This window comes from Astatotilapia calliptera, chromosome 4 (assembly GCF_964374335.1).
Source record: "Astatotilapia calliptera chromosome 4, fAstCal68.1, whole genome shotgun sequence".
Lineage (NCBI taxonomy): Eukaryota > Metazoa > Chordata > Actinopteri > Cichliformes > Cichlidae > Astatotilapia > Astatotilapia calliptera.
The window spans coordinates 36,485,228-36,596,298 of NC_137425.1; the positions used below are offsets into that span (position 1 = coordinate 36,485,228).

The 111,071-nt window shown below is 44.7% G+C and overlaps 3 protein-coding genes across 4 annotated transcripts; 2 read left to right on the top strand and 1 right to left on the bottom strand.

The window, feature by feature from the left end:
* Positions 1-23,213: 23,213 nt before the first annotated feature.
* Positions 23,214-33,563, top strand: rogdi (rogdi atypical leucine zipper). 2 transcript variants are annotated; one of them, XM_026166256.2, is made up of 11 exons: positions 23,214-23,627; positions 26,466-26,537; positions 26,832-26,914; positions 27,083-27,140; positions 27,224-27,304; positions 28,754-28,849; positions 28,927-29,025; positions 29,835-29,948; positions 30,034-30,083; positions 30,443-30,569; positions 31,812-33,563. In XM_026166256.2, exons 1-11 carry the CDS (start codon positions 23,553-23,555, stop codon positions 31,851-31,853), a joined length of 897 nt encoding a protein of 298 aa, XP_026022041.1. In that variant the 5' UTR covers positions 23,214-23,552; the 3' UTR covers positions 31,854-33,563. The 2 variants fall into 2 exon arrangements, with proteins under 2 accessions (XP_026022041.1, XP_026022042.1); XM_026166257.2 differs by having other exon boundaries at positions 23,216-23,627; positions 27,086-27,140.
* Positions 33,564-40,509: 6,946 nt separating this feature from the next.
* cog1 (component of oligomeric golgi complex 1) lies at positions 40,510-58,799 on the top strand. Its single transcript, XM_026166205.2, has 15 exons — positions 40,510-40,898; positions 41,902-42,149; positions 42,255-42,436; positions 42,544-42,720; positions 43,031-43,187; positions 44,928-45,138; positions 45,268-45,625; positions 46,071-46,519; positions 46,864-47,010; positions 47,099-47,257; positions 49,730-49,854; positions 51,575-51,683; positions 54,836-54,945; positions 56,709-56,793; positions 57,771-58,799. The coding sequence occupies exons 1-15, from the start codon at positions 40,596-40,598 to the stop codon at positions 57,906-57,908; spliced, it is 2,958 nt and encodes a 985-aa protein (XP_026021990.2). The 5' UTR covers positions 40,510-40,595; the 3' UTR covers positions 57,909-58,799.
* A 3,089-nt stretch (positions 58,800-61,888) lies between these two features.
* On the bottom strand, positions 61,889-98,103 carry rgs9a (regulator of G protein signaling 9a). The gene is made up of 17 exons (XM_026166245.2): positions 97,878-98,103; positions 94,222-94,318; positions 86,707-86,757; positions 85,984-86,090; positions 81,151-81,202; positions 80,108-80,166; positions 79,517-79,593; positions 79,209-79,290; positions 79,034-79,096; positions 74,473-74,502; positions 74,278-74,339; positions 68,905-69,018; positions 67,300-67,415; positions 64,296-64,383; positions 63,643-63,781; positions 63,463-63,545; positions 61,889-62,560 (listed from the first exon to the last, which is right to left on the bottom strand). Exons 1-17 carry the CDS (start codon positions 97,944-97,946, stop codon positions 62,404-62,406), a joined length of 1,446 nt encoding a protein of 481 aa, XP_026022030.2. The 5' UTR covers positions 97,947-98,103; the 3' UTR covers positions 61,889-62,403.
* Between the last annotated feature and the right edge of the window lie 12,968 nt (positions 98,104-111,071).

Genomic DNA, 111,071 nt, shown 5'->3' on the forward strand with positions numbered 1-111,071 from the left:
GTGATCATTTGCTGCTTTTTTTTCCTTCTGGAAATGCTGAAATACTGATGCGCATCTAGACATTAGCATCTCTATGCCTGCTGAAACAAACCTTATTCAGGAATTTCATTTATTTAGTAGGTTTCGCTTTCCTGGTGTCCAACTTTCTACCACATCCTTAAAACTGGCTGCAGGAGAATGCACTCAGTAACATTAGTGGCACTGAATTATTGTTGCATGGCTCTTGTTTTCTCTCTAATTTACAGTTCTGACTTTGAGAGGAGGGGGTAAACCTCACTCTGGCTGACGGATCACAAACCATATATTAAAAAAAAAAACCAGAGACCACTAACAAAACCTCTTGTTTTGGGGTTTTCCTTATTTGGAATTCTCAGCCAGGAAAATCTGAGCATCAGCCTCTTCCATACCTGAAATTCTGTTGCATTTCTATGCATCCATTTACAGTAAAAGTATGTATTCATGTACAGTAAATGAAAACGTGTTGGAATATAACCCAGTTAGGATCGATGCCATTCTTTCCCACTTTGAAATAATTATTCTCAGTGGATTTAATTCAGTATTGTCCCTGCCAAGTCACACATGAAGAGTGGAACAAGATGATATGAATTCAGGCTGCTTTTGTCTCCTTTGTTTGTGAAGTAACCTAATTAAATTTGTACCAGTCACTTGTTCATGTCAGTTTAATCACCCACGTGGGTTTCAGCAAAGGTTTGTAATGTTTAGAACTTTGCACATTCTGAATATTCACATGTTAGCAGTTTCTTTCTTTGGTGTGATGCATGAATATCCATAGACTGCATATAAAACGGAGCCTTCTGTTCCTCGTTTCAGGTTTCAGTATTGGGGTAGATCACCAATCCATCACAGAGCTTACACACAGACAATCATTCACTCTCACATTTACAGCTATGGGCAATTTGGAATCGCTGGTTGCCCTAACCCCACTGCACGTCTTTGGACTGTGGGAGGAAGCCGGATTACCTGGAGAGAACATGCAAGCGCCACACAGAAAGGCCCAAGCAGGGTGAGGCAACAGTGCTAACCACTGCACCACCATGCTCACCATTCCAATGGACATAACTTCCAACTGTGAAAAGTAAAGCCAATGCTAACGTGCCCTAACACTGAGTTCTTTCTGCCAGCAGGAGGTGACTATTCTGGTGTCAAAGACGTGTGGTTGAGTAGAAATCCGTTTGTTCCCTTGATCTATAATAATAATAATAATGGATTGGATTTATATAGCGCTTTTCAAGGCACCCAAAGCGCTTTACAATGCCACTATTCATTCACTCTCACATTCACACACTGGTGGAGCAGCTACGGTTGTAGCCACAGCTGCCCTGGGGCAGACTGACAGAAGCGAGGCTGCCATATCGTGCCATCGGCCCCTCTGGCCAACACCAGTAGGCAAGTAAGGTAAAGTGTCTTGCCCAAGGACACAACGACCAGGACAGAGAGCCCAGGGATCGAACCGGCGACCTTCCGGTTACAGATACGCTTGTAACTGACCATATCCAGTTAAGTCATAATTCACATTTTGGGAATAAAATTAAATATTTCTGAAGGAAGGCAACAGTTGTTTATTTCAGTATATATTTTGGCCTTTTTTCATGTCGTCTGGCTTTGAGAAATGCACGTTTTCTACACGGGCAGTGGTGCAGCGATTAGCACTGTTGCCTCACAGCAAGCAGGTCCAGAGTTTTATTCCACCACCCAGCTGGGTCCTTTCTGTGTGGAGTTTGCATGTTCTCCTCGTGTTTGCGTGGGTTTCCTCGGTTCTCTGGCTTCCTCCCACAGTCCACAGAAATGCAGTTAGTGGAATTAGGTTAACTGGTCATTCTAAATTGCCCATAGGGGTAATTCTGAGTGTGAATGGTTGTTTGTCTCTATGTGTTAGCCCTGTGACAGACTGGCGACCTGTTGGGAAAGGCTCCAGCGACCCTGAAATGGTGTTTTCTACATACTGCGATGGGTGTGTCCCTCTTAAAATCTAAGCCTGTGCATGTCTGAATATATTGATGGCAGATTTGGAAAATCTTTACAGTAATTCTATAACTATTTCTCAGCATTGAGTGACTCCATACTGGTTTCCCTCTATTTGATCTAAAAAATCTGTATAATTAATAAAAGTAATATTTTTGAGGGATGTTTCGTGTTCAATTAATAAACAAAAATAGTTGCTACAAAAATGTTTGATACGAAATAAATAAGTTGAATGAACATTCTCCAAATGTGGTGATTCCATAGTTTTTGACTGGGTTGTAGAACTCAGTGTGATGTTACATCGCGTCCTATAGGTGGGGCCATGCTGTGGACGTTTGAGGCACCGAGTATGTTTGCTGAAGACTCTGTGAACGATCGTTCTAGCGCTTTTACGTTCCAGGGAGTTTTATGGTCACGATAGTTTTTAAATGCTTTAGCGATGCTGTAACTAACATATTAACATTAAATCTGTTCAATGTAAAATTCTGAATTATTTGTTGCAGTTTTATTAAGGTCGCAAGTGATAATGCTCTCATCGTCTTTCTCTGTCTCAGCTTCATCCACACTTTTTTAATCTACTAAAACACTTGGCTCAATTAGGAAGAGCAGGAGGGACATGGTGCTGCCTCACGCCCACTTCCCTCTCTCTCTCTATCGCTGTTACTCTCCAAGACTGTCCCCCCACCACCAACGAGAGGGAGAGGGAGAGAGACAGGCCAGAAGCAGAACAAGTATTTGCTGAGATCCACAGAATGTGGAGGGAAAAGACTGCAGACCATCAGATCATTAGTGCTCTCCCATTTTCTCTCTCTCTCTTTCTCTCACACCGAGTATTCTTTCCATTCCTCTCTCCACCTTTCCTTATCATCTCCACTGCCTGTCGGCCCTCCCTCCTCTCTCCCTCAGTGCAGAGCTAATGTGCTGCGTTGGCCTGTTGAGAACAGTCTGCAGCACTGTGCTTCATTCTCCACTAATACGTCATGGAAACACACGCGTCTACAGAGCTATGCCCTCAAAATATGAAATACAGTAAACCACCCAAATACACCAGACCTAAGGTTCAAGCTCTTATCACAATCTGACCACCTCTACACAGGATGTGTTAAGGTTTTAGTTCATGGACTGATATTTGATTGGTCGTGCAAACTAAACAAATGGGTTTCCTTTGCCTTACAGAAACCTGGGTACAGCAGGATGATTGTGTTCGTTTTAAACGTTCACCATCCCTGAGTCAGACTAACTGTCAGAATCCTCTAAGCACAGGCTGAGGAGGGGGTGAAGGAGCAATCTTCCGATCCAGCTTATTAATCAACCAAAGATCCAGACAGACTTTTAATTCATTTGAAAGCCTGATTCTTAGCCTTGTTCACCCCAGCTGGAAAACCAAAAAACAGTTTTATTTGTAGTTCTCTATCATTCACGTAGGCGTTACTCTGAGTTTCTGTCTAATTTCTTAGATTTTTTATCTGGTTTAGTGCTCAGCTCAGATTAAATAATTATTGTGGGTGATTTTAACATTCATGTAGATGCTAAAAATGCTGCAAGCATTCTGCAGCTGAACATTTAACGTCTCCTGTCTGATCATTTCCTGATAACATTTACTTTTACAATAATTGATTACACAGCGGTGAAGAGTAGACTTTATCAAAGTAGATGTCTTTCTGAAAGCGCTGTAACTAAGTTTAAGAATATAATCCACCCACTGTTATCATCTCCAATGCCCTGTACCAACACAGAGCAGAGCAGCTATCTGAACGCTACCCCAACAGAGGTCGATTATCTTGTTAATAATTTCACCTCCTCACTACGTACGACTCTGGATACTGTAGCTCCTGTGAAAACTAAGGTCTCTAATCAGAAGTACCTGACTCCGTGGTATAATTCTCAAACACGTAGCCTAAAGCAGATGACTCGTAATCTGGAGAGGAAATGGCGTGTCACAAATCTAGAGGATCATCATTTAGCCTGGAGAAATAGTTTGCTGCTTTATAAGAAAGCCCTCCGCAAAGCCAGAACATCTTACTATTCATCACTGATTGAAGAAAATAAGAACAACCCCAGGTTTCTCTTCAGCTCTGTAGCCAGGCTGACAAACAGTCAGAGCTCTGTTGAGCCAACCATCCCTTTAACGTTAACTAGTAATGACTTCATGAACTTCTTCACAAATAAAATTTTTATCATTAGAGAAAAAATTACCAATAATCATCCCACAGATGTAATATTATCTACAGCTACTCTTAGTACCATTGATGTTAAGTTAGACTCTTTTTCTCCAATTGATCTTTCTGAGTTAACTTCAATAATTACTTCCTCCAAACCATCAACGTGTCTTTTAGACCCCATTCCTACAAAACTGCTCAAAGAAGTCCTGCCATTAATTAATTCTTCGATCTTAAATATGATCAACCTATCTCTAATGATCGGCTATGTACCACAGGCCTTCAAGCTGGCTGTAGTTAAACCTTTACTCAAAAAGCATCTCTAGACCCAGCAGTCTTAGCTAATTATAGGCCAATCTCCAACCTTCCTTTATATCAAACATCCTTGAAAGAGTAGTTGTCAAACAGCTAACAGATCATCTGCAGAGGAATGGTTTATTTGAAGAGTTTCAGTCAGGTTTCAGAGCTCAGCACAGCACAGAAACAGCTTTAGTGAAGGTTACAAATGATCTTCTTATGGCCTCTGACAGTGGACTCATCTCTGTGCTTGTCCTGCTAGACCTCAGTGCAGCGTTCGATACTGTCGACCATAATATCCTATTAGAGCGATTAGAACATGCTGTAGGTATTACAGGTACTGCGCTGCAGTGGTTTGTATCATATCTATCTAATAGACTCCAGTTTGTGCATGTAAATGGAGAGTCCTCTTCACACACTGAGGTTAATTATGGAGTTCCACAGGGTTCAGTGCTAGGACCAATTCTGTTTACATTATACATGCTTCCCTTAGGCAGTATCATTAGAAGACATAGCATACATTTACACTGCTATGCAGATGACACCCAGCTCTATCTGTCCATGAAGCCAGATAACACACACCAATGAGTTAAACTGCAGGAATGTCTTAAAGACATAAAGACCTGGATTGTCATGATCCTGGGCCATGTTGGCCCTGTATTCTTAGTTTTCATGTATTTTTGTATTTTGTTCTTTATTTAGGCCATGGTTCCTGGGTTGCTCTGTTAAGTTGTTTCTTATTTGATTTCCTCTTGTGACTTTTACCCCCTGTGTGCCCCTCTGTATCTGTGAGCCCTCGTCTCCCCTCCTTGTGTTTTATTCCATGTTTCCCCAGCCCGCTATGCCTGTGCTCTCCTGTCTCTCTCTCTCCTCCTGTCTGCACCTCTGTGTACTTCCTGTTTTACTTTGACAGTCTCCCGTCAGTGTTGTGTTACTCCTGCCCTGTCGTTATGGTTATCTGTGTCAGCTGTGTTTCCCGTGTGCTCCCACTTCCCTCGTTAACCCTCTGTGTATTTATGTGCATGTCTCCCTCAGTTCGGTGTCGCGTTGTCAATGTCTCCTCCCCGAACTTGTGTGCTTTTCTGTGTTCCCTCGGTCCCCAGTTAGCATTCCCAGTTTAGTTCTGTTTCTGTGTGAAGCCTGCAATAAAGCAATGATTTTGAGTTCAGCTTTTTGTGTCCGTGAGTTTTGCATTTGGGTCCTCATCTGCCTCCACACAGCCAGTTCATGACATGGATGGCCACTAACTTTCTGCTTCTTAATTCAGATCAAACTGAGGTTATTGTACTCGGCCCTGAAAATCTTAGAAATATGGTATCTAAGCAGATTCTTACTCTGGATGGCATTACCTTGGCCTCCAGTAACACTGTTGGAGTCATTTTTTACCAGGACATGTCCTTCAACGCACATATTAAACAAATATGTAAGACTGCTTTCTTCCATTTGCGCAACATCTGAACCTGTGACTGAGGTTTACATTGGTGCCGAAACCCAGGCTCGCCATATCAGACTTGCAACACACACAGCCGCTCCAACTGCTCCCCCAAATGCTTGCAGAGATGGCAGAGAGCAAGCGCCAGCACAGATGGGGACCAGACAAGCATCTACCACCCCAAACTGAAGGGTTGATGGAGCAGCTCAATAAGACTTTAAACTCCATGATTCATAATTTTATTCACGGGGATAAATGCAATTGGGATCACTGGTTAGAACCTCTGTTGTTTGCAGTGCGGGAGGCACTCCGCACTTACAACAGTTTTCCCCCTTTCACTTGCTGTTCGGCAGGAAGTCGCGGGGTTGTTGGACCTGATTAAAGAACACTGAGAGGACCGTCCAGGCCCAGCTAAAAACAAGATTCGGTATGTCCTGGACCTGAGCCCAAAGCTGCACACAGATTGTCACAGGAAAATTAGCTCTAGGCCCGGGAACGTCAACAGTGCCTATACAACAGAGGGACTAGACTCGGGCAATTTTCACCAGGGGCCAAAGTGCCTGTATTACTCCCTTCTTCAAGCTCAAAGTCACTCGCCAAGTGGCATGAACACTTTGTGGTTCTTTCATGATGGATGGGAGTGACATGGCAGCCAGGATGTTGCAGTCTGCTGCCACACAGAATGGTTGGTGAACATGGTGGTCCTGGAGGGGTTTTGTTGATCCTGGCAGAGGATCAGCTGGCAGTGGGGCCAGGAACTCCATGAGAACGCTTGCAACTGGCGGTGGGGAGCCAACCAGTCATGGCCCAGAGGAGGAGGCTCTGTGGCATGTCTCCATCCTGGTCAGTGGCGGAGGAGCAGGGCATATTGGCATTGATTTCATTTTCCACTGCGATCTCTCTGCAGGTCCCGGCGGCTACAGGTCCTGCATCCCACTCACCAGGAGCTGCATGAGTGTTGGGGCAGGAGTGCTGGAGGTGCAAGTGGCTAGGGCACCTTCGCCGAAAGCGGAACAGCTGTTGTGTGTGGTTGGCCCTATGATGCTCTCTCCTGTTCTTAGAGAGACATACAGCATATTGGTAAGGATCGAGGACCGAGATCGTAAACAAAGGCGAGGTAGGCGTGGAGGGCTACGGGCTAAGCTAAAGCAAACACCACACCAGCTGCCTTTACCCAGTATTTTCCTCACCAATGTCCGTTCTCTGGCAAACAAAATGGATGAGATACGGCTCTCCATCACTAACAACAGACGGATTATGGACTCAAATGTCATGTTTTTCACCGAAACATGGCTGAACAAAAGCTGTCCGGACAATGCTATCGAGTTAGCAGGACGCCACACACACCGAGCCGACAGGCTAGCAAATGACTCCGGCAAGACCAGAGGTGGAGGTTTGTGCATTTATATTAACAATGCTTGGTGCATGAACTCCACTACTACTGAGAGTCACTGCTCACCTAATGCGGAGTTTTCAATGGTCAAATGCAGACCTTATTATCTCCCCAGAGAATTCACTTCGATCATACTCACTGCCGTGTATATACCCCCCGACGCTAATGCTAGGTTGGCCATGAAAGAACTTTCTGCAGCCATTAACAAACACCAGAATAAACACCCCGAGGCTGCTTTTATTGTTGCTGGCGACTTCAACCACACCAACTTAAAGACAGTCCTCCCCAGATTCCACCAACATGTCTCCTGCCACACCAGAGGAGACAAGACTTTAGACCATGTGTATTCCAACCTGGCTGGAGCCTACAAAGCCACACCCCTCCCCCACATTGGACAATCGGACCATCTCTCCCTGTTCCTCACACCACGGTATTCACCACTCATCCAACATGTGAAACCTGCTGTGAGGACAATTAAAGTGTGGCCAGAGGGGACAGACGCAGTGCTCCAGGACAGATTTAAAAACACAGACTGGAATATGTTCACCCACACAGACCTGGACCAGTACGCCTCATCTGTACTGGATTACATCTCCGAAACCACAGACAGTGTCACCACCCAGAAACGGATCACCATGTACCCCAACCAGAAGCCTTGGATGAACCGGGATGTTCGTCTCCTCCTGAAGGCCCGCAACACCACCTTTAGGTCAGGAGATGCACACGCCTACAGTACAGCCAGGGCTAATCTAAAGAAGGGCATCAAAAAAGCCAAACACCATTACAAAAAGAAGGTAGAAGAACACTTCTCCAACTCCAACCCCCGACGCATGTGGCAAGGACTCCAGACCATCACAGACTACAGGACCACCAAACCCTCCCCCGCATCCTCTGATGTCTCCTTCCTCAACGAGCTCAACAACTTTTATGCTCGTTTTGAGCGAGGGAACCCCACAATCACAACCAAAGCAGACGTGACGCCAGACCACCAACCTCTGACTCTCTCCCCCACCGATGTAGGAGCGGTGCTGAGCAGGATCAATGTCCACAAGGCTGCAGGTCCCGATGGCATCCCCGGGTGTGTTCTCAGAGCGTGTTCTGGGGAGCTTGCAGGAGTGCTCAGAGACATATTCAATCTGTCCTTGGCCCACGCTGTGGTACCGGCCTGCTTCAACTCCACCTCCATCGTCCCGATACCCAAAAACTCCAACCCATCTTGCCTCAATGATTACCGCCCAGTAGCACTCACCCCCATCATCACTAAGTGCTTAGAGCAGCTGGTCCTAGCACACTTCAAATCCTGTCTCCCCCCCACCCTGGACCCCCACCAATTCGCATACCGCCAGAACAGGAGCACAGAGGATGCAGTCTCCATCGCACTGCACTCTGTCCTCTCACACCTGGACAACAACAACACCTACGCCAGAATGCTGTTTATAGACTTCAGTTCAGCGTTCAATACAATCCACCCCTCACAACTCATCAGGAAACTGACAGACCTGGGCATCAGTTCCCTCATCTGCAAATGGTTACTGGACTTCCTGACCAACCGGCCCCAACATGTCCGGCTGGATAACCACTGTTCATCTACAATCACGATGAACACCGGTGTACCACAAGGCTGTGTGATGAGCCCTTTCCTCTACTCCCTCTTCACCCACGACTGCAGACCTGCTGATGGTTCCAACACCATCATTAAGTTTGCAGATGACACCACGGTGATTGGCCTCATCAGTGACAACGATGAGGCCGCCTACAGGGAGGAGGTGGATCGTCTGGCTGAGTGGTGCGACACAAACAACCTGCTGCTTAACACCGAGAAGACCAAGGAGCTCATCGTGGACTACAGGAGGAATGCTGACCCACATCCACCCATCCACATTAAGGGGACGGCTGTGGAGCGTGTGAGCAGCTTCAAGTTCCTGGGAGTCCACATCTCCGAGGATCTCACCTGGACGACCAACTGCTCCAAGCTGGTCAAGAAGGCTCACCAGCGCCTCTTCTTCTTGAGGACTCTGAGGAAGAACCACCTGTCCTCAGACATCCTGGTGAACTTCTATCGCTGCACCATCGAGAGCATCCTGACCAACTGTATAACAGTCTGGTACGGGAACTGCTCTGCCTCGGACCGGAAGGCGTTGCAGAGGGTCGTGAAAACTGCCCAGCGCATCGCCGGAGCACCACTTCCTGCCATAAAAGACATCTACAGGAAGCGGTGTCTGAAAAGGGCTGGGAAAATCATCAAAGACCCCAGTCACCCATCACATGGACTCTTCACCCTCCTGCCCTCTGGGAGGCGCCACAGGAGCCTCCGGACTAAGACCACCAGGTACCGGAACAGCTTCTTCCCCACAGCTGTCAGACTCCTGAACTCTGCCTCCTGACATCTGACCCACGTTAAAACATGGACTGAACATACACACACCCACAATGGACAACTGTACCCTCAAACACAATAATAACATGGACTGAACCACCACTCACAACCACTAGCACTTTATATAGCCTCTGTAGAAACTATCTACACCCTCACTTATCTTAACTGCACTACTGTATAGCTCTGTGTAAATAATCATTCTGTACATACGATAATTTTTAACCCTACAACTGTTTACAACTTGCATAGTTCCCATTTCTGTATAGCTGTATATCCCAGATTCTGTAAAGTTATTTATTTCATATTCTGTATAGTTTTTCATATTTATATCCTGTTCATAGCCTGTACATAGCTTGTACTCACTACAGCCTGTACATACTTATAGTTATAGAATATTCACAACATACTTCATACCGTGTACATTATAACATACCATAATAGACCCATTTCTGTAATATACTCACATATCTATATTATTGCTAATATATATTGTAATATATCTATATCACTAAAGCACTTCTGGATGGATGCAAACTGCATTTCGTTGCCCTGTACCTGTGCATGTGCAATGACAATAAAGTCAAATTCTATTTTATTCTATTCTATTCTTCTGGATCTCTTAAGAGATTACTGGGAGAATCCCCAGCTAGGAGAGAACATAGTGGGAGAAGCTGGTGGAGATGGCAGCATTTGCACAGGACAACATAAGGTCAGCCCAAGAACATCAGACGATTTGGTATGACAAGAAGGCAGAGTCTTTAACCTGGGCCAAAAGACACTGTTATTTTATTCCACCAGTGATCATTTGACAGAAAAGATACAAGATTGTACGATGGGGATCTGTAGTTAGAGGATTACAGATCTTTATTTAAATGCTGTCGCCTAAGAGACAATATTAGATAAAAATGACAGAGATTATTTGATTTAGGAAAGTGTGGCTAAGTGCAATTATTGTGATATGGGTGCTGATTATAGCACAGCCTGGCTCATGAGCTACTTTTTCTTTAATATTACACATCTGTTACTTACCATTTAGTCCCAAAGAGTTTAAATTTAAATTTTAGTCCCAAAAGTTTGAAAAATAAGAGTAAAACATGACAGTTTTGCTTTTCACATTCTTCACAGTTGTGTGTGCAATTTGCCATTGCAAAGAACATGCTGCATTTTTTGGGCCATGTTGGCGCTCTCCATGGTCCTCACAGTACAGAATTCCAGCTTTCAGCACACCGGACAGTGACACTACTGCTAAGCTGTCTTGATGCATGCTCAATCATCCAGACAAGTCAATTCTGTTCATTTTATCCCACTGAAGACAATATGTCCAGATGAATAGAATCAACTTCTTGGAATTTCCTTACCTGGTGTTTAGGCAAGACATTTCAGCCCATTTTGGCTAGCATGAATAGGAGTAAACGGTGCGTAAGAAGGCTGACTACAACCACCTGAGATTCAGCCTCAGATGCAAACACAACAGGATTACTCCTACAAGTCTGCAAATAAGCTCTTCAGCTAAGGGCCTCCGAGCAACTAAAATGCCCCAGAAGGCACAGCACCAGCTGCTCAATGAGTGGGTGAGACAAACAAATTTTACCACCAATGTGCTAAAATCAAAATGGAAAAGGACCCAACACAGACTTATTATGGATTTAGTTGAGAATACTGAGAAGGCTCATCTAGCACAGCACGAAACGTCTAAGACCAGGCAACAAAGGAAGTTGGACCTACTTGTTGTGCATCAGAAACCACAGCAAAATACGGAGAGTGTCCTCAGTGGCCAGGAGAGAGAACGATGCCATATCGAGGATGTGAACAAGTGGGTGAAAAATCTGTCTGAAACTCACCCAAAAACATCCTTGCAAACAGATTGAACTTTGCTGTGATGCAGAGACAAATCCCGCTAGTGAAACTGAATACAGCCACAAGAAGAGCAATTCAAAACAACAACATTGCAAATGTAGATGCAGAGCAACGTCCCCCAGCAAAGTCCCCAGCATCCAACATCGGGAGGAGAGGAGGGCACTCGCATCACTTAGTAATGACAACATCCTTCCGGCAGACAAGAGCAGGTGCACAGTTATACTAAACCAGAAAGACTATCACAAGTATTTTTGTCACTACTCAGTGACAAAAATACTTGTGAGCCCCTGAAACGAGACCCAGGAAAGTGGTTACGGGAAGAGGGTGATAGACTGTCTGAAGCAGTTAGAACAAGACAAGGCTATTGACCCGGCCTCATACCACAGGCTTTACCCAGGGGAGTCTACACCAAGTCTGTATGGTTTACCATAGATACATAAACAGGGTGCACCTTTAAGACTGATTGTCTGTATGATCAACTCGTCACCTGTAACATCTCCAAGTTTCTGGCTTCGATCTTCAACCTGTTGGTAGGAGGTTCTGAACACCACATCCAGAACACCTTGGATTTTGGAGGGAGGCAGATGAAACCATGGTCTCGTACGATGTTACTTCTCTCTTCACTTGTGTTCCAGTCACTGAGGTAGTTCATAAGAGATGACAGGATGACCCCAACCTCAGCAACAGGACCACTCTCAGCATCGACTAACTGTGTTTGCTTTTGGAACTGTGTCTTCATTCCACCTATTTCACATACAAGGGTCAGTTCTACAGGCAGAACCATGGGTTCCCCAGTTTTAAAGTTGATGCATACCATAAATGAACGCATACAGATCAGTATTTAAAGTTTGATTCTCGTCATCCACTGGAGCACAAACTGGGTGTCATCAGGACGCTACAACACAGAGCGAACACCAGCCCCACTGACACAGCAGCCAGGGAGCAGAAGAACATCAAGAAGGCCCTGAGTAAATGTGGTTATCCCAGCTGGACTAAAGAAAGCTCCAGCCGATCCAGGAGAGAAGGACAACCGCTGCCCAAGAGAAAACCTGTGAAAATCAGAGCAGCTGAGACGCATTTTTTCTAAACACTGTGTCTCTGTGGCTTTTAAAATTAAAATTAAAATTGGTCCACCCCAAGGATCGGGTCCTCCGACACAGAGTAACATAGTGTACGCTGTTAAGTGCAGGAGGATTCAATTCAATATTATTCAATTCAATTTTATTTATACAGCGCCATATGACAACAACAGTCGACTCAAGGCGCTTTATATTGTAAGGTAGACCCTACAATAATACATACAGAGAAAAACAACAACAATCATATGACCCCCTATGAGCAGCACTTTGGCGACAGTGGGAAGGAAAAACTCCCTTTTAACAGGAAGAAACCTCCGGCAGAACCAGGCTCAGGGAGGGGCGGGGCCATCTGCTGTGATTGGTTGGGGTGAGAGAATGATTGCCATGAGTTATACATCGGGGAAACCAAACAACCTCTGGCTAAGTGGATAACACAGAAGAATTAATTCATCAGGCCCCTCACACCTACAGGCCAGGGAACGTTCTGGCTCCGTTCCTCTTCACAGTAACAGTAGCACTCAGTCTTTTCTGAAGACCAAAACATGGTAGACAGGTGGCACAGAGGAGAGATCAGGCGGATCAGGCAACGATCCCCCCACCCAGACACCCAAATCTTATAAAGTTTATTTTCTTCAATAAAAGTTTCCAAAACTTTGCACGTCACAGTTGCTGGTTGTTATACGACACCGTCAGCTGTCAGCGCAGTGCTAACCTGCGGGGGCTCTGGAGCCTATCCCAGCTGTCGTAGGACAGAAAAACTATTTTGAATTAATCTAATTATCACAAATGTTCCACATAAACACACAGCTGCTTCAGTGTTTACAAATGACAGTAAATGGTAAAATGTCTGTTTGGCAGCGTTTTTCTTATTGCTGGTGTTTCTTAAGTCACAGTGCATTTGGCCTCACAGGGCCATAGTGTTTTATCTGTTTTTGCTCTTAACTGGTTCTGTGAAGCACTTTGGCGTACCTCTGGTTTTTAAATGTGCTGTATAAATAAAATTGCATTTTATTGTATTGTCTGTATATGTTCTAAGTCGCCCAGAGTGACTGGACTTCTTTAAAATTAACTGAAGATGTTTCACCTCTCATCTAATACCAAAGGGTGGAGAGTCCCAGATTTGAAGCCCCAGTGTGTGTCCTCCCGTCGTTGACCCACTATTCATCATGTGCCTCGTTACATGAGCCAAAGTGGGAAAAAGGCGTGGTCATTGTCAGCAGAGGTTTTGGATGAAACCATTGTGACACCTTGGCTCACCCTATCATGTGACCTACTGAGATCACCTGATGCAAGATGCAAGTGGGGTATCGGGGGGGGGGGGGGGATCTCAAAACTGCATTATAGCTTGATAGTTGGTGTCATAAGCCACCCATCTGTTTAAAGATGGCCGTTCACCTTTTTCTCACTGCAGTAGTCACACCCTTTTTGCACGTGCTGAGTCAAATGTCAGTCATATATATTCCACGTCTGTTATATTCTTGTCGATATTCTTTACATTTATAATTGAGTGGTTTGTTTATATTAGTGCTATTCATTAACTTTGTAAACTCTGTAACATATTGTATTGTTTAAGTAGCCAGCTTAAGATGGCGCCAAGTATGGCAGCCTTGTCGCGACAGGCAACCGCTGGTTTTTGTGTTTATTTGACTTTTCCTTTATTTTTTCCCAAGTAGAGTGTGTTAGGATGCCTGGGTCGTTGGCCCAGAGTTTTGAGTTTATTATATTATTTATCATTTCTAGTCTTTGGTTTCTTTGTTAGAGTTCTGTCTTATGGTTTACGTCTCTGTTCCCTCTGCAGTGCCTGCCTGTGAGTCTGTCTTTAAGTTCAGTCTGTGTTATGTTTCCTGTTTTACTTTGGAGGTGCATGTCTGATGTTAATGTGTCTGGTTTTGCTTCCTTTGTCTCGTTAGGCCTGATTTGCCCCAGCTGTGTTTCCCTCCTGTTGCCCCTGATTGCTCCCTCTGTGTATTTAAGCCCTGTGTTTCAGTTTGTCGGTGTTGTGATCTACGCGTGTCTTGCTGTGTGTGCGCCGTCTGCCTAAGTTTACCTCGGAGTCTCAGTTTTGTTCCTTTTTGGAGTTCAGCGTTAAAGCTGTATTTAAGTTCACCTTTTGTCTCCGACTGTCTGCACTCTGGCTCAAACTGCTGCCGTCAGGGCAGCGCTGTGTGGAGGCACAGGTAGGACCCAAATGCAGACTCAAGATGGCCTGAAAGAGGCTGCTTTTATTGCTGTAGGAAACTCAAACACAACAGACAACAAAATAAACTGGAAACTAGGAGCAGGAAGTAGCAAGAAAAACAAGCAATGTGGGACAATGCACGATACACAGTCCTCTGTCGGGATGAGAAACAGGAGGGAAACACAGCTGGAACAGATCTGTGATAATGAGACTGGGAGGAAGCAAAAAATACACTGAACACAGGACAAGCGACTTTCAAAATAAAACAGGAAACAGATTTGTACACAATGAAAAGGCTGGTAATGGACAGATGCAAGGTTATTGATGGTTACACTCTCATGTGTGTATGATGTGATCAGTTTGTTTTATCAAGTTATCTACACAAGGCATTTTGTAGAGGGTAGCAGTTTGTCTTCAAATAACTGCTACCTGCACATTTTGTCTGTTTCTCAAAACAGAATTATGACTTTACTCTTGAAATTTCAACTCTAAGAAAAAGTGAATATTATATGTGGCCCTAATATGACTTTGTAATATAAATAATTTTAGAAAAAACACACAAAAGGACTATATACTAACTAGCTACAGATACAGTTATAGAACACCAGTAGCACTTTCCAAAAAGCTCGGTAATAAAGTGGTAATAGTCGTGTGATCATCTCTAAGTTATTAGCACTTAAGTACCTTTGGTAGTTTCTGTGTAACGAGCAGGAAACAGAGCTGCAACTGCAAACTAGGTTAGTCTAGTTGTCTTGAAATAAACTGACCATTATGTTAGGAGCTGGGATGTTGGGTGTTCTGTTCAGGTGGGCGTGGCCGTGATCCTCAGAGTTCCCCCAACACACCTGCGGTGTATCAGACGCCATCAGCCCGGCTACTTAAGGAGCGGCGTGGCAGATTTCTGCTGTCAGATTATTGATTTAAACTCAAGTAGTAATGAGTCGGGCGTCTTTCGTGTACGACTACGATAATCGAAGTTCGCTTTGCACAGAAAAGGAAAAACTAATTAATGATTATATCTTTTTCTGACAAAGTTGTATTTTTACTCAGTTGTATAAAGCATTTGTATTCTATTTTATCCTATTGTATATTTTATTCTATTTCTTCTACTGTATATAGTATTTTATTTTATTCTATTCTGTACAGTTGTGTACAGTATTTATTCTTATTGTATTCTAATTTTTGCCTCATAACTTTTGCACTGTCCACTTCCTGCTGTGACAAAACAAATTTCCCACGTGTGGGACTAATAAAGCTTATCTTATCTTTGTACACAAATTATAATGGTGCATTTTTTAATAGGACAGCTTTGTTGCTCAATGAACTGCCAATCACATGCTTGCTTTAACATGGTTTTTATTTATTTTTTTCAAAACTTTAAATCATTCAGTATGCAAGTGTTCAGCTCGGTGCTACTTGCTGCAGGAGAGGCTGGATCTTTGGATGGTTAGGGGTCAATCATTAAGGCGGAGCAGGGTGGTGGTGTTGTGCCCCCACCAACCCTGAACTGGACAAGCGAGAGAACATGGGTGGCATCTTATTTTTATGTACTGGACTTTGGAAACATGTGTTCCACTTTCTTTGCTACCTGAAATATTTTTATCATATTATGTATCCAGATATAACTTATGCTGCTATAGAGGGTCCTTGTCAGGGTTTCCTGTGTTTTGCATTTGGGAAAGCAATCCATCAAAGCACAAAGCTGAACTTGTGCTACACCCATAGCCAATGCACAAGAAGCCTCAGTGCCAGTCTCCTCATAGCGACAGCAGCTAAGCTACACACAGTTGGTGAACAGCTGTGCCTGTTAGCCAAAGAGTTCACAGGCATCACATGTGAGGAGAAGGCTGCCAAACAGCTTGGTGACGCTTACCAACGACACAGGTTGGTGATGAACAGGATCCATGACAGATGATAAAAGCGCACACTGAGACTACAGACGTTGCAGATATGGCCAATTTGCTTGTTTATATTGGATATGAACATCAAAGTGCAGCTCGAGAGGACTTTGTTCTGTAAGTCACTTCAGACAAGAACTACAGCTGAACACGTTTCCCAGCTCCTGAGTGCATCCGTTCAAGAGAATTGGCTGGATTGGAAAAGGTGCACTGGAGTCTACATGGATGGTGCTAAAGCCATGACAGGTCGCCACAGCGGAGTAAGCTGAATTTGGCGCCAGAAATGCAGTGGACTCACTGCAGTATCCATGGTGAGGCCCTCGCAGTGAAAAAGACACCTGGAGAACTTAAGGCTGTACTAGACTCAGCTGTGGAAACTGTCAGCTTCATAAAGAGCAGGCCGATGCACTGTTTCATGTGTTCTGATGGGCATGTCCAGCTTCTGCTCCATGCAGAAGAGGGAAGGCCTGTTCTAGGCTTTTTTGAATTGCACAGAGATGATCTTACAGCACACAAGCTTCCCTTATCAGATGTCTTTGAAGACACTGTGTGGCTCAGTCAGCTTACATACTGGTCGGACGTGTCTCTGGTTTAAACGAGCGGTCATAAGGGTGGTAAGATGAAGCTGGGGAGGAGCTCTAACCGTCCATGCTGCTCCCTGTGAAGGTGTGCTTGCCAAGACGGCCCTGTGGCCAAACACTCACCTGTTATCAGTAACTAAATGTGTGCACTTGTAACTGATTGGGTTAGAATTGACTGGCCTGGACAGGTAGGCCTCAAAGACTGGAGCAAAAACCTGTTTGAGTGATGTTATAAAAATATGCAGGTTTTTACATCTTACAAAAGGTTTAAACGTCCACAATTTAGACTTTTTAATTGCAGGACTGAAGTGATGTAGCAGGAGCAAAAGCCAAATCAAATTACTGTAATTATTAGGTTACTTTATCACTGCATGTTCCTCTTGTGTTGTCCTCTTACATTGACTCCATCACATAAGAACATTCAGTCACGAGTTTACTTTCCTCGATGCTTCGTTCACTTTATGCTGTTTAACAGGATTTATCATTAGACTCTTTGTGGTTCCACCATCATCTCTTTTTAATTCAAAGAAATACTTCATAACTCTGTTCATCACAATATAACTACATGTTAAAGTCAGATTGTCTGAGGTTAGTGCAGCCTCAGTGTCTCCTGCTCTTCCCACGCAGCAACACTGAGGCCTGTTACAATCATTTCATACGTTTTCTGATTTATGTTTGTTACATTTATTCTATTCAGCAGAATTAACTATTTGCAAAATCACATATATTCTGATTCTCAGTTATGAATTACAACATGCTTAATCCATTCATCCATTTGCTTTTTTTGCTTTTTCTTTTTCTTTTTTTTAGGGTCACAGGGGGGCGGAGCCTATCCCAGCTGTCTTAGCTGTCTCCGGAGTACCCGGAGGGAACCCACACAAACATGGGGAGAACATGCCAACTCCACACAAGGATGGTGGACTTGAACTCAGGACGTTCTAGCTGTGAGGCGACAGTGCTGACCGCTGTGCAGCAAAAATGCTACTGTTATTTCTCTTATTTAAATCATGCATAACAGGCCAGACATGCATTTCTTATGGATGTTAAGTACTTTTACCTTTCTCGGGTGTAATGAGAGCCAATCCCACCTCTTTCAACAGGCTGCCAATAGTTTGCCTTTTTCCCTTTTTTATTTATTTTACAGTGACTTTTACTAAAGGTATTGTTTGTTTCTGTGTTTTCTCTTTGTTTGCTCCTGGTCTGTGGTAGTGTTTGGATTTGTATGTGTATTTGCTGAAACTTATGACTGCACCACTGTACGTCTCGGCCAGCACACTCTTGAAAAAGAGATTAATCTCAAGAGTTTTTCCTTAATAAAGGTTAAATTTAGAGAAAACGTTATGACAGATTGAGCTGTTTCATCTTTAAACCACAAAGTATTTGATTATATGTCATTATAGCGCAGTATTATCAGTGTGTCAGTGTAGTTGGATAGAGCTTTTTTTTAAATAACAACAGAAATAGTAATCTTTATGATTATTTACAGTTACATATATAATTTGGCGTCTGTATGAAAATCAAACCCGTCTTGCTCAGCGCCTCTCAGGTGACTGAAATATTAACTTTAATATATTATGTTGTGTATTTTGACATTTTTCTTCATAGAGTTTGTGTCCAATAAGACAACTGTGTGCAAATATTTCTCATAAACTGCATCAAGCGCCTGTAGATTCTTACAGGGTATTTTTCTGGAGCACTCAGTGCTTTCTGAAACATGCCTAAAAGCTTTCTGCCTAACATCCACAGCAGAGCGTGGTGAACAGAGCATGAGCACATTTAAACACAGTCACTCAGTTAATTAGGTTAGCTCACTGAGTAGCACTGCTCACAGTATGGAAATTACAGAGGATGATATATGTGCACACTTACTCTACATGTACAGTATGCGTGTGGACAGGATCCTTGGATGAGGCATGCATGTGTGTATTACTGTTGTGAGGATGTGTAGATACATAAAACTGCCCCTCAGCAGCTGACAGTTGCTGGGAGTCCCTCCTCTACTGCTTTCCCCTGTAAACAGGCCTTTCATTCAATTACAACATGTCACCAGCAGATGGCGCTTTCTTCACAAAAATCTTCCTCGGTATTATCAGACGACTGCTGATTTAGCACTATAGGAGTGAAACAGAATTTACTTGAATGTCACATTATTTTGACAGCTTTTGTTCTTAAACCTCTGTTAAAACATAAAAACATAAAAAGATGAAGGTTTACAGTTTGATCATTTACACATTTTGTACCACAAACCACCAAAACTGTTTCCAGCAAACAGTTCTTCATTCATTTCAATCTAATGTAATAAACACATTGAATGTTACTTGTTCTTTGTGAATTATGAGCACATCCTTCATTTTTTCTGTTAGTTACAATATTTGTATGTATCTGTGGAACTTCTTTAACCTGTGCTATTGTGCAGAGGTTAAAGTTTGAAGCCAGGAATCTCCCAGCAGTGTGATCTGGACCAGCAGCTTTCCATGTGTTAACTCTGCAAGGAGTTTTCCTCACATCAGCGGAGGTCAGACACAGAACCCGGATGTGTGAGGGGGTTGGACTTCCTCATCACCACGTCATTCTGAGCTTCAAACCGTGCATAGAAGTTGTTCCGTGCGTCTGGTAGGGAGGCGTCACCGCGGCAGGCAGGTGTTGATGGCCTGGATGCCCTGCCACATGCACCACATGTCGCCGCTGCTCTGATGGCTCGAGACAGTTTGTATATAAACCAATGATGTTAGTCCCCCTCAGCACACACACACACACACCAGAAATTGGTTTGTTGCCTCAGGACAATAAAGTGTTTTAAGTGTAACAAAATGTCAGTAAATTTATGAGAAAACAATTAATTGGTTCAAAATTTTTATTTGAACAAACAAGCTGGTTTTCATATAAGTGTTTAGTAACAATGAAATAATAGACTGCTTTTTATAGCACTTCCTACATTCACACTCCAGTGAAGCAAACTGGGTTCAGGAATACTTTGGCACACAGACCACCAAACACTAACTTTCCCATCAGCAGATGATTTGTTTATGAATGACTTGGCTGTGGCTCAGGTCTGTGCCTGGGCTAATACACCTGTGTGACACCACGCATGACGCATACATCCGTATCTGCAGTTGTACAAGTTTCTGTGTGTCTGTGTCTGACGGCTCTGCGTGGAACGACATCCTGGCTCCTTACATCACAGTGTCCTCTAAAGACACACACAGACACACACGATCTCCTAACTGTTCTTTAGACATCATTCTGGGATCTTCTCTTACTCGCTGTCACTCTCATCCATTTGACATTCCTCACCAAGGGAGTGACCCGAACTATATCAAACTCTTTCCTCCCTTAAACTGTTCTTGTGCCCATTTTCTGTTTCCACATGAAGCCAACAGCATTCTTGCTTATGTATTCTTGTTGTCCAGGTGTGAGAGTACACAGTGAAGCGCTGTGGGTACAGCATCCTGTGGGTACAGCATCCTGTGGGTACAGCATCCTGTGGGTACAGTATCCTGTGGGTACAGCATCCTGTGGGTACAGCATCCTGTGGGTACAGCATCCTGTGGGTACAGCATCCTGTGGGTACAGCATTGGTGAGGATCCAGTGTGGGGGAAGCATGTCTTGAGGCTTCTCGGATGAGAGGTGAAACGTCTTCAAGCAACTTAAAGAAGCCCAGACGCTTTTCTTTCCAAGCTCCTTAGACTACGATGACCTGGAGGACTGAGAACCTTCACAGACATATTAGTTCACTAAGCCACTAAGTTAAGCTTAGCGAACAGAAAGTTCGGATTGGTCCCAGTAGAAACTAGAAACAACCACAGCCACAAACCACTTCAAAATTATTCTTCTGTAGGGGAAACCAATCTAAAGTCAGCTTGGCCATCGTAGCTGTGAGAGAAAGATGGCAGATATGTCTGAACATACATGTTTGAAAAAGGATAACTAAGGATAAAAATGTATGCATCAGTTGATCTGAATACCTTTTAGTTTTATATAGATGATCACTTCTATGGGCATTTTAACCCAGGAAGCACTCTCAGTCAGTCTTTCTTTCAGCTCTGAAATGTCAGTTACAAATGACAAACACATCTGTTTGAAAAACAAAAAAACACTAATCTTCCCCGATTAGTCCTGATGTCACCAGCCTGCTCACTGAGACAGGCTCCACACATGAGAAACTGCTTTACCTTTAAATCAAAGTATTATTATAATAATGTAAATGAGTAAAACTAATGTATAACCCGTCAGAAATGTATCCTGGTTTTCTACATTTAAACTAAACTCAGATATGAAAGATTTGAATACATGTGCAAGCTTCTGTTTCCACCACCAGTCACTGTGCTTGGAGTTCTGACTCCAGCTCTATACCTCCCCGATACAGAGCTCTGTATTTTTCTTCTTCCTGTTCTCCCAGAAACAAAACATGAAAGCCTCCCTTTAACTACACAGGAGAAAGAAAGCAGGGAGGAAGTAGGAAGAGGAATATGTAGAGAAGAGAGGATGGATGCTCCTGATTACCTCTCCATCTGTCCCACACTTTCCCTCTGTGCAGCACAGCGTCTGTATCTGAGCTTTTACTGCAGTGTGGGGAAGTCTGCCTGCAGGGGAGTAAAACATGGGAGCGTCCCTCCCCTCCACGTCTCCTTTAACACCTGTAAGTTGTCTCTGTGCCCCCACCAGTCTCCACTGTTAGAGGCTACAAACAGTGGTGAAACATCCAAAATGTTGTTTCCTTGCTGTTTCCAAAGTCGGTACATGGATATCTGTCATTTCTCCAGTTTACCAAAAGAATCCAGCTCTCAACCCCCCAGTCACAAGTTCACTGAACTCGAGAAGATGCACCTCTCGTTTGTACACGTGTAGACCGTTGTTATGGTGACACTTATACAGACGTTGAAATGCATTACAGTTGTAACGCACTCACTCTTTCTTTTGCCACGATGGTCTTTATGTCTCTGTGTGTGATTATGGATTAAACACACCTTGTATTTTAGAGGTGGTCCGTCTCCTGCTCCCAGCTCTCGCAGATGATTACCTCACCTGTGAATACCTGTGTGATCAGCTTCCTACTTAAGCTGGAGGACGGCACCTAATAAATACCTCATTGGGTGTTCAGCACATGCACAGTGGCAGTAATGTCTGTTCTGTGCAGGAAACTGGACCCTGTGAGTAAGACACAACGGCTCCACGTTAAGTGCCTGTCTGTTTACAGGTTTCTGTACATGAACCACAGAAGAAACACTGTAGACAAACAGCTTTGCAGTTTAACTAACATCTAACCTTAGTAGAGCTTGACTGTTAGAAAAGCACTTTCTGCTAAGCGATCGTCGTTCTCACTCGGATTCATTCGTCTTGAAAAGGTGTTTTATTTTTTTCCTGCTTTACCCGCCTTTGACTTCAACACTGTGAATGACCTTCACAAAGCCTGACTAACTATTGCTCACTTAAATGGCACAGTCTGGCATCTTTGGATCCTCTTGGAGCGATTCACGACTGTGTTTTCTATGGAAACGTGTTTATTAAATCCGCGGACATCCCGACCATCAGTCCGCCTGCTCTCTCTGAAAATAACCTTGAAACAAATGTGCCATCAAGATCACAGCGAGGTGTATGAATGTGAATGCGAGACGTGACGGAGGCAGGTGAGCCTCGCAGGTGATGCTAATCCTCCAAGAAGAGTGAATGCAAACGTCCCCTCGCTCTTACATAAAATCTCAGCGCACTCCACAGGACTTCACTGTGACCTCCTCCCGACTCAACTCTCAGGACGAGGAATGTCGCCGCATTGACGCTGCGTCACGTCCAGTTTGACCAACTGTCAGGCGTGGGTTGCGTAACGGCGTGGAAAACGCCAAGCGGAAGTTCTTAAGCCAGATATGGATTGGTGGGTGGCGCCACTACGCCAGAGCCGTTGGATGGGAGGGCTCCGCACTAAACACGTGACTAATTTGATGCTGCATTCAGGTGGTTGTCATAAAACAATACAAATGTAGCTTCATTCTCTCAAACTAAATGCAGCAGAGAAGAAGCATCGTCTGTGTGTAACGACAGCACACAGGTAGTATACAGACTCTATGGACTGCAGTAGTGAATATAACGTCTGACTCACATGATCACAGGCCGGATTATAAACTACTGCCGTGACGGAGCATCGTGCCGTGGTCGCTTTTGTTTGGTTTCTTATTTCAACTTATCGCCGTTTCTTTGGGTGCTCAACTTAACTTAACTTGTATCCGGCGTCAGTGAAGGCAACACAGCTTCCAAAGGCCACCGTGAGACGGCGTCACCCCGAGCGAGAGAGGCCGGTGTTTGTTTGTGGTGCCAGGACAAAATGCTGAATCCGCAGAGGTCTCTGTCGGAGCTCCCGAAGACGTCGACGGCCAGTCAGGTGGAGCGCGTTGTGCTGGTAAGCTGCTCAGCCGTCGCGTATATCGCACCATTGCACTAGCAAACAGCGCTGTGACTGAAAGGCTGCTGGTGCTTCGCACTGACTCGTCTGTTATTGCACAGAGCTGCCCACGGTAGCTGTTAGCCCCGCGCGCTGTCATGTTACTGTGACATTGTGGTTGACGGTCAGTGGGCCCATGGCAACGGCTCACTGACCGTCACCGTGAGAGCGACAGCTGAGCCCGAGCCTTCTGTTTGCTGCTGACTACCGAGGACAAACTGGACCTAAACGTTTTCCCTGCAGGGCGGGGGTCGTACTGTTAAACACGGCATCAACACGCGTGTAAATGTCACAGAGTGTATCTCTACGACAGCAGGAGGGAATGATCTAATATGGCTGTGAACAGATTCAGCCATGTACTGGTAAAACCGTCTGCTTGCCAGTAACAACCAATCACAAGTAAGCTCCCACTGTCACAGCTGGCTGACGGTCCACAGCTGGCTGACGGTCCACAGCTGGCTGACGGTCCACAGCTGGCTGACGGTCCACAGCTGGCTGACGGTCCACAGCTGGCCTGTCCTTCAGTAATGAGACGCGCACAGGAACAAAGTCTGAGCTGGACACACGGGGCAGTAACATCACAGCTAATAATGTCAACACTTTTGTGAAAGAACATTAGCAGTGTGGTTTTAATGCTTTCATACAAACCAGTAGGGTGTAAGGTCTACTGTAGCGAGCCTCTGCACTGAGCCCCACTGTGGACACGCGGCACATTACCACTGCTGCTTAGTTCCACGTCACAGCCTGTTGGAGTCATTAGTGTCCAGGATCAGACCGTTTTAAGTGGCTGAACCTGGACCATGAAACAGTGGTCTGTGTGGGGACGTTAAAGAAACAACGGCTCGTTGGCAGAACGGCTTGTCCCCTTGTAGACCGGTGCTCCCCCCAGTGGGCCACACCCCACAGTTTGTTCTAGGGTTCCCTGTGTTCATGTGGATGTTACACCGACATTAATGACTAGGGATGGGTATCGTTTAGGTTTTATCCGATACCGGTGCCAAATCGGTACTTTTGAAACGGTGCCGGTGCTTAAACGGTGCTCGAACCGGTGCTTAACGAATGAAGAACTCAAACTTTGTCCAAAAACCTCTCATGTTCAGCTGTTTTTTGTAAAAAGATAACAATGTTAGCCTTTTCTGCAGCTATGGGGCATATATGGCATCACTCTTGGCTGGAAGCTTAAACAATGGAAAAAACACAAACTTTGTCCAAAAACCTCTCATGTTCAGCTGTTTTTTGTAAAAAGATAACAATGTTAGCCTTTTCTGCAGCTATAGGGCATATATGGCATCACTCTTGGCTGGAAGCAGTGCTTAAACAATGGAAAAAAAACACAAACTTTGTCCAAAAACCTCTCATGTTTAGCTGTTTTCCACTTTTTCTTTGGTCATTTTAGCCTTTTTGGCCAGGGTGAAGGGAGCATCTGCCATCAAACAAGAAGACAGCTGCATGTAGCTATGATGATGTTTGCTAGTTCACCTTACATGCATTAATGTAATAACGTGGTTAGCCTACTCAACGTAAATTACACACGAACAACATTAAGCTACTCACGCAGAGAAGAACGGCTGCTGCTGCATCATCATCCTCATCATTTCTGCTACACTGGCAGGGTTAGGGGCCAGGACTCTCCTCTTCGGGTTTTTGGGGGATGTTGCTCCGGGTCCGATAACTGGCAACCCACCCAACGTGCACAGTGTGAGGTCTCGCAGCAAGCTATCAAATACGGCGCATTTCTGGGCTTTTAAAAAAACGCTATGCGTCGCCAGGTGTTTCATCGGATTCTTGGTGTTACCTCCTTTGACAGTATCACAGTATCAGCTTAAAGCACTTGTTGCTGCTGAGTTTGCATCTTTTGCTGTGAAGTACAGCCAGACTTTGACCGCTTCGCCTTGGACATTTTTAATCTGTAGCTCTGCTCTAAAAGAACGTACGTACCTGGACCCGCCTACTATCCTCGGAAACGTAAAATGATTGGCTAGAAGTGTATCACAGCTCAGGAAAAAAAAAGCACCGAAATAAAGCACCAAAATGTGCGCTGCTTTTCGGTCTGGTTACTACCGTTTATGTCAGAACACCGGTACCCATCCCTATTAATGACACTGCTAGCCAGTTAGCTTTTTTAAACGGGCGTAAATATTCCATTCAAACCCTTCAAGTGCTCAATTTCAGTCTCACATTAGTTGAATTATTTGAAAGAGGCGAGACTACAAAAGGTCAGATAACAGACCTGACCTGACGGCTGCCTGTGTTGCAGCAGAAATCTTCCATAGAGTCAATCAGTCTAATCAGATGAAGTCAAAATACACCTTTATGGGTATTGGACACAATGTTGCAGATTATTAGGTAATCATGTAAATTACTGACATATGAGTAATTTGAAGTCTCGTATAGTTATTGATATGTATTATTGATCAATAATGGGTGGTGGCTGTAGCTCAGGAGGTAGAGCAGGTCACCTACTGATCAGAAGGTTGGAGGTTCGATCCCAGGCTCCTCCACTCTGCATGCCAAATATCCTTGGGCAAGATACTAACCCCAATTTGCTCTCCGATGTATGAATGTGTGTGAGTGTAGTTAGAAAGCACTCAGTACAGAGGTAGTGCTTGTGAGAATGGGAGTGACTGGGTGAATGAGGCATGTTGTATAGAGCGCTTTGAGTACTCCGGGAGAGTAGAAACGTGCTGTATAAGAATCAGCCCATTTACCATCAATAATAGTAATTGTGTACGCGTGCAGGGCGAGCTGTTATCTTTGTCTCTCACTAACAGGAAACTGGTTCACTGTGTTTGGCAGGAGGAGGAGTTCAACTGGCTGCTTAAAGAAGAAGTGCACGCTGTCTTAAAGCAGCTCCAAGATGTTCTCAAGGTAAACGATGAGCTTTCATGTGTTAGAAATAGTTGCATAATTACGTGGCTGAAATGATACATGAGCTTTACCCATGGAGCTCTTTGCTGGTCACACTAAGTCTTTGCCAGGCTGACAGCATCTGGCAGGTCACTATGACAGAGCGCTGCTGTTTTAACTGAAAGGCTGGGCAAACACAAGTGTCCTCAGCACCATAAATACACAGTCCTCTAACAGGACTCCACAGCAGAGCAGGAAGAAGCTCTCAGGTCGTTTCAGCACATGAAGAAGTCTCTGCTGTGTTCTTGTCACCAGGAGGCATCCAGACGTTTCTCCATGCCGACACCAGGCTTTGAAAATCAGCTGAAGCAGGAGAACTTCATCCTTGGCAGCTCAACGTAAATGCAGCTCACACTGCCGTACTGTTACCGTGGTAATCATTTGTGACATCACGTTACATGTAGCGCTGTCGGCATTATACGTGATAGGGTCACCTTTCACATCCACTTCCTTCTGTATTTGTTGTCCTGTGATGATTCCAAAGGTAAAAATGTGACTTTTTCCAGCAGCATGGATCAGGTGAAGGGCGTGCTGACTCTGCAGGGGGAGGTGCTGACTCAGGCTGTGAGTGTATGACGTTCTCACCAAGGCTTTTAACGACACTGCTTTAGGCTGAGCATCTTTAATGTTTGACTCTGTCTCAACAGGATATCAACCTGAAGGTTGCAAAGAGCAGCCAAGTGTTGCACTTCCAGTTTAGAGAAGACAAACAGTGGAAACTGCAACAGGTATAGAAAACAGCGCTGCACTTAATACAACACGTAGCTGCTTCTCTGACTTTACAGCTACAGAAGTTTGAGGATGAAACCTTAGAAAACAACGAGAAAGAAGGCAGCTCCTCAGCTCCCCGGTATAACGCTCACCATGAAGCAGCTAACGTGCACGACGTGGTTCACACAGAGCAAAGCAGCAATCTCTTACTGTTTGTCAGAGTGCAGCCAGGCTGAGGCAGAGCGATGTTAGGTCAGATATTAACTACCAATGAAACCAGTCTCACGGCGTTAACGGTCACTGTAACGTTTGTGTGGGCCCTCTGCTAGCACGCATGTAGTGTGACATCACAGAAGTATTACCTGATGCATCCATGTAACTATAAGACTGTCAGCATGTGTCTGTTCAGAGTTTAATGACAAACGTGAGCAGGACTGTGGTCAGAGGGGCGGGGCCTCTGACCAGGGAGGCCTGACCACATCACAACCAGCGAGCTTCTAACATGACTTTGAATTGAATCAACACTTTGCATTAATTATACCAAACACAGTTTGACATTCAGAGCATTATGAAGATATCACTGAGCCCAAAGCAGCCGAGCTGTGGGCAGGTGTGGGCAGGTGTGGGTGGAGGCAGACGCCTCGGTCTACTTTGGAAACGTGACACTGGTCACATGTTGTTCTCATGTTAGGGACATGTTATGCCACGAGCTGAAAACAAAGCAGCAGATTCTTTCACATGTCTGATGTTTGGTAACATCCAGGAGGGGACAGTGGATCCAGTTCTCCTCTCTACATGTTGGTCCCACAGCCAAAGCACTACGTTTGTCTTAATGTCTGAGCTCTGCAGTGATGGAAAGACCCCAAGCAGCACATTGTTTGTAGTTAGGAATAATATCTTTGTCATTGTGAGGCCGTGTTTATTTATTGAAGTTCTCTGTACAGACTTTACCAGTTATTCAGGTCCTGCTTTCATTTGCATGATTATGTTGTCAAACAGAAGATTGCTCCTCTCTGTAGTAGCTCATGGAAAAACCAAGCTGTTAAACATGTTCACAGTTAAAGCTTTACTTAGTATCCGTATGAGTAGCTGCACCTGATGACTTACAGGCGACGGTCTGTAAGTCATCAGCTAGTCTATGGCGTTATTTATGTGCCACTATTCTGAGCGCACGTAAAAAAGGTTTGCAGGTGTAAGTGTTGCATTTTGAGGAGAAATTTATTTTGTTCACTCAAAATAAATTTCTCCTCAAAATGCAACACTTACACCTGCAAACCTTTTTTACGTGCGCTCAATTTTTTTTTACGTGCGCTCAGAATAGTGGCACAAAAATAACGGCATACTAGTCTAGCTTTTAAAAGTGAATGCAATGAAGCCGAGAGGTGATGCTGGACAGTTTTCTTCAGGAACTTGTGTTAACATATGACCCCCACCCTTCACTGGTCCTCGTTTCTGTGGCCCATCAGATCCAAGATGCCAGGAACCACGTGAACCAGGCTCTGCAGCTGCTGAGCAGCCGTGACGAGAGCTACCACTTCAAGTCTGGGGCTGAGGTCAACAAGGTGTGTCCCTGTTAGCACAGAGCTGCCACTCTGCTGATGCTGCTGATACTAACATCACGTTTGTGTTCATGCTGCAGCTCATGGATGGAGTGATGCTGCAGCTTACACGAGCTCGAAACCGCCTCACTACCCCGGCCTCCATGACGCTGCCTGAGCTGGCTGCCAGCGGTTTGATGGTAAACACGCTGCACTCAATGATCTTACTGAAGAATAACTGTGTAAAGATGCAGGTTTTAAAGAAAACATGACAGCAAGTTTAGTCAAATCAGGTTCCTCGTGAGAGCAGGGTTTCTCAGGAAGCTGTCCTCCTGTAGGTCAGTGCAGTGTAAACTGTTCCAGCCCTCTGACTCTGGGGAGAGGCTCCCGCTGACAGACGAGGGCGATCTATGGCATCAAAAGCAGTGCTGAAGTGGAACAGTCGCAGTGAGTCATAGTTAGGTCCTGTAAAAAGCCCAGTCTCAGTGCTGGGCTCTGAATCCACAACTGTTCTGTGAAACCAGCGCCCGCAGTCTGGGTTGGCGTTGACTAACCTCGGTCGACACTCACAGGATCCGAGATGAACTTCAGGTAACCTGTAGGAGCTATTTACACCTTTGCTGTCCACACTTTAGACCTGTGTAATGCAGGATATGTTATTAGAGCCACGTGGCAGTAGCCACATCAAATATTACTCGTTATATCGTTACCCAATGAACCTGCTCGGAGCCCATGCTGCTCTGATGTTAGAGGACAAAGGTTGGAGAAGCACTCATGGAGGTGGTGTGGGTGGAAATAAACTCCACCAGGGCAGAAATACACCAAAGCAATCTGCAGGTTGTTCCTGGCTCTGATGATGAATTTTAAAGCAGGACTTGATGAGCTCTGAGTGCTGGCTCAGTGAAGTCACTGCAGAGAAACCCAGCAGAGTAATACTGCTGAAGGTTAAACCTTCCTGTGATGTTTCAGCCTGACTGCCTCACACCGGCCTCTCTTGTTTGATCACCAGAAAATGTTCTCTCCTCCCATACCCGGGGATGTCATGGTCAACTTTTACATCAACTTAAGCAAACTGTGTCTGACTGTGTACCAGCTCCACGTGCTGCCTGCTAACACCACCAAGGTTAGACTCTGTGACACCGTGCACCCGTCTGTGGAGCCGCCCTCTGTCATGTGACCAGTGTTTGTGATCCTTCTCATATCTGCAGAATTTCAAGCCTGCTGGGAGCTCAGTGCTGCACAGCCCTGGAGCGATGTTGTAAGTCCTTCAGTCCTCTGATGAAGCTTGAACATGTTGTAGGAGGTGAAACGTTTACACAAAGAGCCATCAGTGTCATTGCAACTATTCCTGTACATGCTTATTATTAGAAAACCACATATTTCCATTACCAGATGATGCAGCCTTATTCTGTTGTGTAATATTACTGAAACCTGGCTCTGAGTAATATTTAAATATGACTGTGGCCAAATGGCCTCTTACTCAACAGCTGGGCTCCTGCCCCATGATGCTGGCTTGGATGGAAACTGATTTACTATCTAGTTACTGGTAACACACAGTAGTGCTAAAGTGTACATGGTGGACAGTATCTAAGCTCTCTTTACATTTTGCTAACACAGTGAGCTCAACAACAACCGGTTTGAGGTGAGCCATGTTCACAAAGTGGAGTGTGTGGTGCCTTGGCTGAGCGACACGCTGGTGTTCTTCACCATATCCCTGCAGCTCTGTCAGCAGCTGAAGGACAAGGTCAGTCCCTCAAACACTCGCACATTATTAATCATGACGTGAGAGACGTGGAGGAGATGGAGCATTCATTCTGGGAGCACGTGCTGTCTGTTCGGCAGTGTTGGGAAGGTTACTTTTAAAATGAACTGTTACTCGCCACACCAACACCAGCTAGATGTTAAAATCTTCATATAAATGAGTAACAGTAGGTGGACATTAGGTAAGGCTGCACTTTTTGCAGCGATCTCATATAGAAACTATCCCACGCGTATATAAAACAGGTCCGTGGCTCCGAACCGTAGTAAAGGGACCTCTGGCTGATACGTCGGGTTCGTGTCGGGCTCGTAGCTGGAAACTAGCTTTACTTTGTTGTGTGGGTCAAGTTTGCAGCGAGAGACAGAGAGAGGCGTTGAAAGGCTGCTGCAACAGAACTTATTGTTTCAGAGGAAAACAGGAACACAGCGTACAGTCGAGTCTTAACAGCTTACTTACAGCTGGGCTCGTCAGGCTCTCTGTTTGGCTGCAGTGGTTATTATTATATTTACATGCTTCCAGCTCCCGTTTCTGCTCGATGACAGCTCGTACTGTAACACCTGTACTGATTTTTCTGTGCCAGCATGACACCAATGTGACTAAAAATGTTCAAACATGTAAATGAAATATGAACATTTACTCTGAAAACTGAATTAAAAGCTAAAAGTGAAATAAAAACAGAAAATATGAACTTTTAGTAACACCACCATTCAGTGTAGCGAGGCTTAGCCTAACCCCTGATGCTGATGGTTCTGGAGCTTTCATGGGGGGCGGGGGGTCTTTTTGTCACGCTTAAGTGTTTCGGATCAAACATACAAAAAGTCAGTTATGATGAAGGGCACGAACACGTCTCCACACCGCTGTAACTAACCTGGGGTGAACCGAGACGTTAGCCAGGGTCACGTGACAGCTGTATGAGCAACGTTGGATAACAAAGACTTTGGGTTTGTTTCATTTACTTTAGAGAAGCAGCCTAAGTCTTTACTGTGGGAACAGATCGGGATCAAAGAGCTCTGGCTTAAATGATCACAGCACGGTTTGCCTAAACGTGTTTCTACAGTAGCGTGAAGTATTTGACCGTTTGGCAGTTTGTTTCATAAAGTGACCTTTCCTTTTGGTCTAGACAGTTCTTTGTTTTTCACCATTAAATCTGTTACAGTGAGCAGAAAGTGAAAGGAAGTGAAAACTGTTTCATCTTTGACTGAATCCCAGCTGCTTCCTTCCCTGCAGATCTCGGTTTTCTCCAGTTTCTGGAACTACAGACCTTTTTAATCCTGCAGCCCGTCATCCTCCAGGCTCCGCTCGGACTCGCACTTAGCACTCTGTTGTAAAGGAAGTGTTCATTATTTTAGCTATTTGAAATGCAGTGTGATGTCAGAGCGCTAAAGCTCCGCCCCCAGTGATGTTAGCCCAGATAGCAGACAGTCCCGTCAGTGCGTCTCAGTACTGCCGTGTGGATTCATGTCATTTGGTTCCCTTTAATAGAATTATTTATTACCCACACTCACATTCCTGATTGTGTTTGAGTTGTTTTGTAGAACACTAATTTTGTACTAAAAGTACGTTTCTTGTACTTGTTCTGTCCCAGCATGGTGATCGCTTTGAAAGCTTCCTCGTAGTAAAGTCCTGCCCTACTACTGTGGTACTGGTACTGTGGTACTGTAGTACTGGTACTGTAGTACTGTGGTACCGTAGTACTGTAGTACTGTAGTACTGGTACACAGGTGGACACCACAAGCCTGTGACTGTGTAAAATGCTCAAACAGTCTGCTGCCACTAACAGCATCATCTATTCACTCTGCTGCATAGCATTAACCTCACATGCAGCAGCAGTGCTGCGTGACAGTGCCTGTGCATTACTGTTATGATGCACATGGAAAAGGCAGTTTCAGTGGCTGCCAAGCGCATCATGTTGGAGTGGGAACAGGAGGAGGAATCTGTGATGAAGGTAACAGTTTTCTGTATTTTTGATGGGACCAAGAACGTAAACAAAGGAGGAAGGTCTTTGAAGAAGCTCCTGTTCCGTTTCTCCTGCCGTAGCACCTTTCTAATCTTCCCACAGGAAACAAACCTGCTCCACAGTACGTGGAGGACGGGGCTCTGCTGGAGGCTGTCATCACTGTACCAGGTCGTTTGGGGTGTAATGAGTGGCAGTTTGGACATAGATGTCAGCTGCTCAGCTCATTTTACCTGTCACTAGCTGATTGGCTGACCTGTGTATGTAGATACTGAGATGCTTCTTCACAGAGCTGAGCTCTAATTGATCCTGTTTCCAGTTTTATAAGGTGCACAATCAACAGAGGAAGTGTTGCTCTAGCTCAGCCTCTTCCTCCGAATTATTCCCTCATTCAGTATGTGGGTGTGTGGGACACAGTAAGAATCAAACGTTGTTGTAATGGGTAAAACATCTGTTAGGAGTGATATCACGAACATGCCACAGTCTCCCCCTGTGGTCTGCTTTACAGAGAACCACGCACGGCGTATATTTACACGTGTCATGGCTCCTCCAGTCTGCTTTGGTTCAGATTGTCGCGCAGTCCTGATGTGCTGTGTTTGTCTGCTTCTGCACACCGGCCTGAGCTCAGTACAGATGGCAGCACGTTTGTTTCAGAACAGCAGAAGCTGTAAGAAAACCCGACGAGCAGGATGAGCAGAAACACATTTGTGCAAACTGATGAACACAAACGTGGCTGGAGCAGGGCCCTTCATCCCTCGACCTCACATTCCCTCTTTGTTACTACATGGATTTATTTAAATAAGCTACCTGTGACATCATCTGTTGCTGTTTGTATTCGTCTCGTGTTGATTTTCTTTGAACCAAATACTATTGTAGACATGAACAAATGACTTCTTTCCACTAAGTATTAATGTATTTAAAGATGCCTGTCATGTAAAATGTGGAATGTGTGCAATTAAACTTTCGTCCTGATGAACTCTCTTTGGTGATCTTAAGATGCATGTAATAAAAAAGTCATCACTGAACTTCATTTGTATTATTGGAAATGCAGTGCCACGTTGTATTTGTCACATTTCAGGTTGTCAGATTTAATATTAGACAAAGATTCATGCAAAATTCATTTTTGTAATGATGTCATACATTAGGGGGGGAAAGAGATCCAAACCTACCCGACCCGGTTTGTTTGTTTGTGGTAACACCAGCTGCACCTGATTTGCAATCAGAATTCTGAAACATCCATCAGTTTGTTCCATGAAGCTCAAGTTCATGTACTTGGTTATACAGCAGCACAGTGAGATGAAACACCAGGACCTTTACTTCTGAAAGGCTCAAAACAGACAAAATGATATTGGAGTTGTTCAGTCAAAATCCAGTTGTGATGCCTTGTCATTGCCAAGAATAAATGCTGAGGGAAGCAACAATGGTTGCTGACTGAAGTAGTCGCACTCGAACGTCAAGGAAGGTGGAAGGAAAGCAGATTACGCAGACATGTCAGGTTTCCAGAGGTGAGCAATTTATTTACAGTGAGCTTAATTTAATGTGCAACATAACATGGCTCTGATGACACAGCTCACCTCTGCTGCATCTGGTAGAGACTGGCTTTAAATAGGGCCATCAATTTCCCTCCAATTGCCCAGCCAGTACCACTCACTCAACTGAGGGATCTAAAACTACACAGATGATCTAAAAACACAAAACCTCTACACACTTCTAACATGCACATTTACACGACTAAATGGCAGTGTTAACAAAAGGAAACACATTCAACAAATCCCTTTAAACTTTAACACGAACAAAAGGAAGCATCTCTGTGGACAAAGAAACCCCTCCACTTGGTTTGACCTGCTGATGTCATGTGTGACATCAGCAGGACTTTAAAATGAGGAAATGCCAGGTGGGCGTTTCCCCACACCTGACCCTCATGGAGACTGAAAAGACAAACAGAGTAAGTATGAACAAATGACTTAATCTGTAACATAATAAAGTATAAAGAAACATGTAACTGAGTATTTGTCTTAATTTGCAGAATGTTTGATTTGCCGGCAACAAAATGCTTCCACAAACAAACCCGGGACAGTGAGTGAAGCAAAGTTACTTGACAAACAGCAAATCATAGCAAATACATAGAAACAGAATAATGTGCAAAAAAAAAAAAAGGTAAACACATGTGGGACAAATGGAGAGCATTGCAACTGCTCCTCCACTTTGTCACACTGACCAGGAAAAAACAAAGCGAGCAACTTGTGTAAATCAAGGTAAAAAAAACGGTTTCCCCTCCTCGTCAACACTGACGAACCATCGAGGTCTGCAGAATGATCTGACCAATGGCTCAGACGGTTCAGAGTCTCTGAGGTCATAGTGCTGCCGGGACTGCCCTTGACCACCAGCACTGTCGGTGTCAGCGCTGGAACACGACCATGAGGAAGACCTTGATATAGTTTGGCGCACCATCTTTCTCACTAGAAGAAACAAGACTTGTCATCACTGCAGTCTCAATACTGAGAGATATTGAGATGAGCTACTGCAACCACTGGCACTCCCATATTTTCATATTCTGAGACCCATAGAGCAGGGTTTATCAGAGCTTACCTCCAAAATATGGGAATGGACTGTCTGCAGTCCTCACACTTGCTTCAGATGTTATCAGTCCATTCATTGGATATTATTGGTTGTAATCAGCCCCACAGATAGGAGCCAGGAGAGGCCCTCTACCCCTGCTAATCGCTCAGGTTTGTTATCCATTCACACAGAGGGCCACAAAGAAAAGGACGGGAACAGCCCAGAATCCATTTTCCTGACTTCATGCAAATAAGGCAGTGCTACCAGGTAAAAGGATTGAAATGGACAGCAGTGATTTTAATGAGTGAGTTAATGTGGTGTTGATATACCAGCTTTGACATGTATTTGTAGACGTTATGTTTTCCACTGTCTTTGTGATGCTAGCTTAAAGTTACTGTGAAAGGTTCATGTATACTGTGGTTGGTACGTCTTCGTCTTGGCTGTAGCGTTCTATTGTTTCTATTTCTGTTTTCTCTAACTGTTATTACTGTAATGAGGGTCTAACAAACAATTGATCTAATTGATCTCATTATCTAATTGATCTCATTACCCCCTGACATTTGACACAGCCCCCTGACGTTGGACACAGCCCCCTGACGTTGGACACAGCCCCCTGACGTTGGACACAGCCCCCACACCCCCCTGACGTTAGACACAGCCCCCTGACGTTGGACACAGCCCCCACAGCCCCCTGACGTTGGACACAGCCCCCTGACGTTGGACACAGCCCCCTGACTTTAGAAAAAGCCCCCTGACGTTGGACACAGCCCCCACAGCCCCCTGACGTTAGACACAGCCCCCTGACGTTGGACACAGCCCCCACAGCCCCCTGACATTAGACACAGCCCCCTGACGTTGGACACAGCCCCCTGACGTTGGACGCAGCCCCCACACCCCCCTGACGTTAGACACAGCCCCCTGACTTTAGAAAAAGCCCCCTGACGTTGGACGCAGCCCCCACACCCCCCTGACGTTAGACACAGCCCCCTGACGTTAGAAAAAGCCCCCTGACGTTGGACACAGCCCCCACAGCCCCCACAGCCCCCTGACATTAGACACAGCCCCCTGACGTTGGACACAGCCCCCTGACTTTAGAAAAAGCCCCCTGACGTTGGACACAGTCCCCTGACGTTGGACACATCCCCCACACCCCCCTGACGTTAGACACAGCCCCCTGACGTTGGACACAGCCCCCTGACTTTAGAAAAAGCCCCCTGACGTTGGACACAGTCCCCTGACGTTAGACACAGCCCCCTGACGTTGGACACATCCCCCACACCCCCCTGACGTTAGACACAGCCCCCTGACGTTGGACACAGCCCCCACAGCCCCCTGACATTAGACACAGCCCCCTGACGTTGGACACAGCCCCCTGACTTTAGAAAAAGCCCCCTGACGTTGGACACAGCCCCCTGACTTTAGAAAAAGCCCCCTGACGTTGGACACAGTCCCCTGACGTTAGACACAGCCCCCTGACGTTGGACACATCCCCCACACCCCCCTGACGTTAGACACAGCCCCCTGACGTTGGACGCAGCCTCCACACCCCCTTGACGTTAGACACAGCCCCCTGACTTTAGAAAAAGCCCCCTGACGTTGGACACAGCCCCCACAGCCCCCTGACGTTGGACACAGCCCCCTGACTTTAGAAAAAGCCCCCTGACGTTGGACACAGCCCCCTGACGTTGGACACAGCCCCCTGACGTTAAACACAGCCCCCACAGCCCCCTGACATTAGACACAGCCCCCTGACGTTGGACACAGCCCCCACAGCCCCCTGACATTAGACACAGCCCCCTGACGTTGGACACAGCCCCCTGACGTTGGACGCAGCCCCCACACCCCCCTGACGTTAGACACAGCCCCCTGACTTTAGAAAAAGCCCCCTGACGTTGGACACAGCCCCCTAACTTTGGACACAGCCCCCACACCCCCTGACGTTGGACACACCCCCCTGACGTTAGACACACACCCCTGACGTTAGACACAGCCCCCTGACATTGGACACAGCCCCCACACCTCCCTGACGTTAGACACACACCCCTGACGTTGGACACAGCCCCCACACCCCCCTGACGTTAGACACACCTCCCTGACGTTAGACACACCTCCCTGACGTTAGACACACCCCCCTGACGTTAGACACACCTCCCTGACGTTCGACACACCTCCCTGACGTTAGACACACCTCCCTGACGTTGGACACAGCCCCCACACCTCCCTGACGTTAGACACACCTCCCTGACGTTAGACACACCCCCCTGACGTTAGACACACACCCCTGACGTTCGACACACCTCCCTGACGTTAGACACACCTCCCTGACGTTGGACACAGCCCCCTGACTTTAGAAAAAGCCCCCTGACGTTGGACACAGCCCCCTGACGTTAGACACAGCCCCCTGACGTTGGACACAGCCCCCACAGCCCCCTGACATTAGACACAGCCCCCTGACGTTGGACACAGCCCCCTGACGTTGGACGCAGCCTCCACACCCCCTTGACGTTAGACACAGCCCCCTGACTTTAGAAAAAGCCCCCTGACGTTGGACACAGCCCCCTAACTTTGGACACAGCCCCCACAGCCCCCTGACGTTAGACACAGCCCCCTGACGTTGGACACAGCCCCCACACCCCCCTGACGTTGGACACAGCCCCCTGACGTTGGACACAGCCCCCACAGCCCCCTGACGTTGGACACAGCCCCCTGACTTTAGAAAAAGCCCCCTGACGTTGGACACAGCCCCCTGACGTTGGACACAGCCCCCTGACGTTAAACACAGCCCCCACAGCCCCCTGACATTAGACACAGCCCCCTGACGTTGGACACAGCCCCCACAGCCCCCTGACATTAGACACAGCCCCCTGACGTTGGACACAGCCCCCTGACGTTGGACGCAGCCCCCACACCCCCCTGACGTTAGACACAGCCCCCTGACTTTAAAAAAAGCCCCCTGACGTTGGACACAGCCCCCTAACTTTGGACACAGCCCCCACACCCCCTGACGTTGGACACACCCCCCTGACGTTAGACACACACCCCTGACGTTAGACACAGCCCCCTGACATTGGACACAGCCCCCACACCTCCCTGACGTTAGACACACACCCCTGACGTTGGACACAGCCCCCACACCCCCCTGACGTTAGACACACCTCCCTGACGTTAGACACACCTCCCTGACGTTAGACACACCCCCCTGACGTTAGACACACACCCCTGACGTTCGACACACCTCCCTGACGTTAGACACACCTCCCTGACGTTGGACACAGCCCCCACACCTCCCTGACGTTAGACACACCCCCCTGACGTTAGACACACACCCCTGACGTTCGACACACCTCCCTGACGTTAGACACACCTCCCTGACGTTGGACACAGCCCCCTGACTTTAGAAAAAGCCCCCTGACGTTGGACACAGCCCCCTGACGTTAGACACAGCCCCCTGACGTTGGACACAGCCCCCACAGCCCCCTGACATTAGACACAGCCCCCTGACGTTGGACACAGCCCCCTGACGTTGGACGCAGCCTCCACACCCCCTTGACGTTAGACACAGCCCCCTGACTTTAGAAAAAGCCCCCTGACGTTGGACACAGCCCCCTAACTTTGGACACAGCCCCCACAGCCCCCTGACGTTAGACACAGCCCCCTGACGTTGGACACAGCCCCCACACCCCCCTGACGTTGGACACAGCCCCCTGACGTTGGACACAGCCCCCTGACTTTAGAAAAAGCCCCCTGACGTTGGACACAGCCCCCTGACGTTGGACACAGCCCCCTGACGTTAGACACAGCCCCCACAGCCCCCTGACATTAGACACAGCCCCCTGACGTTGGACACAGCCCCCACAGCCCCCTGACATTAGACACAGCCCCCTGACGTTGGACACAGCCCCCTGACGTTAGACACAGCCCCCACAGCCCCCTGACATTAGACACAGCCCCCTGACTTTAGAAAAAGCCCCCTGACGTTGGACACAGCCCCCTAACTTTGGACACAGCCCCCTGACGTTAGACACACACCCCTGACGTTAGACACAGCCCCCTGACATTGGACACAGCCCCCTGACGTTAGACACACACCCCTGACGTTAGACACAGCCCCCTGACATTGGACACAGCCCCCACACCTCCCTGACGTTAGACATACCTCCCTGACGTTAGACACACACCCCTGACGTTAGACACAGCCCCCTGACGTTGGACACACCCCCCTGACGTTAGACACACACCCCTGACGTTAGACACAGCCCCCTGACATTGGACACAGCCCCCACACCTCCCTGACGTTAGACATACCTCCCTGACGTTAGACACACCTCCCTGACGTTAGACACACCCCTACATCCAAATAAATGCAGTAGGACAGTAGTTTATCACTGAAGTCAATCAAAAGCCAACAGATAGTTGGCCTGCTCGAGGAAACCTTACTTTCTGGGTTACGTTTCATGCTGGTACTGTGGAGATCTGACTGTGGACGTATTTCACATATGCAGCCCTTGGACAGTGTCCAGGTACGTTTAAAAAGAGAGTAACAGTGAGACGAAGCCAAAGAAAGTGAATATAACAACCCACAAATAGTGTTTAGGTCGTTATATCTTTACAGAACTATTTTTTACTGAAGAAGTACCAAAACCCTGCATACATTTATTCCACCGTCGCTGGAAATCTAGTCAGCATGTAGAGGAACCTGTTTGTTTTCTATCAGACTAAATGTGTCTCTGTGTTTATGATACACTGGACGCTTTCTTATGATAAATAATGGATTTCTGTGTCCAACTAAAGAGAGACCCTTCACTGATGACGATGACGTAAACAGACAGACGTTCACAGCGCTATATACTGCCCCCTCATGGTCATCTTACAAGCAGCGTACACTATGGTTTTATATCTTCACAAATATTTTATATTTTTTATTAAGATTTGTATGTTGTGTTGTTGTTTTTTGAAACTATGGACGTAACGTCTGTCAATAAAGATAGATAGATAGATAGATAGATAGATAGATAGATAGATAGATAGATAGATTGATTGATTGCTGACAGCAGCATCTTCAAACATCACCACACATCATACTGAAGTCATTCATGCAGTTTGTAGGAAACAGGCCGCTGTGTTCATTTCACAGGCGGAGGTCACGTGTTTACCTGTACATAGAGTCGCCATTGTTGTTGTTGTTGTTTATTTGTTTGCTGTTTCTACGACGGCGTGCGCACACTGCTGCACTCGGCCTGTCATGAGTGTGTTTTAAACGTCACACAGTGATATCTGATCATGTGTAAACGGCTGGTTAGTGTGTGTTAAACTCATAATGCGCACACACACATAAGATGAGCGAATTCGGGGATGTTTCGCTTGGTTCACGGGACAGCGACGCCCACGGAAATGACAGCAGCGTGACCAGTTCCGCTGCTGTCGCTTACGTGGAGACAGGAAGTGTCTTCCGTTGGTTTCCGGATCGGAGTCTCGGTTGATGTTGTTGTGTGTCTACCATGGCCCAGGACGCGCTTTCTCTCCGGGTGTCGGAGATCAGCGACCCGGCGCTTCTCTTTGAGTGCTATAACACTGAGGAGATCCGCGGAATCGAGCGCAAAGTCCGCGGGGAGATCGAGCAGAAGAGGGAGGAGCTGAGGCAGATGGTGGGCGAGCGGTACCGGGACCTGATCGACGCCGCCGACACGATCGGGGAGATGAAGCAGTGCTCGGAGAGCGTCGTGCAGTCCATCCAGGACATGCAGCAGTACTGCCACAGGCTGAAGCAGGGCAGAGCCAGCGTGGCCAGCTGCAGAGTGGAGGTGAGCCAAACGCCGTGTGTCGACGCATGCGCCTTAGTAGTACTTTACAACGTCATGAAGATCTACCGTAACCTCACCTACAAAGCGGCAGACTCGCAGCTGCTCAGGAAAGGTGAGGCTGCTGAACCACCTGAACACAGCTTCGTCACAGAGCAGTGTGTGGTTCATTCCAGCCTGTTCAACACCGCTGCTACATGCAGCACACAAGCACCATCAGGCAGAACAGAAGGATGCAGACACACAACAGTGCAGAAGTGACCTGGTGTGTGTGTGTGTGTGTGTGTCCAGTCACTGAGTGTTCAGGAGTGTGATGGCCTGGGGGAAGAAACTATTCTGTAGTCTGGCAGTGAGTGTGTGTCTGTGGGGTGTGTGGTCCTCCACGATGCTGGTGGCTTTGCAGTGTGATAAGTGTCTGTGATGGAGGGAAGAGCGGCTCCAGTGATCTTCCCAGCTGTTCTCACTGTACTGCGGTGCAGTTACCATACAGACAGTGAGGCAGCTGCTCAGGAGAAAAGGCTTCAGAGACTTCCAGCTGTTTATTGTCATTGTGCAGTTTCTGGACCACAAAGGTGCTGAAGTAAGAAGAAGAGAAACCAATATACAACGAAGGTGGAAAATAAATAAATAAATAGAATAAAATAAAAAGCAGTGTGTATGTATAGATATGTGAGTGGAACTATATACATGGTGTATGTGTAGGAAACACTGAAACAGACTGGGACCAGAATAAGTGCACAGAACATGGAGAGACTGAGATATTGCACACAGATGATCAGCAGCAGTGTCGGGGTGGATGTGTTGGGGAAGTCCTTACACACTCTTCTGGACTTCATCAGTCAAAGTTCAACACTTGGTTGAAATGACGTCTAAACTGCGTGTTTCCTTCTAAAGCTTCTCCTGAGTTAAGAGAACGAACGCTTTCACATGTGCACAAACTGCTTTTGCAGCAACTGTTTGAAGCTGATGACGTTGTGATGGAGACGCACTGTGTGTCCTGTTGCAGAGCCAGACACCGTGGCAGCTAAAGTTCTACACCATGGCCTCCCAGATCAAGCTGCTTTTGGAGATCCCGGAGCGGATTTGGAGTGCCATGGAGGCATCTCACTACCTCCGAGCCACGCAGCTCTACCTGATGTGCTGCCACCTGCACCATCTGCTGCAGCTGGAGGCCACTGCAGCAGGCCTCTACAGCTCCGTCCTTGTCCGATTTCCCATCCTAATCCGACAGGTTGCCACCACCGAACACTTCAGGTTTGTGTCACAATTCCTGCTTAACGGAAACTTGAAATCGAAACTCCGTGGCTTGAAACTAAAATAGTGCACTTGTAGTAGCTGAGAGTAAGCGTCTTCTTGCAGGGCAGCCATTCTGCTGGACAGCAGGGCTCTGCTGAGGGGCCGTGCAGTGTCGGACCAGGCCATCGCTGAAGCCTTGGTGTCCATCATGCTGCTTGAAGACAGCTCTCCTCGGCAGGCTCTGGCTGACTTCTTGTTGGCCCGGAAATCATCCATACATCAGCTGCTGAACCAACCGCAGCATGGTATGCTCTATAGTTTCCTTCTGTGGTAAAGCGTGACAAATGTTTGATTTGATAAAGAAAAAGCCTTCGAGGCTTCTGTTAGTCCATGAACCTGTGCTTTTCTGCAGGTGCAGGGATCAAGTCCCAGGTGTGCAGCCTCGTGGAGCTGCTGGTCACCACTCTGTTTCAGGCCTATGCCATCTTCTACCTCCCCCCAGAGGGCAGCCCCAGGCCAGGGGATGAAGCTTTGAGCTGTGGCATGCTCTTCTCTGTCCTGGACAACGTCACATCTACGAGTCCTGCAGGTAAACAGCTGAGACAGGACACGTCGGGGTCTTTGTGTTCAGGTTAATAAGAATAAGCTTTGCTTCAGAGCAAGAATTTGCTGGCTTTCATCTCCTGGGTGAGCATGGCCATGTCTCCCCGTGCCTCACAGGAGCAGCTGACTCTAAACTGTCTGTGGATGTGACGCAGATGCTGAATACAACACTGTATGACTGTATTGTGCGTGTAGTCTGAGCTGCTGTAAGTGTGCAGTAAGAGCACTGCTCTGAAACACTCAGTCTGAGAAACTAACAGCCCCCTTTTTCCAATGTTCCCCATCTGTGTCCTCAGCTAAGGACAGAAGGGTGTTGCAGGAAGATGTGAGTACAGGCAGCTGGTTAAAGTATCTGCCTGCGTCCATCTCAGAGTTTCAACCTGTCCTTCGCACCCTGGCTCAGCCAATCCAGAGGGAGCACCTGCAAGACACTCTTCAACAGTGGATCGATACGTAAGGCCACTGAATGTCTGCTGTTTCCTTTCTTTCAGTTTCAGTGTTGTTTGCATAGAAAAATGTGCTAATAGTAGCATTCCAGCTCTGCCTCTGTGCTGTCAGGAGTGACTTGTGATCACTTTGAGCTGATAGAAGGGAGCGATCACCCCGAGGCGGAGTCCAGCTCACAGAAGTGGCGGCGGGAGTCCTCGGGGTAGCATACGTGATCCAGCACAGCCTTGCAGACTTCCTTAAAGCTGCCTCCTCGAGCAGCAGAGGGAGCCGACGCGCTGCATTTTATCCTCGGCCACTTACACACCGCTGCAGTGGCCTTAAACATGTCCGGAGATGACTGTGGGTCCTCCACCTGGGGACCAGTGAGGGTGGAGCCATGAACACCGTCATGATCGTTGGCTCAAGGACAAAGTTTTAGGTTTAGACACGAGGAGCAGGAGGGTCAGTGTTTAACGTGGTTCATTACAGGATCATTATCTGCTGATCTTCATTTTAGTTTCAGTTTGTGAGACGACGAGTGGAAGACCAGATGAAGTTTACTGGTTTGGAGTCGTCGACGTGAAAACTGGATCTATCTGTGACCGTGTGATGACTGGCGTCCAGGCAGGTGGTGCTCAGCAGCCGTGTAGGAGAGAACTGCTGACTTACATTCGATCCACTGCAGATGTGTGCACCTCGACTGCTGTGGGACACAATGAAGACCAGTGTCTGTGGTCCAATCATGTCTCACACTGCAGGACAACAAACATGAAGCTCCGACCAGAGACGGAACAAACAACACAAAGATGAGGGAGCGTCTCATCCCACCACCTGTCACATGTGCTCACCACTCACACATCTATTTATTCACTACTCCTTATTGTTATCGTTATTATTCTCATGTCATGGTCCAGTGTAATTAAATTACTTTTCCACTGAAAAAGTAGAGTAACTGATTACTGTTCATTTTTAGGTATTTTAATTACAGTTACTTACAATGTGCTTGTGTTACATTGTAAAATAATTAAACTGGCTGAACATCGTCATTTAATTTCAATCATTTATCTTCTAAAGGTAGAAGTAAACTGCTCTGTAACATGGCTGAGGTGCAGCTGCGCGTCATTCCACACCAGTTTGCTGCACGGTCGTTTTCTACAGCGGAAGCTGTCGGCTGAAGCAGTGGCTGTTTCATGACGTGGACATGTTCCCGCCTCTTCACTTTTCTGAAACAAGCAGACAAGAACATTACAGTGATATGTAAAAACTATGGGCTGCTGTTAACAGCAGCAGTAACCTGCTGAAGCGCCTGACACAGAGCATAGACGAAGACTTCTGAGCGATCCTTCATCATCCATGGATAACACTGCTGAGCAGGACCTGGTTTTACTTCAGCAGCACCGACGGTGACTGCAGGCGACACTGGAAGAGATGCCGCTGCTGCAGAGTCTCCGTCTTTAAAATAATTTATTATTTAAAGAGTTTAATTTCTATTGTTTGCCACTCAAGGTTTTATTGGGATTTTAAGAAGTATTTAGTTAAATTACTTATTGAGTAATTAAGTTACTTTTCAGACACAGTAATTAGATAAGTATTTTAAATACACTGTTGGTTAAGTAATTGGTAATTAATTACTTAAAGTAACTTACCCACACTGGTTATTTCTGGCCTGTTTGCAAAGCTCACCTTGATGTTATCGAGTGCAGGGCGTGTGTTTCATGAAGGCTACATGATCATTTCCAGTCTCTCCAAATGTGTTGTTTCCAGCTGTAAGGAGGACATCTGCCATGGTGTTGGAAGCCTTTTGGTCTACGTCAAGAGCCTGAAGGGGCTGGCAGCCATCAGAGACGCTGTTTGGGACCTTCTGTCAGCAGACTCCATCAGTCAGCACTGGAGCACCGTCTGTCAGCGTCTGCTGGAGCACCCCCTCACCGTCTGGGAGGACATCTTGCAGCAGCTTTTCCTCCAGCGGCTGCAGGTTGCTGTTCTTCTATCTTTAGCTTTATAGGTTCATTTTCAGGGCCCACTTAGTCTGTATACTTGCTAATGACGGGGGATAAACATGCAGTTATTGTAACACTTTTATTGTTTCTTTCGACTCTTCAAGGTCATCACTAAAGAGGAAACTGAAGCCATCTCAGTGCTGTCTATCCAGCTCCTTACATCCGCCGTCAGGGATCTGCAGACCCAGAGCGTCCATTCGTCTTCAGGTGCCCACAGCAGCCATGGGGCCCAGTATGAGGTAGATGTCTCCTCCTTCTTGTGGTTGGAGTCTCCAGGGGACCTGCTGAACGACGCAGGCTGGTTCAGTGTGAGCCAGCGGGGCCAGCAGCAGCACAGGAGTGGCCTGGCCATGAAGACGCAGGCGCTCACACCTTGTGTTCAGAACTTCTGCTCTTCCATTGATGCAAAGCTGAAAGCCAGACTGGATGATCTCCAGCACTACCTCCCGTCCCAGGACGTGGGTAGGTCCACTGGGAGTGTTGTGGGGGTTTCCTTGTGTTTCAGCTGACAGATTGATGGTGTATTTATCCTGATTTAATGTGATATTGAGAAAGACCAGTGAAAAGCTCAGGCTTTTATCTTTGTTGAAGTTTTGGAACCAACTCTAGATTCTTTCATTTCTCGTGGAATAACAGGAAGTGACATCACCTGACCATGAAACTGGGTGATGTCAGCTATCCGATCCCTTTTGAATGTCTGAAACTGTACTTGGCAGGACTGATGGAGCACATCTGTCTGCACTTCAGTCACGTCTTTGATCTGATGCAGTGCTGAAAACTTCAGAAGCGTTTGGAGCTAAATCTGAGGGTTTCATACTCTTTGGATTGTATAAACATACGAATGGCAACTATTGGACCACTGAAATATTGAAAGTACTGACAGTTGTTAATGTGTCGTGCTTTGCAGGCTCTGACTCTACTTTGGCCACTGTCCCTTCCTCTGCTGATCAGCCATCGTCATCCTCATTTAACCGCTTCATCGACTCCGCAGCAGTGGAGGCGGCGCTGCGTGACGGCTGTTTGGCCTGTGTTCACCACATTCTGTCCTTCATCCGATCACAGCTGGCTGTGGCCTCGCCAGACGCCAGGCCCACCTGCCTCAGTTCAGTTCTATTCATGGCCAGGCTGAGCCAGTCTATGGGCAAACTGTGCCCCAACCTGAAGCATTGCATCCTGGGAAAGCAGTGTGGTTTTGACAGCACAGCCAAAGGGACCCCCAGGCAAGGCAAGAAGCTGGGCAAAGCCACGGCCGCTGCAGAGGTCAGGCCTTCCCAGGACAAGTGGGAGGAGCTGAAGGAGGAGCTTCTTGGCTGCAGTATGGAGGCCTACCGCATCTGGAGCGCCGCTCTTTCTAAAGTCAGACACAGTCACAAGTGTACATGTAAACTTGACATGTGGTTAGTGTCGGTTTATGGGGAGGTTTGTAGAAATCTGATAGAGCAGTAGAATCACATCACGTCACATAGCGTCCAGCTGTGGTTAAACTGGTTTATAAAGGTTGAGTGAAAGTGTATTATCTGACTGAACTGTTGAGCAGACGGGTGGAGGGACACTGACTAAACCAGTGATCATGCTGCTGTTGGCTGTGAAACCTGTCTGTTTGCTAATGTTTTAGTTTCAACAGACGTATGTGGGAGGGTCAAAGGTCTACAGCTATGACTCTGGTGTTGTCTGAAGACCTGCTCGGCTCTGTGTTGCAGGGGCTGTTGGAGAAGTTTGGCATGGTGCTTCATGCTGAGTCTGCAGGCACCATCTTAGCTACAGCAACTAACTGGGAGGATCTGGAAATCCAGGAGGAGGCCGAGTCTGGAAGCAGCGTTACATCCAAGATCCGTCTTCCAGTACAGGTCAGGAGGACATCTGATACAAACTGGAAGGACCCAGAATCCATCCTGAGGTCTGATGGCAACCTTTTGTTTCTGGTGTCTTCTGTAGCCAACGTGGTTTGTGCAGTCCCTGCTGTTCCAGCTGTGTGTGGAAATAAACAGGGTGGGAGGCCACGCCCTTCCTCGCTCCACCCTCCAGGAGTTTCTGCAGACCTGTTTGACTGAAGTCCTGCACCATTACCACAGCCTGACACAGACCAGCAGCACGGTAACTGGGACCTGTCTGGTAGATAGTTGGATTATTCCTCGACCTGATGATTTCCTGTGTTCTGAGAAAAGTCTGAGAATAATCTTCATGATGATCACAGACGAGCAGAGCGTCACGGCTCTGTAGGAGGAAAAGAAGGGAATCATGCTAGCAGGACCTGGTGTATGGCTACAGACAGCCAGAAATATTCAATGAGAGACTAATGAAGAGCTAAGTACACGCATACTTACGTAGAAGTACAGATACTAGTGTTCAGAAATACTCCAGTAAATACTGAAGCACTGATTCTACTTCTTTACTCGATTAAAGGTGAAAAGTACAGGTTGTGAAATGTGCTCACAGTAAGAAAGTAAAAGGTTTGTATTGTTGTACAAAGCTGACGGAGCTGTGCTGCATCAGTTCAGTAACAGTGTAAGAAAGTAGATTGGAAACAAGCTTTTAGTCAACAGTTAAATTGTAATAAATGTACTCAGCTTGGTTAGGTAGAGTCTGAGTGGGAAAGGACAAACGCTGAGAGGGTGACTTTCCCCCACATCGGTGGGATCAGCACATGAACCCTGAGATTCGCTGTAAGGACTCAGCGTGGGGAGAGCTCACACAGGTCTCTGCTGTGGGCTCTATTTTCTTAGTGTTCAGGCTGTGATCAGCTGATCTGAGGTTTACGGCTCTTTGTAGATTTACAGAAGCAGCTGTTTCATCAGCTGTACGGACGTGTGCTGCTCATGCTGCCTTTATACTGGCTGGTGTCAAGTTGGAGTGAATCCAGTGAGTGGATCTCAGCATCATGAGCTTAACTCTGACCGTGATCATCAGTCACACACTGTTCTTTACTTTAAATCATCACAGCAAACTAACCTGTTTATCCTGCTTTGAACTGCACCTTCCTTCATGCAGTACCACAGTCAGCCTACCTTACCATGGACATGAATGAACCTACTATCACGTGTACAGAATGATGTCTGATTAACAACGAGAGGAGTTTCATGGCTCTGCTCGTGGTCAGGGCGTCAGTGCAAACTACCATTATAATGTCTTTAATGTTGTTAATACAAAAAAGGAAGTAGGAAGTGTTACGACACAAAGAAACTAGTGCTGTCAGCGTCACCGGGTTAACGCGTCATAACTGGCAAATCCCTGTTAACGAGTTAACACAGATTAGTCCGGGTTACTTGGTGTCAACGCCACATTAACGCGTTAATGCGCTAAAAGAAACCTTATTTGAACCGAAGAGATCAGAGGTCCAATGTGATATTAGAATCACACCCTATAGGCCTGTTCACCACTCAGGCATAACTCATGACCACTGACAGGTGAAGTGAATGTCACTGACCATCTCTTCATCATGGCGTCTTTTACTGGGTGTGACATGTTAGGGAGCAAGTCGACGTTTGGGCCTCGAAGTTGGTGTTTTAGCAGGAAAATGGGCAGACATAGAGTCCAGGTAGTGATGCTAGATAACTGAGTCAGAGCATCCTGTGGGGGCTCCAGTCTGCAGTGGTCAGAACAATGGTGGACAGGCTAACTGGAGAGCGTGGTCTGATCAAATAGACAAGCTGTGTAGGTCACATTGGCAAAGGTGTAATGCTTGCTCTGATAGGAACTGTGTTTTTAATGGGGCTGCAGATCTGTCAGGGTGCCCATGCTGGACCACGGTGCAGTGGAGGAAGATCGCCTGGTCTGATCAGTCGTGTTCTCTCTTACATGACGTGGCTGCTCGGGTGTTTGCGTGGCAAGCTTGCAGATGCAGTATAATCCTTTAGGTCAGTGGTTCCCAAACTTCTTTTGCTTCTTTTGTTTTTACAGCAAAAATCTAGTCTTTGGCTTAGAATGAAGTTTGTTTGGAAACATATTCAGCGATGCTTCATCTCCTGCTTTGTGTTTGTGTGGGAGCCCGTGCTAGCAGTGTCCAAGCGTTGTTGTTGTTTTGTTTTTTTTCCCGTTTCATACCGCACCCCCCGCAATGGCTCTGCGCCCCCCTAGGGGGCGGGCCCCACACTTTGGGAAGGTCTGCTTTCGGTAATGTCCTGCTGGGTCCTGCATGTGGATGCGTGCCACCTACCAGTTGTTACAGACCATGTTTCATGGTGTATGCCATGATTGCTGTGGCCTCTTTCAGCAGGAACATGCAACATCAGACAGAGCAGGAATGGTTTGAGGAAAACAATATAGCTTTGAGGGGTTGACTGGACCTCCATATTCCTTAGATCTCAGTCCAGTCTATGTGAGAGAGAATCTCTTGGTTCCAAAGCACACCTTCAGGGCTCTACTGGAGCACAATGCAGCAACAAAAGGGAACTACACAATATTAGGCAGGTGGTCATAAGGTTATGACTGATTAGTGTATTTTGTCAATGCAACTGTCAAAACGATGGCAGTGAGAAACTGATCTGATGGCAAAGGAGCACAGAAACATAAGGGCGTGGTTAGCACTTTAAATGTATTTTCTATGGTTGTGCCTCCCTTCTCCTTCAGGATGCTGTATTCCCCATGACGCAGAACAGAGCCCTGCAGTTCCTGTTTGACCTCCGTTACCTGAGCGCTACTCTGGGGAGCAGACTGGAAGAACTGAAGAACTCCCGACCACAGCAAGACCCAAGGTATCAATTCACATCCAAAATATGTGTCATGGGCTGTTTGTGCACAGTCTGCAAACACCCGAGGAAGCTTGGAAACTGTAATCCTGTAATACTGTAGTGCAGCACGAGCCAGAGGTGTTCACGGGTTCATATGGTTGTGTCCAGAATCAGGGACTGAATCCTGCGACGTGAGTGGCTGTTCAATTGGTAGGTCTCGCCCAGGGGTGTCAAACTCAATCGCACAGGGGGCCAAAACTGAAGGCACACTTTAGGTCGCAGGCCAAACAAGATAAAGATTTATTGAACACTCAAACAATGTTTTTTAAACATAAATATGAATGAAAACAGACAGGAATATGATTCCAGATTAAATAAACTTAAAAAAAGAAACTTTAAATATTTTGCTCTTCATAAAAATATATCTTGTCAAAATGATGCAAGTTAGAAATATGAACATGCTGCCAAACCCCCAGAAAAAGTAAATGAAAGCAAACACAAGGTTGGAGCCGCATGTAGACGAGCTGGGCGCTGCTGCAGGAGTGGAGCTAATAAACTGTGCGGGCCATTCAGTGTCTTTCCCTGAGTGCATCATTACACTGCAGCTGCATCTGAATCTGCACAGGTGCAGCTCAGCAAAGTGCGCTGACTTGGTTCAACATTACTGCAACAGGGAAAGTGAGGCAGGCTGCACTGGTGCATTAGTGACAGCTTCACTTGAAACGCCTTCACCGCATCACACATGTCCATGAACTGACAGGTTTCCTTGCTGAGCTCAAAAACTCTGTTGAACTTTTATCCCAACTCAGCCAGCGGAGCTCTGCATGAAGGAATGTCAGCAAACTCTGAATCTATTTCCCACATAAAAGACTGAAACTGACGGTGATTTAAACTTTTAGCTCAGGTAAAATGTACGGTCTGTGTCACGGTGACCATTACATGCTCCATTTTTAGGACTTCACCACACAGCCTTTCCTGGTGTGTGATGCAGTGATGTGCTGTTAACTCACCGGTACATTTCTCCTGCATCTTTACTCGCATCCTGCTGACTAGTCCACTTTTTTTGGACACAACCCCCTGACTTTGGACACAGCCCCCTAACTTTGGACACAGCCCCCTGACGTTAGACACACCCCCCTGACGTTGGACACACCCCCCTGACGTTAGACACCCCCCCCTGACGTTGGACACAGCCCCCTGACTTTAGACACAGCCCCCTGACGTTGGACACCCCCCCCTGACGTTAGACACCCCCCCCGACGTTAGACACACCTCCCTGACGTTAGACACACACCCCTGACGTTAGACACACCTCCCTGACGTTAGACACAGCCCCCTGACGTTGGACACAGCCCCCACACCCCCCTGACGTTGGACACAGCCCCCTGACTTTAGACACAGCCCCCTGACGTTGGACACAGCCCCTGACGTTAGACACCCCCCCCTGACGTTAGACACACACCCCTGACGTTGGACACAGCCCCCTGACTTTAGACACAGCCCCCTGACGTTGGACACAGCCCCCTGACGTTAGACACAGCCCCCTGACGTTGGACACGCCCCCTGACGTTAGACACACACCCCTGACGTTGGACACAGCCCCCTGACGTTGGACACAGCCCCCTGACTTTGGACACACATCCCTGACTGCCTTCGGTGGTCAGTAAGATTAGAAGGAGTCCATTTGCATTTATCGACAGTGGAGTGTTAAATAACTGCTAACGTTGTGCTGTATGTCTTACAGATTCCATGAAACCTGTGATTGGCTGGAGAGCTTCATTGACCCCTTTGACCTGGACGTGTTTACACCTCACCTGAACGCCAGCCTCAACCGACTGTCTCAAAGGACCTTGGTACTTCCAGCTATGCTTAAATGAGTCAAAGATAAACAATGCTATTTTTGTAACAGGCAGTTCATTTGGACAACACATTTATATCAGACACATACATTAAGAGACACACATTCTCATTTAATGGTCAAAGGAGCTTGGAAAGAAAAGCGTCTGGACTTCTGTAAGTTGCTTGAAGACGTTTCACCTCTCATCCGAGAAGCTTCTTCAGTTCTAAGGTCAAATGGTGGAGAGTCCCAGATATAAACCTAGTGGGAGTGACCCCCCACAGAGGGACAAAAGGACCCCCTGATGATCCTCTAATCGCCTGAGCCAAGGTGTGAAACTGGGTGTGGGTCCCAATCAGCCAGAGTTTCGGGTGTGTTCATTGTGAAACCTGGCCCCACCTTATCATGCGAATTCCTGAGGTCAGATGGCCCAGGATGTGAGTGGGCGTTAAGGCGTCTGGGAAGGATCTCAATGACAATGTTGTTGCGTCTGTCCTTCTTATCAACTTAAAGAAGCCCAGACGCTTTTCTTTGCAAGCTCCTTTGACTACGATGACCTGGATGACTGAGAACCTTCACAGACATACTCATTTAATGGTTTTTCTACTATTTCCATTGTAGGTTCTCACTGAAGCCATCAAAACTCTGAATAAACACAACATAAAATTATGTATTAAACAAAAAAGTGTGAAATAACTCAGATTCTTCCAAACAGCCCCTTTGCTTTGATTCCTGCTTTGCTCTCTCGGCGTCTCCATGAGCTTCATGAGGTCGTCTCCTGAAATGGTTTCCAACAGTCTTGAAGGAGTTCAGAGATGCTGAGCACTTGTTGGTCCTTTGCCTTCCCTTTGCGCTGCATCTCATCCCAAACCATCTCCACTGGGTTTAGGTCAGGTGACTGTGGAGGCAGCAGGATTCCTGAGAGTAATGAGATGAATGTATCCTTAGCAGCAGAGGTGACTCCTGGTCTTCTTTTCCTGGGCTGGTGCTCATAGAGCAGGGCGATATGCCCAAAAATATTTATCACGATATGCATTTGAAAATTTGCAATAACGATATAACTGACGATATAATTGACACTAGACAAAATACTTTACAACTCCTCAACTTTATTAGTGCAAAAAAACCCATCAATGTATTTTCACTGAAACAAGCAGCTGTTTTTTATGTGCATTAAAGTTATATAAACATGTAACAGAGAAAATTCCTCACTGACAGTTTAACCAAAAAGCATTTCCAGTGGAAACTGGCCGACACATCCTCAGCATAACCATGTATAACATCCACAGAACTTAAAAAGAGGTTATACACACACAGTATGGTAACATTATGTTGAAGCACAGTACGTATCACTCCGCGAGGCTCCGCCTACGATAGCCGTAACGCTCCGACAATCCATCGAGCGGTGCGGCTTCGTAGCTCAGCAAAGTCGTACTGAAACATTTGACATATTTTCGAGCGCCGTGCACATAAAATCGTTTCGAGGTCAGTAAACACAACCAGAGTTCATACATAAGGCACACGGGATTATAAGGGGCTCTGTCGACTTTCAGAAAAATCAAAGGATTGATTTTAAGTGCGCCGTATTTTCCAAACAACACGGTAATAACGACGGCCCGCTAGCATGCTCTACCAAAAATAGTGCTTTGTTGTGTATCTGAGGGACGAAAGCTAAACCAGTTCCACACCAGTGAAGCTGCAGCATTTTTACAAACCAGTTCAGGTTCATCGTTTCATTCAATGATCCACTTTCGCTCTTCTCATTCTGCGTCGCCGCCATGTGCGCATGTAAACAAAGGCACTGCGCGTTTTACCCATATTCTATCGCGATATTTCATTTTCCTATCGTTGCCCAACATTACACCGGTATTACCGTGAACAGTATGATATAGCCCAGCCCTAGGTCGTCATGTGAGACAGTTTCATCATCAACTATCAGTACTTGATAGTTTTTGTGACTGCACTTGGAGACACTTTCAAAGTTTTAGCAATGTTCTGGACTGACTGACCTTCAGTTCATAAAGTAATGATGGACTGTTGTTTCTCTTTACTGAGATGATTGCTTCTTTCCATAATATGAATTCTGACAGTTGTCTTCAAAGGCTGATTCGGTTCATCTGGACGTTTTCAGTGGGAGAAACGTTTCGTCATCATCCAGGTGACTTCTTCAGTTCAGCTGACTGCAGGTTGACTGCAGCTGACCTGCCAGCCCATTGTTCCTTCACTGGGCTGCTTTAGTCATTATATGTCCTGTTTATAAGACTGGAAACCTGCAGTCAGCTGAGACTGAAGAAGTCACCTGGATGATGACGAAACGTTTCTCCCACTGAAAACATCCAGATGAACTGAATCAGCCTTTGGAGATTTACTTACCTGGATTGTTGAGCATCAAGAGGTTTAACAGTTGTCAAACAGAGCTGTCAGCTGTGCACCAACCTGACGTCTGAACAACACAACTGATGGTCCCAACCCCATCAAGAAGGCAACAAATTCCCCCAATGAACCCTGACAGGCTCACCTGTGAGGTGAAACAATGTCACGTGACTACATCATGAAGCTCAGTGAGAGCAGGCCGAGGGTTTGCAGAGCTGTCAACAAAGCAAAGGATGGCTACTCTAAAATATAAATTATTATATAAAAAAATTTTTCTTTGTTACATGCGTCCATATATGCTGCTTCATATATTTGATGTCTTCAGTTTGTATCTACAATGTAGAAAGAAGTAAAAATAAAGACAAACCATTAAATGAGAAGGTGTGTCCACACTTTCACTGGTAGCGTATACAAAGACAACACTTAGTCTGAGTCACTGCAAGTACACAAGTGCATGGAAGACTGTGCAAAGGAACCGAGTGACATGAACACATCCATCGTCACATCCAAACAGAAAAGCTTCACGCAAGTCGAGTTGCTCGAGATTCACAGAATTTACAGAAAATGTTACATTTTTGTGATTTATATCATTGTCAGGATGATAAATGTCTTATATCAGGATATGAGAGTGTCACGATATCTCCTGATGTACTTCTGAAGATTATTGTCCAAAGTCAGTGAACATGTCTTCTGTGTTGTGTTTGCTGTCTGAATGGATCCTATGAGCCACTCATCTAATGCTGTCCTAATTATTTCCTTGTCAGTTTATAAGGAGTCTTTTTGTTTTTCCTCCAGGTCCTGCTGGGGCTCCTGACAGGCTCAGAGAAGCAGTTTGCTTTGCGAAGCAGCAGTTTGAACTCCCAGGATCCTTACAACATACTGCCGCTAGCCAGCAGCCAGATCAGGTCAGAATTTAGTTACTAATAGTTACTAAATGAAAAAGAAAGTAATGGGTAAGTAAAATCTGATGGTATAGTTTCACTTTCATCTCTTTAATGATCAATAAGATGGGATCGTCACGTGACATAGGCGTGAGAATAAACATGGCGGAAGGCTCTGTAAGCTGTGTCAAGCAGAGGCCAGGGCAGCCTGATCCTCAGCTATCGAAGCTATCTGGTGAGGAAAGAGCCTGAGCCAGTGCGTGAGGTTGAGCGATACCAGTTAGACTTCCTTGTGCTCACCCTAATGCAGAGGAGCTGGAATCTGTTCCAGTTTGAATTGCCAGGAGGGTATTCCTGTACCCGCCGGTTTGCTGCCTGTACATTTGGGTTTTTACCTGTGGACAGGAAGGCTGCTTCCCTGCCTCCAGGTTGGGGAGTGGGTCTTAACCGTTGTTTGTGTTTGTGCGGTTAATAATTCAGTTCAGAACACTTAGCCTTCTTGAATGCACTGGATGGAGTGCTGGAGGGTACTACGTCTGGCGTCTCCATCGTCCCACTACAAGACCTCAGTGCACATGTGGGCAATGACAGTCAGGGGTGTGACTGGGAGGAGTGGCCGGCATGATCTGAAGCCAAGTGGTCATCAATTATTCCACACTGAACACCATGTTCAAGAATAAAGATGTCCGTCAGCGCATGTGGCACCAACGCACCCTAGGCTACAGTTCAGTGATCAGTTTTGTAGTTGTGTCATCATGTCTGTGGCTGTGAACATATGTTCTGGTGAAGAAAGGAGTTGATCCGTCAGCTTCTCACCAGCTGGTGGTGGACAGGCCTGGCACACCTGAAAGTATAGTGAGGATGCACTGGGAGCACCTGGCAGAGGCCCTGGTCCACAAAACCTTCAACTCCTGTGTGCAGAAGTACTTTGGCAGCTTTCTGAGGGAGGCTGGGGACACTGAATCTGAGTGGACTATGTTCTGATGAAGCTGCTGGACGGTGCTGAGGCTACAACATCATCGGTGACTGTTGTGCTGGTAATCCCTGCGAAGGGAGGCAAAAAGAATGATTCCTATCAGGCTTGGTTAGCCTAGAGTTGGGTGGCAGCTGAGGGGTGCTAACAGGCCGAGCAGAACACAGCCTGAGTAGTAACTGAAGCAAAGACTCACTGGTAGGAGTTCAGTGAGTCCTTGGAAACAAAAATCAGTCTGCCTCAGAGTGATTCTGGGAAAGCTTCAGCTGACTCAGGGAAGCAGTGTTGACTCATACATGTAGTGAGTGTGGCCTTCGCTGCTGAATTTACCTGAGGGTATAGTTGGGGGATGGAAGGAATATTTTGAGCACCTCCTTAATCTCATGGTATCTGGCCAGGAGCAGGTCAGTCTCTGTACAGCCGTTGGGAGTGTTTGGTGCAGTATGTGACTGATACTGTTGATAACCGTTATGGACAGAAGTTAGGTGTGGTGCAGGGGAGGCCTCAGAAGCTTATCTCTAATGTCTGTGGGTCTGTTGGCTTGGCAGGTGGTGCTGACATTCAGATAGTGGGCTGCAGAGAGCCAGCAACACCACCAGGATGATGAACACAGAGAGGAAAAGAAACAGATGTTGACAAAAGCAGCTTTTCAACTGGTCTGCTGGTTTTACACAATTATGACTTCAGCGGTTCAACTGTTAGTTTAGATTTCCTTGTTTTCCCCAATAGCAGAAAAATGTGGTGCTGGTGACCAACGTACCACTGCACTGTTCAACTGGCCAAACTGGAAATACTCTGTTTGTGTGTCTGACAGGTTCGGGCTGCTGCCTCTCAGCGTGTCAAATGTGCAGAAATCCAAGGCAGCTTCCAGAAGCTCTGAAGCTCCTCAGCAGCTGGTGGTGAGTTCAGAGTCTGTCAGAGTTCTTGTTTGGGACATTTCCCCTCTGTGATGTTATTTACTGGCAGCCACACGATGACTTTACGTCTCTGTTTTACTGTGCTTATCTAAATGTCCTGTGTCACGCCCTTTGCCTTCCCAGCATTTCTAAGTTCAAGCAAACCAGTGTCAAACCAGTGTGTTCATCACTGTGTGTTTGGATTCTGCTGGTGAACAGCCACGTTACAACAGAATACTGCCACCAACAACCTAAAGTAAAGTTAAAGTACAAGCGCTACATGTGAAATAACAGCCAGTTTATTAAATAGAGTAAAACATCACCCAAAACATTTTTACCACTGAGCTGTGAAAGAGTGAAAGGGTGATGTCATCACTGCGCCCGCTGTGGACAGCCTGCACACCCAAGTTTGTCAAAGCTGAGAGTGAGATGACTCAGGATTTTCATACTGTAGCTGTAATCATTGAAAGTCTTGGACAAATTAGAATTTCAGTAACTTACTGAAATTCTCACTTACTCATCAGGGGGTCCTTTTGTCCCTCTGTGGGGGGAAACTCCCACAGGGCTTAAATCTGGGACTCTCCACCATTTGACCTTAGAACTGAAGAAGCTTTTCTGATGAGAGGTGAAACGTCTTCAAGCAACTCAAAGAAGTCCAGACGCTTTTCTTTGCAAGCTCCTTAGACTACCATGACCTGGATGACTGAGAACCTTCACAGGCATTTCATATGACTGTATTATCTTTAACATTTCCAGTGTTGGAATCATTCATGGCCAGAAATAATTCCAGGTCTGGACTCTCTTCCATTCTCCTCATTCATAAAGTTGCTTCGTGGTAAAACGTTAGGAGCTTTCAGATGGCAGCCCTTCTCTGACTCTGCTGAAGGTCTGAGCAGAGTCGGGCTCCTGTTTCAGAGCAGCTCTTTTGCCAGGTGCTTGTCTTCAGATGTCCCGTGACCTGTTTCTCCTTCCTCCTCCAGGCTCCTCAGTCCTTCACAGCAGGCAGTGATGACAGCTTCTGGCCAGGCAGCCTTTTCAGGCAGCTCGCTGATCAGGATGAAGACACAGCAGCGACTTCTTTATTTAAGCTTAACTGGCTCTCTGGGATGGGCAAATAATTCTCAGCTGGCTGCTTTGTTACAGTGACATGTACAGTAAATACTCCTTTTGTGTGTTGACAAAATGCCTCCTGTGTGATGTGTAAATGTTGTGTAAGCACTGACGTGTGTTGGCTGACTGGTGATCAGAGCAGCGATACTCTGGTTGAATGTGTGCATACACAAGCAGCATCGTTCAGGCACTCTGTGTTCCTGAAAGGAAACTGTGTGTGACAGGGTGGATGCTTCCTCTGTAGTGCTTTTCTACTCTTCACACTTTCTTTATGCTCCTTCTACCAAAGTGCTTTTCACATTCACACACACTCATACTCTGATGGATGCATCGGAGAGCAGCTTAGGCTGTGGCTGGTTGGTGGGGTAGGCTGTCCTTTTCACTCTGGACTGAAACATGTTTAACACACTGTGGTTTGTGACATACAGACTGATGCAGTCAGCTTCTATCACAGGATGTCTCCACAGCTACATTTGTATGAGTATGTGAACATGCTGACACGAAGCATTATCCCTGCAAACAGCGATCAGCTGACACATTCTGTACTGGGTTCTACATTTTCTCTGGGTGTTAATATGTCAGGTTGTATTTTATGTATGTATTCAGTTCAGATAGAGATGGCTGGTTGCCATGATGGCAGAAAGCAGGTTGACTTTATCATTATTGCCTCAGAGTAATCACCAGTGTGAAACACATTCTGGTGTTTGTGCAGCACTGTGGTGATTAGTGCTGTCACCTCACATCAAACAGGTTGTGGGTTTGAATCCGTGCCTGCATGGACTCTGAACGTGTGTTAATCATGAGTTCTTATTGGTTGTTGGGTAAGTATTGTAATGCTAAATGTGTCTTGTGGTTAAATGTTGCTTGTGTCTCTCACCAAAATAAACTCAGCCAAACCTGACGGTGACGTTGTTGATTGGCGAGTTTCTAGTTTGCAAAGCTGCTGGATGACGTTGGGACCACACTGCAAAAGTAGCACATGAAGCAAAACCCTCAGACAGGTCCGTGTCGCAGGAACAGCGTGGTGCAGATACTTGGTGTCAAAGAAAGTGTCACCAACACCGGCCCCCACCGTTCAGTTAATAGTTTTTCCATCGATCCTTTTCACAGTTATAAGATGGATCTGTGCTGCTCACCTTTGGCTGGATAACAAGGAGGGCGCTGAACACACTGCAGGCTGTGATTCGGTGCATCTGCAGGGTATTCACAGCACCTCACTCATGTTTACAACCTTATTTCAAATACATTAACTCCACATTGTACACTCAGTACCTCGTAATGATGACATGAAAAAAGTTGTTGCATGAAATAAAAAGAACAGTGAGTAGTGTTTGAGTATTCATAGCCTTCACCATGACACGAGCTCAGGTGTGTCGGTCAGGGCTGGTGCCAGGGGAGTGCTAGCTGCCACAGATGATACCTGTCTGATTGTTCGGCCCCTGTTTCAGTGGTGTGCTGGGACGTTACACACACTCCTGTCTAAGATCTCATAGACAGTGCATGTCAGAGCACAAACCACTCCAGGGAGTATAAGGATCTGTCTCCAGGCCGAAGAGGAAGGATTGTTTCGAGGGACATATCTGGGGAAGGGTCCAGAAAATGTTCTTGAAGGTCTCATGACCACAGTGTCCACTATCATTCCTAAATGGGAGCACCAGGACTCTTCCCAGAGCTGAACCAATCTGGACAACTGAAGGTCCTTAGTGAGCAGACCCAACTGAAGCTAGAAGGCAGCCAAAGTCTGGTCTGAAGAAGCTAATGTTGAACCTTTGGCCTGAAAGCCAAAGTTCACGTCTGCAGTAAACGGGCAACACTCAGCACCTGACCAGTACCGTCACTGCAGTGAAGTGTGGTGGGGCAGTATCAGCTGTGGGGGTGTTTGACAGCAGGAACTGGGAGACTAGTCAGGTTTAAGGGAAAGATGAATGCAGGACCTGCTCCAGAGGGCTCTGCTCAGACAAAGGTTCATGTTGGTGTTTGAGTTTACCTTGATTCACAACAGGGATGCTGCGACCGCCCTTCTCACTGTGATAGACCTCAGCGACCAGGCAGATGCACTGCTTCCAAAGGTTACAATAGGGGATGCAAAACCCAAGGTGATGGAGGTGGGGGTGACCTTTTACTAGTTCTGAAAAGCTAAAACTAGTGCAGCAAGTACACTCTGGACACCAGGGAGGGCGGTGCTTGGCAAAAGTAGTTCATCCTGGCTTCTAACATGAGTTAGTTTCAGCATAACTGCTTCAGCGTGCCCTGGTGGTGTCGACAGCGTGGCAGGTCGATAGCTTCTTCTTCTGGTCCTCCTGTTATTCACTACATACCTGTTGTTTACTGTCACACTGTGGGTTCTGCTAACCAGGGATTCAATCACCTTTATTTATTTATTTAGTACATTTGGACCTTTGGTTTAAAAAGATGCTGAAAGTGTTGATTGATATGAAGTGTTTCTCAGGTTAGCGACTTATCATGAAAATACTTGTTGACTACAGCTGTGCACTTCTTAAGCACAAACAGAGCTGACACATATAGAGCCTTTTCTTACCTAAAACTCAAACATTAATACACGTTTAGCGCACATCACTTCTTTGTACTTCATCTCGCTCACACTCATCCACCCACAGATGGCTCAGGATTATCACTGCAGCATACAGAGCACTGGAAGGTCGGTCTCCACAATTCTCATCCAAACTATTTGTATCTCACGTAAAACTGAGATGGACAGAGTCTTTCCGTCTTTGGCTCCAAGGCTTTAAAACAGTTCACACTTAAGCTCTGTGGAGTCTTTAAAAACAGTTAAAAACCTTTTAAGAAAAAACCAGCAGATTAAACCATTCTCCTTTTGTTTGAACATGGTTCTCTTTGGTATTTATTGTGCTTTAATTGTTGTAAATAATCTTATTTATAAACGTACCCAGTGTTACAACCTACTGTAGCATCTGAGCCACAGACACCATTAATAAATGATCGCAAGCGTGTTTTTGCACAGCTGTGTTAAAATAAACTCTTTTTGATTTGAATACAAACACAGTATATATGCCAATATTGATGTATCCTTGATATGTCTTGGGGTGGCTGTAGCTCAGGTGGCAGAGCAGGTCAGCCACTAACCAGAAGGTCGGTGGTTCGATCCCAGGCTGCCTCCTAGCTGCATGCCAAATATCCTTGGGCAAGATACTAACCCCATGTTTGCCTACTGGTGGTGGTCAGAGGGCCCGGTGGCGCCAGTATCCGGCAGCCTCGCCTCTGTCAGTGCGCCCCAGGGCAGCTGTGGCTACAATGTAGCTGCCATCACAAATGTGTGAATGACTGAATGTAGTGTAAAGTGCTTTGGGACTGAGTAAAGCGCTACACAAATGCAGGCCATTTACCATGTATCAGTAGGGACTGTTGGCTGTTTAAAAGAAACATCAGTGAAAGTTAAAAAAAATCAGCCGTGACATTCAAAGTCTTCTACATATTGAGCTTATTTATTAGAATTCATTTATTTGTATTTTTGGGACATGGTCCACACTTGGATGCTACACAGATACTCTTTCATTGACATGCACTGAAATACTATTTTGCACGATTGTGACACATTTAATCTAATAAGACCAAAACAAAACCCTGTAATGACAGCAGTGTATATGTGCAACTGCAGTTCTACAGGGTGGGCCATTTATATGGATACACCGTAACAACACGGGAATGGTTGGTGATACTAAAGTCCTGTTTGGGGCACATTAGTATATGTGAGGGGGCAAACTCCTCAAGATGGGTGGTGACCATGGTGGCTATTTAGAAGTCGGCCATCTTGGATACAACTTTTGTTTTTTCAATAGGAAGAGGGTCATGTGACACATCAAACTTATTGGTAATGTCACAAGAAAAACAATGGTGTGCTTGGTTTCAACGTAACTTTACAGTAGCTTTTCAACAACAACTTCCTATTGAAAAAAACAAAACTTGTATCCAAGATGGCCGACTTCTAAATGGCCACCATGGTCACCACCCATCTTGAGGAGTTTGCCCCCTCACATATACTAATGTGCCACAAACAGGACTTTAATATCACCAACCATTCCCGTGTTGTTACCGTGTATCCATATAAATGGCCCACCCTGTAGACTCACAACAGTAAGAGTGTTATTAACAAACTGTGCTAACACAATATACATGAAATATGATCTGCTGACTAGTAGAAACTGTAGAAACAGCTTTAAGTACATCAGAAAATGTGATATGTAAATGATCGTTTGTAACTTGTCTTTAGGATTATTTCACTCAAATAAGCAAATGAAATGTAATCTGTGCACAGACAGAAGAAAAGCTTTTGATGGCTCAGCCCGTGTTTCTCCAGATCTTGGCCCTGAAAGCCCAAGTTTTTCCTTCCAATTTAAAATAACTCACAGTTACTAAAACAGGAGACCATTAATAAGTAAAGTGAGACCTTTCATGTATCCAGCTACAAAGAGGACTGCTTTAAACGAACCTGCGTGCATACAAACACACCTGCACTATACTTTTCTACTTCTTCCTGTCGATCTTGCTCATCATGGCTTTGACATCCACTGGAGCGGAGGCAGCGGCAGCCTTGGCTTTTTCCTCCTCTTCTTGCTGCCAGAGGATGATGGGGTGGATGCCCGGGCTCCGGTTGAGAGCATTCTGCTCCAGGTTGGCAGGACTTGGATGGAAATACAAACATTAATGACAAAAAAGCCTCTTTCACCAGAGTAAAGTTGTGAAACACACATTGCTTATCGATTGTAGAATGTTATGCTCTTTACTTGTCCTGTCCCTGGTTTGGGTTCAAATGATTAGACGGTAAACCTGTTTGACCACTATACGCACAGAAGGAGCAACTGGTGACACACAACGCAGAAAATAATATTTGAATGTGATGCCAATCCAAATGGTGTGAAGGGAGGGCTTTTAAAAACACATCAGATCTCAGTGGGTCTGTGGACCAGACTTAAACATGTAAACATCCCTCATGCTGTCTCATCTTAAATGTTCTTATCTTCAATTTGAAAATGGCGCTATCATTACAGGAGCTTCTATCCCATGAATGCTGGAGAAGTTTTATTTACTTTGTTTTCCCATTGCAGTGACGCAGTGCTTCTCCTCTTTCTGTCTTCTTTTTCTTTTAGTCTTCGTCTTTTCATATAAACTTAAATTCCAAGCATTTTTTACCTGAGCCACAGTGACGGTCTCAGAGGAACTGATTTCTTCCCCTGCGGACTTCAGACACTATTCAGTTTCATACAGTCATCCTTTCTTATTAACTGCAGGCCTCTCTTACAACACTGTCACCACTTCCTGTTTCAGCCTGGATTTAAACATGTCTCCTTATATAGAGATCTGTATGGAAAAGTTTGTGATTCCAAAAGTTTGTGATGTAGTCGGATTACTATTATGAAGGATCCAGGCAAAAAGTACTGCCTGTGTGTACGTCAGTACTTGTGGTAATATATCCCAATATAGTAAGAGGTTCCCTTCCCTGTTTTTCCTGTTTGGATCATTTTAAATTGGAATAAGTGGTACCTGAAATTCAGCTTCTGTGTCTACATTATGTAGAATACTAACCTGAAGTTGTGCGGTTCAGGGTTCAGTGCCTTCTTCTGGATGTCCTTGTATGTAGGTGACTTGAGGTAACGGAAGAACGTGTCCTGTGCCAATCAAAAACATGAGCATGCTAGCAACCTCCACGTGTTGGTATGAACAGATCATTTTTGACCCTCACACCAATCATGAATCTGGACACACCTTTTTCATGAGCAGGAAGACGTGCGTCTGTGCTGCTTCCAGCACATAGCGGTGAGGATGTTCCAGACCTTTCACTGTCAGACCCATTGTCCTGCCATCAATGTTGATCCAGCGGGGGGCGCCAGGGGCCAGGAAGGTCCTGCATACACACACATTCTACATCAATCTCCTCCATGGCTGAAAGTTATAGGAGTGAAGATTTAGAAAACCTGAAATCAATTTAAAATGACCCCGTCTTCCTCCCCTCACCGCAGCAGATGGCCCCGCCCCTCCCTGAGCCTGGTTCTGCCGGAGGTTTCTTCCTGTTCAAAGGGAGTTTTTCCTTCCCACTGTCGTCAAAGTGCTTGCTCATAGGGTTCATATGATTGTTGGGTTTTCTCTGTATGTATTATTGGACGACCTACTGTACAACATAAAGCACCTTGAGGTGACTGTTGTTGTGATTTGGCGCTGTCTAAGTGAATTGAATCAAACGCTATTGTAAAGTGTGAAACTGAATCTCATGTGAAACAAAGATGTATTGTGTAACCAGGATGGCTGGACGGGTCTCAAGAAAACACAAAATGTGGAATTTAAATGTAAAAATGTGGAATGTAAAATAAAGTAAAATAGAAATCAAAGAAAGAAGAATGAGGTTAGATTATTTGTCTTACTTGAAGATGGTCTCAGCTTTTGTTGACATAGACGATGAGGTTCCCCACTTCAGTTCTTCTGCTGCTTCCCAAAAAGCCAAGTTCTCACCTGATGTGCACACACCATATACCACATTAGATCCTAATAAGTATGACAGTTTTCTGACTTATGGAGTTGTCATTGTACATATACAACAAAATCAACAACAGGGCGGTGCACTGTTGGACGGACCAATCGGAGTCTGCGCTGCGGGACTGTTTTGATCACGCGGACTGGGAAATGTTTCACGTGGCCGCCAGAGACAATGATGAGTACACAGAGTCAGTCTGCGGATTTATCAGGAAATGCGTGGAAGATGTCGTCCCATCCAGAACAGTTAAATCCTTCCCAAATCAAAAACCCTGGATTAACGGAGATGTTCGCGCGGCACTGGGGGCACGGAGCACCGCCTTTGCCTCCGCGAACACATCGGACTACAAACACGCACATTACCAACTCCGGAAGACGATCAAAGCAGCCAAACGTGAGTACAGGGACAGGGTGGAGCAACAGTTTGACAACCCTCGGAGTATGTGGCAGGGACTAAACACGATCGCAGACTTTAGAGGGAAACCCAGCACACCGCAGACCACGGCCTCTCTGTGTGAGGATCTAAACGTATTCTACGCTAGATTCGACGCAGCGAACACCATGAGACCGGACAGTGTGCGCACCGCGGATGACGTCAGTGCGCACACTGTGTCTGAGGAGGATGTGTGGAAGTGCTTCAGGAAGGTGAACGCACGCAAAGCTACTGGTCCGGACGGGATTCCCGGCCGCGTCCTCAGGTCATGCGCGGCTCAGCTGGCTGGAGTGTTCACGCACATCTTCAACCTTTCCCTCTCTCTGTCTGTAGTCCCAGCCTGCTTCAAAATGGCCACCATCGTCCCTGTACCCAAATCCTCCACCATCTCCTCATTGAACGACTGGCGACCTGTAGCCCTGACCCCCATCGTGAGCAAATGCTTCGAGAAGCTGGTCAGGGACTTCATCTGCTCTGCACTACCCGACTCACTGGACCCTCTACAGTTTGCATACCGCCACAACAGGTCCACTGATGATGCCATAGCCCTGACACTACACACTGCCCTGTCACACCTGGAGAAGAGAGACACGTATGTGAGGATGCTGTTTGTAGATTACAGCTCAGCATTCAATACCATCGTTCCCTCGAAGCTGGACAGGAAACTGCAGGATCTAGGACTGAGCAGCTCCCTCTGCAGCTGGATCCTTAGCTTCCTGTCTGACAGACGCCAGGTGGTCAGACTGGGCAGCATCACCTCATCCCCCATCACACTGAACACTGGTGCTCCACAGGGGTGTGTACTGAGCCCTCTCCTGTACTCACTCTACACCTACGACTGCACAGCCACTAACAGCTCCAACATCATTGTGAAGTTTGCGGACGACACTACAGTGGTGGGTCTTATCACCAACGGTGATGAGACGGCTTACAGGGAGGAGGTCAGCGCCCTGACCCACTGGTGTCAAGACAACCATCTCACCCTCAACGTCGCAAAGACAAAGGAGTTGATAGTGGACTTCCGGAGGTGCAGAGAAGTACACACCCCCATCACCATCAACGGCGCTGCTGTGGAGAGAGTGAGCAGCTTCCGGTTCCTTGGAGTACATCTGGCTGAGGATCTTACGTGGTCAGTACACACAAACGAAACAGTGAAGAAGGCGCAGCAGCGCCTCTTCTTTCTCAGGAGACTGAAAAGATTCGGCATGAGCCCCCGCATCCTCAGGACCTTCTATCACTGTGCCATTGAGAGCATCCTCACTGGATGCATCACCACCTGGTATGGCAACAGCACCGCCTACAACTGCAAAGCTCTCCAGCGAGTAGTGCGGTGCTCTGAACGGATAATTGGAGGTGAGCTTCCCTCCCTCCAAGACATCTACAGGAAGCGGTGCCTGAGGAAAGCGGGGAGGATCATCAAGGACTCCAGTCACCCCAGCCATAAACTGTTCAGACTGCTTCCATCAGGAAGGAGGTTCTGCAGCATCCGGTCCCGTACCAGCAGACTGAGAGACAGCTTCTTCCATCAGGCCATCAGACTGCTGAACACGTCATAGACACCTCAGCTTCACTACTGGAACTTCAACATTATGCACTCCATACTGTATATAAACGCCACTTGTTTTGCACATATTCAACTCTGTATATTTTTATATATTTATTATTATTATTATTATTATTATTATTATTATTATTATTTTATTTTATTTTTTTACTATTTAATTTGTAAAAATGTGTATACACACACACACACACACACACACACACACACACACGTAGGAAAATATTTAGTATACACATCCAGAAATGCATACACTATTATATATTGTACATATATTTATTAGTTTCAGGTTGGCCATTCTTGTATTTTGCTCGTTTGTGTTGTTGTGTTTGCACATCTCTGTTGCTTGTGGGGCTCGCACACAAGAATTTCACTCGCATGTGCTGTGCCAGTGTGCCTGCACATGTGATGTGACAATAAAAGTGATTTGATTTGATTTGAAATCATGGGGGCTCCACGCCAAATGTGCAGGGATAAAATATAAATAGTAAGACACTATAAGACACTGGTGGTTCATCTAACCCCACCAGTGGAGCCAAAGTGTAACATTTTTGTCAAATTATGGAAACCTCTCCACAATCGTTGGCACGAAGATCTGACAAAACTAAAATAAACTGAAGACTGAATAAATAGAAATGAGCTCTATGTTGAATAATAAGGGTCCTGATGTTTATTGTGAAAGAAATATGGCTGACGTGGGTGTTTCACAGTTTAGTTGAAACATCCATGTTCCCTTTGTTTTATCTACCACCCATCACCATGATAAAGCATAAATGTGTCCTAATCTTCACTGTATTTAGCTAAACATGGATAAAACTCCATGCTTGTAGTTGTTTAGTCATGCAGAACTCTCAACTCTACCAAGAAGAGAAACTGTGATGAACGACATTTGTTGACGTACCACTGAACTCCTTCTTAAGGAAGATCTTGAAGTCATCTCGCCCTCGCAGGTCACTCAGCAGCTCGAATAAGCTGAAGGACCAGCGCTCCACACGCATTTTAGTAGGAACTTCAACCCTGAGGACAAACACAGGTTCAGTCACTATTGGGACATCCATCATCATCCTGCCGTGGTCCCTGGGTTCGTCCAGGGTTTGAAGTTTGGTTCTGAACTTTTTACTTGTTCCTTTATAAGATAATCATCTTCTAGTTCCTGAAAATGTTGTTTTCTAGGGACTCTGTTGTTTTTGCATTTTGGTCATAGTAGTGTCTCTTTTGTGTCCAGCTTCTGTTGTCATCTCGTCTCTCTGTGCTGTCTCGTCTCTCTGTGCCGTCTCGTCTCTCTGTGTGCTGTCTCGTCTCTCTTTGCCGTCTCGTCTCTCTGTGCCATCTCGTCTCTCTGTGCTGTCTCGTCTCTCTTTGCCTGTCTCGTCTCTCTTTGCCCGTCTCGTCTCTCTGTGCTGTCTCGTCTCTCTTTGCCCGTCTCGTCTCTCTTTGCCCGTCTCGTCTCTCTGTGCTGTCTCGTCTCTCTTTGCCTGTCTCGTCTCTCTTTGCCCGTCTCGTCTCTCTGTGCCTGTCTCGTCTCTCTGTGCCTGTCTCGTCTCTCTGCGCTGTCTCGTCTCTCTTTGCCCGTCTCATCTCTGTGTGCTGTCTCGTCTCTCTGTGCCTGTCTCGTCTCTCTGCGCTGTCTCGTCTCTCTTTGCCCGTCTCATCTCTGTGTGCTGTCTCGTCTCTCTGTGCCTGTCTCGTCTCTCTGTGCTGTCTCGTCTCTCTTTGCCTGTCTCGTCTCTCTTTGCCCGTCTCGTCTCTCTGTGCTGTCTCGTCTCTCTGTGCTGTCTCGTCTCTCTTTGCCTGTCTCGTCTCTCTTTGCCTGTCTCATCTCTCTGTGCTGTCTCGTCTCTCTTTGCCTGTCTCGTCTCTCTGTGCTGTCTCGTCTCTCTTTGCCTGTCTCGTCTCTCTTTGCCTGTCTCGTCTCTCTTTGCCTGTCTCATCTCTGTGTGCTGTCTTGTCTCTCTGTGCTGTCTCGTCTCTCTGTGCCTGTCTCGTCTCTCTTTGCCTGTCTCATCTCTCTGTGCTGTCTCGTCTCTCTTTGCCTGTCTCGTCTCTCTGTGCCTGTCTCATTTGTAGTCCTGTGTTCATCGCACTGTTTTTGTCCCTGTGTCATGTCTGCCATGTCTCTGTGTCTGTTTGTCCCCACTGCTGCTCCAGCAGCATTAAAACACATGTTTACAGTGTGTGTAAAACAATAGTTTGGACATATCAGGATGTTTCACTCTTCACATCAGGGTCACAAAGGTGGAACATGTTTCATCACTCATGTATCAAAGGCTTAGACCTTTATCCATCTTTCATGTACAGAAACTTTTAATAAACACGGGAAACAACACAAACTGAGTGCCCCTCCCATTTTATTCCCCAGCTGACTGCATACTTGGGTACGAGGGACTTTTTATAATTCATTAATTTATTTTAAACAACTTTCCAAATAAACACACTTAAAATGTTAGACTGCAAAGACTCATCGGTGCTGCTGCTGAAGTTGGTACACTGTTGTTTTGTTTTTCACCTTCTCATGTTGAGAGTCCAGTATGCATCATGGTCTGTTTGCCACGGGTTGCTGGGTAGACAGGAAGCCAGGAACGGGTCATGATTTTTGTAGGTTGTGATGTATTTGACCAGCCTGCAGAGACAGAACTGTTATTAGCTTCATTTATTTTCTAGTTGAGGATGTCAAAACCAGGCAGCACAGCCGCGACAAAAGGAGATGCATATATATGTTCATTTAAATATACTGTATTTTAACTAATGATGATAGTACTCTTAGTGCTGTGGGTGAGAACTCGAGTGAAGAGATTTCTCAGAGTTTTTAGTACTGAAAAAACAAAAAGGTGTTTAAAAAAGCGAGTGACACAGTCACTGAGCTATGAGGGCTTTTTTAGAGCAGTGGCTCACTGGGACCAGCTGTTTTCCAGCCGTGCTGATTAGAAACAAGCCACACCCCCTCTCCCTTATCCTGAGAAAAGCCACACAGACAGAATGGAAAGGAGCTGGTAAGGCTCACCACTGGGACCCTCCAAACTGTGACTGAAATACTCCTTCTGGTTTCTGTCTTTATTTCTCCTCATTTCACTCAAAATATTACACAAAGTTACCTACGAGTATTGTTTTTATTAGGAGAAGTAATTGTTATAAGTGTTAGATGCAGTATGGCAAAGCTGCAGTTTTGACATTTGAACTCGTGTTTCTCTGCAAAGTGCGCTACATGGTATCGACCTGAATTTCCCAGTTGTATCTTGGACTTTTGCAACTGTTCCTTCTAATGATTTTTCAAATGTCTCATAGTGGTGTCGAGTCTCCGTGCATCCATGTAGTGTCCACAGCTGATCTTAGTGAGGGTCTAAGGGGCAGCAGTCCAGGCAGAAGAGCCCAGACCTCTCTCATGGGAGGTCATATGATGGTTGGGGTTTCTCTGTCGTATTATTGTAGGGTTACATTACAACATAAAGCACCCTGAGGAGACTGAATCTCCTCTGTTTCTGCAGGAGGGCACACAGAGAAAGTTGGAAGTTGGAAACCCTTCACCTAGGAGGCACCTGGGTGGCGTTCCAAACAGATGCCTCAACTGACTCCTTTAACAACCCTGGACCCCTGCTGTACTGTATGACCAAGCTTGTCTCCACATCTCTGATGGAGAGCCCAGGAACTCTCTGCAGGAAGTGCATTTCCAGCACTTGTATGTAGTGCTGGGCAATAAAATGATGACAGTGCATTGTTTTATGTTTGTACTTTAACATATTTGTACTGTCAAACACACCATACACTGTTAATTTGAGTTTACTGTATTTTTAATACCTGTAAACCAATAATGTGCCATAATTTTTAGGGGAAATGATGTATTTAATTTCTGTTAGTTGTTAATAATAAATCTTTGAACCTGTTCTTTCAATTAGCATCAAAGCAGATGCCTGCTTAGAATATTGATTTGAAACTATATCTGATATAATCTCATTCTGTTACTGCCTAGAGCCTTAAACTAGGGTAAACTAGATAAACAAGGTCTCACTATGGTACAGGGACCCCAACACCCTTTAATAATGGGCCTGATAACCCATGCTCCCAACACACCTCTTGCAGAAAAGGGGCCACAGTCAGTCACATCACAAAACAGTTGTAGACTGGTTGGACAAACCTCATACACCATATCCTAAATATCCTCAAAAGGACAAAGATCTGTTCCACTGGTCCACAACCAGGACATAAGCCATGTTGTTCCTCCTGATCCTGAGGTTAAACTAAAGGGTGAGATCTGCTCTCCAGTATCCTGGCCGCACACCTTCCAAACGAAGTATAAGCTGGAAGACACCTCCGGCACTCCTTCTTAAAAAGCACCAACTACCACCACAGTTCCCAATCCAAAGGCCACGCCCCGTCTGTGTGTGTGTGTGTGTGTGTGTGCGTGCGTGCGTGCGTGCGTGTGTGTGTGTGTGCGTGTGCGTGTGTGTGTGTGTGCGTGTGCGTGCGTGTGTGTGTGTGTGTGTGTGTGTGTGCGTGTGTGTGTGCGTGTGTGTGTGTGTGTGTGTGCGTGTGTGTGTGCGTGTGCGTGCGTGTGTGTGTGCGTGCGTGTGTGTGTGTGTGTGTGTGTGTGTGCGTGTGTGTGTGTGTGTGTGTGTGTGTGTGTGTGCGTGTGTGTGTGCGTGTGTGTGTGTGCGTGTGTGTGTGTGTGTGTGTGTGCGTGTGTATGAGAGAGAGAGAAAGGCCCAGGAGACCCAGGCCATCCATAGCAACCGAAGAGAAGTCCCAAGGCCACATATTCTAATGACAACTGCATGCCCACCTAAGCAGAAGGAGAAAGCCCCAGATGGAGCCCTCATGTCCAAAGGGCAAGAGCCCCAGAGAACTAGAGGCAGGGGGCAGCTGACACTACCAGCAAGCTAAGAACAGGGCCCTATGTCGCTAAAAACTGCTTGGTACCTGGAAGCTTTCTTGGCCACTGGGACAAAACCCAATGTGTATCCAGTGTTGGGAAGGTTACTTTTAAAATGTATTCCACTACAGATTCCATTACATTACTCAATGAGAGTAACGTATTCTGAATACTTTGGATTACTTAATATATTATCATGGTTTTTATAACTACATGAATGTACTATTGCTGTGTCATTTATTACTGAAGGTTACTCTCCACACCAACACCAGCTAGATGTTAAAATCTTCATATAAATGAGTAACAGTAGGTGGACATTAGGTAAGGCTGCACTTTTTGCAGCGATCTTGTATAGAAAACTATTCTGCGCGTATATAAAACAGGTCAGCGGTTCCGAACCGTAGTAAAGGGACCTCTGGCTGATACGTCGGGTTCGTGTCGGGCTTGTAGCTGAAAACTAGCTTTACTTTGTTGTGTGGGTCAAGTTTGCTAGCGAGAAACAGAGAGAGGCGTTGAAAGGCTGCTCCAACGAAGCTTATTGTTTCAGAGGAAAACAGGAACACAGCGTACAGTCGAGTCTTAACAGCTTACTTACAGCTGGGCTCGTCAGGCTCTCTGTTTGGCTGCAGTGGTTATTATTATATTTACATGCTTCCAGCTCCCGTTTCTGCTCGGAGACAGCTCGTACTTTTCCTTTTTCTCCCTCCCTCGCTCACAGACACATCACGGGTAATCGCTTTATTTCAACAAAGAAACTGTATTCTGAATACCACCTTTTAAAACGGTAACTGTAATTCAATACAGTTACTCATATTTTGTATTTTAAATACGTTCATGTATTCTATTACTCCCCAACACTGTGTGTAGACAGTGAACTGATGGGTCACATCTATCACTGAGGGTGGAATATCTCCTGATAATCATTCCTCAAGCTGTGTGTTGAGGTCAGTCCAACTATATATGGCCAGTATTGCATGTTCCAAGTACAAATTATAGTTATGTGATAACTGAATATCACATAGCATAGCATCAGACCCCTGCAGCTCCCTTTGGTGGATCTATAGAAGTGCAACCACCAACTGTTCCAGTGCAGACTGGGGCCTCTGCGCTAGTGATGTGCGGATCGATACTGAAATATCGATTCCTTCGATACCAATCATTCATGTTCTAGAATCGATTCTCATATTAAAATATCGATATTTTAGTAATGTAGGGTAAATTTGTAGGTTATCATTAACAGGAACACAGTGGAAAGAAACAATATCATTTGGATTGTCTACATTGGAAGGGACTACTTCCTCTTCTGCCTTTAATAGTCATGTGTGAAATACAGCTCTATGAATGTGTTGCAGCCCCTTGTCATGCGCACTCACAACAATGGCTGGGTGTAAATGGAGTAATGTGTTGTCGTATTTTACCTCCACAAACAGCCAAGATGCGGTTTGTGATACATGTGGCAAGAAAGTGAGGTGTTCTGGCAACACCATTAACCTCGTCAAACACCTCAGAGTAAATCATATCACAGAATATGATGAGCGTATGTTGAGGTGAACTGAAGACGAGGAGAGGGACAGGTGCTGCCAGGGCGAGACAGACGTCTCTCGAGGAGTCCTTTAGTGCTGCAGGCAGGCAACATGCTCAAATGGCACACAACTTCAGTTTTCTGTATGATAATTCTGCATTATTAAGTGATAAGAACAAGTAATCTGAAGTCCTGTAATCATTATGAATCTATAATTTGAGATACAATAAAAGATACAGTTAAAAAAAAGTTTTTGTACAAAGTATCGGTATTGGATCAGTATCGCCGATACCACCTTGAATTTACTTGGTATCGGATCGGAAAGCAAATCAGTGGTATCGCACATCACTGCTCTGCGCGGCATTCCCAGCGCACCCTCATTATGTGTTTAGGCATGCCACGTCTGTCCAACATCCTCCCCCGCCACCTTATCCAACTCACCACCAGGTGGTGATCAGTTGACAGCTCAGCCCCTCTCTGTACCCGAGTGTCCAGAACATATGGCCTTAGTTCTGGTGATTCGATTACAAAATTGATCATTGACCTGCGGCCTAGATCATCCTGGTGCCACGTTCACTTATCGAAACTCTTATGTTCGAACATGGTGTTCGTTATGGCCAAACTGTGGTTTGCACAAAAGTCCAGTAACAAAGCACTACTCGGGTTCAGATCCGGGAGGCCGTCCCTCCCAATCACGCCCCTCCAGGTCTCGCTGTCATTGCCCATGTGAGTATTGACATCTCCCAGTAGGAAAACAGAGACCCCAGGTGGAGCTCCGGAGCCCCACCCAGGAATTCCAAGAAGGCTGGGTACTCTAAACCACCACTCGGCGCATAAGTGCAGACGGTGGTCAGGACCCGTTCCTCGACCCGAAGGCAGACGGAACAAACCCTCTCATCCACTGGGAGAAACCTCAACATATAGGCAGCAAGCCGAGGGGATACCAGGATACCCAGTCCATCCCGCCGCCTCTCGCCAGGGGCAACTCCAGAGTCCAGCCCCTCTCCAGGAGACTGGGTTCAGAGCTCAAGCCGTGCATTGAGGTGAGCCTATATCTATACTATATCTAGCTGGTACCTCTCAACCTCATGCACTAACTCAGGTTCCTTCCCCACGAGACAGGTGACATTCCATGTCCCAATTGCCAGTCTTGGTAGCCGGGGATCGGTCCGCCAGGACCTCCACTCCTGGCTGTTGCCCTGCTCACAATGCAACCGACCCCTACGGTGCCTCCTTTTTACGGCCGTGCCCGGCCGGGCCACATGGACTAAGGCCCAGCCACCAGACGCTCGCACTCGGGCACCCTCCAGGGCCAGGCCTGGCTCCAGGGCCTGGCCCCAACAATCAGATGACCCCTATGAGCAAGCACTTTGGTGACAGTGGGAAGGAAAAACTCCGTTTTAACAGGAAGAAACCTCCAGCAGAACCAGGCTCAGGGAGGGGCGGGGCATCTGCAGGGTTAATCTGTGTCTTGGTACCAGAAAGAAACTTACGCTCCCAGGGAGACGCTAGATTTGACCTTGGACCTCATGATAGCTTGTTGATAGAACATGTTCTAGAAAAAACACACACAGAATTGTTATTTGGATTATTTCCATTTCCAAAGTACCTTTGTACCTATGTACAGCTAAAGCTGTGTATTTATGCATGCATACTTTTAATTTTTCAGTAGCAACTCAAAGACTTACCTTGCGTCTATAGATATCAAAAGTGGTTTTCTGAAAGAAAAGAATTATAAAATGAAAAGTTTTCATGGAAGCATTTTTTTTGGTGCAGTAGTACTCGTTATGTGATAAGCTTAACAAGTATGATTAAATACAGAAAGACGTTTTGATGCTAGGGGTCTAGATCTACAGCTCAGGTCTGCTGAAGCAGAAATGGTTCCTCTGGGGTAAATGATTACTTAACTTTTTGAAAATTGCAGCCAAATATCAATATCAGTGCTTTTCCCCAATGCTAGAATTGAATAAGTTTTCTAAGACAGAGACAGACAACCACAAACTCTAACATTCACACCTATTAACAATTCAGACTCATTATTTCATCAAACATGCCGTTGGCCAAATTGATGCCCAGCAAATTTGGAGGTTTGATACCCGAACCCGCATGGTGTGAGGTAACAGTGGAACCCTGTACCATCAAACCATCCTCAAGGTTCAGCAGATAGCCCATTTCCATCCATCCATTTTATTCCATGTATCTAATTCAGGTCCTCTGGAGTGCTGCAGCCCATCCCAGCTGCCATGGGATGAAAGGCAGAGTACAGCCTGGACAGGTCGCCAGTGTGCTGCAGGGCAGCCAATTTGGTTTTGCTCATTAGTACAATGACCACTTACCACACCACAACACTATAATGTCACACAGTGGGGATATAAAGTCTGGCTACTTAAGCAAAGTTATTTCTGGTTTGCATGTGTCTTTTCTTCATCACCACGGAGTTTGATCCATCGGTTTATTGGTCTCTTTTTTGTAGTTGTCTCGTTACCCTCCTGCTTCTGTCCATTACAAGGTTTCACTACTATGAAGCCTTGTTTGGACTTCTGTGAAGTACTCTTGTGTTCTTCATTTACTAAATTCTGGATCTGTGTTCATTTTCTGTCTGAGAACAAAACTGCACTTTGTGTTTGCTCGTGTCTTTGTTTAATATTCAGATTTGTTTGATGATCTGACTCATTGAAGTGTGACAAACATGCAAAAAAGACATAAAGATTATGTCTCCACAGGTGGAGAACTTTCTCGACAGTTACCAGCCTTTCTAGGAATGAGCGTGGCAGTAAATCCACCCCAGAAATGACCCTGTGAAAACTTTTTCACCCCACTGTGCAGACACACATAAACCTTTCTGCATTACTCTTTCATGTTCATGTGAGAAAAGAGATCTGTGTTAGAGGAAAACAGAAGAAAGGGAAATGCAATAAATAAGTGTTCTGAATATCTTCATCCTGTAAAATACAGTATTTCCTTAAATATTTAAAATAAATACAGATATAGAAGGTTGAGCATCCAATCAAAACTCCAACTGAAGCTCTACTGCCATCACAAAATTACCAATGTAAACATGTAAACAGAAACATGTAGCTTTTTGTAAATTTGGAAATATAATTAAAATCTGAAAACTGATGTGGAAATGGGTATTTACAGTATTTAGAGTATTTACAGTATCATGGTATTTAAATGGGTATTTACAGTATTTAGAGTATTTACAGTATCATGGTATTTAAATGGGTATTTACAGTATTTACAGTATTTACAGTATCATGGTATTTAAATGGCATTTACAGTATTTAGAGTATTTACAGTATCATGGTATTTAAATGGTATTTACAGTATTTAGAGTATTTACAGTATCATGGTATTTAAATGGTATTTACAGTATTTAGAGTATTTACAGTATCATGGTATTTAAATGGGTATTTACAGTATTTACAGTATCGTGGTATTTAAATGGTATTTACAGTATTTAGAGTATTTACAGTATCATGGTATTTAAATGGCATTTACAGTATTTACAGTATTTACAGTATCATGGTATTTAAATGGTATTTACAGTATTTACAGTATTTACAGTATCATGGTATTTAAATGGTATTTACAGTATTTAGAGTATTTACAGTATCATGGTATTTAAATGGGTATTTACAGTATTTAGAGTATTTACAGTATCATGGTATTTAAATGGTATTTACAGTATTTAGAGTATTTACAGTATCATGGTATTTAAATGGGTATTTACAGTATTTAGAGTATTTACAGTATCATGGTATTTAAATGGTATTTACAGTATTTAGAGTATTTACAGTATCATGGTATTTAAATGGTATTTACAGTATTTAGAGTATTTACAGTATCATGGTATTTAAATGGCATTTACAGTATTTAGAGTATTTACAGTATCATGGTATTTAAATGGTATTTACAGTATTTAGAGTATTTACAGTATCATGGTATTTAAATGGTATTTACAGTATTCACAGTATTTACAGTATCATGGTATTTAAATGGTATTTACAGTATTTAGAGTATTTACAGTATCATGGTATTTAAATGGCATTTACAGTATTTAGAGTATTTACAGTATCATGGTATTTAAATGGTATTTACAGTATTTAGAGTATTTACAGTATCATGGTATTTAAATGGTATTTACAGTATTTAGAGTATTTACAGTATCATGGTATTTAAATGGCATTTACAGTATTTAGAGTATTTACAGTATCATGGTATTTAAATGGTATTTACAGTATTTAGAGTATTTACAGTATCATGGTATTTAAATGGCATTTACAGTATTTAGAGTATTTACAGTATCATGGTATTTAAATGGTATTTACAGTATTTAGAGTATTTACAGTATCATGGTATTTAAATGGTATTTACAGTATTTAGAGTATTTACAGTATCATGGTATTTAAATGGGTATTTACAGTATTTACAGTATTTACAGTATCATGGTATTTAAATGGGTATTTACAGTATTTAGAGTATTTACAGTATTTAGAGTTTTTACAGTATCATGGTATTTAAATGGGTATTTACAGTATTTAGAGTATTTACAGTATTTAGAGTATTTACAGTATCATGGTATTTAAATGGGTATTTACAGTATTTAGAGTATTTACAGTATCATGGTATTTAAATGGGTATTTACAGTATTTAGAGTATTTACAGTATCATGGTATTTAAATGGGTATTTACAGTATTTAGAGTATTTACAGTATCATGGTATTTAAATGGGTATTTACAGTATTTAGAGTATTTACAGTATCATGGTATTTAAATGGTATTTACAGTATTTAGAGTATTTACAGTATCATGGTATTTAAATGGGTATTTACAGTATTCACAGTATTTACAGTATCATGGTATTTAAATGGTATTTACAGTATTTAGAGTATTTACAGTATCATGGTATTTAAATGGCATTTACAGTATTTAGAGTATTTACAGTATCATGGTATTTAAATGGTATTTACAGTATTTAGAGTATTTACAGTATCATGGTATTTAAATGGTATTTACAGTATTTAGAGTATTTACAGTATCATGGTATTTAAATGGGTATTTACAGTATTTACAGTATTTACAGTATCATGGTATTTAAATGGTATTTACAGTATTTAGAGTATTTACAGTATCATGGTATTTAAATGGTATTTACAGTATTTAGAGTATTTACAGTATCATGGTATTTAAATGGTATTTACAGTATTTAGAGTATTTACAGTATCATGGTATTTAAATGGGTATTTACAGTATTCACAGTATTTACAGTATCATGGTATTTAAATGGTATTTACAGTATTTAGAGTATTTACAGTATCATGGTATTTAAATGGCATTTACAGTATTTAGAGTATTTACAGTATCATGGTATTTAAATGGTATTTACAGTATTTAGAGTATTTACAGTATCATGGTATTTAAATGGTATTTACAGTATTTAGAGTATTTACAGTATCATGGTATTTAAATGGCATTTACAGTATTTAGAGTATTTACAGTATCATGGTATTTAAATGGTATTTACAGTATTTAGAGTATTTACAGTATCATGGTATTTAAATGGCATTTACAGTATTTAGAGTATTTACAGTATCATGGTATTTAAATGGTATTTACAGTATTTAGAGTATTTACAGTATCATGGTATTTAAATGGTATTTACAGTATTTAGAGTATTTACAGTATCATGGTATTTAAATGGGTATTTACAGTATTTACAGTATTTACAGTATCATGGTATTTAAATGGGTATTTACAGTATTTAGAGTATTTACAGTATTTAGAGTTTTTACAGTATCATGGTATTTAAATGGGTATTTACAGTATTTAGAGTATTTACAGTATTTAGAGTATTTACAGTATCATGGTATTTAAATGGGTATTTACAGTATTTAGAGTATTTACAGTATCATGGTATTTAAATGGGTATTTACAGTATTTAGAGTATTTACAGTATCATGGTATTTAAATGGGTATTTACAGTATTTAGAGTATTTACAGTATCATGGTATTTAAATGGGTATTTACAGTATTTAGAGTATTTACAGTATTTAGAGTATTTACAGTATTTAGAGTATTTACAGTATCATGGTATTTAAATGGCATTTACAAACCATTTTTCACTCATACAGTGCTTTATAAGGTCAGACTGCGTCTCCAGAAAAAGGATTTTAAGTTCATGTAATCATGTAACACTGTCGTTGCTCCACACCTGTTTGTGGGTTTCTATGTTTACTGACCTTTCACCTCATCTGTGTTTGGGTCAATGAGCCTCTCTGGACCACAGTCCATGGCACTGTGAGCACAACGCTGGACACACAGAACATCATTCAAGATAGATACAGTCTAAATAATACAATTACAGATCATGATTATAAATGAGATTAAAACATGTAGACAGCACAGAGTTTGAAAGACTGACCGGAGGCCTGTTCACCATCCAGTACGCCCTCTCCTGGCAGTCAAACACCACGCGATCTGGCTTCTTCCTCTCTTTGCCAGCCCTGACACATGTACAAGCAGGTAAGTGGGGTATTAAGAGGAAATCATCTGTGAAAACCTAAAACCAAACAACAGAAGTGCCTACAAGACCCGTCACAGCATCAGGACCAATCACTGTACATTAGTGACCATGCTGCAGCAAACTGCACTTTAAGAAATAGTCTCAAAAACCAGCATCTGTGGTGGCAGCGGGCATTATACATTACGAGCTGTGATAGTGTCACTTACTTATACTGTTCAGCTGCTTGCATCACAATGAAATCCCATTTGTGGTTCAGCCATTCATGGAGGTGATTGTAATGTGCCTGTTTGAAACACAAACACACAGCATGGAGCAGCAAGGTGAAAATCCCTTTTAGTTTAAGAGTTTAATCAGCACGTGCTGACTGCATTCTTGTTATAACCAGGAGATGAAAGAGCCTCTGATCGGTGAGACGCCAGAGAAACAGAAAGGTGAAGAGGAGCATCAAAAAGACAGAAAGAGGGCCCACAGAGTAAAAGGAGCCACTGTGGCACAACCGAGGCAGAAGCTATGGGGCCAGTGACGTTTGAAAAGTTAAATGTCTTGTGAATGAATACTTCATCACCATTTCATTCCTGCTGCTTCAAATAGAAAAACAGTGAAACAAGAAGATCCAAAATTGCACTGTTGGTTTGTGTCAGTATCATTCTGTGACATCAGCCCTCAACTTAAATCTCCCAGCTTAAATCTGAGAAGCCTTATTGAGTTGAAGACCAGTAGACTTAATGTATTCCAGTTAATAATGGAATAATGACTGTGCTACTCATTACACATCTAGAAGCAGACACATTGTCTACCTGTTCATATGGTTCCAACATGCCCTTCTTCCGGATGTTCCGCTTTGCCAGGTAAATGGCTAAAACCACAAAACCAAATAAAAACACAGTCAAAACACAAAAAGTAAATTTTATTCATCAGATTATTAGCTACAATAAACAAAACCAGTCTTTCTATGAACAACATTATTTTCTTTATAATTTACTGGTTTAAATGTGTTTGTTTAATAGAAATCCCGTTAATTTCATAGTTGTTTCTATGTCCTCCAGGTTACTGCTTCATACTGTTGCTATATTAAAGGTATGGAAGCAAAGTGGTTCATTAGCAGCTTTAACTCACATGAATGATTTCAAATGATTCGATCCTACGATGTCATAAAATTAGCCCAGTGTTTCCATGCTGCAGACAACCACTGTGCGACCGCTGCAGCACAGCTCTGACATGATGTTGGCACACTGACTCAACACAGGCTTGTTTCTCCTGGGCTGCCTTTGTGGACCAGCTCTCAGGTGTTCCACTTCTTATTTGAGGAAATGTTTAACACTGAAAATATTAACGCTGTTTGCCGAGTGCATTGTGGGAGGCTTTTTCTTTGAAAAAGATCAGGCTTTGTTTCTGAGAAGATCAGGCGAGAACGTTTTTACTTATCTTTGTGGGGGAAGAAATTTAAATACAAAACTTTTGTCAATTAATTCAACTTAAATATATTTACCTACAAACAGACAGTCAAGTTTTATTGTTAGTTTAAGTGAGTTGTATCCATTAATACTCCTACCAGTCGTTCTCTGAATTTATTTATTGTTGCACACTTTCTGTAAATCCAATAAACTTAATTTCACTTCTCAAATATCACTCTGTGTGTGTCTCCTATATGATATATTTAACTGACATTTTTTATTGTAACAACCATCGATTTATACAGGAAAATAATGACTATTAACAAGGCTGCCCAAATCTTTGCATCCCACTGTAAATGTTTAATATATGGTGACTGAGGTATGACACCGCCTGCAGGTTCCTGTAGAAACAAAGTGCAGGTAAGTTCATATCACAGGATACCCACCATAATCAGAGTCGTCTGGGACCCATTTCTGTGTTGGCCAGAAGTAAGGAGTCTGAAAACATTGAAAATGAAACCAGTTATATGTCTGCTTTCAATGTTTATTTAAAATGTTTCTGGACATTACTGAAACAACTAAATTACAGCAAACAGTCTAAAGAAAGCTCATGTCCTTCCCTGACCTTTACCTGTACCCACACTCTTTGCTTTGGTTTAATGAATCGTTTGCCAACATAAAACAGCCCACACACACAGACATGGCCAGCACAGAATTATTTTATGTCATAAAAACATAGTGCAAGCAAATCATTTCATTTCACAGGAGTTTATTCTCAGTCGCACAACAATGTGTGTAGAACTCAGGATGGATGAGCACGTGAAGTCATCACACACGTGTCTGCTGAAAAACCAACTGTGGTTTACTTTAATGCTGGAGGCAAGTCTCTGCACCGCTGTCCCATCAGTCTGTTGTAGAAAAGGATGAAACGTTACAGGACTTAAAAACAAAAACGAGAATCAGTCAACACCTTGACAGTCAGTCAAGGTGTCAGTGAGTCCAGTTTCCTTCACCATCAAAGGCTCAGAAACAAACTGTGACAGGAAGAGGTCTGCAGACCCAAAGACACGAGTGAACCAGAGGACAAGTTTCTGAGAGTTAGCAGCTTGTGTGATGGTGGCTCACAGGACATCAGCTTCAAGCAGCTTAATAGTCTCAGTTTCAGCTGTGAAGAGAAAACTTCAAGCTGCAGGTTTGACAGGATGAGTTGCAGCAAGAAAGCCAGACTTCAGAATAGGACAAAGAGGCCTGGCTGGGCCATGAAACACCACCATTGGACTGCTGAAGACTGGAAGAAGGTATTATGGACTCATGGATCAACATTTGAACTCATGCAGGATCTTTGCCGTCAAGTAGGTGAAAGGACGGTTCCACAGTGTGTGGCATCAACTATCAAACATGGAGGGGGAAGTGTGATGGTCTGAGGCTGTTTGCTGGATCCAGGGTCGGTGACTTGTACAGAGTGAGAGGCTCCCTGAACCAAAACAGCTACCACAGCATCCTGCAGCACCATGCAGGACCCTCTGGTATGTGTCTAGTTGGTCAAGGGTTCATCCAAAACATAAATCCAAGCTATGCCAGAACTACCTCAGGAAAAAAGAACAAGATGGTGAGCTTGAAAACATGGAGTGTCCAGCACAGTCTCTTTACTACCTCAATTCTCAAAAGTTCTTGAAAAACTGTTTAAAAACTGACTGGAAAAATTTATAGATAAACATAAACTACTCACCGAGAGTCAGAACGGATTCAGATCAAGCAGATCAACATCATCGGCACTATTAGATTCAATAGAGTACATCACAAACTCCACAGACAAAAAGCAACATGTGGCTGGGTTATTCAGAGACTTGACAAAGGCATTTGACTCTATAGATCATGATATATTAATAAGAAAACTGGAACGTTATGGTGTCAGAGGGGTCGCTTTAGATTGGGTCCGAAGTTATTTAGGTGACAGGAAGCAGTTTGTGAAATTAAATGATGGTTGCTCCTTATGTATGCACATTGCTTGTGGGTCAGTTTTGGGTCCAAAAGTCTTCAACATTAACGACATCTGTAAAGTGTCCAAAGCATTAAAAGTGGTTCTCTTTGCTGACCAGACAAACATCTTCTGCTCTGGTGATGATCTGCAGAATTTATTGGAGGATATGAAATAAGTAAAGTGAAGTTCTGGCTTGATAAAAACAAATTATCATTAAATTTGAATAAATCTAAACTGATGTTATTTGGAAATAGTAGTTTAAATACAAATGCAAAGATTCAAATAAATGGTGTTGATATTGAAAGAGTCAGTGAAAATAAATTTCTGGGGGTAATAACAGATGAAAAACTTAACTGGAGAGCTCACGTAAGATATATTCATTCCAAAGTATCACGAAGCATTGCAGTACTAAACAAGGCAAAGCAGGTATTCGACAGAACATCACTTCATATTCTCTACTGTTCACTGGTTTCACCTTACTTAAGCTATTGTGCAGAGGTCTGGGGCAATAACTATAAAACCACATTACATTCACTTTTTACTCTTCAAAAAAAAAAGCAATTCGAATCATCCACAGTGCAGGTTACAGGAACATACAAACTCACTATTTTTACAGTCGATCTAGTGAAATTCCAAACAGCACAAATTCTATTCAAAGCAAAAAATAAAGAACTGCCAGGAAATATTCAGAGTATGTTTGTTTTGAAAGAAGGAAGTTATAATTTAAGGGGTTTTTGTAACTTCAAAACAATGAAGGTACGTACTACAAGAAAAGGCTTTTGTGTTTCTGTGCATGGAGTGAAACTGTGGAACAGTCTGAATATGGAATTAAAGCAACGTCCAAACATAAAACTGTTCAAAAAGAGTTATAAAAATATGATCTTCTCGATCTATAAAGAAAAGGAAAATATTTAAATTAAGTGAATGTCTCTATTTAAAAACAAACAAACTCATGATGTGATATTATAGTTTATAGTATATCAGAAATCTGTTCACTATTTTTATTACAAATGATACCAGTAATGAAGCTGATTAAATATTAACTGATGATTTATGGCAAAGGGGTGGGATTAAATAAGTGTTTACTTCTTCCCTTTCAACATGTAAATTAATCAGAACGTTTTTTTGTATGTATTTTGTAAAGTTTTTTTTTCTTTCTTATTTTCTTTTTTGTAAAGGTACCTGTATATTGTTCACATGTTGAAATAAAAAATTACCAACCAACAGTCTCCAGACTTAAACCCAACGAGCTGGTTTGAACTGGACAGAAGAGTGAAAGCAAAGCAACCAGAAGGTCCACATTTATGGGAACTTCTGCTCCAGATATGGGAGAAGATTTCTATTGCAGAAAGAATGACACGGCTGTGTTCAGCTGGTATATCTGCCAAAGGTGCGACTTTGATGAATCAAAGTTTAAAATACATTTTGGTCTATAAACTGATTCCATCTTTTTTAACTCTTTATTTGTACTACACTTTCATTTAAGAATGCAAAGAGACATTAAACTGCATAACTTTCAATAACAAACTGGAAAATTGGGGTGTTCTAAAACTCTTGACTAGTAGTGTGTGTGTTTCTATCCTTTTCCTCCAGGCTCAGAGGGAACGTTTTCTGCCTGGTATCAGGCTGAAAAACAGTTTCCTTGGAGGAGCCAGAGGACAACCCCTCATCCAAGTCCCCCCTCAGGTCTAAACAAGGCAAAATCTGAAGGCATGAAGACATCAAGGGATTCCAGATGATTCAACATCTTGCTCATCATACAAATCTGTACTCTGATTGGAGGATCTATATGGGTATTTTCAGTTTCCCTTTGCTGAAGGACGTGCGGCACCATGAATCACGTTTTCATGCAATAGCTGATATCAGTCAAGGAAGTGGTTCCACCTGTTATGTTGTTTGTGTGTATGGTTATAATCATGCAGAGCGTGCGTGAGTGCTAGCACATCTTTCAAAGTTTCCTGTCCAGTTAGTCTGAGGCCTGTACTATGAAGCACGAGTTTACTTATCCAGGAAACGTCGAGGGTAACCCTGGGTTCTGTATCACCACCGTGAGAACCCTGAACCCTTCTTGCCAAAGTACATTGCCATGGTAACTTACGCTGCAAACCTAACCTACTCTGGAGCAGGTTACAGGATCCAGATTAGAGATTAACAGGCATGAAATCATCGCCTGTTGACCGATCAATTCTCCAGAAAATGGTTAAAATAGCAGCCTCGAAGTCTTTGTGTTGGCTTGATGAGCATCAGTAATATACTGCAGCCATGGACCCAGCATTATTCATGTTGACTGCAAACTATTTTACATACACTACCAATCAAAGGTTTGTTTTTTCTTTATTTTCACGACTATTTATTTATTTATTTATTATATTGTAGATTCTCACTGAAGCCATCAAAACTATGAATGAACACGTGGAAATATGTAGTGAACAAAAACGTGGGAAATAACTCCAAACAAGTTTGATATTTCAGATTCTTTGCTTTGCTCTCTCGGCGTCTCCATGAGCTTCATGAGGTCGTCTCCTGAAATGGTTTCCAACAGTCTGGAAGGAGTTCAGAGATGCTGAGCACTTGTTGGTCCTTTGCCTTCACTCTGCGCTCCATCCACATATATTTGAAGATTAAGCCAGGACATTCTTGGCTAAAACATGTTGACAGTGTATGGGTGACAGACAAACAGGGTGTTTCAAAAGGTTAGGCATCGTTTGGGTCCACACATGTCCAAACGATTGTGTGTAGGCTGTGTTGGTACCATTACAAGAACAGCAACCAGACCAAAGCAATGATTTTGACTCGATCGGCTGACAGATAAAATACATTTATGAACACAGCTGCAGGGCCAGGAGTGCCAGCATGGATTCAATTAATACATCATTAAATGATTAATTAAATACTTAATTAAGTCATTAAACCAAAAATTTAACAAATGGGCTTTTAATTAATTATTTTTGTGTTTATTTAATTAATTTATAAAACATTTAATTCATTATTTAATGATGTATTTATTTAATTCATTTGTTGATTGACTGATCCCCCTTTCCAACCTGTGTGCGCACAGACGCGTCAGCAGGACTGCGTCTGAGTTCTACGCTCACAGGTTGTTGAATTTATGCACAACGAATGTCATTGCTAATAAATACCTGCACCCACAGAATGAAATGATTTGCTCAGATTATGTTTTTTTCTCACGTGTAACTTCTGACAAATTCCATATAAACTCCTTCACATGCTTTACCTACGATGGGACAGTGTGACTCGGACTCTTATCACATGTAGCAAAGGTGAAGCAAACATTTACCTGGAAACGGTACAGGCTGCTGTCGTTGCACATGACCAGCTTCTTATGGTTCTGCAGCGGGTAGATGTAACCATAAGCTACCAACATGGTGCCAAAGGCCTGAGCCTCTGGAACAAAGGCAGGAAAGAAAGAAAATAAAACCAGTTCAAACAACATTTGGCTGGTGTTCTGTTAAATATAAACTCATAATACAGAGGTAATATCCCAGCTATTATAGGGCGAGAGGCAGGGTGACAGTCTATCGCGGGGCTAACACACAGACACCGTTCACACTCACATTCACACCTATGGGTGAGTTACCAATTAACCTAACCCCACTAACTGCATGTCTGAACTGTGGGAGGAAGCCCAGCACCCAGAGGGAACACACGCAAACACAGGAAGGAAATGCCAACTCCACTTTGTTTGTCCGCTGCTTTCAAAAAGTTCTTTAGTTTTGTTTGTTTTTTTTAAACAAACAAACAAACTTGTACTGATTTTTCCAAATCCATACATTAATAATTGATAAACACTAAAACTGGCTGAAAGAAAACATTTCAGAAAATAAAAACTAACTTGAAATGAGCAAACTCACAATGGAAACTAAGTGAAACTACACTGAAGTAAAAGCAAAAAGGCAAAAAGAAATAAAACTATAGTAACTCTGGTAAATGGTGTGTGCAATGATTTAATGTGTCGAAGTGCAGGGCTGCAGTACATTTGGAAAAAGAGCTTTGATCGTACCTTCTGTAGTGGTCTTCATTTTGTTGCTAATCCAAGCAATTGTGTCATTACCTGTGTGGAGACACAGATATACTGATCAGAATCAAGAACATTTAAATCACACGTCTTTGTGTTTATGTTGTGTCATTTGTTGGTCAGTGGAAACCAAAATTAAATCCTTTGAAAGAATGGGTTCAAAATCAAAAAGAGCAAAAAGAAAATAATTTCATCCCAAATAATTTTAATGAAAGCCAGAAACACGAGTACACTGGAGGTTCATTTGGAAATCCTGTTCAGAAAGAAGCAGATGCTGACATGATTCTTGCTTTATCAGCAAAAACCAGAAGATAGAAACAACTTAAGAATAGAAATTCACAAAGAAAGAACCAAATAGCTCAGCTGTTCCAAAGTGTTAAATGTGGACTATGAACATTAGGTTACATTCCTTTAATAATGTCTTACACAGACATGGTTACGGCATGATTAGTATGTTAGTTTAAATGAATCATCACCCCGAGTCATACCAACCACCAGATACAGTTTTATTTTATTTGAGAACCTGGCACACAGCCTTATATAGGCTCAGATACTAGAGATGGACCAATCCGATATTACGTATCGGTATCGGTCCGATACTGACCTAAATTACTGGATCGGATATCGGAGAAAAATAAAAAATGTAATCCGATCCATTAAATATCACGAAAGCACCTCACAAAACTTGCAACACGCCGTAACTCACCTCAGAACGTTAGCATGTCGGAGCAGTATGCATCACGTGATAGAGCGGCTGTGGCATGCGGGACCTGTCGGTGGTCTGGATAGCATGTGGAGCTTTGCTAGCAACCTGGCATTTCATCTCCGACAAAGTTATCCCGAGAGAAGTAAAGCAAGTGTGTAAGTCCATCTCTGAATGTTTGTAAAGCATTCCCACGTTAAGCTTAACGAGCTACTGCCTCTCGCTCTCCGGCTGCTACTTCAATCGTGAAACTGCTTAACGATCAGCTGATCGGCTTTTCTGTCGCGAGTCCGTCTCTCTGGTTTGCTTTTGGCCCACTTTGCACCAGAAAGAGGAAACCAGCGGCTGAACAACAGCAGCACGTTTAAGCTTGATCAGCTGTTGTTAGAATTTATTTAATATTACTTTCTACTCGAGGATCTTTTTCTACGTAGCTGACGCTGGTAACTGTGCAGGGGCGGATCTAGCAAAGTTTAGCCAGGGGGGCCGATAGGGCATTAACAGGGAAAAGGGGGCACAAAGACATACTTTTCTTTCTTATTCTCATTTAAAATGTCGAGCTTTTAATAAATAATTATCTGACACCCAAAGTTTTAATTTGATGTAAAATGAATAGAAGTCAATTACTGTATATAGTGACTATTAAGTCTAATATATATACCCTAGTAAGCTATAGTACTTTTTCCTTTGGGAAGGTACCATCTGTGCAGTCTGCAATTTTGTTGAAGAAAGATGTTGAATCTATTTAATATTTCTTGAAAAATAATTGATTTCTGTGCATTTTTTTTCACACTGCATCAAATTAAGGTTGATTACGTCGATTAAGCATCATGAGGTGGAGCGTGAGGGGTGGTTCCCTATTTTTTATTTATTTATTTTTGTTGTTGCTGGGAGTTGGAACCCTATTAGTTAGGTTGCTTAATATTTACGCTAAGTACTCTTTAAAATACCAGAATAGGGAGGATGGTGTAGGTTTAAGTTTATTAGATTGATCAGTATTGCTGAACTATGAAATATTTTTTTTGCATACAGGTATAACAGAATAGCTTTAGTGTAGTTGTTGTTTTAAACTTGAGTATGAACTTGCAGACTTGCAAAATGCAGCAAGATATTTAAAAAACAGTTTTGTTGATTAAAAAACACTATATCGGATTCATATCGGTATCGGCAGATATCCAAATTTATGATATCGGTATCGGTATCGGACATAAAAAAGTGGTATCGTGCCATCTCTATCAGATACAATAATCATAGTAGGTCATTTTAACATGCATGCAGGTGCTGGAAATGACAGCCGTGCATTTCATCTAGTATGAGACAAGAATCAGGCATTTCTCAAACTATCAGTGAGCCTGCTCAACACATCATCACATAAAAACAGAACATGTAACAGTAAACTCTGAAACCCTTCTTTAGTCTGATCATTTCTTAATAACATTTACAGTAATAGATTACACAGCGGGAAGCACGGTGGTTAGCACTGCTGCCTCACAACAAGCAGCTTCTGCTTATCTTTACCAGGCTGACTTTTATTCATTGTTCCAGTTTGGATTCAGGAGACAGACACTATCTCTACTTTTAAGATTAGGCTTCAAACTTTCCTTTTTGCTAAAGCATATAGTTAGGGCTGGACCAGGTGACCCTGAATCCTCCCTTAGTTATGCTGCAATACCCACATAGCAGACATGACATACCCTGCCATGACTTCTGGCATGGCAGGGTATGTCAACCAGATGTGGGCCAGGTCTGGCAATACAGCTATGGTAATCAATGTTTCAAATGCAGGTTTGACAGGTTTGTGAGTGTACACTTTATCCAAAACCTAGTGAGGGTTGACTCATGTTTACCACCGGGTGGCTGTAGCTCAGGAGGCAGAGCAGGTCACCTACTGATCGGAAGGTTAGTGGTTTGATCCCTGGCTCCTCCAGTCTGCAAGTCAAGACTATGAATAAAGTTAGGAAGCACTCAGTTTAGATAAAGTGTGTGGTTGGGTGAATGTGGCATTTTGTATAGAGCACTTTGAGTAATCTGGGAGAGTAGAAAAGTGCTATAGAAGAATCAGTCCATTCACTGTCTGAGCAGAGTTTCGTCATGTTACTTTTGCTCTACATGTTGTTATTACATGGCTTGATTAAGGTTCACATCAGGCTGACATCTGGGGCCAGAGCTGAAACTGTTCTGGGCCAGCACAGGGCCAGCAGCTGGCCTTGTGCTGGCCCATGTGTGGGCCACCAAAAGGCCGTCATTCTGTGCGGTATGTGGGCCATGTGTAAGCATAGTGTGTGGGCTGGATCCGGGCCCACACAGCGGGCTGCTGCTGCTGCTGCTATGTGGGCAGCAGCCAGCTACAGCTACCAACACCTACACCCTCCTGATGGAATACCTCTGGTTCTAACACATCATTTATGTACTGTAAGTGCTGGCAGAATACTTGGGTCAAATGGATGGCTGCTCAAATTTCCCTTCCAGGCCTTAGTCCAGATTAAAAAGTCACTTTGGTTCTTAGAGCACTGCACAGATATCATCCAATCATGGCTGCTTTATTTAGCTACTAGCCGAGCAGCTTAGGCAGCAAAGCTTTAAATAATCCAGTGAGGCTGTACAGATTAAATACCTGAGAGGTAAACGCACTGTCACCTTGTGGTCTAGCACATCGGACAGGACAAAGTATGAAGGTTCAATAAACAGGAGCATTTAGCTTCAGAAATAACAGGTAGGCTTTAGTGAAAAAACCAAAACTATGAGAATTATTTGTTCTTTTTCTACTTAAAACTTTATTGTTCTGTATCAGTTTGTGGTATTTTAAATCAATTTGAAACATTTATTTAATGCCATTTACAGAATTATATGTTTTTATTCACTTGGTTGTTTTTTATACATAGCACCAGTTCACAGTAACAGTTAGTTCAAGGTGCACTGTAAGGTGAAGACAACGAGCTCAGACCGACCACACAAAAACAACCCAAGATTTATCAATCAACTTAGACCCAATCCTTTGGTCTCAGATATGCTTAAAAACCTTTCAATGGATCAGAAATCCCAGTTTGCAATTAATACAATACAAAATATTACACAGAGTGCACTATACTGGTCATAGGATGTTCAAGATGGGCTATACGCCTTCCAACAACTGCTCACACTGCACAGCAAATACACCGGACAATTACATCCACGCTCTTTGGTTCTGTCCACCAGTTCAGAAATTCTGGCGTGAGATATGTGAAGACTTATCAAAGTGTCTGAAATGTAACATTCCAGCCTTTAGTATGCTTGCTGGGCAACTTGGATGAGGTCACTGCAGAAATAAACACAGCCCACGTTGTTTTTACGGCCCTATGCATTGCCAAGAAAATGGTCCTCATTAACTGGAAAAATAAAAATAATCTTAATTCTAACCAATATAAAAACCATCTAATAGATCACATTAGTCTTGATACAACATCTGCCATCACATTTGATCAATCCCTTTGGGCTCCTTTGATCGGCTTCATCACCTAGTGGGGGTGGGGGGGTCATGGTTTGGTCCTGCCTTCGCTATTGTGGTTGATATGGGGGTAGGGACGGCCTTAGGGTGTCTGGGGAGTCCCTAGGGACGTTTCCCTGGAGGGACTAACCTGGGGGATGTGGCCATGACCTGGTTAGGGGCTCTGGGGCTCTTGGATGGTGTTTTCCTTGTGGCTGCGTACAGCGGAGATGGGGGAGGGTCTGTGCTGGCGGACGTTGGTTACTGGCCTGGTAGCCTGGCTGCCCCTGGGAGGGTCCGGGACAGGCGTGGAGGCTTGGGGGTCTGGGGGTGCTCCGCCCCCCGGTCTGGGGTGCTGGCCGGGCCTTGGGGGCTTGGGTCCTGGCTGTTGTGTCGCCGGAGCAGTGGGCGGGTGGGTGCAGGGGGGCTCAGCCCCAATGCAGGGGACCTCTGGTGCATTGGCCCAACTAGGGGGCTCTCTAACTGGTGGGGAGGTTGTTATATCTTTGCAGGTGGTCTCCTCACTACAGGAGCTCACTCTGCAGGTGGGGGAGAGATATAGGAGAGGTGGAGAATGAACTCAACCTGGGTGTCTATTGTCTTGTGTAGTTTGGGAGATGATTGGATGATGGGGTGGGTGCAGTTTTCTCTGGGGTGGAGTCGGGTGGGCTGTGGGGCTGAGCGGTGCTGCTGCTGCGGGCCCCGGTCCGGATGGGCCTGGGCCCCCTTGCCCTGGTGGGTTCCAGAGTGTGGGGGTGCCTACTGGGGTCAGCAGGGGAGCTGGCCCCAGGGAGGGGCCGCTTGCCCCTCCCTTTCTTCCCTCCCCATCCTCAGCTGCCTCCCTATTCCCGCTCCACCACACCCACCCACCCACACAGGGCTTGGGGTGCAGGTATGTCACCAGGGTGCAGGGGAGGCACTCCCCCTCTGTCCCCTTCTGGCCGCCTGTGCCTCAATTTTATTCTGCAACCTAGACATCCACATTACTCACACTCTCACATAACACATACATATAGGGGCTTGGGGGTGGGCACGTTTTACAGCATCCAGAGGATGGTCGGTGTACTCCAACCCACCTCTGGCGCTGGTGCCCTACCCTCAATTTTAAATGCATTTAGACACTAAGGGTTTTCAGGAGGAGCCGTGCTGCTCTCTGAGAGGAAGCTAGTACCATGCTCTCCTGAGTTTTAAATGCACTTTAGAACAGCACACAGCAACACGACATATGAGCGGGCGTAGGGAGGTTTGGGGTCTTCACTCACCCCGGTTCTGTTAGCCGTCAGGGCTGGGGGGCTGGGAGGAGGTGCTGGCTGTCAGACTGGGGTCTGGGATGCGGGGCCTCCCCGCTACTGCAGATAAGGAGGTGGTCCGCTTGCCTCCACCCCAGAGAGAAGGGTTACATCTCCTGGGTCTAGGTGCGGCTTGCCCCTCTGAGGGCGGGGGTACCTGGACCTGGGATATAGAGTATGTTTGGGGAGTGCGACTGTCTGTGCAGTGTCTATTTGTGTCTGTCTACATGTCGGGTGAGTGCCGAGTATTTGGTTGTGCATATGGGGTGGGAATGCACGTCTGTGTCCGCGTGTGCCTGTTCGTCTGTGTCTATATGTCAGGTTGGGTCTTAGACTCAACCTCTCTGGGAACATCTCAGGCCCTCTAAAGTACGGAGGCCTATCTCCCCTCACCACACTCCCTGCCGGTGGCTGATGCCCTCAGACGTTGGTGTGTTGGTGGTCCTTGTCGTCTGGGGCTGGGCGCTCATGTATGTACTGGCTCACTCCTGGTGGCCGATTGGCGGGGCCGGGCGCCTGTGGCCCGGCTGGGCTCCTTCCGGGGGGTGGGATGCCCTCAGGCTTCTGGCCTCTGGGCCTGAAGCTCGGTCCTCTCTGGCACAGCTGGCTGCCGGCAGAGCCCGCGGGCACACCACTGCAACCCCCTCTGGCCTCTGCTCCGTAGCTGTGGGGTGACCTCTCCTTTGGGGCTCTACTCAGCTCTTCCCAGGAGGGTGGCACGGTTCCCCCCCCCCCCCCCCCCCCCCCGTTTGGTGGTCCTCCTCGGGTCCTTGTACTCTGGGGCCTGGATCTCCTCCATACCTGCTTCATACCCTGGGGGACGGGGCTATGGCTCCCCACACTCCCTAGCAGATCGTTACATGGAGAAACCTTTGGAATGCAAGCATGCTGATCCACACAGGTATGCACACAGGTGTACACACGGGTGTTCACAGACGCGGACTACAGCTTTCTTGGCTGCTGCCTCAAAGCACATTGTGCGCTGTCTATCTTGCGTGCTGCACAATATCGTTTATTATTTAGCATCTACTGTTATCTACTGCTAGCTAGTTTATTGTGATGGTGCTGTTTTTATGTTGCTCTTTGTTGTTTGCTTTCTCTTCTGTTTTTTTTCTCCATACAGGTGACCCAGGTGTTTTGTTTGTTGTTCTTTCTTTCTTCCCCCCCCTTCTCACCGTCTCTTCTCCCCTCTGGTTTTCTTTGTCTCCCTCTCTTTCCTTCATTCTTTCTCCCTGTCCTATCCCCCGGTCATGTCTGTCCCGTTTGTAGCAACTGAAAATAAAATAAATACATAATTATAATAAAGGTCAATCAAATGGACCAATATGGCAAGGCCATGATGATCCACTTGGTAAAATAAATCCGCTTGCCATCTTTCTTGGCCTTAAGACAACAATTCTGATGGCTAAAGATCCAAACGGGACACAAAAAAAACACAACAAAAAACAACAACCCAATGAACAGGACAAAAGATAAACTATGGGCAAGAGTAGAAAGGTCAATGACATGCAGTTACCTTAGTATAATGTATGTAACCTACCCCATCATCTCCTCAACTAATGGGAAAATCAGAGCCAAACTTTGCATGGACATTATAACACATACAGTGATTATTAACATATGCTTGCAAAATATATAAATCTCAATCTTTACTCTGGTATTTTTGGATCAACAGAAGGCTTTCAGGAAGATTTTGGGGAATGCTGATCCAGTCCAGAAGTAAAAGAAATAAATGCATGAATGCAGGTATTCAAAAAATATATGTCAAAAGTCATACAAAATAGGCTTGACTGGTTTTTATATAGTGCTCTACTCTACTCTACTCTAAGCACTCTGAGAGGCCAGGGTTTGATCCACCAACCTTCTGATTAGTTGATGACCTGCTCTACCTCCTGCATCATGTACCAGTTAAAAATGCTAGAAATGTTTGAGTTTAATTTCATTCAGTTTTATTTCTATTGTGTGTGTGTGTGTGTGTGTGTGTGTGTGCGTGTGTGTGTGTGTGTGTGTGTGTGTGTGTGTGTGTGTGTGTGTGTCACACTCACCAGCAATGACATGTGGGATGGTAGTGATATTGAGCTTCTGCTCTGTACCTTTAACTCCACTTTTTGTGTCCTGCATTTCTAGCAAAATCGACTCCAGCTGAAAACAGAGGTGAATGAAAAAGATTAATATAAAGAGGACAAACGAGACACAGCCTTTGGAGGCTGTCACTGTCGTCGAGATACTTAAACTCTCCCACTTGGGGCAGGAGTGCCCAGGGCACTCCACCCTTTTCCAGCTGAGAACCATGGCCTCAGATTTGGAGGTGTTGATCCTCATTCCCATCACTTCACACTCAGCTGCGAACTGTTCCAGTGCGACCTGGGGGCCATCACCTGATGAAGCCAACAGAGCCACATCATCCAAAAACCAGAGATGAGATTTTCTGACCACCAAGAGGAAACCTTCTGCTACTTGGCTGCATCTAGAAATTCTGTCCATAAAACTTACGAACAGAATCGGTGACAAAGGCAGAGCCCATCACCAACCGGAAACAGGTCTGACTTATTGCCGGCAACACCCCATATTTCTGAAGCACCTCACACATGACACCCCGAACACGGTCAAATGCCTTCTTCAAGTCCACAAAGCACATCTAGATTGGTTGGGCAAACTCCTATGCACACTCAAGTATCCTCGAGAGGATAAAGAGCTGGTCCAGTGTTCCATGACCAGGACGGAAGGTACTGCCCCTGACCTCCATGCAACCTTGTAGAGGTGTGTCAACAAGACAGCAATACAACATGCAGAGCCTTCAGGAACTCAGGGGGTGCACCTCACCCTCCACAGGAGCCTCTGCCAGGGAGTTGTTTAGCAGCCTCAGAGACCTCACCCCCAAAGATGGACGAGTCGTCCCCCTCATCCCCAGACTCTGCTTCCTCCAGTGGGATTAAGGAGGTCCTCGAAGTATTCCTTCCACTGCATGACAATGTTCAATGTTCAGCAGTGCTCCACCTGCAATATACATAATGCAGGTACAGCGCCGCTTTCCCCTCTTGAGTCGCCTGATGATTTGCCAGAATCTCTGCAAGGCAGTCCAAAAATCTTTTTCCATGGCCTCCCTGAACTCCTTCCACACCCGAGTTTTTGCTTTAGCCATTGCCGCATGCTGCTTGGCCAGTCGGTACCTATAAGCTTTCTCCGAAGTCCTACAAGCTAACCAAGCCCGATAGGCTTTCTTCTTCAGTCTGCTGGCTCCCTTCACCTCCATTTGGTTCGGGGGTTACCACCACAACAGTTACCAACACTCCTGCAGCCGCAGCTCAGTGCAGCAGCTTCAGGCAATGGAGATGCTGAACATGGTCTATAGAGTTCGAAAATGTGACGTCATTTCCAGGGTAAAACCACAAAGGATTGTAGGTACTAGCTTGCTACAAGAAATCCCTTTCACTGGAAAGAACGGTCACTATCGCTGCCCCCTCTCTCTTCCATGCAAAGAGACAGACACAACGGCCGGGGACGTCGCTGGGTTTTCTTTGTCCAATTTTGGTGGATTTTAATGCTGTGGCTGACGCCAGTGGACTTTCAGTGTTGTTTTGACTGTGTGTTCTAAGTGGCCTGGGGTGTTTTTAACTGTTTAAAAAAAAAGTGAAATAAATGATATTTTAGTAATCGAGTTTTATATTGTTCTTTTCGCTTGGCTACTCCACTGCTCTGTCCATTTTTTGAAGGGTTGCCCTTCACTTAGAATAAAACCTGGTGTCCACCTACATATCTGGCTACTCAGAACATGTCAGTGTCCTGTACCCATCCATCGGTAAACTGGAACTGGGCTTGTTGCAGGGATCTGAAGTTACCAAACACTTCATGAGTGTATGCACTCACACTTAGGAACATATAATTATAAATATGAGCGTGATGAAGGTGGGGGCAGCACGCTAATGTCTTCAGTCCACTCTGTATGCTCGTATGGGCCAAACCCTTTCATTACTTTGTTGTTTTTCCTCGTACTTTTTTTTTGCCTTTTCGTCAAGTCTGTCTTTGTACGGACCTGCCGTGTTCTTCTTCGTTTTGTACATAACTGTTTTTGGGGCAAATAAAATGCAAGTAGGGATTAAAACAGCAGAATGAATGGTTACCGGTGCTGGAAATGCTAGCGCTTGATGCAGTGTTTTGATTTTGCTGCCACTTGTACCCACAATGCAACGCACACAAGTCACGTAGTCTGTCGATCTCTATCCGGTTTTTAAAAAAGACACTAAAAACAGTCAGTGTTCACTGTCGGCTTCTCTCGGTTTTTATTACCGCTAATCATTTTAAAGCTCAGTTTTTAAACCCTTCCTATGTAACTACAGTCCATGCAGCAGTATATTACTGACTAACCTCGTACTGTGGATGGATTATCTCAGTTGTTCTCCTGACTGAAGTTTACAGCATCCTGCCATGTGATTGCATTTGTCCCTAACTATCGGGAACGCTCACATTAACTTTTATCGAGTGGAAAAAAGTCCTCCGTTCATTAGCATTCGTCCTCCAGCTTTACTATTTATGTTATGCTAACATAGCTTTGTCGCGCTAGCGATGACGTAGCACATCATTATCTACCAGCTAGTCCAACTTCAGTAACCCTGCAGACGTCACTGCTGTTTAGTTTTCTGTCTTCATTTATGTTGGAAGTGATAGCAGAGCTGTAACTTCCTGCTAACTTCTAACTCCGTTAAATGTCATAAATTCCGTCTTCATGGATGCCTGGATGTTAAACTTAATTGGTACACCTGGTAGAGCAGCCACACTGATCATTTTATGAAAGATGAAAGAATTTAAAGAGTTTTTCAACTCTCAGTAATGCTGCAATGATCGTTTGACTTTGGGACCTGCAGCGGAGTTTGGGCCCAGACATGGCTAACGACGTTAGACTTAAAGACCGGACTGGGACTCAATGTCCCCAGTCTCCCTCAGAATGCTGTTGAAGCTTTGCCGGAGGTGTGTGTTAAAGATCTCACGGACCACTGTTCCCAGCGCACCCTCACTATACGTTTAGGTGTGACAGGTCTGTCCAGCACCGCCCCCCGCCACCTGATCCAACTCACCACCAAGTGTTGATCAGTTGACAGCTCAGCCCCTCTCTTTCAGAGTTTTTTAAAATTGGAATAGTAGTAAACTGGGTCAGAATAGCGTTCATACTGTAAAACACCAGGCCTACTTTATAAAGAATCTGATTAGTTAGGTTAATACTGGAATACTTCTTTGTTTATCTTATTCCTGTGTCTTTGCTTCATTGTGCCAGTGAATTGTTTGAAAGTTAATATTTTTATCTGAAGTGCATAACAATAAGGTTGTTCAGATGCTTTAGACTGCAGTGACACCATGCTGCCAAACAATAACATTAATTAGCTTTTAGGTGGACTAAAAGATTAGCTTCAGCAAGCCTCTTATGCTGGCAAACCAATCATGTTTAAATCTCATGCAAATGCATGGGTATCCCTTAGATACTGCATGCAACAGAAAAATCTTTATATAATCTTAAGAACAGGGGGTAGGAAAACAAGGTTACTGCAGCTCGCGTGCTTTGTATTTTTCCTTTTTCACCAAAGCAGTTTATATAGAAATCTAGAACCTAACGTGAAAAAGCCTTTAATTATTAAAGAATGATGGATAATCAAAATATATTACAAAAGGAATACATAATAATGCTATAACAGAAATGCTATTGACCCACCTTTTTGAGGCAATACAAACGGGGCTGGAAATGTTGTGCCCGGTTTGGGCGCGCTGTTCTGATAGTCATTTTTGCAGATGAATGACGAGCGAATCAGATGTAAAGCAATCAAATCAAATCCTGGTATGAAATGTCCCAGTTAGAACAGGTTTAGTTGCTGACAGGCAAATGCATGCCTGCAGTGAACAGAGGTAGCGTCTGTGAGGAGACTGTAAGACCGGAGGCTAAGGATGGATTAATCCTCCAGTCAGCTGTAAGCTTTTTCTCTCACCCAAGGCAATTACAGAGAAAGGCCTGGCTCAGACTGACAAGAGTCAAGATCGATGCTGTGTCTCAGGGTACAGTGGTAATGGCTGTAAGTAAGTAAAATGTATTTATATAGTGCTTTTCACAAAGTGCTTCACAAAGCAAAGAATGAAAATACAACATGTACAATGTAAAACAGCAAAATACAACATAAAAACAACAAATTAGTTGAAAGCTTGTCTATATAAAATGTCTTCAGCTGTTTTTTAAAAGAATCGATGGAGTCGGTGTAAAAACAGTGTCAGAGAATCCACAGCCATGGTGCTGCTGTCTGAAAGGCCCGACCACCACGAGTTTAAATAGAGTGTGTGGGGCCGCCAGCAGACTCTGACCTGATGACCTCAGAGCTCGGGAAGATGAACGCGGTTTCAGCAGGTCAGATATGTACTTGACCATGTAGGGCCATGAAGGTTAGAACTAAAATTTTAAAATGAAACCTAAAACTTACAGGCAACCAGTGAAGGGAGGCTAAAACTGGAGTGATATGAGCTCTTGTGTTGGTGCCTGTTAAAAGTCATGCTGCAGAGTCTGAAGACAATTTAAAGCTGATTTGTTAAAACAAATAAAAAGACCATTGCAATAATCCAGACGGGAAGAAATAAAAGCATGAATAATCATCTCCACTTTGACACCATTAGTCCCAGTTTTGAAATATTCCTTAGATGATAAAAAAAAGTTTCGGACCAGCTGCTTAGAATCGAGCCACATCGAGCTGTCAAACATGACACCGAGGTTTCTGAGGCTCGATTTAACAGAAGGCTCTAAGAAGCTGATATGCTGCCTGATTTCTGAGACCATGGTCTGGAGCAACAATTAGAGTTTCTGTTTTATCAGAGTTTAGCTGGAGGAAGCTGTCATTTAACAATTGCTTAATTTCTGTCAGGCAGTTACTCAAACTAAACAATTTATGAAACTCAGAGACTTTAAAGAACAGTATAACTGAATGTCATCAGCATAGAGATGGTAGGAGATATTGTAGCGCCTAATAATTTGGCCTAGGCGGAATATATAAAGCATAAAGAGAATTGGACCCAGGACAGATCCCTGAGGTACCTCACAAGGCAAAACTGTTGATCATCACTTGAGATCGTTCAGATAAATATGGCATGAACCATTTGAAACAACACCAGTAATCCCAAACAGGTTCTTGAGTCTGGTTATCATGATCCTGTGACCCACAGTATCAAAGGCAGATCCAACAGGACCAGATCTGTGTAATGAGCAGGCCACTACTATAGATCTTGGTTCGCTGGCACAGTATGTTGAACCAGTCATCACTGATCTGGGAGTTAAAATGGAGGCAGATCTTAAACTTGAAAGCCAGGTCAGAGCTGCTGTACGATCTCGCTTTTTTCATTTGAGGCAATTAACCAAATTAAAGCCCGTCTTATCGAAACAGCTTTTTGAGACAGTAATTGTTGGGTTTATATTTTATTATTGTCATTTGTATTGAGAAACATGTAATCATTTGTGGTTAGAAGTATATAGTTGATGGCATATTGAAAGAATGTCTCATAACAACTCTGTGTAGCATGAAGAGGGGGGTGCGTTCACTCTTCAGAGTGTTCTGGCATAGATCACACACCTGCTAGGAGAGGTCGTATCTTCTCTTGCTGATATATGGTATAGCAAACACACGTATACCTGTTTGAGTGTAAGGGCCTTTTGTTCAGATGTACCGCTAGACTCCTGGCACCAGCTTTGGGGAGTCTTCACGGGGTCACATCTTGACCCCCCCTCCACACACACACACACACACACACACACACACATACATACACACATACACACACACACACACACACACACACATACACACACACACACATACATACACACACACACACACACACACACACACACACATACACACACACACACACACACATACATACACACACACACACATACATACACACACACACAGAATCCCACGTATTCAGTAGAATAATGCAAACTAAAACTACATAATAACTTCACAATCTTTAATTAGGGGAATAACATGGCATAAGATAATACTATAATCCCACACACGACACACACAGACAAGGTACTCTTTGTCCACGTGTGTCCCTATAAGAAACGTCATATGTTAATGAACCGATGCATATTCATGTAACCACAATAAAAGGAGTGCTATGGGGAAGCTGGCTGAGAGTCTGACGGAGGTCAAGTGGGTGGAACGACACTTGGCTCCAGGCAGGTCTCCCTCATGCATGAGTGACCCAGAGAACTATGGTGACTTGTGTCTTGCTTTTTGCTGTGTAGTAAATTGTCTTGAACGTTCCAGCGAATAGGTTTATGCTACAAACCTATCAGTAATCCATGCCTTTGTTACATCTAGGCTGGATTATTGTAACACACTGTATTGTGGGGTTAGTGATGCGTCCATTAGGTGCCTGCAGGTTGTGCAAAATGCCGCAGCACGTCTTTTAACTGGAACAAAAAAGTTTGACCACATTACCCCATTTTAATTTCACTCCACTGGCTACACTATCCTACATTTTAGGATTGTTTTTTAAATGTCTTAATGGCACCATAGAGGCTAAGATGAACAGGCACATGGCTCTCAATACATGAGCGGGGCATAGAAAGGGATAGGCAGAAACACCAGAGGGGCCAAACATGAGCTGCTGGTAGACCGAGCAGTCGTCCTAGACTGCAATACCACACTGATGTGTCCTGTGTGTCGAAGCTTCGATGCCCGTGTCGAGTAATCTCGGGGGAGTTTTTGTGAAGCGCGTATCGAGGCTTGCTTTGATTACGTATGCAGTGACGTTCGAGGCCTCGCGGGCAGTCCGTACCACGTGACTGATTCAGGAAGTGGCTCGCCGGCTCGCGCCAGATTTGAAATAAAATGGGCAGCAAAACACAGCTGATTCCCCCGATCACATTGTGTTGTGGAATTGGATTACATACGTCCTACATAGTTTCTTGAGCATTTCTTCTTCGATGGAACCAGCAAGGAAGAGATTTTTTCTCCTCTCTTCTAATAAAGTATGCACACAGTAATAAATATCAGGAATGATAAGCACCATAATATAAATAAACAACACTACAGATCCTATCATCTGATTTCTGTCTTTTAGTTTATTAAAAAGTGAAGCGCCACACACTAGTTTGTGTCATCCAGATGCACATAAGCATGATTACACAGTTACTAGGGGCGGGTTTTGATTGTCGATTAAAATCGATTCTGGCTTGGATAACGTGATATCGATTCATTAAAATCCTGAATCAATTGTTTATTTTTTTTTTCCCTGAAATGCCAGAATCTCACGTTAAACCTCACTAAATTTCAACAACCACCAAACAGCTAGAACAGTAAATGAGAGCAGGAACACGGCTTCTGCACAAAGACGTAAACGAGTCATTCCTACTATTCGGTGCCATTTCAGTGTGATCACTCTTCATCAAAAAATACAAAATTTTGAATTATTTTAACATTTCATCTAAAAGAGGGATTTTCAACCTATAAGAAAAATGTATTGGTCCAGCTAAGGATATTATATTATAATATTTTTTAAAATCAAAGTCTTTACCCATGACGTGCCAAATGTCCACCCTGTTACAGGACATTCAATTTTCTATTAATAACTGTTTTGAATACACAGTTATAGTAATATTTACATTTTCTAAAAGCTACAATGTCCCTTTTTAAAATCTGCAAGGAAATTTCATGTTACAGTGCATAGCAATAACAGGGGTGACGGTAACAGGGGGGAGATTTTATGCTAAACTTAGCCATTACTACTAGTATGATGAACAACAAGCTAGTACATGGTGACCACTAAGAACCATTTTTAACATGTTTATTAGCCATATTATAAAAATTACAAAAAAAAAATTGTTTCCACTATTAATAAGCGTAACAGGTTGGACGTGTTATGCTTTGCCACATTACAAAATCTTGCTAAAACATTGAAAAAAGGGTTGATTAAAGAGTGGTACTTACTCGTCTTCTTCTTGAAAGTTTTCCCTCCAAAATATGTTACATCCGGGAGTGTCATGTGACTAAAAGAATAATCAGGTGATGTGTTCTATGGAATTCTTATCAGAGTAACAGGGGTGACAGTTGATTCAGGGACACAACATTTTTTAAAGATTTTAAGTATTAAACATGCATTAATAATAAAAAAGAACATTTGATGAGGAACATTAGAAATAAGCCAATCCAGAAATGATGAAAAATTTAGATTTTTTTTTTTTTTAAGTTATATTTGTAACTGAAGTCGAGCAAGCATGACTGGGGACATAGTACTTTAGTGACTTGTGCTAAAATAAAAGTAATTTACTTTTAATGTATTTATCCTGTGTATATATCAATGTGTTCTATGGTAGAGGGGGGTTAAACATACAAGAAAATGGTTTAGAAATAAGCATTAGACAAGTTTTACACTAAATATACCATATTATGTCATTAGGACTCAAATGGCACCGAATAGTAAGAATGACCCAAACACAAAGTGCCGACGGATCAGAATCAGTGAGATCAGGTTCCCCAGAGCGGCATCGTGGTGGGGGGGGGGGCGGCATCACGGGCATCGGCAAAAAAATGCTCGTACTCATGCTGCCCCGACATCAGCCACCGCGTATTGGGAATGTCACAGGCACCGATCGGTTTTCTATCGCCCATTTGCTGGGAGTAAGGGCGCCCTCCGTTTGCGAGGTGCGCCTGCTGCTTGCGGCGCAGGGAGGAGAGGGCGGGGCGGCGGGGGATTCTCTGGCTGGCTGGAGCGGCATCTAATAACCAACTCGCAAAACAAAAACAAACCAACAAACACGAAAACACCAGACATCATACAGACTTATAATTTGCACCAATGTTTTTTCGAAATTCTATAAAGTGAGCGCGAGAGCCCTCGGTGCGCCTGCGCGCTGCTGAAGTCAAAGTAAACTTTATTGTCATCTCCGCTACAGACAGTCCAGCATATAGAGAGACGAGACGACGAGGCTGCAGTTACAGCGGTGCAAGTAAACAAACAACAAATATAAGAAGAGTAAGAAAATAAATATAACTTTAGGACTCGGGGTAAAGGATCAATAACAATTTAAATTTTATAATTTACAGTTTGATGATTTAAAGTCTCACACAACCCGTCAAAAGGGGCGGGGCCGGCTGCTTCCAAATAAAGCACATTTCATTCATAATGTTGTAAATCCAAGCCCATTATGTACTCGTGATTTCAAGTTCAAGTTCAAATTTTATTCGCCACATGCAGGTTGCCCTGCAGTGGAATGAACCCGCCCCCCGACCATACACACACGACACAGACATCATGGGGATACAAGTCAGAGAACGATTGCATTACTGAAATGTACACTACAATGGGAAAGTACAAGAGGAAAAAAAGAGACCTCTACTCATGCTGGGCTACAGGAGGACAGCATGAGAACAGGAAACAAAAAACTCCTCTGCACAGAAAGCACAGAAAATGTCCACAGTACAACATTATGGAGCACGTGACCAGCAACAGGGTTGGGTAGGGGGTGAGGAGTAATCCCAGGCAACACAGCAGCCATCCTGCCACTGCGCCGTCTCTCCAGCGGGGGCCCAGACCTGCCTCGTGTTCCCAGGAGGCAACAAGCATCGAAGGCATTGGAAGGGGAGGGGGATGTGTGAGTGCTTATCAGTGTAAATGTATGTGTGTGCGTGTCCAGAGTTCAGCTGAGACAGTGTCCTCCGCCCTGCCAGGCTAAGTAAACAGTCTACCAGCCAACCCAGGTGGCCTTGCATAGAGTGGGAAGGAACAGACTCAACACAGTCGTTATCAGGGAGTTGTTGATCGGCTCCAGCCTTGGGCCCACAGCTGGCGCCGAAGGGGTATCCGCATTATGATGGTAATTTTTCTTTTGCAAAGACTCATGAGAATTTCAATCCAGCTTCCGCCCAGAGTTGTTCCGAGTGGTTTCTTCTCTAATGTAATCCAACATACATACACTCAGAGGTGTTATTCTGAGCCTTCACTGCAGCCGTAAGTGTCTCCAAGCTCTTAACCATGCTGCCTTCAGTGAGTCCTTTCTGAGAAGCCGCACCTCGTCCCATCGTTTCAATCCCAGCGGGCAGCCTTGTGGGGGTTTGAACAGCCGGTTCCGCTTCCTTAATTCTCCGATAAGCCAGGGCCAAGCCAGCTCCGATCAGCAAGAACCCTGTTATCATGGTTCCAAATAGGTAGATATCTTCAGCGTCCTCGATCCACAGTCCTGCCAGGCACACGATCCTCCATTTCTGCCACCCGTCCATCGTGTACACGAAAGTCTCTCCGGGGCACTCGGGCTCTCCTGAGCCCAGACTTCTTGTTGAGAAAAGGGTGTAAATAGCATTCAGAGACCAGTTGATCAAATCCATAATTCTCTTTTAGGTTTAGAGAACAGACTGTGAGAGAGTGTTCCAGGGAAAGTAATGCACACGAGACAAGACAAGGACACAAGAGGCTAAGCAGGGAAGATAAGGGGAAGGAGGAGAAAAGTGTGACTGCCTTCGCCGAGAGCCAAACAACCCAGGATTTGAATCCTGGGTTGTGTGAAATCCCAGAAATACACCTTAGACAAAGTGAACTAGGGTGTAGGTCTGTTAGGTCATGTTGTGGTGATCCTCGGGTTGGGGGATGGGTGTTCATACTGGAGTGCAAAATTAAAACCAATGTAAGATGGACAAGAAACATTCAAAGCCATCAGGTGCTCAGTTTAGAAAAAATAGAAAAGAAGAGGAGGAGAAACGAGCAAAGATGCAGGTAAGCAGATGTGTGATTGGATGATGGCAGCTCATCCTGAAACAATCAGAATCAGAATACTTTATTAATCCTGAAGGAAATAATGTGGGTTACAGTTGCTCCAAGAAGAAATGGTAAAAATAAGATTCCCGAAGAAAGGCGACTTGTTCAGCTTCATTTTCTCCGACAATCACGTCTCTGTTTCTGTAAACGTATCTCTTCTGCTTTTTAGATTATCTCAACGGTGCGCACTGATTCATTGTGAAAGGTTAAGGCAAATCCAGGTATACACCTACAAGGTGAGGTTGTACAGTAATGGCATGTATACATGTACAAAGCTCTTTCTGGAATGCGCATTTACTTACAAAGTTAAAGATAGAGAAGACTTAGATGATTGTCATAGATGCAGTTGATGCAAATCAAGCCAAGGCAATAAGTGATTTTTAGCGGATTAATGTCTGGGGTGTGATCTGTACTGAATTTATGTAAGAAAATCAATAAATTGAATAGTTTATCTGGGGGGGGGGGAAAAGAAATGGTAAAAATAGTAACAGTAACAGACTAAACTCCAAATAATACATTAGGTTACAGATTTTAATATTAATGAGTCAGTGTCAAGTGTTGATTTGTCCTGTTCTCATTGTATGACGAATGATGATGGCTGTCTGGTAGCTGTTTGCTCTCTCTCTCTCTTCATATATGTGTGTGTGTGTTTCTCTGGCGAAATTCAGTGTGGTTCCGACAACAGTTTTATGTTAATGTACAATCCTTAATTAATATGTTTTGTGTGTGTGTGTGTGTGTGTGTGTGTGTGTGTGTGTGTGTGTGTGTGTGTGTGTGTGTGTTTGCCCGGGGCACCAAACAGGCTAGGACCGCCACTGAGTGAGATGTCGCCTTTCTCACGGTCCGGGCTGAAAGCCGACAGCTCGCTGATGTTTCGGCGGGTCCGCGCTTTGTGTTTACGTCTTTTTTGCGCTGATTCTGAAGCTGTTAGTTTGATCTCTCTTCAAACAATATTGAGTAAACCAGCAGCAAAAGAAGATCCAAACTACGCGTCACGTAAACATCGTCATGAATTTTCTCTGACTTTGAATCGAATCGTGGATCAAATCAATTCTAGAAATCAGTGACGACACACAGCCCTAACAGTTACACAATCATACCAAAACTCTGTTCTGATAGTTTCCACTTTCTCTTTTGTATCAAACATACTGAGACAATATTCGGGATAAATAACCACAATTTATCAATAATAACAATTTTTTTATTCAGTTTAGAGGTTTACACATCATTATAATCACAGAGCCTGTTTCACTTGAATCGTCCACTTGATCGCGCAGTAGAGCAAATGAATCATCACAATGTTTCGAACCATGAGTCGACCAGGTGGATGGAAGCTTCAGTTCATCACGAGGCTTCATCTCACCATCACTAACTGAGTCATTCCACGAGAATGGTTAAAATCGGACTTGGATGTTTTCACATTTTTTACCAAAATGTATTATTTATATGTATATCCCACATCATTAAGGATATATTTAACTATCAGAAAAATGCATTTTCCCATCTCAGGCATTAGTTTTCTTTTATTATTGATCATATTTTCAAGATGTAGTGACTGTAATTCTTCAACCCCGTTATGGACACTTTGGAGGCTCTCTGAACATTATCATAAAATGTATTTCTAAAGACATCAATATGTTTACATTAATTAGATGTCCCCATACTAATTCAATAATTTTACATAGAAAAGTTACATAAAATCACAAATTTTTACTTTCTTAAATCCTGAAATGTAACTAATGAGTGAAAGCAATCTTGTCATTTTTAATCAAAAATTTAGTTTAACTAAGAATTGTAATAAAAATCAATGATCATATGATAGCGCTCAATATCTTAGACAGAGATCCCCAAACATTAAATTATTTTTTTCAACATTTTAAGAAAATTATATATGAAAATGTAGGTGTGACGGGGTTGAGACTAGCATAACAGGGTTGAAGAGACAAATACAGCGTTACATATAAACAGTTGTTTACTCCTAAATTCAATGTACAGGACTGCCATTAACATTATATCTCACTTTGTAACCATAGCAAGGACACCAGATACAAACTGCAGTAGAGTTAAGTTTTATTAATCTCAAGTAAAAACAACCACAACAGCACATTAACAACTAACAAACATTGTAAAGTGAATTGCTCAAATGTAGCATAATGTGTGTGTGTGTGTGTGTGTGTGTGTGTGTGTGTGTGTCTAGGCATAAGTGCTGATGAGGTGCTAAAAGTCACCTCACCCTTGCTCCGATAACATACAATTAAACTTGTTGAACTGGTTGAAGTAATAACAATAATAATCAGTTAACGATTTCAGTGTGTCTGTCTGTATCAGTGTCCATGTCAGAGTGTTTTTGCATGTGTGTGCTTGCTTCGGTGTGTGTGTCTGTATATATGCATGAATGTGCCGGTTGTTTCATGAATTCATCTTGTGAGTCGGTTCCACACCTGTTTCAAGACTTCCACATGGCGCCTTGTCACAGCCCGTGGGGGTGGAATGAGTTCAAGGACATCATCAAACAGGTACCAGAGGATATCATCCTGATGCGGCCAGAACAATCGGTTTGACCCAACACGATGTGTTGTTTGTATGTTTAGAATGATGCCTGGATACAAATCATCGTCATATCTGAGAATACACCATTTACCAACCAGCTCCGGACTCTCCCACTGGATTTCTTTTTCTGGATTCCTCCCACTGCCTGTCTGTGATACAGCTGTTTCTATCTTCTGGCCAACAGTGAAACACTGGGTGTTGCAGCTCTTGCAGTTAAACTGCTTCTGTGTTGTGCACATGCAGCTTACATCACGAACCATCAGTTTTCCTGGAGCTGCAGTAACGACCTGGTGAATTCTCATGGTTCCAGGAACAGCTGGTATCTGCTTCGGCATTTTCTCCATAGCTTCCTCAACATCTTCGCTTTTCACAAAGAACAGTTTCACACTTGTGTTTGTTTCAGAAAAGGCCCTGAATAACTCTTCTGCATCTGGGATGTCATGCCCCTTTGCTACCATCATGTCAGCTGCTCTTTTTAAGGCTCCCCCGACACCATCTGGTGCTCCTTTTCCATGACTGGCCTCGAAAAATTCCAAGAACCAGCCTTGAATCCTCTTCTGTCCAGTTATCCTCTTCTGTCCAGTTCTGTAGTGAAAAGGTAGAAGTTTCCTCGTTGTTTGTATCGCGTACAGGCTTAAAAAGTGCAGCAAAGACACTTGTGGATGTTGGCCTTGAAGGTAATCTAGCCCAGGATTTAGGTGCTGCCATATTGCTGGAGGGCCTTTATGTCTACTGGGGGAGATGGTGCTAAAGCACACAGGCTCTGGCTGTGTCCCAATTCAGGGTCTGCACGCTTGAAGTACGCGTACTACGCACGGTGCGTACTATAAGTACGAGAAGTGCGGAAGTGAGAGGCCTGTGAAATGGGACGGTCTAGCCTGCCTCGCGCTGTTCAGGTTGCCTAGCAACCATGATACTAACCGCGAATGACAAAAATGAATGATCAACAAAACAAAAGTTTTGTCAACATGTAAAAAATTATTAGTGCGCATGCGCCAACCAGCGTGCAGCCTGTTACAGTCGCTCCTGCTTTTCTCTTAGTTTAGCTCTTTTTTCTTACGTATTCTTTTTTTTTTTCTGACTTGTATTTTCCTCCGTTTTCTATCTCTTACTCAATCATGTGGATTGAGAGAGTTTTTGTTCTTCTGGTGGCCGTGGAACTGTTACTTTTATCATGGAACGGGACCGCGGCACATCTCCTACACGCACGGACTGTTTACTCCAGAGATCAGCTGATCGCCCTGATGCCGGCCGGCTCGCTGGCCAGGCCCGCAGAAGTGCCCGCAGAAGTACCAGCTGAAATTTGGAGGAAAACACATCGGGGATGCAGAGGTCAAGGACAGAAGAGAAGAAAAAAGGTGACGGTGAGACAGCGGAGGCTCGAAGCGAGGAGGAGGTTTAAACCGTGTCTGCCGTCTATCGTGATGGGAAATGTGCGATCGTTGGCAAGTAAAATCGACGAGCTCTCAGCACTGGTACGGAGTCAGAGGGAATACCGAGAGTGTAGCCTGATGTGTTTCACCGAATCATGGCTGCACCAGGTCATTCCCGATGAGAATGCTTCCGTGGAAGGCTTCCACACTGTTCGGGCGGACAGGGACAGCATCGCTAGCGGTAAGCATAAAGGAGGGGGGCTTGCTGTTTTAGTTAACCTGATTCACCTCACCCCCCGCTATGTGCCAATTGTGAGGAGGGAACCTGTGACCACCAGGACTGTTAGGAGGTGGTCAGAGGAGGCAATAGCGGAACTACAGGGCTGTTTCGAGGTGACCGACTGGGAAACACTCTGTGAGCCTCACGCCGAGGACATCAATGGGCTTACTGAGTGTATCACAGGCTACATAACTTTCTGCACCGACTCCATTGTTCCAGCTCAGACTGTTCATTGTTACCCAAATAACAAGCCGTGGGTGACTAAGGACATCAAAGCCCTCCTCAACAACAAGAAGAGGGCTTTCAGAGGGGGCAACAAAGAGGAGGTGAGGAAGGTCCAGGTGTTACTAAAGGACAAGATCAGAGAGGCTAAGGACAATTACAGGAGGAAGCTGGAGTGGAAACTCCAGCAGAACAGCATGAGAGAGGTGTGGAGGGGCATGAAGACCATCACTGGATTCAGGCCAACCAACAGCAGGGGAGCTGAGGGAGGTGAGAATAGAGCCGACGAGTTGAATCTGTTTTTCAATAGATTCGACACCACAGTGTCTGCTCCCACCCCCACAACCTCACCTGCAGTCAGCCTGGAATCCAGAGCCACACCACTGTGCCAGCCTCTCTCTTCACATGTTGCCTCCTGTGAGATTCCTGACACCCCTCCCCCACCCATCACCTTCACTCAATACCAGGTTGAGATGCAAATGAGGAGACTTCACTCAGGCAAGTCTGCTGGACCAGACGGAGTGAGTCCCCTTGTCCTCAAGGCCTGTGCCCCCAGCTGTGTGGAGTCTTTCATAAACTGTTTATGCTGAGTCTGAGTCTGCAGAGGGTCCCGGTGATGTGGAAGACATCATGCCTCGTCCCTGTACCAAAGACGCCACGTCCCAGTGGCCCCCAGGATTACAGGCCCGTGGCACTGACCTCCCACATCATGAAGACCCTGGAAAGGCTCATCCTGGACCAGCTGCGACCCATAGTAAGACCACATCTGGATCCCCTTCAGTTCGCTTATCAGCCTCGTCTCGGAACAGAGGACGCCATCATCTACCTGCTCAATCGTGTCTACACCCATCTGGACCAGCCGGCGAGCACTGTGAGGGTCATGTTTTTTGACTTTTCCAGTGCTTTCAACACCATCAGGCCGACCCTCCTGGGTGATAAGTTAGCAGCGATGCAGGTGGATGCTTCTCTGGTGTCCTGGATTGTTGATTACCTGACAGGAAGACCACAATATGTACGTCTCCCACAGTGTGTGTCTGACAAGGTGATCAGCAACACAGGGGCACCACAGGGGACTGTCCTCTCCCCCTTCCTCTTCACCCTCTACACCACAGACTTCAGCCACTGCACAGAGACCTCCATCTTCAGAAGTTTTCTGATGACTCTGCGGTGGTTGGATGCATCAGCAGGGATGATGAGACAGAGTACCGGGCTGTGGTCGACTCCTTTGTCACGTGGTGTGAGCAGAATCATCTGCAGCTCAACGTGGCAAAGACCAAGGAACTGATCGTGGACTTCAGGAAGACCAGGAAACACTTGACCCCTGTTTCAATCCAGGGGGTCAGTGTTGACATTGTGGAGGACTATAAATACCTTGGAGTACACATTGACAATAAACTGGACTGGGCTAAAAACACCACAGCACTTTACAGGAAGGGCCAGAGTCGTCTCTATTTTTTGAGGCGACTGAGGTCCTTCAACATCTGCCAGAAAATGCTGAGGATTTTCTATGAGTCTGTGGTGGCCAGTGCGATCCTCTATGCTGTTGCATGCTGGGGGAGCAGGCTGAGGGTCGCAGATGCCAACAGACTTAATAAACTGATCCGTAAGGCCAGCAATGTTGTGGGGATGGAGCTGGACTCCCTCAAGGTGGTGTCGGAGAGGCGGATGCTGTCCAAGATAAAGACAA

What these genes read in the sequence shown, in the direction of transcription:
- cog1 (XM_026166205.2), top strand. Translation starts at nt 40,596, where the DNA reads ATGGCCCAGGACGCGCTTTCTCTCCGGGTGTCGGAGATCAGCGACCCG. An exon ending in GCTGAACCAACCGCAGCATG is followed by an intron (nt 42,437 to 42,543) that starts GTATGCTCTATA and finishes GCTTTTCTGCAG; the next exon opens with GTGCAGGGATCAAGTCCCAG. An exon ending in TTTTCCTCCAGCGGCTGCAG is followed by an intron (nt 45,139 to 45,267) that starts GTTGCTGTTCTT and finishes CGACTCTTCAAG; the next exon opens with GTCATCACTAAAGAGGAAAC.
- rogdi (XM_026166256.2), top strand. Translation starts at nt 23,553, where the DNA reads ATGCTGAATCCGCAGAGGTCTCTGTCGGAGCTCCCGAAGACGTCGACG. An exon ending in AGGTGGAGCGCGTTGTGCTG is followed by an intron (nt 23,628 to 26,465) that starts GTAAGCTGCTCA and finishes TGTGTTTGGCAG; the next exon opens with GAGGAGGAGTTCAACTGGCT. An exon ending in AACAGTGGAAACTGCAACAG is followed by an intron (nt 27,305 to 28,753) that starts GTATAGAAAACA and finishes GTGGCCCATCAG; the next exon opens with ATCCAAGATGCCAGGAACCA.
- rgs9a (XM_026166245.2), bottom strand. Translation starts at nt 97,946, where the DNA reads ATGACTATCAGAACAGCGCGCCCAAACCGGGCACAACATTTCCAGCCC. An exon ending in GTTTGTATTGCCTCAAAAAG is followed by an intron (nt 94,319 to 97,877) that starts GTGGGTCAATAG and finishes CTCTGTTTTCAG; the next exon opens with CTGGAGTCGATTTTGCTAGA. An exon ending in GCAGCCTGTACCGTTTCCAG is followed by an intron (nt 81,203 to 85,983) that starts GTAAATGTTTGC and finishes CAATGTTTTCAG; the next exon opens with ACTCCTTACTTCTGGCCAAC.